The sequence below is a fragment of the Heptranchias perlo genome, chromosome 38 (assembly GCF_035084215.1).
Source record: "Heptranchias perlo isolate sHepPer1 chromosome 38, sHepPer1.hap1, whole genome shotgun sequence".
In the NCBI taxonomy this organism is placed as follows: Eukaryota; Metazoa; Chordata; class Chondrichthyes; order Hexanchiformes; family Hexanchidae; genus Heptranchias; species Heptranchias perlo.
The window spans coordinates 957,015-1,099,299 of NC_090362.1; positions in this window are offsets into that span (position 1 = coordinate 957,015).

Consider the following 142,285-nt stretch of genomic DNA (forward strand, 5'->3'; position numbering starts at 1 on the left):
GAGTGTGGTAGAGAGATAGAGTGAGTGTTTTTTTTTTATTCGTTCACGGGATGTGGGCGTCGCTGGTGAAGCCAGCATTTATTGCCCATCCCTAATTGCCCTCGAGAAGGTGGTGGTGAGCCGCCTTCTTGAACCGCTGCAATCCGTGTGGTGACGGTTCTCCCACAGTGCTGTTAGGAAGGGAGTTCCAGGATTTTGAGCCAGCGACAATGAAGGAACGGCGATATATTTCCAAGTCGGGATAGTGTGTGACTTGGAGGGGAACGTGCAGGTGGTGTTGTTCCCATGTGCCTGCTGCCCTTGTCCTTCTAGGTGGTAGAGGTCGCGGGTTTGGGAGGTGCTGTCGAAGAAGCCTTGGCGAGTTGCTGCAGTGCATTCTGTGGATGGTACACACTGCAGCCACAGTGCGCCGGTGGTGAAGGGAGTGAATGTTTAGGGTGGTGGATGGGGTGCCAATCAAGCGGGCTGCTTTATCTTGGATGGTGTCGAGCTTCTTGAGTGTTGTTGGAGCTGCACTCATCCAGGCAAGTGGAGAGTATTCCATCACACTCCTGACTTGTGCCTTGTAGATGGTGGAAAGGCTTTGGGGAGTCAGGAGGTGAGTCACTCGCCGCAGAATACCCAGCCTCTGACCTGCTCTTGTATCCACAGTATTTATATGGCTGGTCCAGTTAAGTTTCTGGTCAATGGTGACCCCCAGGATGTTGATGGTGGGGGATGGTAATGCCGTTGAATGTCAAGGGGAGGTGGTTAGACTCTCTCTTGTTGGAGATGGTCATTGCCTGTCACTTATCTGGCGCGAATGTTACTTGCCACTTATCAGCCCAAGCCTGGATGTTGTCCAGGTCTTGCTGCATGCAGGCTCGGACTGCTTCATTATCTGAGGGGTTGCGAATGGAACTGAACACTGTGCAGTCATCAGCGAACATCCCCATTTCTGACCTTATGATGGAGGGAAGGTCATTGATGAAGCAGCTGAAGATGGTTGGGCCTAGGACACTGCCCTGAGGAACTCCTGCAGCAATGCCCTGGGGCTGAGATGATTGGCCTCCAACAACCACTACCATCTTCCTTTGTGCTAGGTATGACTCCAGCCACTGGAGAGTTTTCCCCCTGATTCCCATTGACTTCAATTTTACTAGGGCTCCTTGGTGCCACACTCTGTGAAATGCGGCCTTGATGTCAAGGGCAGTCACTCTCACCTCACCTCTGGAATTCAGCTCTTTTGTCCATGTTTGGACCAAGGCTGTAATGAGGTCTGGAGCCGAGTGGTCCTGGCGGAACCCAAACTGAGCATCGGTGAGCAGGTTATTGGTGAGTAAGTGGCGCTTGATAGCACTGTGGACGACACCTTCCATCACTTTGCTGCTGATTGAGAGTAGACTGATGGGGCGGTAATTGGCCGGATTGGATTTGTCCTGCTTTTTGTGGACAGGACATACCTGGGCAATTTTCCACATTGTCGGGTAGATGCCAGTGTTGTAGCTGTACTCGGATAGGTTGGCTAGAGGCGCAGCTAGTTCTGGAGCACAAGTCTTCAGCACTACAGCTGGGATGTTGTCGGGGCCCATAGCCTATGTTGTATCCAGTGCACTCAGCCGTTTCTTGATATCACGTGGAGTGAATCGAATTGGCCGAAGACTGGCTTCCGTGATGGTGGGGATATCGGGAGGAGGCTGAGATGGATTATCCACTCGGCACTTCTGGCTGAAGATGGTTGCAAACGCTTCAGCCTTGTCTTTTGCACTCACGTGCTGGACTCCGCCATCGTTGAGAATGGGGATGTTTGCAGAGCCTCCTCCTCCCGTTAGTTGTTTAATTGTCCACCACCATTCACGACTGGATGTGGCAGGACTGCAGAGCTTTGATCTGATCCGTTGGTTGTGGAATCGCTTAGCTCTGTCTATAGCATGTTGCTTCCGCTGTTTAGCATGCATGTAGTCCTGAGTTGTAGCTTCACCAGGTTGGCACCTCATTTTTCGGTACGCCTGGTGCTGCTCCTGGCATGCTCTTCTACACTCCTCATTGAACCAGGGTTGATCCCCTGGCTTGTTGGTAATGGTAGAGTGAGGAATATGCCGGGCCATGAGGTTACAGATTGTGCTGGAATACAATTCTGCTGCTGCTGATGGCCCACAGCGCCTCATGGATGCCCAGTTTTGAGCTGCCAGATCTGTTCTGAATCTATCCCATTTAGCACGGTGGTAGTGCCACACAACACGTTGGATGGTGTTCTCAGTGCGAAGACGTGATTTCATCTCCACGAGGACTGTGCGGTGGTCACTCCTACCAATACTGTCATGGACAGATGCATTTGCGACAGGTAGATTGGTGAGGACGAGGTCAAGTAAGTTTTTCCCTCGTGTTGGTTCGCTCACCACCTGCCGCAGCCCCAGTCTAGCAGCTATGTCCTTCAGGACTCGGCCAGCTCGGTCAGTAGTGGTGCTACCGAGCCACTCTTGGTGATGGACATTGAAGTCCCCCACCCAGAGTACATTTTGTGCCCTTGCTACCCTCAGTGCTTCCTCCAAGTGGTGTTCAACATGGAGGAGGACTGATTCATCAGCTGAGGGAGGACGGTAGGTGGTAATCAGCAGGAGGTTTCCTTGCCCATGTTTGACCTGATGCCATGACATTTCATGGGGTCCAGAGTCAATGTTGAGGACTCCCAGGGCCACTCCCTCCTGACTGTATATCACTGTACCGCCACCTCTGGTGGGTCTGTCCTGCCGGTGGGACAGGACATACCCAGGGATGGTGATGGAAGAGTCTGGGACGTTGGCTGAAAGATATGATTCTGTGAGTATGGCTATGTCAGGCTGTTGCTTGACTCGTCTGTGGGACAGCTCTCCCAATTTTGGCACAAGTCCCCAGATGTTAGTAAGGAGGACCTTGCAGGGTCGACTGGGCTTGGTGTTTTGCCGTTGTCGTGTCCAGTGCCTAGTGGTCCGATGCCGGGTGGTCCGTCCGGTTTTATTCTTATTATGACTTTTCGTCGCGAGATTTTACAACTGAGTGGCTTGCGAGGCCATTTCAGAGGGCAATTAAGAATCAACCACATTGCTGTGGGTCTGGAGTCACATTTCGGCCAGACCGGGTAAGGGCGGCAGGCTTCCTTCCCTAAAGGACATGAGTGAACCAGATGGGTTTTTACGACAATCCGGTCGTTTCATGGCCATCATTACTAAAACTAGTATTTTAATTTCAGATTTTTATTTAATTAATTGAATTTTAATTAAATTTAAATTCGCCAGCTGCCTTAGCGGGATTTGAACTCATGACTCTGGATAGAGTGAGAGTGTGGTGGAGAGATAGAGTGAGAGTGTGGTCGAGAGATAGAGTGAGAGTGTGGTAGAGAGATAGAGTGAGAGTGTGGTATAGAGATAGAGTGAGTGTGGCAGAGTGATAGAGTGAGAGAGAGATAGAGTGAGAGTGTGGTAGAGAGACAGAGTGAGAGTGTGGTAGAGAGATAGAGTGAGAGAGAGATAGAGTGAGAGTGTGGTAGAGAGACAGAGTGAGAGAGAGATTGAGTGAGAGTATGGTAGAGTGATAGAGTGAGTGTGTGGTAGAGAGATAGAAGGAGAGTGTGGTAGAGAGATAGAATGAGTGTGGTCGAGAGATATAGTGAGTGTGTGGTAGAGTGATAGAGTGAGTGTGGTACAGAGATAGAGTGAGAGTGTGGTAGAGAGATAGAGTGAGTGTGTGGTAGAGAGATAGAGTGAGTGTGTGGTCGAGAGATAGAGTGAGTGTGTGGTAGAGAGACAGAGTGAGAGTGTGGTAGAGAGATAGAGTGAGAGTGTGGTAGAGTGATAGAGTGAGAGTGTGGTAGAGAGATAGAAGGAGAGTGTGGTAGAGAGATAGAGTGAGTGTGTGGTAGAGAGATAGAAGGAGAGTGTGGTAGAGAGATAGAATGAGTGTGGTCGAGAGATAGAGTGAGTGTGGTAGAGAGATAGAGTGAGAGTGTGGTAGAGAGATAGAAGGAGAGTGTGGTAGAGAGATAGAGTGAGTGTGTGGTAGAGTGATAGAGTGAGAGTGTGGTAGAGAGATAGAAGGAGAGTGTGGTAGAGAGATAGAGTGAGTGTGTGGTAGAGAGATAGAAGGAGAGTGTGGTAGAGAGATAGAATGAGTGTGGTCGAGAGATAGAGTGAGTGTGGTAGAGAGATAGAGTGAGAGTGTGGTAGAGAGATAGAGTGAGTGTGGTAGAGAGATCGAGTGAGTGTGGTAGAGAGATAGAGTGAGTGTGGTAGAGAGATAGTGTGAGTGTGGTAGAGAGATAGAGTGAGAGTGTGGTAGAGAGATAGAGTGAGTGTGGTAGAGAGATAGAGTGAGAGTGTGGTCGAGAGATAGAATGAGAGTGTGGTAGAGAGATAGAGTGAGAGTGTGGTAGAGAGATAGAGTGAGTGTGGTAGAGAGATAGTGTGAGTGTGGTAGAGAGATAGAGTGAGTGTGGTAGAGAGATAGTGTGAGTGTGGTAGAGTGATCGAGTGAGTGTGGTAGACAGATAGAGTGAGTGTGGTAGAGAGATAGAGTGAGTGTGGTAGAGAGATAGAGTGAGAGTGTGGTAGAGAGATAGAGTGAGTGTGGTAGAGAGATAGAGTGAGAGTGTGGTCGAGAGATAGAATGAGAGAGTGGTAGAGAGATAGAGTGAGAGTGTGGTAGAGAGATAGAGTGAGTTTGGTAGAGAGATAGAGTGAGAGTGTGGTAGAGAGATAGAGTGAGTGTGTGGTAGAGAGATAGAGTGAGTGTGGTAGAGAGATAGAGTGAGAGTGTGGTAGAGAGATAGAGTGAGAGTGTGGTAGAGAGATAGAGTGAGTGTGGTAGAGAGATAGAGTGAGTGTGGTAGTGAGATAGAGTGAGTGTGGTCGAGAGATAGAGTGAGAGTGTGGTAGAGAGATAGAGTGAGAGTGTGGTAGAGAGATAGAGTGAGTGTGGTAGAGAGATAGAGTGAGAGTGTGGTAGAGAGATAGAGTGAGTGTGGTCGAGAGATAGATTGAGATTGTGGTAGAGAGATAGAGTGAGAGTGTGGTAGAGAGATAGAGTGAGTGTGGTAGAGAGATAGAGTGAGAGTGTGGTAGAGAGATAGAGTGAGTGTGGTGGAGAGATAGAGTGAGAGTGTGGTAGAGAGATAGAGTGAGTGTGGTAGAGAGATAGAGTGAGAGTGTGGTAGAGAGATAGAGTGAGTGTGGTGGAGAGATAGAGTGAGAGTGTGGTAGAGAGATAGAGTGAGTGTGTGGTAGAGAGATAGAGTGAGAGTGTGGTAGAGAGATAGAGTGAGAGTGTGGTCGAGAGATAGAGTGAGTGTGGTAGAGTGATAGAGTGAGTGTGTGGTAGAGAGATAGAGTGAGTGTGTGGTAGAGAGATAGAATGAGAGTGGTAGAGAGATAGAGTGAGAGTGTGGTAGAGAGATAGAGTGAGTGTGGTAGAGAGATAGAGTGAGTGTGGTAGAGAGATAGAATAAGAGTGTGGTAGAGAGATAGAGTGAGTGTGGTAGAGAGATAGAATAAGAGTGTGGTAGAGAGATAGAATGAGTGTGGTAGAGAGACAGATTGAGTGTGGTAGAGAGATAGAGTGAGTGTGTGGTAGAGAGATAGAATGAGAGTGTGGTAGAGAGATAGAGTGAGTGTGGTAGAGAGATAGAGTGAGTGTGGTAGAGAGCTGGAATAAGAGTGTGGTAGAGAGTGAGAGTGTGGTAGAGAGATAGAGTGAGTGTGGTCGAGAGATAGAGTGAGTGTGGTAGAGAGATAGAATAAGAGTGTGGTAGAGAGATAGAGTGAGTGTGGTAGAGAGATAGAGTGAGTGTGGTAGAGAGATAGAGTGAGTGTGTGGTAGAGAGATAGAATGAGTGTGGTAGAGAGACAGAGTGAGTGTGGTAGAGAGATAGAGTGAGTGTGGCAGAGAGATAGAATGAGAGTGTGGTAGAGAGATAGAGTGAGTGTGGCAGAGAGATAGAGTGAGTGTGTGGTAGAGAGATAGAATGAGAGTGTGGTAGAGAGATAGAGTGAGTGTGTGGTAGAGAGATAGAGTGAGTGTGGTAGAGAGATAGAATGAGAGTGTGGTAGAGAGATAGAGTGAGTGTGGCAGAGAGATAGAATGAGAGTGTGGTAGAGAGATAGAGTGAGTGTGGTAGAGAGATAGAGTGAGTGTGGTAGAGAGATAGAATGAGAGTGTGGTAGAGAGATAGAGTGAGTGTGGCAGAGAGATAGAATGAGAGTGTGGTAGAGAGATAGAGTGAGTGTGGTAGAGAGATAGAGTGAGTGTGGTAGAGAGATAGAATGAGAGTGTGGTAGAGAGATAGAGTGAGTGTGGTAGAGAGATAGAATGAGAGTGTGGTCGAGAGATAGAGTGAGTGTGGTAGAGAGATCGAGTGAGTGTGGTAGAGAGATAGAGTGAGTGTGTGGTAGAGAGATAGAGTGAGAGTGTGGTAGAGAGATAGAGTGAGTGTGGTAGAGAGATAGAGTGAGAGTGTGGTAGAGAGATCGAGTGAGTGTGGAAGAGTGATAGAGTAAGAGTGTGGTTGAGAGATAGAGTGAGTGTGGGAGAGAGATAGAGTGAGAGTGTGGTAGAGAGATAGAGTGAGAGTGTGGTAGAGAGATAGAGTGAGAGTGTGGTAGAGAGATAGAGTGAGTGTGGTGGAGAGATAGAGTGAGAGTGTGGTAGAGAGATAGAGTGAGTGTGGTGGAGAGATAGAGTGAGAGTGTGGTAGAGAGATAGAGTGAGTGTGGTAGAGAGATAGAGTGAGAGTGTGGTAGAGAGATCGAGTGAGTGTGGAAGAGTGATAGAGTAAGAGTGTGGTTGAGAGATAGAGTGAGTGTGGTAGAGAGATAGAGTGAGAGTGTGGTAGAGAGATAGAGTGAGTGTGTGGTAGAGAGATAGAATGAGAGTGGTAGAGAGATAGAGTGAGTGTGGTAGAGAGATAGAGTGAGAGTGTGGTAGAGAGATAGAATGAGAGTGGTAGAGAGATAGAGTGAGAGTGTGGTAGAGAGATAGAGTGAGTGTGGTAGAGAGATAGAGTGAGTGTGGTAGAGAGATAGAATAAGAGTGTGGTAGAGAGATAGAGTGAGTGTGGTAGAGAGATAGAATGAGAGTGTGGTAGAGAGATAGAGTGAGAGTGTGGTAGAGAGATAGAGTGAGTGTGTGGTAGAGAGATAGAGTGAGTGTGGTAGAGAGATCGAGTGAGTGTGGTAGAGAGATAGTGTGAGTGTGGTAGAGTGATCGAGTGAGTGTGGTAGACAGATAGAGTGAGTGTGGTAGAGAGATAGAGTGAGTGTGGTAGAGAGATAGAGTGAGAGTGTGGTAGAGAGATAGAGTGAGTTTGGTAGAGAGATAGAGTGAGAGTGTGGTAGAGAGATAGAGTGAGTGTGTGGTAGAGAGATAGAGTGAGTGTGGTAGAGAGATAGAGTGAGAGTGTGGTAGAGAGATAGAGTGAGTGTGGTCGAGAGATAGAGTGAGAGTGTGGTCGAGAGATAGAGTGAGTGTGGTAGAGAGATAGAGTGAGAGTGTGGTAGAGAGATAGAGTGAGTGTGGTGGAGAGATAGAGTGAGAGTGTGGTAGAGAGATAGAGTGAGTGTGGTAGAGAGATAGAGTGAGAGTGTGGTAGAGAGATCGAGTGAGTGTGGAAGAGTGATAGAGTAAGAGTGTGGTTGAGAGATAGAGTGAGTGTGGTAGAGAGATAGAGTGAGAGTGTGGTAGAGAGATAGAGTGAGTGTGGTAGAGAGATAGAGTGAGAGTGTGGTAGAGAGATGGAGTGAGTGTGGTGGAGAGATAGAGTGAGAGTGTGGTAGAGAGATAGAGTGAGTGTGGTAGAGAGATAGAGTGAGAGTGTGGTAGAGAGATCGAGTGAGTGTGGAAGAGTGATAGAGTAAGAGTGTGGTTGAGAGATAGAGTGAGTGTGGTAGAGAGATAGAATAAGAGTGTGGTAGAGAGATAGAGTGAGTGTGGCAGAGAGATAGAATGAGAGTGTGGTAGAGAGATCGAGTGAGTGTGGTAGAGAGATAGAGTGAGAGTGTGGTAGAGAGATAGAGTGAGTGTGGTCGAGAGATAGAATGAGAGTGTGGTAGAGAGATAGAGTGAGTGTGGTAGAGAGATAGAATAAGAGTGTGGTAGAGAGTGAGAGTGTGGTAGAGAGATAGAGTGTGTGTGGTCGAGAGATAGAGTGAGTGTGGTAGAGAGATAGAATAAGAGTGTGGTAGAGAGATAGAGTGAGTGTGGTAGAGAGATAGAGTGAGTGTGGTAGAGAGATAGAGTGAGTGTGTGGTAGAGAGATAGAATGAGAGTGTGGTAGAGAGATAGAGTGAGTGTGGCAGAGAGATAGAATGAGAGTGTGGTAGAGAGATAGAGTGAGTGTGGTAGAGAGATAGAGTGAGTGTGGCAGAGAGATAGAATGAGAGTGTGGTAGAGAGATAGAGTGAGTGTGGTAGAGAGATAGAGTGAGTGTGTGGTAGAGAGATAGAATGAGAGTGTGGTAGAGAGATAGAGTGAGTGTGTGGTAGAGAGATAGAGTGAGTGTGTGGTGGAGAGATAGAGTGAGTGTGGTAGAGAGATAGAGTGAGTGTGGTAGAGAGATAGAATGAGAGTGTGGTAGAGAGATAGAGTGAGTGTGGCAGAGAGATAGAATGAGAGTGTGGTAGAGAGATCGAGTGAGTGTGGTAGAGAGATAGAGTGAGAGTGTGGTAGAGAGATAGAGTGAGTGTGGTCGAGAGATAGAATGAGAGTGTGGTAGAGAGATAGAGTGAGTGTGGTAGAGAGATAGAATGAGAGTGTGGTCGAGAGATAGAGTGAGTGTGGTAGAGAGATAGAGTGAGTGTGGTAGAGAGATAGAGTGAGTGTGTGGTAGAGAGATAGAATGAGAGTGTGGGAGAGAGATAGAGTGAGAGTGTGGTAGAGAGATAGAGTGAGAGTGTGGTAGAGAGATAGAGTGAGTGTGGTAGAGAGATAGAGTGAGTGTGTGGTAGAGAGATAGAGTGAGTGTGGTAGAGAGATAGAGTGAGAGTGTGGCAGAGAGAAAGAGTGAGTGTGTGGTAGAGTGATAGAGTGAGAGTGTGGTAGAGAGATAGAGTGAGTGTGGTAGAGAGATAGAGTGAGAGTGTGGTAGAGAGATCGAGTGAGTGTCTGGTAGGTGGATAGAGTGAGTGTGGTAGAGAGATAGAGTGAGAGTGTGGTAGAGAGATAGAGTGAGAGTGTGGTAGAGAGATAGAGTGAGTGTGGTAGAGAGATAGAGTGAGAGTGTGGTAGAGAGATAGAATAAGAGTGTGGTAGAGAGATAGAGTGAGTGTGGTAGAGAGATAGAATAAGAGTGTGGTAGAGAGATAGAGTGAGTGTGGTAGAGAGATAGAATAAGAGTGTGGTAGAGAGATAGAATGAGTGTGGTAGAGAGATAGAGTGAGAGTGTGGTAGAGAGATCGAGTGAGTGTCTGGTAGGTGGATAGAGTGAGTGTGGTAGAGAGATAGAGTGAGAGTGTGGTAGAGAGATAGAGTGAGAGTGTGGTAGAGAGATAGAGTGAGTGTGGTAGAGAGATAGAGTGAGTGTGGTAGAGAGATAGAATAAGAGTGTGGTAGAGAGATAGAGTGAGTGTGGTAGAGAGATAGAGTGAGTGTGGTAGAGAGATAGAGTGAGTGTGGTAGAGAGATAGAATAAGAGTGTGGTAGAGAGATAGAATGAGTGTGGTAGAGAGACAGAGTGAGTGTGGTAGAGAGATAGAGTGAGTGTGTGGTAGAGAGATAGAGTGAGAGTGTGGTGGAGAGATAGAGTGAGTGTCTGGTCGGTGGATACAGTGAGTGTGGTAGAGAGATAGAGTGAGTGTCTGGTAGGTGGATAGAGTGAGTGTGGTAGAGAGATAGAGTGAGAGTGTGGTAGAGAGATAGAGTGAGAGTGTGGTAGAGAGATAGAGTGAGTGTGGTAGAGAGATAGAGTGAGTGTGGTAGAGAGATAGAGTGAGTGTGTGGTAGAGAGATAGAGTGAGTGTCTGGTAGAGAGATAGAGTGAGAGTGTGGTGGAGAGATAGAGTGAGTGTCTGGTCGGTGGATACAGTGAGTGTGGTAGAGAGATAGAGTGAGAGTGTGGTAGAGAGATAGAGTGAGAGTGTGGTAGAGAGATAGAGTGAGTGTGGTAGAGAGATAGAGTGAGTGTGGTAGAGAGATAGAATAAGAGTGTGGTAGAGAGATAGAGTGAGTGTGGTAGAGAGATAGAATAAGAGTGTGGTAGAGAGATAGAATGAGTGTGGTAGAGAGACAGAGTGAGTGTGGTAGAGAGATAGAGTGAGTGTGTGGTAGAGAGATAGAATGAGAGTGTGGTAGAGAGATAGAGTGAGTGTGGTAGAGAGATAGAGTGAGTGTGGTAGAGAGATAGAGTGAGAGTGTGGTAGAGAGATCGAGTGAGTGTGGTAGAGAGATAGAGTGAGTGTGGTAGAGAGATAGAGTGAGTGTGTGGTAGAGAGATAGAATGAGAGTGTGGTAGAGAGATAGAGTGAGAGTGTGGGAGAGAAATAGAGTGAGTGTGGTAGAGAGATAGAGTGAGAATGTGGTAGAGAGATAGAATGAGAGTGTGATAGAGAGATAGAGTGAGTGTGGTAGAGAGATAGAGTGAGTGTGGTAGAGAGATAGAATAAGAGTGTGGTAGAGAGATAGAGTGAGTGTGGTAGAGAGATAGAATAAGAGTGTGGTAGAGAGATAGAGTGAGTGTGGTAGAGAGATAGAGTGAGTGTGGTAGAGAGATAGAGTGAGTGTGGTAGAGAGATAGAATGAGAGTGTGGTAGAGAGATAGAGTGAGAGTGTGGGAGAGAAATAGAATGAGAGTGTGATAGAGAGATAGAGTGAGAGTGTGGTAGAGAGATAGAGTGAGTGTGGCAGAGAGATAGAATGAGAGTGTGGTAGAGAGATAGAGTGAGTGTGTGGTCGAAAGATAGAATGAGAGTGTGGTAGAGAGATAGAGTGAGTGTGTGGTAGAGAGATAGAGTGAGTGTGGCAGAGAGATAGAATGAGAGTGTGGTAGAGAGATAGAGTGAGTGTGGTAGAGAGATAGAGTGAGAATGTGGTAGAGAGATAGAATGAGAGTGTGATAGAGAGATAGAGTGAGAGTGTGGTAGAGAGATAGAGTGAGTGTGGCAGAGAGATAGAATGAGAGTGTGGTAGAGAGATAGAGTGAGTGTGGTAGAGAGATAGAGTGAGTGTGTGGTAGAGAGATAGAATGAGAGTGTGGTAGAGAGATAGAGTGAGTGTGTGGTAGAGAGATAGAGTGAGTGTGTGGTGGAGAGATAGAGTGAGTGTGGTAGAGAGATAGAGTGAGTGTGGTAGAGAGATAGAATGAGAGTGTGGTAGAGAGATAGAGTGAGTGTGGCAGAGAGATAGAATGAGAGTGTGGTAGAGAGATAGAGTGAGTGTGGTAGAGAGATAGAGTGAGAGTGTGGTTGAGAGATCGAGTGAGTGTGGTAGAGAGATAGAGTGAGTGTGGTAGAGAGATAGAATGAGAGTGTGGTAGAGAGATAGAGTGAGTGTGGTAGAGAGATAGAATGAGAGTGTGGTCGAGAGATAGAGTGAGTGTGGTAGAGAGATAGAATGAGAGTGTGGTAGAGAGATAGAGTGAGAGTGTGGTAGAGAGATAGAGTGAGAGTGTGGTAGAGAGATAGAGTGAGAGTGTGGTAGAGAGATAGAGTGAGTGTGGTAGAGAGATAGAGTGAGTGTGTGGTGGAGAGATAGAGTGAGTGTGGTAGAGAGATAGAGTGAGAGTGTGGCAGAGAGAAAGAGTGAGTGTGTGGTAGAGAGATAGAGTAAGAGTGTGGTAGAGAGATAGAGTGAGTGTGGTAGAGAGATAGAGTGAGAGTGTGGTAGAGAGATAGAGTGAGTGTGGTAGAGAGATAGAGTGAGAGTGTGGTCGAGAGATCGAGTGAGAGTTGTAGAGTGATAGAGTAAGAGTGTGGTAGAGAGATAGAGTGAGAGTGTGGTAGAGAGATAGAGTGAGTGTGGTAGAGAGATAGAGTGAGAGTGTGGTCGAGAGATAGAATGAGAGTGTGGTAGAGAGATAGAGTGAATGTGGTAGAGAGATAGAGTGAGTGTGTGGTAGAGAGATAGAGTGAGTGTGGTAGAGAGATAGAGTGAGAGTGTGGTAGAGAGATAGAGTGAGTGTGGTAGAGAGATAGAGTGAGTGTGGTAGAGAGACAGAGTGAGAGTGTGGTAGAGAGATAGAGTGAGTGTGGTAGAGAGATAGAGTGAGAGTGTGGTAGAGAGATAGAGTGAGAGTGTGGTAGAGAGATAGAGTGAGTGTGTGGTAGAGAGATAGAGTGAGTGTGTGGTAGAGAGATAGAGTGAGTGTGGTAGAGAGATAGAGTGAGTGTGTGGAAGAGAGTTAGAGTGAGAGTGTGGTCGAGAGATAGAGTGAGAGTGTGGTAGAGAGATAGAGTGAGTGTGGTAGAGAGATAGAGTGAGTGTGTGGTAGAGAGATAGAATGAGAGTGTGGTAGAGAGATAGAGTGAGTGTGGTAGAGAGATAGAGTGAGTGTGGTAGAGAGATAGAATAAGAGTGTGGTAGAGAGTGAGAGTGTGGTAGAGAGATAGAGTGTGTGTGGTCGAGAGATAGAGTGAGTGTGGTAGAGAGATAGAATAAGAGTGTGGTAGAGAGATAGAGTGAGTGTGGTAGAGAGATAGAGTGAGTGTGGTAGAGAGATAGAGTGAGTGTGTGGTAGAGAGATAGAATGAGAGTGTGGTAGAGAGATAGAGTGAGAATGTGGTAGAGAGATGGAATTAGAGTGTGATAGAGAGATAGAGTGAGAGTGTGGTAGAGAGATAGAGTGAGTGTGGCAGAGAGATAGAATGAGAGTGTGGTAGAGAGATAGAGTGAGTGTGGTAGAGAGATAGAATGAGAGTGTGGTAGAGAGATAGAGTGAGTGTGGCAGAGAGATAGAATGAGAGTGTGGTAGAGAGATCGAGTGAGTGTGGTAGAGAGATAGAGTGAGAGTGTGGTAGAGAGATAGAGTGAGTGTGGTAGAGAGATAGAATGAGAGTGTGGTAGAGAGATAGAGTGAGTGTGGTAGAGAGATAGAATGAGAGTGTGGTCGAGAGATAGAGTGAGTGTGGTAGAGAGATAGAGTGAGTGTGGTAGAGAGATAGAGTGAGTGTGTGGTAGAGAGATAGAATGAGAGTGTGGGAGAGAGATCGAGTGAGAGTGTGGTAGAGAGATAGAGTGAGAGTGTGGTAGAGAGATAGAGTGAGTGTGGTAGAGAGATAGAATAAGAGTGTGGTAGAGAGATAGAGTGAGTGTGGTAGAGAGATAGAATAAGAGTGTGGTAGAGAGATAGAATGAGTGTGGTAGAGAGACAGAGTGAGAGTGTGGCAGAGAGAAAGAGTGAGTGTGTGGTAGAGTGATAGAGTGAGAGTGTGGTAGAGAGATAGAGTGAGTGTGGTAGAGAGATAGAGTGAGAGTGTGGTAGAGAGATCGAGTGAGTGTCTGGTAGGTGGATAGAGTGAGTGTGGTAGAGAGATAGAGTGAGAGTGTGGTAGAGAGATAGAGTGAGAGTGTGGTAGAGAGATAGAGTGAGTGTGGTAGAGAGATAGAGTGAGTGTGGTAGAGAGATAGAATAAGAGTGTGGTAGAGAGATAGAGTGAGTGTGGTAGAGAGATAGAATAAGAGTGTGGTAGAGAGATAGAATGAGTGTGGTAGAGAGACAGAGTGAGAGTGGTAGAGAGATAGAGTGAGTGTCTGGTAGAGAGATAGAGTGAGAGTGTGGTGGAGAGATAGAGTGAGAGTGTGGTAGAGAGATAGAGTGAGTGTGGTAGAGAGATAGAGTGAGTGTGGTAGAGAGATAGAATAAGAGTGTGGTAGAGAGATAGAGTGAGTGTGGTAGAGAGATAGAATAAGAGTGTGGTAGAGAGATAGAATGAGTGTGGTAGAGAGACAGAGTGAGTGTGGTAGAGAGATAGAGTGAGTGTGTGGTAGAGAGATAGAATGAGAGTGTGGTAGAGAGATAGAGTGAGTGTGGTAGAGAGATAGAGTGAGTGTGGTAGAGAGATAGAATGAGAGTGTGGTAGAGAGATAGAATAAGAGTGTGGTAGAGAGATCGAGTGAGTGTGGTAGAGAGATAGAGTGAGTGTGGTAGAGAGATAGAGTGAGTGTGTGGTAGAGAGATAGAATGAGAGTGTGGTAGAGAGATAGAGTGAGAGTGTGGGAGAGAAATAGAATGAGAGTGTGATAGAGAGATAGAGTGAGAGTGTGGTAGAGAGATAGAGTGAGTGTGGTAGAGAGATAGAGTGAGTGTGTGGTCGAAAGATAGAATGAGAGTGTGGTAGAGAGATAGAGTGAGTGTGTGGTACAGAGATAGAGTGAGTGTGGCAGAGAGATAGAATGAGAGTGTGGTAGAGAGATAGAGTGAGTGTGGTAGAGAGATAGAGTGAGAATGTGGTAGAGAGATAGAATGAGAGTGTGATAGAGAGATAGAGTGAGAGTGTGGTAGAGAGATAGAGTGAGTGTGGCAGAGAGATAGAATGAGAGTGTGGTAGAGAGATAGAGTGAGTGTGGTAGAGAGATAGAGTGAGTGTGTGGTAGAGAGATAGAATGAGAGTGTGGTAGAGAGATAGAGTGAGTGTGTGGTAGAGAGATAGAGTGAGTGTGTGGTGGAGAGATAGAGTGAGTGTGGTAGAGAGATAGAGTGAGTGTGGTAGAGAGATAGAATGAGAGTGTGGTAGAGAGATAGAGTGAGTGTGGCAGAGAGATAGAATGAGAGTGTGGTAGAGAGATAGAGTGAGTGTGGTAGAGAGATAGAGTGAGAGTGTGGTTGAGAGATAGAGTGAGTGTGGTAGAGAGATAGAGTGAGAGTGTGGTAGAGAGATAGAGTGAGTGTGGCAGAGAGATAGAATGAGAGTGTGGTAGAGAGATAGAGTGAGTGTGGTAGAGAGATAGAATGAGAGTGTGGTAGAGAGATAGAGTGAGTGTGGTAGAGAGATAGAATGAGAGTGTGGTCGAGAGATAGAGTGAGTGTGGTAGAGAGATAGAATGAGAGTGTGGTAGAGAGATAGAGTGAGAGTGTGGTAGAGAGATAGAGTGAGAGTGTGGTAGAGAGATAGAGTGAGAGTGTGGTAGAGAGATAGAGTGAGTGTGGTAGAGAGATAGAGTGAGTGTGTGGTGGAGAGATAGAGTGAGTGTGGTAGAGAGATAGAGTGAGAGTGTGGCAGAGAGAAAGAGTGAGTGTGTGGTAGAGAGATAGAGTAAGAGTGTGGTAGAGAGATAGAGTGAGTGTGGTAGAGAGATAGAATGAGAGTGTGGTAGAGAGATAGAGTGAGAGTGTGGTAGAGAGATAGAGTGAGAGTGTGGTAGAGAGATAGAGTGAGAGTGTGGTAGAGAGATAGAGTGAGTGTGGTAGAGAGATAGAGTGAGTGTGTGGTGGAGAGATAGAGTGAGTGTGGTAGAGAGATAGAGTGAGAGTGTGGCAGAGAGAAAGAGTGAGTGTGTGGTAGAGAGATAGAGTAAGAGTGTGGTAGAGAGATAGAGTGAGTGTGGTAGAGAGATAGAGTGAGAGTGTGGTAGAGAGATAGAGTGAGTGTGGTAGAGAGATAGAGTGAGAGTGTGGTAGAGAGATAGAGTGAGTGTGGTAGAGAGATAGAGTGAGTGTGTGGTGGAGAGATAGAGTGAGTGTGGTAGAGAGATAGAGTGAGAGTGTGGCAGAGAGAAAGAGTGAGTGTGGTAGAGAGATAGAGTGAGAGTGTGGTAGAGAGATAGAGTGAGTGTGGTAGAGAGATAGAGTGAGAGTGTGGTCGAGAGATCGAGTGAGAGTTGTAGAGTGATAGAGTAAGAGTGTGGTAGAGAGATAGAGTGAGAGTGTGGTAGAGAGATAGAGTGAGTGTGGTAGAGAGATAGAGTGAGAGTGTGGTCGAGAGATAGAATGAGAGTGTGGTAGAGAGATAGAGTGAATGTGGTAGAGAGATAGAGTGAGTGTGTGGTAGAGAGATAGAGTGAGTGTGGTAGAGAGATAGAGTGAGAGTGTGGTAGAGAGATAGAGTGAGTGTGGTAGAGAGATAGAGTGAGTGTGGTGGAGAGACAGAGTGAGAGTGTGGTAGAGAGATAGAGTGAGAGTGTGGTAGAGAGATAGAGTGAGTGTGGTAGAGAGATAGAGTGAGTGTGTGGTGGAGAGATAGAGTGAGTGTGGTAGAGAGATAGAGTGAGAGTGTGGCAGAGAGAAAGAGTGAGTGTGGTAGAGAGATAGAGTGAGAGTGTGGTAGAGAGATAGAGTGAGTGTGGTAGAGAGATAGAGTGAGAGTGTGGTCGAGAGATCGAGTGAGAGTTGTAGAGTGATAGAGTAAGAGTGTGGTAGAGAGATAGAGTGAGAGTGTGGTAGAGAGATAGAGTGAGTGTGGTAGAGAGATAGAGTGAGAGTGTGGTCGAGAGATAGAATGAGAGTGTGGTAGAGAGATAGAGTGAATGTGGTAGAGAGATAGAGTGAGTGTGTGGTAGAGAGATAGAGTGAGTGTGGTAGAGAGATAGAGTGAGAGTGTGGTAGAGAGATAGAGTGAGTGTGGTAGAGAGATAGAGTGAGTGTGGTAGAGAGACAGAGTGAGAGTGTGGTAGAGAGATAGAGTGAGTGTGGTAGAGAGATAGAGTGAGAGTGTGGTAGAGAGATAGAGTGAGAGTGTGGTAGAGAGATAGAGTGAGTGTGTGGTAGAGAGATAGAGTGAGTGTGTGGTAGAGAGATAGAGTGAGTGTGGTAGAGAGATAGAGTGAGTGTGTGGAAGAGAGATAGAGTGAGAGTGTGGTCGAGAGATAGAGTGAGAGTGTGGTAGAGAGATAGAGTGAGTGTGGTAGAGAGATAGAGTGAGTGTGTGGTAGAGAGATAGAATGAGAGTGTGGTAGAGAGATAGAGTGAGTGTGGTAGAGAGATAGAGTGAGTGTGGTAGAGAGATAGAATAAGAGTGTGGTAGAGAGTGAGAGTGTGGTAGAGAGATAGAGTGTGTGTGGTCGAGAGATAGAGTGAGTGTGGTAGAGAGATAGAGTGAGTGTGGTAGAGAGATAGAGTGAGTGTGTGGTAGAGAGATAGAGTGAGTGTGGCAGAGAGATAGAATGAGAGTGTGGTAGAGAGATAGAGTGAGAATGTGGTAGAGAGATGGAATTAGAGTGTGATAGAGAGATAGAGTGAGAGTGTGGTAGAGAGATAGAGTGAGTGTGGCAGAGAGATAGAATGAGAGTGTGGTAGAGAGATAGAGTGAGTGTGGTAGAGAGATAGAGTGAGTGTGTGGTAGAGAGATAGAATGAGAGTGTGGTAGAGAGATAGAGTGAGTGTGTGGTAGAGAGATAGAGTGAGTGTGTGGTGGAGAGATAGAGTGAGTGTGGTAGAGAGATAGAGTGAGTGTGGTAGAGAGATAGAGTGTGTGTGGCAGAGAGATAGAATGAGAGAGTGGTAGAGAGATCGAGTGAGTGTGGTAGAGAGATAGAGTGAGAGTGTGGTAGAGAGATAGAGTGAGTGTGGTAGAGAGATAGAATGAGAGTGTGGTAGAGAGATAGAGTGAGTGTGGTAGAGAGATAGAATGAGAGTGTGGTCGAGAGATAGAGTGAGTGTGGTAGAGAGATAGAGTGAGTGTGGTAGAGAGATAGAGTGAGTGTGTGGTAGAGAGATAGAATGAGAGTGTGGGAGAGAGATAGAGTGAGAGTGTGGTAGAGAGATAGAGTGAGAGTGTGGTAGAGAGATAGAGTGAGTGTGGTAGAGAGATAGAGTGAGTGTGTGGTAGAGAGATAGAGTGAGTGTGGTAGAGAGATAGAGTGAGAGTGTGGCAGAGAGAAAGAGTGAGTGTGTGGTAGAGTGATAGAGTGAGAGTGTGGTAGAGAGATAGAGTGAGTGTGGTAGAGAGATAGAGTGAGAGTGTGGTAGAGAGATCGAGTGAGTGTCTGGTAGGTGGATAGAGTGAGTGTGGTAGAGAGATAGAGTGAGAGTGTGGTAGAGAGATAGAGTGAGAGTGTGGTAGAGAGATAGAGTGAGTGTGGTAGAGAGATAGAGTGAGTGTGGTAGAGAGATAGAATAAGAGTGTGGTAGAGAGATAGAGTGAGTGTGGTAGAGAGATAGAATAAGAGTGTGGTAGAGAGATAGAGTGAGTGTGGTAGAGAGATAGAGTGAGTGTGGTAGAGAGATAGAGTGAGTGTGTGGTAGAGAGATAGAGTGAGTGTCTGGTCGGTGGATACAGTGAGTGTGGTAGAGAGATAGAGTGAGAGTGTGGTAGAGAGATAGAGTGAGAGTGTGGTAGAGAGATAGAGTGAGTGTGGTAGAGAGATAGAGTGAGTGTGGTAGAGAGATAGAATAAGAGTGTGGTAGAGAGATAGAGTGAGTGTGGTAGAGAGATAGAATAAGAGTGTGGTAGAGAGATAGAATGAGTGTGGTAGAGAGACAGAGTGAGTGTGGTAGAGAGATAGAGTGAGTGTGTGGTAGAGAGATAGAATGAGAGTGTGGTAGAGAGATAGAGTGAGTGTGGTAGAGAGATAGAGTGAGTGTGGTAGAGAGATAGAATGAGAGTGTGGTAGAGAGATAGAATAAGAGTGTGGTAGAGAGATCGAGTGAGTGTGGTAGAGAGATAGAGTGAGAGTGTGGTAGAGAGATAGAATGAGAGTGTGGTAGAGAGATAGAGTGAGAGTGTGGGAGAGAAATAGAGTGAGTGTGGTAGAGAGATAGAGTGAGAATGTGGTAGAGAGATAGAATGAGAGTGTGATAGAGAGATAGAGTGAGTGTGGTAGAGAGATAGAGTGAGTGTGGTAGAGAGATAGAATAAGAGTGTGGTAGAGAGATAGAGTGAGTGTGGTAGAGAGATAGAATAAGAGTGTGGTAGAGAGATAGAGTGAGTGTGGTAGAGAGATAGAGTGAGTGTGGTAGAGAGATAGAGTGAGTGTGTGGGAGAGAAATAGAATGAGAGTGTGATAGAGAGATAGAGTGAGAGTGTGGTAGAGAGATAGAGTGAGTGTGGCAGAGAGATAGAATGAGAGTGTGGTAGAGAGATAGAGTGAGTGTGGTAGAGAGATAGAGTGAGTGTGTGGTCGAAAGATAGAATGAGAGTGTGATAGAGAGATAGAGTGAGAGTGTGGTAGAGAGATAGAGTGAGTGTGGCAGAGAGATAGAATGAGAGTGTGGTAGAGAGATAGAGTGAGTGTGGTAGAGAGATAGAGTGAGTGTGTGGTAGAGAGATAGAATGAGAGTGTGGTAGAGAGATAGAGTGAGTGTGTGGTAGAGAGATAGAGTGAGTGTGTGGTGGAGAGATAGAGTGAGTGTGGTAGAGAGATAGAGTGAGTGTGGTAGAGAGATAGAATGAGAGTGTGGTAGAGAGATAGAGTGAGTGTGGCAGAGAGATAGAATGAGAGTGTGGTAGAGAGATAGAGTGAGTGTGGTAGAGAGATAGAGTGAGAGTGTGGTTGAGAGATCGAGTGAGTGTGGTAGAGAGATAGAGTGAGTGTGGTAGAGAGATAGAATGAGAGTGTGGTAGAGAGATAGAGTGAGTGTGGTAGAGAGATAGAATGAGAGTGTGGTCGAGAGATAGAATGAGAGTGTGGTCGAGAGATAGAATGAGAGTGTGGTAGAGAGATAGAGTGAGAGTGTGGTAGAGAGATAGAGTGAGAGTGTGGTAGAGAGATAGAGTGAGAGTGTGGTAGAGAGATAGAGTGAGTGTGGTAGAGAGATAGAGTGAGTGTGTGGTGGAGAGATAGAGTGAGTGTGGTAGAGAGATAGAGTGAGAGTGTGGCAGAGAGAAAGAGTGAGTGTGTGGTAGAGAGATAGAGTAAGAGTGTGGTAGAGAGATAGAGTGAGTGTGGTAGAGAGATAGAGTGAGAGTGTGGTAGAGAGATAGAGTGAGTGTGGTAGAGAGATAGAGTGAGAGTTGTAGAGTGATAGAGTAAGAGTGTGGTAGAGAGATAGAGTGAGAGTGTGGTAGAGAGATAGAGTGAGTGTGGTAGAGAGATAGAGTGAGAGTGTGGTCGAGAGATAGAATGAGAGTGTGGTAGAGAGATAGAGTGAATGTGGTAGAGAGATAGAGTGAGTGTGTGGTAGAGAGATAGAGTGAGTGTGGTAGAGAGATAGAGTGAGAGTGTGGTAGAGAGATAGAGTGAGTGTGGTAGAGAGATAGAGTGAGTGTGGTAGAGAGACAGAGTGAGAGTGTGGTAGAGAGATAGAGTGAGTGTGGTAGAGAGATAGAGTGAGAGTGTGGTAGAGAGATAGAGTGAGAGTGTGGTAGAGAGATAGAGTGAGTGTGTGGTAGAGAGATAGAGTGAGTGTGTGGTAGAGAGATAGAGTGAGTGTGGTAGAGAGATAGAGTGAGTGTGTGGAAGAGAGATAGAGTGAGAGTGTGGTCGAGAGATAGAGTGAGAGTGTGGTAGAGAGATAGAGTGAGTGTGGTAGAGAGACAGAGTGAGAGTGTGGTAGAGAGATAGAGTGAGTGTGGTAGAGAGATAGAGTGAGTGTGTGGAAGAGTGATAGAGTGAGTGTGGTAGAGAGATAGAGTGAGAGTGTGGTAGAGTGATAGAGTGAGTGTGGTCGAGAGATAGAGTGAGAGTGTGGTAGAGAGATAGAGTGAGTGTGGTAGAGAGATAGAGTGAGTGTGTGGAAGAGAGATAGAGTGAGAGTGTGGTAGAGAGATAGAGTGAGAGTGTGGTAGAGAGATAGAGTGAGTGTGTGGTAGAGAGATAGAGTGAGTGTGGGAGAGAGATATAGTGAGAGTGTGGTAGAGAGATAGAGTGAGATTGTGGTAGAGAGATAGAGTGAGTGTGTGGTAGAGAGATAGAGTGAGTGTGGTAGAGAGATAGGGTGAGATTGTGGTAGAGAGATAGAGTGAGTGTGTGGAAGAGAGATATAGTGAGAGTGTGGTAGAGAGATAGAGTGAGATTGTGGTAGAGAGATAGAGTGAGTGTGTGGTAGAGTGATAGAGTGAGTGTGGTCGAGAGATAGAGTGAGTGTGTGGAAGAGAGATCGAGTGAGAGTGTGGTAGAGTGATAGAGTGAGTGTGGTCGAGAGATAGAGTGAGAGTGTGGTAGAGAGATAGAGTGAGTGTGGTAGAGAGATAGAGTGAGTGTGTGGAAGAGAGATAGAGTGAGAGTGTGGTAGAGAGATAGAGTGAGTGTGGCAGAGAGATAGAATGAGAGTGTGGTAGAGAGATAGAGTGAGTGTGGTAGAGAGATAGAGTGAGAGTGTGGTTGAGAGATCGAGTGAGTGTGGTAGAGAGATAGAGTGAGTGTGGTAGAGAGATAGAATGAGTGTGTGGTAGAGAGATAGAGTGAGTGTGGTAGAGAGATAGAATGAGAGTGTGGTCGAGAGATAGAGTGAGTGTGGTAGAGAGATAGAATGAGAGTGTGATAGAGAGATAGAGTGAGAGTGTGGTAGAGAGATAGAGTGAGAGTGTGGTAGAGAGATAGAGTGAGAGTGTGGTAGAGAGATAGAGTGAGTGTGGTAGAGAGATAGAGTGAGTGTGTGGTGGAGAGATAGAGTGAGTGTGGTAGAGAGATAGAGTGAGAGTGTGGCAGAGAGAAAGAGTGAGTGTGTGGTAGAGAGATAGAGTAAGAGTGTGGTAGAGAGATAGAGTGAGTGTGGTAGAGAGATAGAGTGAGAGTGTGGTAGAGAGATAGAGTGAGTGTGGTAGAGAGATAGAGTGAGAGTGTGGTCGAGAGATCGAGTGAGAGTTGTAGAGTGATAGAGTAAGAGTGTGGTAGAGAGATAGAGTGAGAGTGTGGTAGAGAGATAGAGTGAGTGTGGTAGAGAGATAGAGTGAGAGTGTGGTCGAGAGATAGAATGAGAGTGTGGTAGAGAGATAGAGTGAATGTGGTAGAGAGATAGAGTGAGTGTGTGGTAGAGAGATAGAGTGAGTGTGGTAGAGAGATAGAGTGAGAGTGTGGTAGAGAGATAGAGTGAGTGTGGTAGAGAGATAGAGTGAGTGTGGTAGAGAGACAGAGTGAGAGTGTGGTAGAGAGATAGAGTGAGTGTGGTAGAGAGATAGAGTGAGAGTGTGGTAGAGAGATAGAGTGAGAGTGTGGTAGAGAGATAGAGTGAGTGTGTGGTAGAGAGATAGAGTGAGTGTGTGGTAGAGAGATAGAGTGAGTGTGGTAGAGAGATAGAGTGAGTGTGTGGAAGAGAGATAGAGTGAGAGTGTGGTCGAGAGATAGAGTGAGAGTGTGGTAGAGAGATAGAGTGAGTGTGGTAGAGAGACAGAGTGAGAGTGTGGTAGAGAGATAGAGTGAGTGTGGTAGAGAGATAGAGTGAGTGTGTGGAAGAGAGATCGAGTGAGAGTGTGGTAGAGTGATAGAGTGAGTGTGGTCGAGAGATAGAGTGAGAGTGTGGTAGAGAGATAGAGTGAGTGTGTGGAAGAGAGATAGAGTGAGAGTGTGGTAGAGAGATAGAGTGAGAGTGTGGTAGAGAGATAGAGTGAGTGTGTGGTAGAGAGATAGAGTGAGTGTGGGAGAGAGATAGAGTGAGTGTGTGGAAGAGAGATATAGTGAGAGTGTGGTAGAGAGATAGAGTGAGATTGTGGTAGAGAGATAGAGTGAGTGTGTGGTAGAGAGATAGAGTGAGTGTGGTAGAGAGATAGAGTGAGTGTGTCGTAGAGAGATAGAGTGAGAGTGTGGTAGAGAGATAGAGTGAGTGTGGTAGAGTGATCGAGTGAGAGTGTGGCGGAGAGATAGAGTGAGAGTGTGGCAGAGAGAAAGAGTGAGTGTGGTAGAGAGATAGAGTGAGTGTGTGGTAGAGAGATTGAGTGAGTGTGGTAGAGTGATAGAGTAAGAGTGTGGTAGAGAGATAGAGTGAGTATGGTAGAGAGATAGAGTGAGTGTGTGGTAGAGAGATAGAATGAGAGTGTGGTGGAGAGAAAGAGTGAGAGTGTGGTCGAGTGATAGAGTGAGAGTGTGGGAGAGAGATAGAGTGAGTGTGGTAGAGAGATAGAGTGAGAGTGTGGTAGAGAGATAGAGTGAGTGTGGTAGAGAGATAGAGTGAGAGTGTGGTAGAGAGGTAGAGTGAGTGTGGCAGAGAGATAGAGTGAGTGTGGTAGAGAGATAGAGTGAGAGTGTGGTCGAGAGACAGAATGAGAGTGTGGTAGAGAGATAGAGTGAGAGTGTGGTAGAGAGATAGAGTGAGTGTGGTAGAGAGATAGAGTGAGAGTGTGGTAGAGAGATAGAGTGAGTGTGGTAGAGAGATAGAGTGAGAGTGTGGTAGAGAGGTAGAGTGAGTGTGGCAGAGAGATAGAGTGAGTGTGGTAGAGAGATAGAGTGAGAGTGTGGTCGAGAGACAGAATGAGAGTGTGGTAGAGAGATAGAGTGAGAGTGTGGTAGAGAGATAGAGTGAGTGTGTGGTAGAGAGATAGAGTGAGAGTGTGGTAGAGAGATAGAGTGAGTATGGTAGAGAGATAGAGTGAGTGTGGTAGAGAGATAGAGTGACAGTGTGGTCGAGAGATAGAATGATAGTGTGGTGGAGAGAAAGAGTGAGAGTGTGGTCGAGTGATAGAGTGAGAGTGTGGGAGAGAGATAGAGTGAGTGTGGTAGAGAGATAGAGTGAGAGTGTGGTAGAGAGATAGAGTGAGTGTGGTAGAGAGATAGAGTGAGAGTGTGGTAGAGAGATAGAGTGAGTGTGGTAGAGAGATAGAGTGAGAGTGTGGTAGAGAGGTAGAGTGAGTGTGGCAGAGAGATAGAGTGAGTGTGGTAGAGAGATAGAGTGAGAGTGTGGTCGAGAGACAGAATGAGAGTGTGGTAGAGAGATAGAGTGAGAGTGTGGTAGAGAGATAGAGTGAGTGTGTGGTAGAGAGATAGAGTGAGAGTGTGGTAGAGAGATAGAGTGAGTATGGTAGAGAGATAGAGTGAGTGTGGTAGAGAGATAGAGTGAGAGTGTGGTCGAGAGATAGAATGATAGTGTGGTAGAGAGATAGAGTGAGAGTGTGGTGGAGAGATAGAGTGAGTGTGGTAGAGAGATAGAGTGAGAGTGTGGTAGAGAGATAGAGTGAGTGTGGTAGAGAGATAGAGTGAGAGTGTGGTAGAGAGATAGAGTGAGAGTGTGGTAGAGAGATAGAGTGAGTGTGGAAGAGTGATAGAGTAAGAGTGTGGTAGAGAGATAGAGTGAGTGTGGTAGAGAGATAGAGTGAGTGTGGTAGAGAGATAGAGTGAGAGTGTGGTAGAGAGATAGATTGAGAGTATGGTAGAGAGATAGAGTGAGAGTATGGTAGAGAGATAGAGTGAGTGTGGTAGAGAGATAGAGTGAGTGTGGTAGAGAGATAGAGTGAGAGTGTGGTAGAGAGATAGATTGAGAGTATGGTAGAGAGATAGAGTGAGAGTATGGTAGAGAGATAGAGTGAGTGTGGTAGAGAGATAGAGTGAGTGTGGTAGAGAGATAGAGTGAGAGTGTGGTAGAGAGATAGATTGAGAGTATGGTAGAGAGATAGAGTGAGAGTATGGTAGAGAGATAGAGTGAGAGTGTGGTAGAGAGATAGAGTGAGTGCGGTAGAGAGACAGAGTGAGAGTGTGGTAGAGAGATAGAGTGAGTGTGGTATAGAGATAGAGTGAGAGTGTGGAAGAGAGATAGAGTGAGAGTGTGGTAGAGAGATAGAGTGAGAGTGTGGTAGAGAGATAGAGTGAGTGTGTGGTAGAGAGATAGAGTGAGTGTGGTAGAGAGATAGAGTGAATGTGTGGAAGAGAGATAGAGTGAGAGTGTGGTCGAGAGATAGAGTGAGAGTGTGGTAGAGAGATAGAATGAGTGTGGTAGAGAGACAGAGTGAGAGTGTGGTAGAGAGATAGAGTGAGTGTGGTAGAGAGATAGAGTGAGTGTGTGGAAGAGAGATCAAGTGAGAGTGTGGTAGAGTGATAGAGTGAGTGTGGTCGAGAGATAGAGTGAGTGTGGTAGAGAGATAGAGTGAGTGTGGTAGAGAGATAGAGTGAGTGTGGGAGAGAGATAGAGTGAGTGTGTGGAAGAGAGATAGAATGAGATTGTGGTAGAGAGATAGAGTGAGTGTGGGAGAGAGATAGAGTGAGTGTGTGGAAGAGAGATAGAGTGAGAGTGTGGTAGAGAGATAGAGTGAGTGCGGTGGAGAGATAGAGTGAGAGTGTGGTAGAGAGATAGAGTGACTGTGGTGGAGAGATAGAGTGAGAGTGTGGTAGAGAGATGGAGTGAGTGTGGTAGAGAGTTAGAGTGAGAGTGTGGTAGAGAGATAGAATGAGAGTGTGGTTGAGAGATAGAGTGAGTGTGGTAGAGAGATAGAGTGAGTTTGGTAGAGTGATAGAGTAAGAGTGTGGTAGAGAGATAGAGTGAGTGTGGTAGAGTGATAGAGTAAGTGTGTGGTAGAGAGATAGAGTGAGTGTGGGAGAGTGATAGAGTAAGAGTGTGGTAGAGAGATAGAGTGAGTGTGGTAGAGTGATAGAGTAAGTGTGTGGTAGAGTGATGGAGTGAGTGTGGTGGAGAGATAGAGTGAGTGTGGTAGAGAGATAGAGTGAGTGTTGGAGAGTGATAGAGTGAGTGTGGTAGAGAGATAGAGTGAGTGTGGGAGAGAGATAGAGTGAGAGTGTGGTAGAGAGATAGAGTGAGTGTGGTAGAGAGATAGAGTGAGTGTGTTGCAGAGAGATAGAGTGAGAGTGTGGTAGAGAGATAGAGTGAGAGTGTGGTAGAGAGATAGAGTAAGAGTGTGGTAGAGAGATAGAGTGAGTGTGGCAGAGAGATAGAGTGAGTGTGGTAGAGAGATAGAGTGAGTGTGTGGTAGAGAGATAGAATGAGAGTGTGGTGGAGAGAAAGAGTGAGAGTGTGGTCGAGTGATAGAGTGAGAGTGTGGGAGAGAGATAGAGTGAGTGTGGTAGAGAGATAGAGTGAGAGTGTGGTAGAGAGATAGAGTGAGTGTGGTAGAGAGATAGAGTGAGAGTGTGGTAGAGAGATAGAGTGAGTGTGGTAGAGAGATAGAGTGAGAGTGTGGTAGAGAGGTAGAGTGAGTGTGGCAGAGAGATAGAGTGAGTGTGGTAGAGAGATAGAGTGAGAGTGTGGTCGAGAGACAGAATGAGAGTGTGGTAGAGAGATAGAGTGAGAGTGTGGTAGAGAGATAGAGTGAGTGTGTGGTAGAGAGATAGAGTGAGAGTGTGGTAGAGAGATAGAGTGAGAGTGTGGTCGAGAGATAGAATGATAGTGTGGTGGAGAGAAAGAGTGAGAGTGTGGTCGAGTGATAGAGTGAGAGTGTGGGAGAGAGATAGAGTGAGTGTGGTAGAGAGATAGAGTGAGAGTGTGGTAGAGAGATAGAGTGAGTGTGGTAGAGAGATAGAGTGAGAGTGTGGTAGAGAGATAGAGTGAGTGTGGTAGAGAGATAGAGTGAGAGTGTGGTAGAGAGGTAGAGTGAGTGTGGCAGAGAGATAGAGTGAGTGTGGTAGAGAGATAGAGTGAGAGTGTGGTCGAGAGACAGAATGAGAGTGTGGTAGAGAGATAGAGTGAGAGTGTGGTAGAGAGATAGAGTGAGTGTGTGGTAGAGAGATAGAGTGAGAGTGTGGTAGAGAGATAGAGTGAGTATGGTAGAGAGATAGAGTGAGTGTGGTAGAGAGATAGAGTGAGAGTGTGGTCGAGAGATAGAATGATAGTGTGGTAGAGAGATAGAGTGAGAGTGTGGTGGAGAGATAGAATGACTGTGGTGGAGAGATAGAGTGAGAGTGTGGTAGAGAGATAGAGTGAGTGTGGTAGAGAGATAGAGTGAGAGTGTGGTAGAGAGATAGAGTGAGAGTGTGGTAGAGAGATAGAGTGAGTGTGGTAGAGAGATAGAGTGAGAGTGTGGTTGAGAGATAGAGTGAGTGTGGTAGAGAGATAGAGTGAGTGTGGTGGAGAGATAGATTGAGAGGATGGTAGAGAGATAGAGTGAGAGTGTGGTAGAGAGATAGAGTGAGTGTGGTAGAGAGACAGAGTGAGAGTGTGGTAGAGAGATAGAGTGAGTGTGGTAGAGAGATAGAGTGAGTGTGGTAGAGTGATAGAGTCAGAGTGTGGTTGAGAGATAGAGTGAGTGTGTGTTAGAGAGATAGAGTGAGAGTGTGGTTGAGAGATAGAGTGAGTGTGGTAGAGAGATAGAGTGAGTGTGGTAGAGTGATAGAATCAGAGTGTGGTTGAGAGATAGAGTGAGTGTGGTAGAGAGATAGAGTGAGTGTGTGTTAGAGAGATAGAGTGAGAGTGTGGTTGAGAGATAGAGTGAGTGTGGTAGAGAGATAGAGTGAGTGTGGTAGAGAGATAGATTGAGAGTATGGTAGAGAGATAGAGTGAGAGTGTGGTAGAGAGATAGAGTGAGTGTGGTAGAGAGACAGAGTGAGAGTGTGGTAGAGAGATAGAGTGAGTGTGGTAGAGAGATAGAGTGAGAGTGTGGAAGAGAGATAGAGTGAGAGTGTGGTAGAGAGATAGAGTGAGAGTGTGGTAGAGAGATAGAGTGAGTGTGTGGTAGAGAGATAGAGTGAGTGTGGTAGAGAGATAGAGTGAATGTGTGGAAGAGAGATAGAGTGAGAGTGTGGTCGAGAGATCGAGTGAGAGTGTGGTAGAGAGATAGAATGAGTGTGGTAGAGAGACAGAGTGAGAGTGTGGTAGAGAGATAGAGTGAGTGTGGTAGAGAGATAGAGTGAGTGTGTGGAAGAGAGATCGAGTGAGAGTGTGGTAGAGAGATAGAGTGAGTGTGGTCGAGAGATAGAGTGAGAGTGTGGTAGAGAGATAGAGTGAGTGTGGTAGAGAGATAGAGTGAGAGTGTGGTAGAGAGATAGAGTGAGTGTGTGGTAGAGAGATAGAGTGAGTGTGGGAGAGAGATAGAGTGAGTGTGTGGAAGAGAGATACAGTGAGAGTGTGGTAGAGAGATAGAGTGAGTGTGGTAGAGTGATGGAGTGAGTGTGGTAGAGTGATAGAGTGAGAGTGTGGTAGAGAGATAGAGTGAGAGTGTGGTAGAGAGATAGAGTGAGTGTGTGGTAGAGAGATAGAGTGAGTGTGGTAGAGAGATAGAGTGAGAGTGTGGTAGAGAGATAGAATGAGTGTGGTAGAGAGATAGAATGAGTGTGGTAGAGAGATAGAATGAGAGTGTGGTAGAGAGATAGAGTGAGTGTGGTAGAGTGATAGAGTGAGTGTGGTAGAGTGATAGAGTAAGAGTGTGGTAGAGAGATAGAGTGAGTGTGGTCGAGTGATAGAGTGAGTGTGGTAGAGAGATAGAGTGAGTGTGGTAGAGTGATAGAGTGAGTGTGGTAGAGTGATAGAGTGAGAGTGTGGTAGAGAGATAGAGTGAGTGTGGTAGAGAGATAGAGTGAGTGTGGGAGAGTGATAGAGTGAGTGTGGTAGAGTGATAGAGTGAGAGTGTGGTAGAGAGATAGAGTGAGTGTGGCAGAGTGATAGAGTAAGAGTGTGGTAGAGAGATAGAGTGAGTGTGGTCGAGTGATAGAGTGAGTGTGGTAGAGAGATAGAGTGAGTGTGGGAGAGAGATAGAGTGAGTGTGGGAGAGAGATAGAGTGAGAGTGTGGTAGAGAGATAGAGTGAGTGTGGTAGAGAGATAGAGTGAGTGTGGCAGAGAGATAGAGTGAGTGTGTGGTAGAGAGATAGAGTAAGAGTGTGGTAGAGAGATAGAGTGAGTGTGGCAGAGAGATAGAGTGAGTGTGGTAGAGAGATAGAGTGAGAGTGTGGTAGAGAGATAGAGTAAGAGTGTGGTAGAGAGATAGAGTGAGAGTGTGGTAGAGAGATAGAGTAAGTGTGTGGTAGAGTGATGGAGTGAGTGTGGTAGAGAGATAGAGTGAGTGTGGGAGAGAGATAGAGTGAGAGTGTGGTAGAGAGATAGAGTGAGTGTGGTAGAGAGATAGAGTGACTGTGGCAGAGAGATAGAGTGAGTGTGTGGTAGAGAGATAGAGTGAGTGTGGGAGAGAGATAGAGTGAGAGTGTGGTAGAGAGATAGAGTGAGTGTGGTAGAGAGATAGAGTGACTGTGGCAGAGAGATAGAGTGAGTGTGTGGTAGAGAGATAGAGTGAGAGTGTGGTAGAGAGATAGAGTAAGAGTGTGGGAGAGAGATAGAGTGAGTGTGGCAGAGAGATAGAGTGAGTGTGGTAGAGAGATAGAGTGAGAGTGTGGTAGAGAGATAGAGTAAGAGTGTGGTAGAGAGATAGAGTGAGTGTGGCAGAGAGATAGAGTGAGTGTGGTAGAGAGATAGAGTGAGTGTGTGGTAGAGAGATCGAATGAGAGTGTGGTGGAGAGAAAGAGTGAGAGTGTGGTCGAGTGATAGAGTGAGAGTGTGGGAGAGAGATAGAGTGAGTGTGGTAGAGAGATAGAGTGAGAGTGTGGTAGAGAGATAGAGTGAGTGTGGTAGAGAGATAGAGTGAGAGTGTGGTAGAGAGGTAGAGTGAGTGTGGCAGAGAGATAGAGTGAGTGTGGTAGAGAGATAGAGTGAGAGTGTGGTCGAGAGACAGAATGAGAGTGTGGTAGAGAGATAGAGTGAGTGTGTGGTAGAGAGATAGAGTGAGAGTGTGGTAGAGAGATAGAGTGAGTATGGTAGAGAGATAGAGTGAGTGTGGTAGAGAGATAGAGTGAGAGTGTGGTCGAGAGATAGAATGATAGTGTGGTAGAGAGATAGAGTGAGAGTGTGGTGGAGAGATAGAGTGAGTGTGGTAGAGAGATAGAGTGAGAGTGTGGTAGAGAGATAGAATGACTGTGGTGGAGAGATAGAGTGAGAGTGTGGTAGAGAGATAGAGTGAGTATGGTAGAGAGATAGAGTGAGTGTGGTAGAGAGATAGAGTGAGAGTGTGGTCGAGAGATAGAATGATAGTGTGGTAGAGAGATAGAGTGAGAGTGTGGTGGAGAGATAGAGTGAGTGTGGTAGAGAGATAGAGTGAGAGTGTGGTAGAGAGATGGAGTGAGTGTGGTAGAGAGATAGAGTGAGAGTGTGGTTGAGAGATAGAGTGAGTGTGGTAGAGTGATAGAGTCAGAGTGTGGTTGAGAGATAGAGTGAGTGTGGTAGAGAGATAGAGTGAGTGTGTGTTAGAGAGATAGAGTGAGAGTGTGGTTGAGAGATAGAGTGAGTGTGGTAGAGAGATAGAGTGAGTGTGGTAGAGAGATAGATTGAGAGTGTGGTAGAGAGATAGAGTGAGAGTATGGTAGAGAGATAGAGTGAGAGTGTGGTAGAGAGATAGAGTGAGTGTGGTAGAGAGATAGAGTGAGAGTGTGGTAGAGAGATAGAGTGAGAGTGTGGTCGAGAGATAGAGTGAGAGTGTGGTAGAGAGATAGAGTGAGTGTGGTAGAGAGACAGAGTGAGAGTGTGGTAGAGAGATAGAGTGAGTGTGGTATAGAGATAGAGTGAGAGTGTGGTAGAGAGATAGAGTGAGTGTGTGGAAGAGAGATAGAGTGAGAGTGTGGTAGAGAGATAGAGTGAGAGTGTGGTAGAGAGATAGAGTGAGTGTGTGGTAGAGAGATAGAGTGAGAGTGTGGCAGAGAGATAGAGTGAGAGTGTGGTAGAGAGATAGAGTGAGTGTGTGGTAGAGAGATAGAGTGAGTGTGTGGTAGAGAGATAGAGTGAGTGTGGTAGAGAGATAGAGTGAATGTGTGGAAGAGAGATAGAGTGAGAGTGTGGTCGAGAGATAGAGTGAGAGTGTGGTCGAGAGATAGAGTGAATGTGTGGAAGAGAGATAGAGTGAGAGTGTGGTCGAGAGATAGAGTGAGAGTGTGGTAGAGAGATAGAGTGAGTGTGGTAGAGAGATAGAGTGAATGTGTGGAAGAGAGATAGAGTGAGAGTGTGGTAGAGAGATAGAGTGAGTGTGGTAGAGAGATAGAGTGAGAGTGTGGTAGAGAGATAGAATGAGTGTGGTAGAGAGACAGAGTGAGAGTGTGATAGAGAGATAGAGTGAGTGTGGTAGAGAGATAGAGTGAGTGTGTGGAAGAGAGATCGAGTGAGAGTGTGGTAGAGTGATAGAGTGAGTGTGGTCGAGAGATAGAGTGAGAGTGTGGTAGAGAGATAGAGTGAGTGTGGTAGAGAGATAGAGTGAGTGTGTGGAAGAGAGATATAGTGAGAGTGTGGTAGAGAGATAGAGTGAGATTGTGGTAGAGAGATAGAGTGAGTGTGTGGTAGAGAGATAGAGTGAGTGTGGTAGAGAGATAGAGTGAGTGTGTCGTAGAGAGATAGAGTGAGAGTGTGGTCGAGAGATAGAGTGAGTGTGGTAGAGTGATCGAGTGAGAGTGTGGCGGAGAGATAGAGTGAGAGTGTGGTAGAGAGATCGAGTTCGAGTGTGGGAGAGAGATAGAGTGAGTGTGGTAGAGAGATAGAGTGAGAGTGTGGCGGAGAGATAGAGTGAGAGTGTGGTGTAGAGATAGAGTGAGAGTGTGGCAGAGAGATAGAGTGAGTGTGGTAGAGAGATAGAGTGAGTGTGTGGTGGAGACATAGAGTGAGAGTGTGGTCGAGAGATAGAGTGAGTGTGGTAGAGAGATAGAGTGAGAGTGTGGGAGAGTGATAGAGTGAGTGTGGTAGAGAGATAGAATGAGAGTGTGGTAGAGAGATAGATTGAGAGTGGTAGAGAGATAGAGTGAGTGTGGCAGAGTGATAGAGTAAGAGTGTGGTAGAGAGATAGAGTGAGTGTGGTAGAGAGATAGAGTGAGTGTGGTAGAGAGATAGAGTGAGTGTGGTAGAGAGATAGAGTGAGAGTGGTAGAGAGATAGAGTGAGTGTGGCAGAGTGATAGAGTAAGAGTGTGGTAGAGAGATAGAGTGAGTGTGGTAGAGTGATAGAGTAAGTGTGTGGTAGAGTGATGGAGTGAGTGTGGTGGAGAGATAGAGTGAGTGTGGTCGAGAGTTAGAGTGAGAGTGTGGTAGAGAGATCGAGTGAGTGTGGAAGAGTGATAGAGTGAGAGTGTGGTAGAGAGATAGAGTGAGTGTGGTAGAGAGATAGAGTGAGAGTGGTAGAGAGATAGAGTGAGTGTGGCAGAGTGATAGAGTAAGAGTGTGGTAGAGAGATAGAGTGAGTGTGGTAGAGTGATAGAGTAAGTGTGTGGTAGAGTGATGGAGTGAGTGTGGTGGAGAGATAGAGTGAGTGTGGTAGAGAGATAGAGTGAGTGTGGGAGAGTGATAGAGTGAGTGTGGTAGAGAGATAGAGTGAGTGTGGGAGAGAGATAGAGTGAGAGTGTGGTAGAGAGATAGAGTGAGTGTGGTAGAGAGATAGAGTGAGTGTGTTGCAGAGAGATAGAGTGAGAGTGTGGTAGAGAGATAGAGTGAGAGTGTGGTAGAGAGATAGAGTAAGAGTGTGGTAGAGAGATAGAGTGAGTGTGGCTGAGAGATAGAGTGAGTGTGGTAGAGAGATAGAGTGAGTGTGTGGTAGAGAGATAGAATGAGAGTGTGGTGGAGAGAAAGAGTGAGAGTGTGGTCGAGTGATAGAGTGAGAGTGTGGGAGAGAGATAGAGTGAGTGTGGTAGAGAGATAGAGTGAGAGTGTGGTAGAGAGATAGAGTGAGTGTGGTAGAGAGATAGAGTGAGTGTGGTAGAGAGATAGAGTGAGAGTGTGGTAGAGAGGTAGAGTGAGTGTGGCAGAGAGATAGAGTGAGTGTGGTTGAGAGATAGAGTGAGAGTGTGGTCGAGAGACAGAATGAGAGTGTGGTAGAGAGATAGAGTGAGTGTGTGGTAGAGAGATAGAGTGAGAGTGTGGTAGAGAGATAGAGTGAGTATGGTAGAGAGATAGAGTGAGTGTGGTAGAGAGATAGAGTGAGAGTGTGGTCGAGAGATAGAATGATAGTGTGGTAGAGAGATAGAGTGAGAGTGTGGTAGAGAGATAGAGTGAGTGTGTGGTAGAGAGATAGAGTGAGAGTGTGGTAGAGAGATAGAGTGAGTATGGTAGAGAGATAGAGTGAGTGTGGTAGAGAGATAGAGTGAGAGTGTGGTCGAGAGATAGAATGATAGTGTGGTAGAGAGATAGAGTGAGAGTGTGGTAGAGAGATAGAGTGAGTGTGTGGTAGAGAGATAGAGTGAGAGTGTGGTAGAGAGATAGAGTGAGTATGGTAGAGAGATAGAGTGAGTGTGGTAGAGAGATAGAGTGAGAGTGTGGTCGAGAGATAGAATGATAGTGTGGTAGAGAGATAGAGTGAGAGTGTGGTAGAGAGATAGAGTGAGTGTGGTAGAGAGATAGAGCGAGAGTGTGGTAGAGAGATAGAGTGAGAGTGTGGTAGAGAGATAGAGTGAGTGTGGAAGAGTGATAGAGTAAGAGTTTGGTTGAGAGATAGAGTGAGTGTGGTAGAGTGATAGAGTCAGAGTGTGGTTGAGAGATAGAGTGAGTGTGGTAGAGAGATAGAGTGAGTGTGGTAGAGTGATAGAGTGAGAGTGTGGTAGAGAGATAGAGTGAGTGTGGTAGAGTGATAGAGTAAGAGTGTGGTAGAGAGATAGAGTGAGTGTGGTAGAGTGATAGAGTGAGTGTGGTAGAGAGATAGAGTGAGTGTGGTAGAGAGATAGAGTGAGAGTGTGGTAGAGAGATAGAGTGAGTGTGGTAGAGAGATAGAGTGAGTGTGGGAGAGTGATAGAGTGAGTGTGGTAGAGAGATAGAGTGAGTGTGGGAGAGAGATAGAGTGAGAGTGTGGTAGAGAGATAGAGTGAGTGTGGTAGAGAGATAGAGTGAGTGTGTTGTAGAGAGATAGAGTGAGAGTGTGGTAGAAAGATAGAGTGAGAGTGTGGTAGAGAGATAGAGTGAGTGTGGCAGAGAGATAGAGTGAGTGTGGTAGAGAGATAGAGTGAGTGTGTGGTAGAGAGATAGAATGAGAGTGTGGTAGAGAGAAAGAGTGAGAGTGTGGTAGAGTCATAGAGTGAGAGTGTGGGAGAGAGATAGAGTGAGTGTGGTAGAGAGATAGAGTGAGAGTGTGGCAGAGAGATAGAGTGAGTGTGTGGTGGAGAGATAGAGTGAGTGTGGTAGGGAGATAGAGTGAGTGTGTGGTAGATAGATAGAGTGAGAGTGTGGTAGAGAGATAGAGTTAGAGTGTGGTAGAGAGATAGAGTGAGTGTGGTAGTAGAGATAGAGTGAGAGTGTGGTAGAAAGATAGAGTGAGAGTGTGGTAGAGTGATAGAGTGAGTGTGGTAGAGTGATAGAGTGAGAGTGTGGTAGAGAGATAGAGTGAGTGTGGTAGAGAGATAGAGTGAGAGTGTGGTAGAGAGATAGAGTGAGTGTGGTAGAGAGATAGAGTGAGAGTGTGGTGGAGAGATAGAGTGAGTGTGGTAGAGAGATAGAGTGAGAGTGTGGTCGAGAGATAGAATGAGAGTGTGGTAGAGAGATAGAGTGAGTGTGTGGTAGAGAGATAGAGTGAGAGTGTGGTGGAGAGATAGAGTGAGTGTGGTGTAGAGATAGAGTGAGAGTGTGGTCGAGAGATAGAGTGAGTGTGGTAGAGAGATAGAGTGAGAGTGTGGGAGAGTGATAGAGTGAGTGTGGTAGAGAGATAGAATGAGAGTGTGGTAGAGAGATTGAGTGAGTGTGGTAGAGAGATAGAGTGAGAGTGTGGGAGAGTGATAGAGTGAGTGTGGTAGAGAGATAGAGTGAGAGTGTGGTAGAGAGATTGAGTGAGTGTGGTAGACAGATTGAGTGAGAGTGTGGTAGAGTGATAGAGTGAGTGTGGTAGAGAGATAGAGTGAGTGTGGTAGAGAGATAGAATGAGTGTGGTAGAGAGATAGAATGAGAGTGTGGTAGAGAGATTGAGTGAGTGTGGTAGAGAGATAGAGTGAGAGTGTGGGAGAGTGATAGAGTGAGTGTGGTAGAGTGATAGAGTGAGAGGGTGGTAGAGAGATATAGTGAGTGTGGTAGAGAGATAGAGTGAGTGTGTGGTAGAGAGATAGAGTGAGTGTGGTAGAGAGATAGAGTGAGTGTGGTAGAGAGATACAGTGAGAGTGTGGTAGAGAGATAGAGTGAGTGTGGTAGAGAGTTAGAGTGAGAGTGTGGTAGAGAGATCGAGTGAGTGTGGAAGAGTGATAGAGTAAGAGTGTGGTAGAGAGATAGAGTGAGTGTGGTAGAGAGATAGAGTGAGAGTGGTAGAGAGATAGAGTGAGTGTGGCAGAGTGATAGAGTAAGAGTGTGGTAGAGAGATAGAGTGAGTGTGGTAGAGTGATAGAGTAAGTGTGTGGTAGAGTGATGGAGTGAGTGTGGTGGAGAGATAGAGTGAGTGTGGTAGAGAGATAGAGTGAGTGTGGGAGAGTGATAGAGTGAGTGTGGTAGAGAGATAGAGTGAGTGTGGGAGAGAGATAGAGTGAGAGTGTGGTAGAGAGATAGAGTGAGTGTGGTAGAGAGATAGAGTGAGTGTGTTGCAGAGAGATAGAGTGAGAGTGTGGTAGAGAGATAGAGTGAGAGTGTGGTAGAGAGATAGAGTAAGAGTGTGGTAGAGAGATAGAGTGAGTGTGGCTGAGAGATAGAGTGAGTGTGGTAGAGAGATAGAGTGAGTGTGTGGTAGAGAGATAGAATGAGAGTGTGGTGGAGAGAAAGAGTGAGAGTGTGGTCGAGTGATAGAGTGAGAGTGTGGTAGAGAGATAGAGTGAGTGTGGTAGAGAGATAGAGTGAGTGTGGTAGAGAGATAGAGTGAGTGTGGTAGAGAGATAGAGTGAGTGTGGTAGAGAGATAGAGTGAGAGTGTGGTAGAGAGGTAGAGTGAGTGTGGCAGAGAGATAGAGTGAGTGTGGTTGAGAGATAGAGTGAGAGTGTGGTCGAGAGACAGAATGAGAGTGTGGTAGAGAGATAGAGTGAGTGTGTGGTAGAGAGATAGAGTGAGAGTGTGGTAGAGAGATAGAGTGAGTATGGTAGAGAGATAGAGTGAGTGTGGTAGAGAGATAGAGTGAGAGTGTGGTCGAGAGATAGAATGATAGTGTGGTAGAGAGATAGAGTGAGAGTGTGGTAGAGAGATAGAGTGAGTGTGTGGTAGAGAGATAGAGTGAGAGTGTGGTAGAGAGATAGAGTGAGTATGGTAGAGAGATAGAGTGAGTGTGGTAGAGAGATAGAGTGAGAGTGTGGTCGAGAGATAGAATGATAGTGTGGTAGAGAGATAGAGTGAGAGTGTGGTAGAGAGATAGAGCGAGTGTGTGGTAGAGAGATAGAGTGAGAGTGTGGTAGAGAGATAGAGTGAGTATGGTAGAGAGATAGAGTGAGTGTGGTAGAGAGATAGAGTGAGAGTGTGGTCGAGAGATAGAATGATAGTGTGGTAGAGAGATAGAGTGAGAGTGTGGTAGAGAGATAGAGTGAGTGTGGTAGAGAGATAGAGCGAGAGTGTGGTAGAGAGATAGAGTGAGAGTGTGGTAGAGAGATAGAGTGAGTGTGGAAGAGTGATAGAGTAAGAGTTTGGTTGAGAGATAGAGTGAGTGTGGTAGAGTGATAGAGTCAGAGTGTGGTTGAGAGATAGAGTGAGTGTGGTAGAGAGATAGAGTGAGTGTGGTAGAGTGATAGAGTGAGAGTGTGGTAGAGAGATAGAGTGAGTGTGGTAGAGTGATAGAGTAAGAGTGTGGTAGAGAGATAGAGTGAGTGTGGTAGAGTGATAGAGTGAGTGTGGTAGAGAGATAGAGTGAGTGTGGTAGAGAGATAGAGTGAGAGTGTGGTAGAGAGATAGAGTGAGTGTGGTAGAGAGATAGAGTGAGTGTGGGAGAGTGATAGAGTGAGTGTGGCAGAGAGATAGAGTGAGTGTGGTAGAGAGATAGAGTGAGTGTGTGGTAGAGAGATAGAATGAGAGTGTGGTAGAGAGATAGAGTGAGTGTGGGAGAGAGATAGAGTGAGAGTGTGGTAGAGAGATAGAGTGAGTGTGGTAGAGAGATAGAGTGAGTGTGTTGTAGAGAGATAGAGTGAGAGTGTGGTAGAAAGATAGAGTGAGAGTGTGGTAGAGAGATAGAGCAAGAGTGTGGTAGAGAGATAGAGTGAGTGTGGCAGAGAGATAGAGTGAGTGTGGTAGAGAGATAGAGTGAGTGTGTGGTAGAGAGATAGAATGAGAGTGTGGTAGAGAGAAAGAGTGAGAGTGTGGTAGAGTCATAGAGTGAGAGTGTGGGAGAGAGATAGAGTGAGTGTGGTAGAGAGATAGAGTGAGAGTGTGGCAGAGAGATAGAGTGAGTGTGTGGTGGAGAGATAGAGTGAGTGTGGTAGGGAGATAGAGTGAGTGTGTGGTAGATAGATAGAGTGAGAGTGTGGTAGAGAGATAGAGTTAGAGTGTGGTAGAGAGATAGAGTGAGTGTGGTAGTAGAGATAGAGTGAGAGTGTGGTAGAAAGATAGAGTGAGAGTGTGATAGAGTGATAGAGTGAGTGTGGTAGAGTGATAGAGTGAGAGTGTGGTAGAGAGATAGAGTGAGTGTGGTAGAGAGATAGAGTGAGAGTGTGGTAGAGAGATAGAGTGAGTGTGGTAGAGAGATAGAGTGAGAGTGTGGTGGAGAGATAGAGTGAGTGTGGTAGAGAGATAGAGTGAGAGTGTGGTCGAGAGATAGAATGAGAGTGTGGTAGAGAGATAGAGTGAGTGTGTGGTAGAGAGATAGAGTGAGAGTGTGGTGGAGAGATAGAGTGAGTGTGGTAGAGAGATAGAGTGAGAGTGTGGTAGAGAGATAGAGTGAGTGTGGTAAATAGATAGAGTGAGATTGTGGTACAGAGCGAGAGTGAGTGTGGTAGAGAGATAGAGTGAGAGTGTGATAGAGTGAGTGTGTGGTAGAGAGATAGAGTGAGTGTGGTAGAGAGATAGAGTGAGTGTGTGTTAGAGAGATAGAGTGAGAGTGTGGTTGAGAGATAGAGTGAGTGTGGTAGAGAGATAGAGTGAGTGTGGTAGAGAGATAGATTGAGAGTATGGTAGAGAGATAGAGTGAGAGTATGGTAGAGAGATAGAGTGAGAGTGTGGTAGAGAGATAGAGTGAGAGTGGTAGAGTGATAGAGAAAGAGTGTGGTAGAGAGATAGAGTGAGAGTGGTAGAGAGACAGAGTGAGAGTGTGGTTGAGAGATAGAGTGAGAGTGTGGTAGAGAGATAGAGTGAGTGTGGTAGAGAGATAGAGTGAGAGTGTGTTAGAGTGATAGAGTGAGTGTGGTAGAGAGATAGAGTGAGAGTGTGGTAGAGAGATAGAGTGAGTGTGGTAGAGAGATAGAGTGAGAGTGTGGTAGAGAGATAGAGTGAGAGTGTGGTAGAGAGATAGAGTGAGTGTGGTAGAGAGATAGAGTGAGAGTGTGTTAGAGTGATAGAGTGAGTGTGGTAGAGAGATAGAGTGAGAGTGTGGTAGAGAGATAGAGTGAGTGTGGTAGAGAGATAGAGTGAGAGTGTGGTAGAGAGATAGAGTGAGAGTGTGGTAGAGAGATAGAGTGAGTGTGGTAGAGAGATAGAGTGAGAGTGTGGTAGAGAGATAGAGTGAGTGTGGTAGAGAGATAGAGTGAGAGTGTGGTGGAGAGATAGAGTGAGTGTGGTAGAGAGATAGAGTGAGAGTGTGGTCGAGAGATAGAATGAGAGTGTGGTAGAGAGATAGAGTGAGTGTGTGGTGGAGAGATAGAGTGAGTGTGGTAGAGAGATAGAGCAAGAGTGTGGTAGAGAGATAGAGTGAGTCTGGCAGAGAGATAGAGTGAGTGTGGTAGAGAGATAGAGTGAGTGTGTGGTAGAGAGATAGAATGAGAGTGTGGGAGAGAGATAGAGTGAGTGTGGTAGAGAGATAGAGTGAGAGTGTGGCAGAGAGATAGAGTGAGTGTGGTAGAGAGATAGAGTGAGTGTGTGGTAGAGAGATAGAATGAGAGTGTGGTAGAGAGATAGAGTGAGTGTGGGAGAGAGATAGAGTGAGAGTGTGGTAGAGAGATAGAGTGAGTGTGGTAGAGAGATAGAGTGAGTGTGTTGTAGAGAGATAGAGTGAGAGTGTGGTAGAAAGATAGAGTGAGAGTGTGGTAGAGAGATAGAGCAAGAGTGTGGTAGAGAGATAGAGTGAGTGTGGCAGAGAGATAGAGTGAGTGTGGTAGAGAGATAGAGTGAGTGTGTGGTAGAGAGATAGAATGAGAGTGTGGTAGAGAGAAAGAGTGAGAGTGTGGTAGAGTCATAGAGTGAGAGTGTGGGAGAGAGATAGAGTGAGTGTGGTAGAGAGATAGAGTGAGAGTGTGGCAGAGAGATAGAGTGAGTGTGTGGTGGAGAGATAGAGTGAGTGTGGTAGGGAGATAGAGTGAGTGTGTGGTAGATAGATAGAGTGAGAGTGTGGTAGAGAGATAGAGTTAGAGTGTGGTAGAGAGATAGAGTGAGTGTGGTAGTAGAGATAGAGTGAGAGTGTGGTAGAAAGATAGAGTGAGAGTGTGATAGAGTGATAGAGTGAGTGTGGTAGAGTGATAGAGTGAGAGTGTGGTAGAGAGATAGAGTGAGTGTGGTAGAGAGATAGAGTGAGAGTGTGGTAGAGAGATAGAGTGAGTGTGGTAGAGAGATAGAGTGAGAGTGTGGTGGAGAGATAGAGTGAGTGTGGTAGAGAGATAGAGTGAGAGTGTGGTCGAGAGATAGAATGAGAGTGTGGTAGAGAGATAGAGTGAGTGTGTGGTAGAGAGATAGAGTGAGAGTGTGGTGGAGAGATAGAGTGAGTGTGGTAGAGAGATAGAGTGAGAGTGTGGTAGAGAGATAGAGTGAGTGTGGTAAATAGATAGAGTGAGATTGTGGTACAGAGCGAGAGTGAGTGTGGTAGAGAGATAGAGTGAGAGTGTGATAGAGTGAGTGTGTGGTAGAGAGATAGAGTGAGTGTGGTAGAGAGATAGAGTGAGTGTGTGTTAGAGAGATAGAGTGAGAGTGTGGTTGAGAGATAGAGTGAGTGTGGTAGAGAGATAGAGTGAGTGTGGTAGAGAGATAGATTGAGAGTATGGTAGAGAGATAGAGTGAGAGTATGGTAGAGAGATAGAGTGAGAGTGTGGTAGAGAGATAGAGTGAGAGTGGTAGAGTGATAGAGAAAGAGTGTGGTAGAGAGATAGAGTGAGAGTGGTAGAGAGACAGAGTGAGAGTGTGGTTGAGAGATAGAGTGAGAGTGTGGTAGAGAGATAGAGTGAGTGTGGTAGAGAGATAGAGTGAGAGTGTGTTAGAGTGATAGAGTGAGTGTGGTAGAGAGATAGAGTGAGAGTGTGGTAGAGAGATAGAGTGAGTGTGGTAGAGAGATAGAGTGAGAGTGTGGTAGAGAGATAGAGTGAGAGTGTGGTAGAGAGATAGAGTGAGTGTGGTAGAGAGATAGAGTGAGAGTGTGTTAGAGTGATAGAGTGAGTGTGGTAGAGAGATAGAGTGAGAGTGTGGTAGAGAGATAGAGTGAGTGTGGTAGAGAGATAGAGCAAGAGTGTGGTCGAGAGATAGAATGAGAGTGTGGTAGAGAGATAGAGTGAGTGTGTGGTGGAGAGATAGAGTGAGTGTGGTAGAGAGATAGAGCAAGAGTGTGGTAGAGAGATAGAGTGAGTGTGGCAGAGAGATAGAGTGAGTGTGGTAGAGAGATAGAGTGAGTGTGTGGTAGAGAGATAGAATGAGAGTGTGGGAGAGAGATAGAGTGAGTGTGGTAGAGAGATAGAGTGAGAGTGTGGCAGAGAGATAGAGTGAGTGTGTGGTGGAGAGATAGAGTGAGTGTGGTAGGGAGATAGAGTGAGTGTGTGGTAGATAGATAGAGTGAGAGTGTGGTAGAGAGATAGAGTTAGAGTGTGGTAGAGAGATAGAGTGAGTGTGGTAGTAGAGATAGAGTGAGAGTGTGGTAGAAAGATAGAGTGAGAGTGTGGTAGAGAGATAGAGTGAGTGTGGTAGAGAGATAGAGTGAGTGTGTGGTAGAGAGATAGAGTGAGTGTGGTAGAGAGATAGAGTGAGAGTGTGGTGGAGAGATAGAGTGAGTGTGGTAGAGAGATAGAGTGAGAGTGTGGTAGAGAGATAGAGTGAGTGTGGTAGAGAGATAGAGTGAGTGTGGTAGAGAGATAGAGTGAGAGTGTGGTAGAGAGATAGAGTGAGTGTGGTAGAGAGATAGAGTGAGAGTGTGGTGGAGAGATAGAGTGAGTGTGGTAGAGAGATAGAGTGAGAGTGTGGTCGAGAGATAGAATGAGAGTGTGGTAGAGAGATAGAGTGAGTGTGTGGTAGAGAGATAGAGTGAGAGTGTGGTGGAGAGATAGAGTGAGTGTGGTAGAGAGATAGAGTGAGAGTGTGGTAGAGAGATAGAGTGAGTGTGGTAAATAGATAGAGTGAGAGTGTGGTAGAGAGATAGAGTGAGTGTGGTAGAGAGACAGAGTGAGAGTGTGGTAGAGAGATAGAGTGAGTGTGGTAGAGTGATAGAGTGAGAGTGTGGTAGAGAGATAGAGTGAGTGTGGTAGAGAGATAGAGTGAGAGTGTGGTAGAGAGATAGAGTGAGTGTGGTAGAGAGATAGAGTGAGAGTGTGGTGGAGAGATAGAGTGAGTGTGGTAGAGAGATAGAGTGAGAGTGTGGTCGAGAGATAGAATGAGAGTGTGGTAGAGAGATAGAGTGAGTGTGTGGTAGAGAGATAGAGTGAGAGTGTGGTGGAGAGATAGAGTGAGTGTGGTAGAGAGATAGAGTGAGAGTGTGGTAGAGAGATAGAGTGAGTGTGGTAAATAGATAGAGTGAGAGTGTGGTAGAGAGATAGAGTGAGTGTGGTAGAGAGACAGAGTGAGAGTGTGGTAGAGAGATAGAGTGAGTGTGGTAGAGAGATAGAGTGAGAGTGTGTTAGAGTGATAGAGTGAGTGTGGTAGAGAGATAGAGTGAGAGTGTGGTAGAGAGATAGAGTGAGTGTGGTAGAGAGATAGAGTGAGAGTGTGGTAGAGAGATAGAGTGAGTGTGTGGTAGAGAGATAGAGTGAGTGTGGTCGAGAGATAGAGTGAGTGTGTGGTAGAGAGATAGAGTGAGTGTGGTAGAGAGATAGAGTGAGAGTGTGGTAGAGAGATTGAGTGAGTGTGGTAGAGTGATAGAGTGAGTGTGGGAGAGAGATAGAGTGAGAGTGTGGTTGAGAGATAGAGTGAGTGTGGTAGAGAGATAGAGTGAGTGTGGTCGAGAGATAGAGTGAGAGTGTGGTAGAGAGATAGAGTGAGAGTCTGGTAGAGAGATAGAGTGAGTGTGGTAGAGAGATAGAGTGAGAGTGTGGTCGAGAGATAGAATGAGAGTGTGGTAGAGAGATAGAGTGAGTGTGTGGTAGAGAGATAGAGTGAGAGTGTGGTGGAGAGATAGAGTGAGTGTGGTAGAGAGAAAGAGTGAGAGTGTGGTAGAGAGATAGAGTGAGTGTGGTAGATAGATAGAGTGAGATTGTGGTAGAGAGATAGAGTGAGTGTGTGGTCGAGAGATAGAGTGAGTGTGGTAGAGAGATAGAGTGAGTGTGGTAGAGCGATAGAGTGAGTGTGTGTTAGAGAGATAGAGTGAGAGTGTGGTCGAGAGATAGAGTGAGTGTGTGGTAGAGAGATAGAGTGAGTGTGGTAGAGAGATAGAGTGAGTGTGTGGTAGAGAGATAGAGTGAGTGTGGTAGAGAGATAGAGTGAGTGTGTGGTAGAGAGATAGAGTGAGAGTGTGGTCGAGAGATAGAGTGAGTGTGTGGTGGAGAGATAGAGTGAGTGTGGTAGAGAGATAGAGTGAGTGTGTGGTAGAGAGATAGAGTGAGTGTGGTAGAGAGATAGAGTGAGTGTGTGGTAGAGAGATAGAGTGAGTGTGTGGTCGAGAGATAGAGTGAGTGTGGTAGAGAGATAGAGTGAGTGTGGTAGAGCGATAGAGTGAGTGTGTGTTAGAGAGATAGAGTGAGAGTGTGGTCGAGAGATAGAGTGAGTGTGTGGTGGAGAGATAGAGTGAGTGTGGTAGAGAGATAGAGTGAGTGTGTGGTAGAGAGATAGAGTGAGTGTGGTAGAGAGATAGAGTGAGTGTGTGTTAGAGAGATAGAGTGAGAGTGTGGTCGAGAGATAGAGTGAGTGTGTGGTAGAGAGATAGAGTGAGTGTGGTAGAGAGATAGAGTGAGTGTGTGGGAGAGAGATAGAGTGAGAGTATGGTAGAGAGATAGAGTGAGAGTGTGGTAGAGAGATAGAGTGAGAGTGTGGTAGAGATAGAGTGAGTGTGGTAGAGAGATAGAGTGAGAGTGTGGTAGAGATAGAGTGAGTGTCTGGTAGAGAGATAGAGTGAGTGTGGTAGAGTGATAGAGTAAGAGTGTGGTAGAGAGATAGAGTGAGAGTGGTAGAGAGATAGAGTGAGTGTGTGGAAGAGAGATAGAGTGAGAGTGTGGTCGAGAGATAGAGTGAGAGTGTGGTAGAAAGATAGAGTGAGTGTGTGGTAGAGAGATAGAGTGAGTGTGTGGTAGAGACATAGAGTGAGTGTGGTAGAGAGATAGAGTGAGTGTGTGGAAGAGAGATAGAGTGAGTGTGGTAGAGAGATAGAGTGAGAGTGTGGTAGAGAGATAGAGTGAGATTGTGGTAGAGAGATAGAGTGAGTGTGTGGTAGAGAGATAGAGTGAGTGTGGTAGAGAGATAGAGTGAGTGTGTCGTAGAGAGATAGAGTGAGTGTGTGGAAGAGAGATAGAGTGAGAGTGTGGTGGAGAGATCGAGTTAGAGTGTGGTAGAGAGATAGAGTGAGTGTGGTAGAGAGATAGAGTGAGAGTGTGGCAGAGAGATAGAGTGAGTGTGGTAGAGAGATAGAGTGAGTGTGTGGTAGAGAGATAGAGTGAGTGTGGTAGAGTGATAGAGTAAGAGTGTGGTAGAGAGATAGAGTGAGAGTGTTGGAGAGAGATAGAGTGAGAGTGTGGTGGAGAGATAGAGTGAGAGTGTGGTGGAGAGATAGAGTGAGAGTGTGGCAGAGAGATAGAGTGAGAGTGTGGTAGAGAGATAGAGTGAGTGTGTGGTAGAGAGATAGAGTGAGTGTGGTAGAGAGATAGAGTGAGAGTGTGGTAGAGAGATAGAGTGAGTGTGTGGTCGAGAGATAGAGTGAGTGTGGTGGAGACATAGAGTGAGAGTGTGGTCGAGTGATAGAGTGAGTGTGGTAGAGAGATAGAGTGAGAGTGTGGTAGACAGATTGAGTGAGAGTGTCGTAGAGAGATAGAGTGAGAGTGTGGTAGAGAGATAGAGTGAGTGTGGTTGAGAGATAGAATGTGAGTGTGGTAGAGAGATAGAGTGAGTGTCGTAGAGAGATAGAGTGAGAGTGTGGTAGAGAGATAGAGTGAGTGTGGTAGAGAGATAGAGTGAGAGTCTGGTAGTGAGATTGAGTGAGTGTGGAAGAGTGATAGAGTAAGAGTGTGGTAGAGAGATAGAGTGAGTGTGGTAGAGAGATAGAGTGAGTGTGGTAGAGTGATAGAGTGAGAGTTTGGGAGAGAGATAGCGTGAGTGTGGCAGAGAGATAGAGTGAGAGTGTGGTAGAGAGATAGAGTGAGTGTGGTAGAGTGATAGAGTGAGTGTGGTAGAGTGATAGAGTAAGAGTGTGGTAGAGAGATAGAGTGAGTGTGGTAGAGAGACAGAGTGAGAGTGTGGTAGAGAGATAGAGTGAGTGTGGTAGAGTGATAGATTGAGTGTGTGGTAGAGAGATAGAGTGAGAGTGTGGTCGAGAGATAGAATGAGAGTGTGGTAGAGAGATAGAGTGAGAGTGTGGTAGAGTGATAGAGTGAGTGTGGTAGAGTGATAGAGTAAGAGTGTGGTAGAGAGATAGAGTGAGTGTGGTAGAGAGACAGAGTGAGAGTGTGGTAGAGAGATAGAGTGAGTGTGGTAGAGAGATAGAGTGAGTGTGGTAGAGTGATAGAGTGAGAGTTTGGGAGAGAGATAGCGTGAGTGTGGCAGAGAGATAGAGTGAGAGTTTGGTAGAGAGATAGAGTGAGTGTGGTAGAGAGATAGAGTGAGTGTGGTAGAGTGATAGAGTAAGAGTGTGGTAGAGAGATAGAGTGAGTGTGGTAGAGAGACAGAGTGAGAGTGTGGTAGACAGATAGAGTGAGTGTGGTAGAGTGATAGATTGAGTGTGTGGTAGAGAGATAGAGTGAGAGTGTGGTAGAGAGATAGAGTGAGTGTGGTAGAGAGATAGAGTGAGAGTGTGGTAGAGAGATAGAGTGAGTGTGGTAGAGAGATAGAGTGAGTGTGGTAGAGAGATAGAGTGAGAGTGTGGTCGAGAGATAGAATGAGAGTGTGGTAGAGAGATAGAGTGAGAGTGTGGTAGAGAGATAGAGTGAGTGTGGTAGAGAGATAGAGTGAGAGTGTGGTAGAGAGATAGAGTGAGTGTGGTGGAGAGATAGACTGAGAGTGTGGTAGAGAGATAGAGTGAGTGTGGTAGAGAGATAGAGTGAGAGTGTGGTAGAGAGATCGAGTGAGTGTGGAAGAGTGATAGAGTAAGAGTGTGGTTGAGAGATAGAGTGAGTGTGGTAGAGAGATAGAGTGAGTGTGGTAGAGAGATAGAGTGAGTGTGGGAGAGTGATAGAGTGAGTGTGGTAGAGAGATAGAGTGAATGTGGGAGAGAGATAGAGTGAGAGTGTGGTAGAGAGATAGAGTGAGTGTGGTAGAGAGATAGAGTGAGTGTGTTGTAGAGAGATAGAATGAGAGTGTGGTAGAGAGAAAGAGTGAGAGTGTGGTAGAGAGATTGAGTGAGAGTGTGGGAGACAGATAGAATGAGTGTGGTAGAGAGATAGAGTAAGAGTGTGGTAGAGAGATAGAGTGAGTGTGGCAGAGAGATAGAGTGAGTGTGGTAGAGAGATAGAGTGAGTGTGTGGTAGAGAGATAGAATGAGAGTGTGGTAGAAAGAGTGAGAGTGTGGTAGAGAGATAGAGTGAGAGTGTGGGAGAGAGATAGAATGAGTGTGGTAAAGTGATAGAGTGAGAGTGTGACAGAGAGATAGAGTGAGTGTGTGGTGGAGAGATAGAGTGAGTGTGGTAGAGAGATAGAGTGAGTGTGTGGTAGATAGATAGAGTGAGAGTGTGGTGCAGAGCTAGAGTGAGTGTGGTAGAGAGATAGAGTGAGAGTGTGGTAGAGAGATAGAGTGAGTGTGTGGTAGAGAGATAGAGTGAGTGTGTGGTAGAGAGATAGAGTGAGTGTGGTAGAGAGATAGAGTGAGTGTGTGGTAGAGAGATAGAGTGAGAGTGTGGTAGAGAGATAGAGTGAGTGTGGTAGAGAGATAGAGTGAGTGTGTGGTAGAGAGATAGAGTGAGTGTGGTAGAGAGATAGAGTGAGTGTGTGGTAGAGAGATAGAGTGAGAGTGGTAGAGAGATAGAGTGAGTGTGTGGTGGAGAGATAGAGTGAGAGTATGGTAGAGAGATAGAGTGAGAGTGTGGTACAGAGCTAGAGTGAGTGTGGTAGAGAGATAGAGTGAGAGTGTGGTCGAGAGATAGAGTGAGTGTGTGGTAGAGAGATAGAGTGAGTGTGGTAGAGAGATAGAGTGAGTGTGTGGTGGAGAGATAGAGTGAGAGTATGGTAGAGAGATAGAGTGAGAGTGTGGTACAGAGCTAGAGTGAGTGTGGTAGAGAGATAGAGTGAGAGTGTGGTAGAGAGATAGAGTGAGTGTGTGGTAGAGAGATAGAGTGAGTGTGTGGTATAGAGATAGAGTGAGTGTGGTAGAGAGATAGAGTGAGTGTGTGGTAGAGAGATAGAGTGAGAGTGTGGTCGAGAGATAGAGTGAGTGTGTGGTAGAGAGATAGAGTGAGTGTGGTAGAGAGATAGAGTGAGTGTGTGGTAGAGAGATAGAGTGAGAGTATGGTAGAGAGATAGAGTGAGAGTGTGGTAGAGATAGAGTGAGAGTGTGGTAGAGAGATAGAGTGAGAGTGTGGTAGAGAGATAGAGTGAGAGTGTGGTAGAGAGATAGAGTGAGTGTGGTAGAGAGATCGAGTGAGAGTGTGTTAGAGTGATAGAGTGAGTGTGGTAGAGAGATCGAGTGAGAGTGTGTTAGAGTGATAGAGTGAGTGTGGTAGAGAGATCGAGTGAGAGTGTGTTAGAGTGATAGAGTGAGTGTGGTAGAGAGATAGAGTGAGTGTGGTAGAGAGACAGAGTGAGAGTGTGGTAGAGAGATAGAGTGAGTGTGGTAGAGAGATCGAGTGAGAGTGTGTTAGAGTGATAGAGTGAGTGTGGTAGAGAGATAGAGTGAGTGTGGTAGAGAGATAGAGTGAGAGTGTGGTCGAGAGATAGAATGAGAGTGTGGTAGAGAGATAGAGTGAGAGTGTGGTAGAGAGATAGAGTGAGTGTGGTAGAGAGATAGAGTGAGAGTGTGGTAGAGAGATAGAGTGAGTGTGGTAGAGAGATAGAGTGAGAGTGTGGTAGAGAGATAGAGTGAGTGTGGTAGAGAGATAGAGTGAGAGTGTGGTCGAGAGATAGAATGAGAGTGTGGTAGAGAGATAGAGTGAGAGTGTGGTAGAGAGATAGAGTGAGTGTGGTAGAGAGATAGAGTGAGTGTGGTAGAGAGATAGAGTGAGAGTGTGGTCGAGAGATAGAATGAGAGTGTGGTAGAGAGATAGAGTGAGAGTGTGGTAGAGAGATAGAGTGAGTGTGGTAGAGAGATAGAGTGAGAGTGTGGTAGAGAGATAGAGTGAGTGTGGTAGAGAGATAGAGTGAGAGTGTGGTAGAGAGATCGAGTGAGTGTGGAAGAGTGATAGAGTCAGAGTGTGGTAGAGAGATAGAGTGAGTGTGGTAGAGTGATAGAGTGAGTGTGTGGTAGAGTGATAGAGTGAGTGTGGTAGAGAGATAGAGTGAGTGTGGTAGAGAGATAGAGTGAGTGTGGGAGAGTGATAGAGTGAGTGTGGTAGAGAGATAGAGTGAGTGTGGTAGAGTGATAGAGTCAGAGTGTGGTAGAGAGATAGAGTGAGTGTGGTAGAGTGATAGAGTGAGTGTGTGGTAGAGTGATAGAGTGAGTGTGGTAGAGAGATAGAGTGAGTGTGGTAGAGAGATAGAGTGAGTGTGGGAGAGTGATAGAGTGAGTGTGGTAGAGAGATAGAGTCAGTGTGGTAGAGTGATAGAGTCAGAGTGTGGTAGAGAGATAGAGTGAGTGTGGTAGAGTGATAGAGTGAGTGTGTGGTAGAGTGATAGAGTGAGTGTGGTAGAGAGATAGAGTGAGTGTGGTAGAGAGATAGAGTGAGTGTGGGAGAGTGATAGAGTGAGTGTGGTAGAGAGATAGAGTGAGTGTGGGAGAGAGATAGAGTGAGAGTGTGGTAGAGAGATAGAGTGAGTGTGGTAGAGAGATAGAGTGAGTGTGTTGTAGAGAGATAGAGTGAGAGTGTGGTAGAGAGATAGAGTGAGTGTGTGGTAGAGAGATAGAATGAGAGTGTGGTAGAGAGAAAGAGTGAGAGTGTGGTAGAGAGATAGAGTGAGTGTGGTAAAGAGATAGAGTGAGAGTGTGACAGAGAGATAGAGTGAGTGTGGTAGAGAGATAGAGTGAGTGTGTGGTAGAGAGATAGAATGAGAGTGTGGTAGAGAGAAAGAGTGAGAGTGTGGGAGAGAGATAGAATGAGTGTGGTAAAGAGATAGAGTGAGAGTGTGACAGAGAGATAGAGTGAGTGTGTGGTGGAGAGATAGAGTGAGTGTGGTAGAGAGATAGAGTGAGTGTGTGGTAGATAGATAGAGTGAGAGTGTGGTACAGAGCTAGAGTGAGTGTGGTAGAGAGATAGAGTGAGAGTGTGGGAGAGAGATAGAGTGAGTGTGTGGTAGAGAGATAGAGTGAGTGTGGTAGAGAGATAGAGTGAGTGTGTGGTAGAGAGATAGAGTGAGAGTGTGGTCGAGAGATAGAGTGAGTGTGTGGTAGAGAGATAGAGTGAGTGTGGTAGAGAGATAGAGTGAGTGTGTGGTGGAGAGATAGAGTGAGAGTATGGTAGAGAGATAGAGTGAGAGTGTGGTAGAGAGATAGAGTGAGTGTGTGGTAGAGAGATAGAGTGAGAGTGTGGTAGAGAGATAGAGTGAGTGTGTGGTAGAGAGATAGAGTGAGTGTGGTAGAGAGATAGAGTGAGAGTGTGGTAGAGAGATAGAGTGAGTGTGTGGTAGAGAGATAGAGTGAGTGTGTGGTAGAGAGATAGAGTGAGTGTGGTAGAGAGATAGAGTGAGTGTGTGGCAGAGAGATAGAGTGAGAGTGTGGTCGAGAGATAGAGTGAGTGTGTGGTAGAGAGATAGAGTGAGTGTGGTAGAGAGATAGAGTGAGTGTGTGGTAGAGAGATAGAGTGAGAGTATGGTAGAGAGATAGAGTGAGAGTGTGGTAGAGATAGAGTGAGTGTGGTAGAGAGATAGAGTGAGAGTGTGGTAGAGAGATAGAGTGAGTGTGGTGGAGAGACAGAGTGAGAGTGTGGTAGAGAGATAGAGTGAGTGTGGTGGAGAGATCGAGTGAGAGTGTGTTAGAGTGATAGAGTGAGTGTGGTAGAGAGATAGAGTGTGAGTGTGGTAGAGAGATAGAGTGAGTGTGGTAGAGAGATAGAGTGAGTGTGTGGAAGAGAGATAGAGTGAGAGTGTGGTAGAGAGATAGAGTGAGTGTGTGGTAGAGAGATAGAGTGAGTGTGGTAGAGAGATAGAGTGAGTGTGTGGAAGAGAGATAGAGTGAGAGTGTGGTAGAGAGATAGAGTGAGTGTGTGGTAGAGAGATAGAGTGAGTGTGGTAGAGAGATAGAGTGAGTGTGAGGAAGAGAGATAGAGTGAGTGTGTGGTAGAGAGACAGAGTGAGAGTGTGGTAGAGAGATAGAGTGAGTGTGGTAGAGTGACAGAGTGAGAGTGTGGCAGAGAGATAGAGTGAGTGTGGCAGAGAGATAGAGTGAGTGTGGTAGAGAGATAGAGTGAGTGTGTGGTAGAGAGATAGAGTGAGTGTGGTAGAGTGACAGAGTGAGAGTGTGGTAGAGAGATAGAGTGAGTGTGGTAGAGAGATAGAGTGAGAGTGTGGGAGAGTGATAGAGTGAGAGTGTGGTAGAGAGATAGAGTGAGTGTGGTAGAGTGATCGAGTGAGAGTGTGGTGGAGAGATAGAGTGAGAGTGTGGTGGAGAGATAGAGTGAGAGTGTGGCAGAGAGATAGAGTGAGTGTGGTAGAGAGATAGAGTGAGTGTGTGGTAGAGAGATAGAGTGAGTGTGGTAGAGTGATAGAGTAAGAGTGTGGTAGAGTGATAGAGTGAGTGTGGTAGAGTGATAGAGTGAGTGTGGTAGAGTGATAGAGTGAGTGTGGTAGAGAGATAGAGTGAGTGTGTGGCAGAGTGATAGAGAGTGTGGTAGAGAGATAGAGTGAGTGTGGTAGAGAGATAGAGTGAGAGTGTGGTCGAGAGATAGAATGAGAGTGTGGTGGAGAGATAGAGTGAGAGTGTGGTAGAGAGATAGAGTGAGTGTGGTAGAGAGATAGAGTGAGAGTGTGGTAGAGAGATAGAGTGAGTGTGGTAGAGAGATTGAGTGAGTGTGGTAGAGAGATAGAGTGAGAGTGTGGTAGAGAGATAGAGTGAGTGTGGTGGAGAGATAGAGTGAGAGTGTGGTAGAGAGATAGATTGAGTGTGGTAGAGAGATAGAGTGAGAGTGTGGTAGAGAGATCGAGTGAGTGTGGAAGAGTGATAGAGTAAGAGTGTGGTTGAGAGATAGAGTGAGTGTGGTAGAGAGATAGAGTGAGTGTGGTAGAGTGATAGAGTGAGATTGTGGTAGAGAGATAGAGTCAGTGTGGTAGAGAGATAGAGTGAGTGTGTGGTAGAGTGATAGAGTGAGTGTGTGGTAGAGTGATAGAGTGAGTGTGGGAGAGTGATAGAGTGAGTGTGGTAGAGAGATAGAGTGAGAGTGTGGTAGAGTGATAGAGTGAGTGTGGTAGAGAGATAGAGTGAGTGTGGGAGAGTGATAGAGTGAGTGTGGTAGAGAGATAGAGTGAGTGTGGGAGAGAGATAGAGTGAGAGTGTGGTAGAGAGATAGAGTGAGTGTGGTAGAGAGATAGAGTGAGTGTGTTGCAGAGAGATAGAGTGAGAGTGTGGTAGAGAGATAGAGTAAGAGTGTGGTAGAGAGATAGAGTGAGTGTGGCAGAGAGATAGAGTGAGTGTGGTAGAGAGATAGAGTGAGTGTGTGGTAGAGAGATAGAATGAGAGTGTGGCAGAGAGATAGAGTGAGTGTGATAGAGAGATAGAGTGAGTGTGTGGTAGAGAGATAGAATGAGAGTGTGGCAGAGAGAAAGAGTGAGAGTGTGGTAGAGTGATAGAGTGAGAGTGTGGGAGAGAGATAGAATGAGTGTGGTAAAGAGATAGAGTGAGAGTGTGACAGAGAGATAGAGTGAGTGTGTGGTGGAGAGATAGAGTGAGTGTGGTAGAGAGATAGAGTGAGTGTGTGGTAGATAGATAGAGTGAGAGTGTGGTACAGAGCTAGAGTGAGTGTGGTAGAGAGATAGAGTGAGAGTGTGGTAGAGAGATAGAGTGAGTGTGTGGTAGAGAGATAGAGTGAGTGTGGTAGAGAGATAGAGTGAGTGTGTGGTGGAGAGATAGAGTGAGTGTGGTAGAGAGATAGAGTGAGAGTGTGGTCGAGAGATAGAGTGAGTGTGTGGTAGAGAGATAGAGTGAGTGTGGTAGAGAGATAGAGTGAGTGTGTGGTGGAGAGATAGAGTGAGAGTGTGGTAGAGAGATAGAGTGAGAGTGTGGTAGAGAGATAGAGTGAGTGTGGTCGAGAGACAGAGTGAGAGTATGGTAGAGAGATAGAGTGAGTGTGGTAGAGAGATAGAGTGAGAGTGTGGTAGAGAGATAGAGTGAGTGTGGTCGAGAGACAGAGTGAGAGTGTGGTAGAGAGATAGAGTGAGTGTGGTAGAGAGATAGAGTGAGAGTGTGTTAGAGTGATAGAGTGAGTGTGGTAGAGAGATAGAGTGAGTGTGTGGTAGAGAGATAGAGTGAGTGTGGTAGAGAGATAGAGTGAGAGTGTGGTAGAGAGATAGAGTGAGTGTGGTAGAAAGATAGAGTGAGTGTGTGGAAGAGAGATAGAGTGAGAGTGTGGGAGAGAGATAGAGTGAGTGTGTGGTAGAGAGATAGAGTGAGTGTGAAGAAGAGAGATAGAGTGAGTGTGTGGTAGAGAGATAGAGTGAGTGTGTGGTAGAGAGATAGAGTGAGAGTGTGGCAGAGAGATAGAGTGAGTGTGTGGGAGAGAGATAGAGTGAGTGTGGTAGAGTGATAGAGTGAGTGTGGTAGAGAGATAGAGTGAGAGTGTGGTCGAGAGATAGAGTGAGAGTGTGGTAGAGAGATAGAGTGAGTGTGGTAGAGAGATAGAGTGAGAGTGTGGTAGAGAGATAGAGTGAGTGTCGTAGAGAGATAGAGTGAGAGTGTGGTAGAGAGATAGAGTGAGTGTGGTAGAGAGATAGAGTGAGAGTGTGGTAGTGAGATCGAGTGAGTGTAGAAGAGTGATAGAGTAAGAGTGTGGTAGAGAGATAGAGTGAGTGTGGTAGAGAGATAGAGTGAGTGTGGTAGAGTGATAGAGTGAGAGTTTGGTAGAGAGATAGAGTGAGTGTGGTAGAGTGATGGAGTAAGAGTGTGGTAGCGAGATAGAGTGAGAGTGTGGTAGAGAGATAGAGTGAGTGTGGTAGAGTGATAGATTGAGTGTGTGGTAGAGAGATAGAGTGAGAGTGTGGTAGAGAGATAGAGTGAGTGTGGTAGAGAGATAGAGTGAGTGTGTTAGAGAGACAGAGTGAGAGTGTGGTAGAGAGATAGTGTGAGTGTGGTAGAGAGATAGAGTGAGTGTGTGGCAGAGAGATAGAGTGAGTGTGGAAGAGAGATAGAGTAAGAGTGTGGTAGAGAGATAGTGTGAGTGTGGTAGAGAGATAGAGTGAGAGTGTGGTAGAGAGATAGAGTGAGTGTGGTAGAGTGATAGAGTGAGAGTGTGGTAGAGAGATAGAGTGAGTGTGGTAGAGAGATAGAGTGAGAGTGTGGTAGAGAGATAGAGTGAGTGTGGTGGAGTGATAGAGTGAGTGTGGTAGAGTGATAGAGTGAGAGTGTGGTAGAGAGATAGAGTGAGTGTGGTAGAGAGATAGAGTGAGAGTGTGGTAGAGAGATAGAGTGAGTGTGGTGGAGTGATAGAGTGAGTGTGGTAGAGTGATAGAGTGAGAGTGTGGTAGAGAGATAGAGTGAGTGTGGTAGAGAGATAGTGTGAGTGTGGTCGAGAGATAGAGTGAGAGTGTGGTAGAGAGATAGAGTGAGTGTGGTGGAGTGATAGAGTGAGTGTGGTAGAGTGATAGAGTGAGAGTGTGGTAGAGAGATAGAGTGAGTGTGGTGGAGTGATAGAGTGAGTGTGGTAGAGTGATAGAGTGAGAGTGTGGTAGAGAGATAGAGTGAGTGTGGTAGAGAGATAGAGTGAGTGTCTGGTAGAGAGATAGAGTGAGTGTGGTAGAGTGATAGAGTGATTGTGGTAGAGAGAAAGAGTGAGAGTGTGGTAGAGAGATAGAGTGAGAGTGTGGTAGAGAGATAGAAGGAGAGTGTGGTAGAGAGATAGAGTGAGAGTGTGGTAGAGAGATAGAGAGAGTGTGGTAGAGAGATAGAAGGAGAGTGTGGTGGAGAGATAGAGTGATTGTGGTAGTGAGATAGAGTGAGAGTGTGGTAGAGAGATAGAGTGAGTGTGGTAGAGTGATAGAGTGAATGTGGTAGAGAGATAGAGTGAATGTGGTAGAGAGATAGAGTGAGAGTGTGGTAGAGAGATAGAATGAGAGTGTGGTAGAGAGATAGAGTGAGTGTGGTAGAGTGATAGAATGAGAGTGTGGTAGAGAGATAGAGTGAGTGTGGTCGAGAGATAGAGTGAGTGTGGTAGAGAGATAGAGTGAGTGTGTGGTAGAGAGATAGAGTGAGAGTGTGGTAGAGAGATAGAGTGAGAGTGTGGTAGAGAGATAGAGTGAGTGTCGTAGAGAGATAGAGTGAGAGTGTGGTAGAGAGATAGAGTGAGTGTGGTAGAGAGATAGAGTGAGTGTGGTGGAGTGATAGAGTGAGAGTTTGGTAGAGAGATAGAGTGAGAGTGTGGTAGAGAGAAAGAGTGAGAGTGTGGTAGAGAGATAGAGTGAGAGTGTGGGAGAGAGATAGAATGAGTGTGGTAAAGAGATAGAGTGAGAGTGTGACAGAGAGATAGAGTGAGTGTGTGGTGGAGAGATAGAGTGAGTGTGGTAGATAGATAGAGTGAGTGTGTGGTAGAGAGATAGAGTGAGAGTGTGGAAGAGAGATAGAGTGAGTGTGTGGTAGAGAGATAGAGTGAGTGTGGTAGAGAGATAGAGTGAGTGTGTGGTAGAGAGATAGAGTGAGTGTGTGGTACAGAGCTAGAGTGAGTGTGGTAGATAGATAGAGTGAGTGTGTGGTAGAGAGATAGAGTGAGAGTGTGGAAGAGAGATAGAGTGAGTGTGTGGTAGAGAGATAGAGTGAGTGTGGTAGAGAGATAGAGTGAGTGTGTGGTAGAGAGATAGAGTGAGTGTGGTAGAGAGATAGAGTGAGAGTGTGGTCGAGAGATAGAGTGAGTGTGTGGTAGAGAGATAGAGTGAGTGTGGTAGAGAGATAGAGTGAGTGTGTGGTGGAGAGATAGAGTGAGAGTATGGTAGAGAGATAGAGTGAGTGTGGCAGAGAGATAGAGTGAGTGTGGTAGAGAGATAGAGTGAGTGTGTGGTGGAGAGATAGAGTGAGTGTGGTAGAGAGATAGAGTGAGTGTGGTAGAGAGATAGAGTGAGTGTGGTAGAGAGATAGAGTGAGTGTGTGGTGGAGAGATAGAGTGAGAGTGTGGTAGAGAGATAGAGTGAGTGTGTGGTAGAGAGATAGAGTGAGTGTGTGGTATAGAGATAGAGTGAGTGTGGTAGAGAGATAGAGTGAGTGTGTGGTAGAGAGATAGAGTGAGAGTGTGGTCGAGAGATAGAGTGAGTGTGTGGTAGAGAGATAGAGTGAGTGTGGTAGAGAGATAGAGTGAGTGTGTGGTAGAGAGATAGAGTGAGAGTATGGTAGAGAGATAGAGTGAGAGTGTGGTAGAGAGATAGAGTGAGAGTGTGGTAGAGAGATAGAGTGAGTGTGGTAGAGAGACAGAGTGAGAGTGTGGTAGGGAGATAGAGTGAGAGTGTGGTAGAGAGATAGAGTGAGAGTGTGGTAGAGAGATAGAGTGAGAGTGTGGTAGAGAGATAGAGTGAGAGTGTGGTAGAGAGATAGAGTGAGAGTGTGGTAGAGAGATAGAGTGAGAGTGTGGTAGAGAGATAGAGTGAGAGTGTGGTAGGGAGATAGAGTGAGAGTGTGGTAGAGAGATAGAGTGAGAGTGTGGTAGAGAGATAGAGTGAGTGTGTGGTAGAGAGATAGAGTGAGTGTGTGGTATAGAGATAGAGTGAGAGTGTGGTCGAGAGATAGAGTGAGAGTGTGGTAGAGAGATAGAGTGAGTGTGTGGTAGAGAGATAGAGTGAGTGTGTGGTCGAGAGATAGAGTGAGAGTGTGGTAGAGAGATAGAGTGAGTGTGGTAGAGAGATAGAGTGAGTGTGTGGTAGAGAGATAGAGTGAGAGTGTGGTCGAGAGATAGAGTGAGAGTGTGGTAGAGAGATAGAGTGAGTGTGGTAGAGAGATAGAGTGAGAGTGTGGTAGAGAGATAGAGTGAGAGTGTGGTAGAGAGATAGAGTGAGTGTGGTAGAGAGACAGAGTGAGAGTGTGGTAGGGAGATAGAGTGAGAGTGTGGTAGAGAGATAGAGTGAGAGTGTGGTAGAGAGATAGAGTGAGAGTGTGGTAGAGAGATAGAGTGAGTGTGGTGGAGAGACAGAGTGAGAGTATGGTAGAGAGATAGAGTGAGAGTGTGGTAGAGAGATAGAGTGAGTGTGGTAGAGAGATAGAGTGAGTGTGTGGTAGAGAGATAGAGTGAGAGTATGGTAGAGAGATAGAGTGAGAGTGTGGTAGAGAGATAGAGTGAGAGTGTGGTAGAGAGATAGAGTGAGTGTGTGGTAGAGAGATAGAGTGAGTGTGGTAGAGAGATAGAGTGAGTGTGTGGTAGAGAGATAGAGTGAGAGTATGGTAGAGAGATAGAGTGAGAGTGTGGTAGAGAGATAGAGTGAGAGTGTGGTAGAGAGATAGAGTGAGTGTGGTAGAGAGACAGAGTGAGAGTGTGGTAGGGAGATAGAGTGAGAGTGTGGTAGAGAGATAGAGTGAGAGTGTGGTAGAGAGATAGAGTGAGAGTGTGGTAGAGAGATAGAGTGAGAGTGTGGTAGAGAGATAGAGTGAGTGTGGTAGAGAGACAGAGTGAGAGTGTGGTGGAGAGATAGAGTGAGTGTGGTAGAGAGATCGAGTGAGAGTGTGTTAGAGTGATAGAGTGAGTGTGGTAGAGAGATAGAGTGAGTGTGGTAGAGAGATAGAGTGAGTGTGGTAGAGAGATAGAGTGAGAGTGTGGTCGAGAGATAGAATGAGAGTGTGGTAGAGAGATAGAGTGAGAGTGTGGTCGAGAGATAGAATGAAAGTGTGGTAGAGAGATAGAGTGAGAGTGTGGTAGAGAGATAGAGTGAGTGTGGTAGAGAGATAGAGTGAGAGTGTGGTAGAGAGATAGAGTGAGTGTGGTAGAGAGATAGAGTGAGTGTGGTAGAGAGATAGAGTGAGAGTGTGGTCGAGAGATAGAATGAGAGTGTGGTAGAGAGATAGAGTGAGTGTGGTAGAGAGATAGAGTGAGAGTGTGGTAGAGAGATAGAGTGAGTGTGGTAGAGAGATAGAGTGAGAGTGTGGTGGAGAGATAGAGTGAGTGTGGTGGAGAGATAGAGTGAGAGTGTGGTAGAGAGATAGAGTGAGTGTGGTAGAGAGATAGAGTGAGAGTGTGGTAGAGAGATCGAGTGAGTGTGGAAGAGTGATAGAGTGAGTGTGGTAGAGAGATAGAGTGAGTGTGGTAGAGTGATAGAGTAAGAGTGTGGTAGAGAGATAGAGTGAGTGTGGTAGAGTGATAGAGTGAGTGTGTGGTAGAGAGATAGAGTGAGTGTGGGAGAGAGATAGAGTGAGTGTGGTAGAGTGATAGAGTAAGAGTGTGGTAGAGAGATAGAGTGAGTGTGGGAGAGAGATAGAGTAAGAGTGTGGTAGAGAGATAGAGTGAGTGTGGGAGAGAGATAGAGTAAGAGTGTGGTAGAGAGATAGAGTGAGTGTGGGAGAGAGATAGAGTGAGTGTGGGAGAGTGATAGAGTGAGTGTGGTAGAGAGATAGAGTGAGTGTGGGAGAGAGATAGAGTGAGAGTGTGGTAGAGAGATAGAGTGAGTGTGGTAGAGAGATAGAGTGAGTGTGTTGTAGAGAGATAGAGTGAGAGTGTGGTAGAGAGATAGAGTGAGTGTGTGGAAGAGAGATAGAGTGAGAGTGTGGTAGAGAGATAGAGTGAGTGTGAGGAAGAGAGATAGAGTGAGAGTGTGGTAGAGAGATAGAGTGAGTGTGGTAGAGAGATAGAGTGAGTGTGTGGAAGAGAGATAGAGTGAGAGTGTGGTAGAGAGATAGAGTGAGTGTGGTAGAGAGATAGAGTGAGTGTGGTAGAGTGATAGAGTGAGTGTGTGGTAGAGAGATAGAGTGAGTGTGGTAGAGAGATAGAGTGAGAGTGTGGTAGAGAGATAGAGTGAGTGTGGTGGAGAGATAGAGTGAGAGTGTGGTAGAGAGATAGAGTGAGTGTGGTGGAGAGATAGAGTGAGTGTGGTGGAGAGATCGAGTGAGAGTGTGTTAGAGTGATAGAGTGAGTGTGGTAGAGAGATAGAGTGAGAGTGTGGTAGAGAGATAGAGTGAGTGTGGTAGAGAGATAGAGTGAGTGTGTGGAAGAGAGATAGAGTGAGAGTGTGGTAGAGAGATAGAGTGAGTGTGGTAGAGTGATAGAGTGAGTGTGTGGAAGAGAGATAGAGTGAGAGTGTGGTAGAGAGATAGAGTGAGTGTGGTAGAGAGATAGAGTGAGTGTGTGGAAGAGAGATAGAGTGAGAGTGTGGTAGAGAGATAGAGTGAGTGTGTGGTAGAGAGATAGAGTGAGTGTGGTAGAGAGATAGAGTGAGTGTGAGGAAGAGAGATAGAGTGAGTGTGTGGTAGAGAGACAGAGTGAGAGTGTGGTAGAGAGATAGAGTGAGAGTGTGGCAGAGAGATAGAGTGAGTGTGGTAGAGAGATAGAGTGAGTGTGTGGTAGAGAGATAGAGTGAGTGTGGTAGAGAGATAGAGTGAGTGTGTGGAAGAGAGATAGAGTGAGAGTGTGGTAGAGAGATAGAGTGAGTGTGTGGTAGAGAGATAGAGTGAGTGTGGTAGAGAGATAGAGTGAGTGTGTGGTAGAGAGACAGAGTGAGAGTGTGGCAGAGAGATAGAGTGAGTGTGGTAGAGAGATAGAGTGAGTGTGTGGTAGAGAGATAGAGTGAGTGTGGTAGAGTGACAGAGTGAGAGTGTGGTAGAGAGATAGAGTGAGTGTGGTAGAGAGATAGAGTGAGTGTGTGGTAGAGAGATAGAGTGAGTGTGGTAGAGTGACAGAGTGAGAGTGTGGTAGAGAGATAGAGTGAGAGTGTGGCAGAGAGATAGAGTGAGTGTGGTAGAGAGATAGAGTGAGTGTGTGGTAGAGAGATAGAGTGAGTGTGGTAGAGTGACAGAGTGAGAGTGTGGTAGAGAGATAGAGTGAGTGTGGTAGAGAGATAGAGTGAGTGTGGTAGAGTGATAGAGTGAGTGTGTGGTAGAGAGATAGAGTGAGAGTGTGGGAGAGTGATAGAGTGAGAGTGTGGTAGAGAGATAGAGTGAGTGTGGTAGAGTGATCGAGTGAGAGTGTGGTGGAGAGATAGAGTGAGAGTGTGGTGGAGAGATAGAGTGAGAGTGTGGCAGAGAGATAGAGTGAGTGTGGTAGAGAGATAGAGTGAGTGTGTGGTAGAGAGATAGAGTGAGTGTGGTAGAGTGATAGAGTAAGAGTGTGGTAGAGAGATAGAGTGAGAGTGTGGTAGAGTGATAGAGTGAGTGTGGTAGAGTGATAGAGTGAGTGTGGTAGAGAGATAGAGTGAGTGTGTGGTAGAGAGATAGAGTGAGTGTGGTAGAGAGATAGAGTGAGTGTGTGGTAGAGAGATAGAGTGAGTGTGGTAGAGTGACAGAGTGAGAGTGTGGTAGAGAGATAGAGTGAGTGTGGTAGAGAGATAGAGTGAGTGTGGTAGAGTGATAGAGTGAGTGTGTGGTAGAGAGATAGAGTGAGAGTGTGGGAGAGTGATAGAGTGAGAGTGTGGTAGAGAGATAGAGTGAGTGTGGTAGAGTGATCGAGTGAGAGTGTGGTGGAGAAATAGAGTGAGAGTGTGGTGGAGAGATAGAGTGAGAGTGTGGCAGAGAGATAGAGTGAGTGTGGTAGAGTGATAGAGTGAGAGTGTGGTAGAGTGATAGAGTGAGTGTGGTAGAGTGATAGAGTGAGTGTGGTGGAGACAGAGAGTGAGAGTGTGATAGAGAGATAGAGTGAGTGTGTGGTCGAGAGATAGAGTGAGTGTGGTGGAGACAGAGAGTGAGAGTGTGATAGAGAGATAGAGTGAGTGTGTGGTAGAGAGATAGAGTGAGTGTGGTAGAGAGATAGAGTGAGAGTGTGGTAGAGAGATTGAGTGAGAGTGTGGTAGAGAGATAGAGTGAGTGTGGTAGAGAGATTGAGTGAGTGTGGTAGAGAGATAGAGTGAGAGTGTGGTCGAGAGATAGAATGAGAGTGTGGTAGAGAGATAGAGTGAGTGTGGTAGAGAGATTGAGTGAGTGTGGTAGAGAGATAGAGTGAGAGTGTGGTAGAGAGATAGAGTGAGTGTCGTAGAGAGATAGAGTGAGAGTGTGGTAGAGTGATAGAGTGAGTGTGGTAGAGAGATAGAGTGAGAGTGTGGTAGTGAGATCGAGTGAGTGTGGAAGAGTGATAGAGTAAGAGTGTGGTAGAGAGATAGAGTGAGAGTGGTAGAGAGATAGAGTGAGTGTGGTAGAGAGATAGAGTGAGTGTGGTAGAGAGACAGAGTGAGAGTGTGGTAGAGAGATAGAGTGAGTGTGGTAGAGTGATAGAGTAAGAGTGTGGTAGAGAGATAGAGTGAGAGTGGTAGAGAGATAGAGTGAGTGTGGTAGAGAGATAGAGTAAGAGTGTGGTAGAGAGATTGTGTGAGTGTGGTAGAGAGATAGAGTAAGAGTGTGGTAGAGAGAAAGAGTGAGTGTGGTAGAGAGATAGAGTGAGTGTGTGGCAGAGAGATAGAGTGAGTGTGGTAGAGTGATAGAGTGAGAGTGTGTTGGAGAGATCGAGTGAGTGTGGTCGAGAGATAGAGTGAGAGTGTGGTAGAGAGATAGAGTGAGTGTGGTGGAGTGATAGAGTGAGTGTGGTAGAGTGATAGATTGAGAGTGTGGGAGAGAGATAGAGTGAGTGTGGTGGAGTGATAGAGTGAGTGTGGTAGAGTGATAGAGTGAGAGTGTGTTGGAGAGATAGAGTGAGTGTGGTAGAGTGATAGAGTGATTGTGGTAGAGAGAAAGAGTGAGAGTGTGGTAGAGAGATAGAGTGAGTGTGGTAGAGAGATAGAGTGAGTGTGTGGTAGAGAGATAGAGTGAGTGTGGTAGAGAGATAGAGTGAGTGTGTGGTAGAGAGATAGAGTGAGAGTGTGGTAGAGAGATAGAGTGAGTGTGGTAGAGTGATAGAGTGATTGTGGTAGAGAGAAAGAGTGAGAGTGTGGTAGAGAGATAGAGTGAGTGTGGTAGAGAGATAGATTGAGTGTGGTCGAGAGATAGAGTGAGTGTGTGGTCGAGAGATAGAGTGAGTGTGTGGTAGAGAGATAGAGTGAGTGTGGTAGAGAGATAGAGTGAGTGTGTGGTAGAGAGATAGAGTGAGAGTGTGGTAGAGAGATAGAGTGATTGTGGTAGAGAGATAGAGTGAGAGTGTGGTAGAGAGATAGAGTGAGAGTGTGGTCGAGAGATAGAGTGAGAGTGTGGTAGAGTGATAGAGTGATTGTGGTAGAGAGAAAGAGTGAGAGTGTGGTAGAGAGATAGAGTGAGTGTGGTAGAGAGATAGATTGAGTGTGGTCGAGAGATAGAGTGAGTGTGTGGTCGAGAGATAGAGTGAGTGTGTGGTAGAGAGATAGAGTGAGTGTGGTAGAGAGATAGAGTGAGTGTGTGGTAGAGAGATAGAGTGAGAGTGTGGTAGAGAGATAGAGTGAGTGTGGTAGAGTGATAGAGTGATTGTGGTAGAGAGAAAGAGTGAGAGTGTGGTAGAGAGATAGAGTGAGTGTGGTAGAGAGATAGATTGAGTGTGGTCGAGAGATAGAGTGAGAGTGTGGTAGAGAGATAGAGTGAGTGTGTGGTCGAGAGATAGAGTGAGTGTGTGGTAGAGAGATAGAGTGAGAGTGTGGTAGAGAGAGAGAGTGAGTGTGGTAGAGTGATAGAGTGAGTGTTGTAGACAGATAGAGTGAGTGTGGTAGTGAGATAGAGTGAGAGTGTGGTCGAGAGATAGAGTGAGAGTGTGGTAGAGAGATAGAGTGAGTGTGGTAGAGAGATAGAGTGAGAGTGTGGTAGAGAGATAGAGTGAGAGTGTGGTCGAGAGATAGAGTGAGAGTGTGGTAGAGAGATAGAAGGAGAGTGTGGTAGAGAGATAGAGTGATTGTGGTAGTGAGATAGAGTGAGAGTGTGGTAGAGAGATAGAGTGAGTGTGGTAGAGTGATAGAATGAGAGTGTGGTAGAGAGATCGAGTGAGTGTGGTCGAGAGATAGAGTGAGTGTGGTAGAGAGATGGAGTGAGTGTGTGGTAGAGAGATAGAGTGAGTGTGGTAGAGTGATCGAATGAGAGTGTGGTAGAGAGATAGAGTGAGTGTGTGATAGAGAGATAGAGTGAGTGTGGTAGAGAGATAGAGTGAGTGTGGTAGAGAGATAGATTGAGTGTGTGGTAGAGAGATAGAGTGAGTGTGTGGTAGAGAGATAGAGTGAGTGTGGTAGAGTGATCGAATGAGAGTGTGGTAGAGAGATAGAGTGAGTGTGTGGTGGAGAGATAGAGTGAGTGTGTTAGAGAGACAGAGTGAGAGTGTGGTAGAGAGATAGAGTGAGAGTGTGGTAGAGAGATAGAGTGAGTGTGGTAGAGAGATAGAGTGAGTGTGGTAGAGAGATAGAGTGAGTGTGTGGTAGAGAGATAGAGTGAGTGTGGTAGAGTGATCGAATGAGAGTGTGGTAGAGAGATAGAGTGAGTGTGTGGTAGAGAGATAGAGTGAGTGTGGTAGAGTGAGAGAATGAGAGTGTGGTAGAGAGATAGAGTGAGTGTGGTCGAGAGATAGAGTGAGTGTGGTAGAGAGATAGAGTGAGTGTGTGGTAGAGAGATAGAGTGAGTGTGGTAGAGTGAGAGAATGAGAGTGTGGTAGAGAGATAGAGTGAGTGTGTGGCAGAGAGATAGAGTGAGTGTGGTAGAGAGACAGAGTGAGTGTGGTAGAGAGATAGAGTGAGTGTGGTAGAGAGATAGAGTGAGAGTGTGGTGGAGAGAAAGAGTGAATGTGGTAGTGAGATAGAGTGAGAGTGTGGTGGAGAGATAGAGTGAGTGTGGTAGAGTGATAGAGTGAGAGTGTGGTAGAGAGATAGAGTGAGTGTGTGGTAGAGAGATAGAGTAAGAGTGTGTGGTAGAGAGATAGAGTAAGAGTGTGGTAGAGAGATAGAGTGAGTGTGGTAGAGAGATAGAGTGAGAGTGTGGGAGAGAGATCGAGTGAGTGTGGTCGAGTGATAGAGTGAGAGTGTGGTGGAGAGATAGAGTGAGAGTGTGGTAGAGAGATAGAGTAAGAGTGTGGTAGAGAGATAGAGTGAGAGTGTGGTAGAGAGATAGAGTGAGTGTGGTAGAGAGATAGAGTGAGTGTGGTAGATTGATAGAGTAAGAGTGTGGTAAAGAGATAGTGTGAGTGTGGTAGAGAGATAGAGTGAGTGTGTGGAAGAGAGATAGAGTGAGTGTGGTAGAGAGATAGAGTGAGAGTGTGGTAGAGAGATAGAGTGAGTGTGGTCGAGAGATAGAGTGAGAGTGTGGGAGAGAGATCGAGTGAGTGTGGAAGAGTGATAGAGTAAGAGTGTGGTAGAGAGATAGAGTGAGAGTGTCGTAGAGAGATAGAGTGAGTGTGTGGTAGAGAGATCGAGTGAGTGTGTGGCAGAGAGATCGAGTGAGTGTGGTAGAGAGATAGAGTGAGAGTATGGTCGAGAGATGGAGTGAGTGTGGTAGAGAGATAGAGTGAGAGTGTGGTAGAGAGATTGAGTGAGTGTGGTAGAGTGATAGAGTGAGTGTGGTAGAGAGATAGAGTGAGAGTGTGGTAGAGAGATCGAGTGTGTGTGGCAGAGAGATAGAGTGAGAGTGTGGTAGAGAGATAGAGTGAGTGTGTGGTAGAGAGATAGAGTGAGAGTGTGGTAGAGAGATAGAGTGAGTGTGTTAGAGAGATAGAGTGAGAGTGTGGGAGAGAGATCGAGTGAGTGTGGAAGAGTGATAGAGTAAGAGTGTGGTAGAGAGATAGAGTGAGAGTGTGGTAGAGAGATAGAGTGAGTGTGGAAGAGTGATAGAGTAAGAGTGTGGTCGAGAGATAGAGTGAGATTGTGGTGGAGAGATAGAGTGAGAGTGTGGTAGAGAGATAGAGTGAGTGTGGTAGAGAGATAGAGTGAGTGTGGTAGATTGATAGAGTAAGAGTGTGGTAAAGAGATAGTGTGAGTGTGGTAGAGAGATAGAGTGAGTGTGTGGGAGAGAGATAGAGTGAGTGTGGTAGAGAGATAGAGTGAGAGTGTGGTAGAGAGATAGAGTGAGTGTGGTAGAGAGATAGAGTGAGAGTGTGGGAGAGAGATCGAGTGAGTGTGGAAGAGTGATAGAGTAAGAGTGTGGTAGAGAGATAGAGTGAGAGTGTGGTAGAGAGATAGAGTGAGTGTGTGCTAGAGAGATAGAGTGAGAGTGTGGTAGAGAGATAGAGTGATTGTGGTAGAGAGATAGAGTGATAGAGTGGTAGAGAGATAGAGTGAGAGTGTGGTAGAGTGATAGAGTGAGTGTGGTAGAGTGAAAGAGTGAGTGTGGTACAGTGATAGAGTGAGTGTGGTAGAGAGATAGAGTGAGAGTGTGGTAGAGAGATATAGTGAGTGTGTGGTATAAAGATCGAGTGAGTGTGGTAGAGAGATAGAGGAATAGTGTGGTAGAGAGATAGAGTGAGTGTGGTAGAGTGATAGAGTGAGTGTGGTCGAGAGATAGTGTGAGAGTGTGGTAGAGAGATAGAGTGAGTGTGGTAGAGTGATAGAGTGAGTGTGGTAGAGTGATAGAGTGAGTGTGGTAGAGTGATAGAGGAAGAGTGTGGTAGAGAGATAGAGTGAGTGTGGTAGAGTGATAGAGTGAGTGTGGTCGAGTGATAGAGTAAGAGTGTGGTAGAGAGATAGATTGAGTGTGGTGGAGAGATAGAGTGAGTGTGGTAGAGAGATAGAGTGAGTGTGTTGCAGAGAGATAGAGTGAGTGTGGTAGAGAGATCGAGTGAGAGTGTGGGAGAGAGATAGAGTGAGTGTGTGGTAGAGAGATAGAGTGAGTGTGGTAGAGAGATAGAGTGAGTGTGTGGTAGAGAGATAGAGTGAGAGTGTGTTAGAGAGATAGAGTGAGAGTGTGGTCTAGAGATAGAGTGAGTGTGGTAGAGAGATAGAGTGAGAGTGTGGTAGAGAGATAGAGTGAGTGTGGTAGAGTGATAGAGTGAGAGTGTGGTAGAGAGATAGAGTGAGAGTGTGGTAGAGAGATAGAGTGAGTGTGGTAGAGAGATAGAGTGAGTGTGGTAGAGAGATCGAGTGAGTGTGGAAGAGAGATTGAGTGAGAGTGTGGGAGAGAGATAGAGTGAGTGTGGTAGAGTGATAGAGTGAGAGTGTGGGAGAGAGATAGAGTGAGTGTGTGGGAGAGAGATAGAGTGAGTGTGGTAGAGAGATAGAGTGAGTGTGTGGTAGAGAGATAGAGTGAGAGTGTGGTAGAGAGATAGAGTGAGAGTGTGGTCGAGAGATAGAGTGAGTGTGGTAGAGTGATAGAGTGAGAGTGTGGTAGAGAGATAGAGTGAGAGTGTGGTAGAGAGATAGAGTGAGTGTGGTAGAGAGATAGAGTGAGAGTGTGGTCGAGAGATAGAATGAGAGTGTGGTAGAGAGATAGAGTGAGTGTGGTAGAGAGATAGAGTGAGAGTGTGGTAGAGAGATAGAGTGAGTGTGGTAGAGTGATAGAGTGAGAGTGTGGTAGAGAGATAGAGTGAGTGTGGTAGAGTGATAGAGTGAGAGTGTGGTAGAGAGATAGAGTGAGTGTGGTAGAGAGATAGAGTGAGAGTGTGGTAGAGAGATAGAGTGAGTGTGGTAGAGTGATAGAGTGAGAGTGTGGTAGAGAGATAGAGTGAGAGTGTGGCAGAGAGATAGAGTGAGTGTGGTAGAGTGATAGAGTGAGTGTGGTACAGTGATAGAGTGAGAGTGTGGTAGAGAGATAGAGTGAGAGTGTGGCAGAGAGATAGAGTGAGTGTGGTAGAGAGATAGAGTGAGTGTGGTCGAGAGACAGAGTGAGAGTGTGGTAGAGTGATAGAGTGAGTGTGTGGTAGAGAGATAGAGTGAGTGTGGTAGAGAGATAGAGTGAGTGTGTGGTAGAGAGATAGAGTGAGAGTGTGGTCGAGAGATAGAGTGAGAGTGTGGTCGAGAGATAGAGTGAGTGTGTGGTAGAGAGATAGAGTGAGAGTGTGGTAGAGTGATAGAGTGAGTGTGGTAGAGAGATAGAGTGAGTGTGGTAGAGAGATCGAGTGAGAGTGTGGTGGTGAGATAGAGTGAGTGTGGTGGAGAGATAGAGTGAGAGTGTGGTCGAGAGATAGAGTGAGTGTGGTAGAGAGATAGAGTTAGAGTGTGGTAGAGAGATAGAGTGAGTGTGGAAGAGTGATAGAGTGAGAGTGTGGTAGAGTGATAGAGTGAGTGTGGTCGAGAGATAGAGTAAGAGTGTGGTGGAGAGATAGAGTGAGTGCGGTAGAGTGATAGAGTGAGTGTGGTAGAGAGATAGAGTGAGAGTGTGGTGGAGAGATAGAGTGAGTGTGGTAGAGTGATAGAGTAAGAGTGTGGTAGAGAGATAGAGTGAGTGTGTGGTGGAGAGATAGAGTGACAGATTGGTATAGTGATCGAGTGAGTGTGGTAGAGAGATAGAGTGAGAGTGTGGTAGAGAGATAGAGTGAGTGTGGTAGAGAGATAGAGTGAGTGTGGTAGAGAGATAGAGTGAGAGAGTGGTCGACAGATAGAAAGAGAGTGTGGTAGAGAGATAGAGTGAGTGTGGTAGAGAGATAGAGTGAGTGTGGTAGAGAGATAGAGTGAGAGTGTGGTAGAGAGATAGAGTGAGTGTGGTAGAGAGATAGAGTGAGAGTGTGGTAGAGAGATAGAGTGAGAGTGTGGTAGAGAGATAGAGTGAGTGTGGTAGAGAGATAGAGTGAGTGTGGTAGAGAGATAGAGTGAGAGAGTGGTCGACAGATAGAAAGAGAGTGTGGTAGATAGATAGAGTGAGAGTGTGGTGGAGAGATAGAGTGAGTGTGTGGTAGAGAGATGGAGTGAGTGTGGTAGAGAGATAGAGTGAGAGTGTGGGAGAGAGATAGAGTGAGTGTGGTAGAGAGATCGAGTGTGAACATAAGAACATAAGAACATAAGAAATTGGAACAGGAGTAGGCCAGTCGGCCCCTCGAGCCTGCTCCGCCATTCAATAAGATCATGGCTGATCTGATCCCAACCACAAATCTAAAGAACACAAGAAGTCGGAGCAGGACCTGGCCACATAGCCCCTGGGCCCTCTCCGCCACCCACAGGGCATTGACCGATCCGAACTCAGCTTCATGTCCAATTTCCTGCCCGCTCCCCATAACCCCTAATTCCCTTTACTTCTAGGAAACTGTCTATTTCTGTTTTAAATTTATCTAATGATGTAGCTTCCACAGCTTCCTGGGGCAGCAAATTCCACAGACCGACCACCCTCTGAGTGAAGAAGTTTCTCCTCATCTCAGTTTTGAAAGAGCAGCCCCTTATTCTAAGATTATGCCCCCTAGTTCTAGTTTCACCCATCTTTGGGAACATCCTTACTGCATCCACCCGATCAAGACCCTTCACAATCTTATATGTTTCAATAAGATCGCCTCTCATTCTTCTGAACTCCAATGAGTAGAGTCCCAATCTACTCAACCTCTCCTCATATGTCCGCCCCCTCATCCCCGGGATTATCCGAGTGAACCTTCTTTGTACTGCCTCGAGAGCAAGTATGTCTTTTCTTAAGTATGGAGACCAAAACTGTATGCAGTATTCCAGGTGCGGTCTCACCAATACCTTATATAACTGCAGCAATACCTCCTTGTTTTTATATTCTATCCCCCGAGCAATAAAAGCCAACATTCCGTTGGCTTTCTTGATCACCTGCTGCATCTGCATACCAACTTTTTGATTTTCTTGCACTAGGACCCCCAGATCCCTTTGTACTGCAGTACTTTCCAGTCTCTCGCCATTAAGAAAATAACTTGCTCTCTGATTTTTCCTGCCAAAGTGCATAACCTCACATTTTCCAATATTATATTGCATCTGCCAAATCTCCGCCCACTCACCCAGCCTGTCTATATCCCCTTGCAGGTTTTTTATGTTCTCCTCACTCTCTACTTTCCCTCCCATCTTTGTATCATCTGCAAATTTTGATATGTTGCACTCGGTCCCCTCCTCCAAATCGTTAATATAGATTGTAAAGAGTTGGGGACCCAGCACCGACCCCTGTGGAACACCACTGGTTACTGGTTGCCAGTCCGAAAATGAACCATTTATCCCAACTCTCTGCTTCCTGTTCGATAACCAATCCTCCACCCATGCCAGAATATTACCCCCAATCCCGTGATTTTTTATCTTAAGTAATAATCTTTTATGTGGCACCTTGTCGAATGCCTTCTGGAAGTCTAAATACACTATGTCCACTGGTTCCCCTTTATCCACCCTATACATTATATCCTCGAAGAACTCAAGCAAATTTGTCAGACATGACTTCCCCTTCATAAAGCCATGCTGACTTTGTCCTATTAAATTATGCTTATCTAAATGTTCCGTTACTGTCTCCTTAATAATAGACTCCAAAATTTTACCCACCACAGATGTTAAGCTAACTGGCCTATAATTTCCAGCCTTCTGCCTACTACCCTTTTTAAATAACGGTGTTACATTAGCAGTTTTCCAATCTGCCGGGACCTCTCCTGAGTCCAGGGAATTTTGGAAAACTATCACCAAAGCATCCACAATCCCTACTGCCACTTCCCTCAAGACCCTAGGATGGAAGCCATCAGGTCCAGGGGATTTATCCGCCTTGAGTCCCATTATTTTACTGAGTACCATCTCCTGAGTGATTTTAATCGTATTTAGAGAGATAGAGTGAGTGTGTGGTAGTTAGATAGAGTGAGTGTGGTAGAGAGATAGAATGAGTGTGTGGTCGAGAGATGGAGTGAGTGTGGTAGAGTGATAGAATGAGTGTGGTCGAGAGATAGAGTGAGAGTGTGGTAGAGAGATAGAGTGAGTGTGGTAGAGAGATAGAGTGAGAGTGTGGTAGAGAGATAGAGTATGAGAGTGGTAGAGAGATAGAGTGAGTGTGGTAGAGAGATAGAGTGAGAGTGTGGTAGAGAGATAGAGTGAGTGTGGTGGAGAGATAGAGTGAGTGTGGTAGAGAGATAGAGTGAGTGTGTGGTAGAGAGATAGAGTGAGAGTGTGGTAGAGAAATAGAGTGAGTGTGGTAGAGAGATAGAGTGAGAGTGTGGTAGAGAGATAGAGTGAGTGTGTGGTAGAGAAATCGAGTGAGTGTGGTAGAGAGATAGAGTGAGTGTGTGGTAGAGAGATAGAGTGAGTGTGGTAGAGAGATAGAGTGAGTGTGGTAGAGAGATAGAGTGAGAGTGTGGTAGAGTGATAGAGTGAGAGTGTGGTAGAGAGATAGAGTGAGATTATGGTAGAGAGATAGAGTGAGTGTGGTAGAGAGATAGAGTGAGAGTGGTAGAGAGATAGAGTGAGTGTGGTAGAGAGATAGAGTGAGAGTGTTCTAGAGAGATAGAGTGAGTGTGGTAGAGAGATAGAGTGAGTGTGGTAGAGAGATAGAGTGAGAGTGTGGTAGAGTGATAGAGTGAGAGTGTGGTAGAGAGATAGAGTGAGATTATGGTAGAGAGATAGAGTGAGTGTGGTAGAGAGATAGAGTGAGAGTGGTAGAGAGATAGAGTGAGTGTGGTAGAGAGATAGAGTGAGAGTGTTCTAGAGAGATAGAGTGAGTGTGGTAGAGAGATAGAGTGAGTGTGGTAGAGAGATAGAGTGAGAGTGTGGTAGAGTGATAGAGTGAGAGTGTGGTAGAGAGATAGAGTGAGTGTGGTAGAGAGATAGAGTGAGTGTGGTAGAGAGATAGAGTGAGAGTGTGGTAGAGTGATAGAGTGAGAGTGTGGTAGAGAGATAGAGTGAGAGTGGTAGAGAGATAGAGTGAGAGTGTGGTAGAGAGATAGAGTGAGTGTGTGGTAGAGAGATAGAGTGAGTGTGGTAGAGAGATAGAGTGAGTGTGGTAGAGAGATAGAGTGAGTGTGTGGTAGAGAGATAGAGTGAGTGTGGTAGAGAGATAGAGTGAGTGTGGTAGAGAGATAGAGTGAGAGTGTGGTAGAGTGATAGAGTGAGTGTGGTAGAGAGATAGAGTGAGAGTGTGGTAGAGAGATAGAGTGAGTGTGGTAGAGAGATAGAGTGAGTGTGGTAGAGAGATAGAGTGAGAGTGTGGTAGAGTGATAGAGTGAGAGTGTGGTAGAGAGATAGAGTGAGAGTGGTAGAGAGATAGAGTGAGAGTGTGGTAGAGAGATAGAGTGAGTGTGTGGTAGAGAGATAGAGTGAGTGTGGTAGAGAGATAGAGTGAGTGTGTGGTAGAGAGATAGAGTGAGTATGGTAGAGTGATAGAGTGAGAGTGTGGTAGAGAGATAGAGTGAATGTGGTAGAGAGATGGAGTGAGAGTGTGGTCGAGAGATAGAGTGAGTGTGTGGTAGAGAGATAGAGTGAGTGTGATAGAGTGATAGTGTGACAGAGTGATAGAGTGAGAGTGTGGTAGAGAGTTAGAGTGAGAGTGTGGTAGAGAGATAGAGTGAGTGTGGTAGAGAGATAGAGTGAGTGTGGTAGAGAGATAGAGTGAGAGTGTGGTAGAGAGATAGAATGAGAGTGTGGTAGAGAGATAGAGTGAATGTGGTAGAGAGATGGAGTGAGTGTGTGGTAGAGAGATAGAGTGAGAGTGTGGTAGAGAGATAGAGTGAGTGTGGTAGAGAGATAGAGTGAGTGTGGTAGAGAGATAGAGTGAGTGTGTGGTAGAGAGATAGAGTGAGAGTGTGGTAGAGAGATAGAGTGAGAGTGTGGTGGTAGAGTGATAGAGTGAGTGTGGTAGAGTGATAGAGTGAGAGTGTGGTAGAGTGATAGAATGAGAGTGTGGTAGAGAGATAGAGTGAGTGTGGTGGTAGAGTGATAGAGTGAGTGTGGTAGAGTGATAGAGTGAGAGTGTGGTAGAGTGATAGAATGAGAGTGTGGTAGAGAGATAGAGTGAGAGTGTGGTAGAGAGATAGAGTGAGTGTGTGGTAGAGAGATAGAGTGAGTGTGGTAGAGAGATAGAGTGAGTGTGGTAGAGAGATAGAGTGAGTGTGTGGTAGAGAGATAGAGTGAGTGTGGTAGAGAGATAGAGTGAGTGTGGTAGAGAGATAGAGTGAGAGTGTGGTAGAGTGATAGAGTGAGAGTGTGGTAGAGAGATAGAGTGAGAGTGTGGTAGAGAGATAGAGTGAGTGTGGTAGAGAGATAGAGTGAGAGTGTGGTAGAGTGATAGAGTGAGAGTGTGGTAGAGAGATAGAGTGAGTGTGGTAGAGAGATAGAGTGAGTGTGGTAGAGAGATAGAGTGAGAGTATGGTAGAGTGATAGAGTGAGAGTGTGGTAGAGAGATAGAGTGAGAGTGGTAGAGAGATAGAGTGAGAGTGTGGTAGAGAGATAGAGTGAGTGTGTGGTAGAGAGATAGAGTGAGTGTGGTAGAGAGATAGAGTGAGTGTGTGGTAGAGAGATAGAGTGAGTATGGTAGAGTGATAGAGTGAGAGTGTGGTAGAGAGATAGAGTGAATGTGGTAGAGAGATGGAGTGAGAGTGTGGTCGAGAGATAGAGTGAGTGTGTGGTAGAGAGATAGAGTGAGTGTGATAGAGTGATAGTGTGACAGAGTGATAGAGTGAGAGTGTGGTAGAGAGATAGAGTGAGAGTGTGGTAGAGAGATAGAGTGAGTGTGGTAGAGAGATAGAGTGAGTGAGGTAGAGAGATAGAGTGAGAGTGTGGTAGAGAGATAGAATGAGAGTGTGGTAGAGAGATAGAGTGAGTGTGTGGTAGAGAGATAGAGTGAGTATGGTAGAGTGATAGAGTGAGAGTGTGGTAGAGAGATGGAGTGAGAGTGTGGTCGAGAGATAGAGTGAGTGTGTGGTAGAGAGATAGAGTGAGTGTGATAGAGTGATAGTGTGACAGAGTGATAGAGTGAGAGTGTGGTAGAGAGATAGAGTGAGAGTGTGGTAGAGAGATAGAGTGAGTGTGGTAGAGAGATAGAGTGAGTGTGGTAGAGAGATAGAGTGAGAGTGTGGTAGAGAGATAGAATGAGAGTGTGGTAGAGAGATAGAGTGAGTGTGGTAGAGAGATAGCATGAGTGTGGTAGAGAGATAGAGTGAGTGTGGTAGAGAGATAGAGTGAGTGTGTGGTAGAGAGATAGAGTGAGAGTGTGGTAGAGAGATAGAGTGAGAGTGTGGTGGTAGAGTGATAGAGTGAGTGTGGTAGAGTGATAGAGTGAGAGTGTGGTAGAGTGATAGAATGAGAGTGTGGTAGAGAGATAGAGTGAGAGTGTGGTGGTAGAGTGATAGAGTGAGTGTGGTGGTAGAGTGATAGAGTGAGTGTGGTAGAGTGATAGAGTGAGAGTGTGGTAGAGTGATAGAATGAGAGTGTGGTAGAGAGATAGAGTGAGTGTGGTAGAGAGATAGAGTGAGTGTGTGGTAGAGAGATAGAGTGAGTGTGGTAGAGAGATAGAGTGAGAGTGTGGTAGAGAGATAGAGTGAGTGTGGTAGAGAGATAGAGTGAGAGTGTGGTAGAGAGATAGAGTGAGTGTGGTAGAGAGATAGAGTGAGAGTGTGGTAGAGAGATAGAGTGAGTGTGGTAGAGAGATAGAGTGAGAGTGTGGTAGAGAGATAGAGTGAGTGTGGTAGAGTGATAGAGTGAGAGTGTGGTGTAGAGATAGAGTGAGAGTGTGGTGGAGAGATAGAGTGAGTGTGGTAGAGAGATAGAGTGAGTGTGGTAGAGAGATAGAGTGAGTGTGGTAGAGAGATAGAGTGAGAGTGTGGTAGAGAGATAGAGTGAGTGTGTGGTAGAGAGATAGAGTGAGTGTGGTAGAGAGATAGAGTGAGTGTGGTAGAGAGATAGAGTGAGAGTGTGGTAGAGAGATAGAGTGAGAGTGTGGTAGAGAGATAGAGTGAGTGTGTGGTAGAAAGATAGAGTGAGTGTGATAGAGTGATAGAGTGAGTGTGATAAAGTGAGAGCGTGAGGTCACACTGCTATTGCCATTGTTCCTGTTTAATGTCACCTTTTATCTTACAGAAAGTAAAGCAAAGGATAATCTAAAGAGTTACAGCACACTAACAGTGCCAGGCCAGTTTAAAATGGATCCATATTCGGGTATCAAACAAACAAACTTTAAAAATGGCAATTTATTTATGATTTATGGAAGCTAGTTTCTGACTTCAAAGACGATTTATAGAATTTCTTAACAGAGAAACATTTCCAGTCAGTACTTTTCTCCATTCCAATTTACTGTTTAGCCCTTGACCATCTTAAATAAACTGAAAATTAAACTTATTCAGGTTCTTAAACATACATCAATATATTTGCCCTGATCAGCAAATGTTCCTTTCATCAACGTTACACACAAGCAGCTCCTGCACCCACAAACTGCTCAGAGTTAACACTGTCTATTGATGTTGAAGGTGAACAGCCCCCTCCTGGTCGGCCAGCTGCTTGCGATTGTGTCTCAAAGTGAGGCTTTGTTCAGCAATCCAGTTTTCAGGTTGCATTTTCTGAGTCGAGATTGCATAAATATGAGGTCAGATATCTCTGGGAAAACATTGTCCTGCTCTGTGTATATGGTTCAGCTGCGAAAACAGTGACCTGAGAGGCACCTGAAGAAGCTTCTTGTAAATCCTGCACCAAAATGATAATTAGCTGGAATAATTACCAGCTTTAAGATGAATTTCCACGCGGTGTTGCCCAGGACACTATCAAGGACAACAGGTGTTGAAAGTGCCTTGAAGGGACAAAGATGGAAGGTTATTTCATTCTCTAGATTCCTTGCGGGCAGAGAAGCCTTATCGTTTATCGGGTCATGCTCTACAAGGTCTGACTAGGGGTTCATTTCCCTCTCGCTTGGCAATTTTGTTGCTGGGTTTATGACAGAATGAATATTGTTTAATCTGCTAGAATGATCTGTCCTTGAAATCTGTAAACTTAGCTCTGCAGATTGCTCACATTCTAGGTATGTAGTTGAAGCAGGTACATTTTAGTTTAATGTTATCACATGAGAAACTCTCAAAAGATCAGGAACCGGTAGCTGTGAGGATTGGATTAATTGGCAGAAGCGCTTTAATCACAGAGATTATAGACGGAGATTATAGACAGTCTTGTATAATTCAATTGGATTTTTTTTGTGTTTATCTAGGGAGTGAATGGCATACATTTACCCTCACCAACTGTGCCATGGTACAGCAGTGGGTACAGCAGCAGGTACAATGGTATAGCAGTGGGTACAGTGAGTATAGCAGTGGGCACAGAGGGTATATCAGCAGGTACAGTGGGTATATCAGCAGGTACAGCGGGTATATCAGTGGGTACAGCGGGTATAGCAGTGGGTACAGTGGGTATAGCAGCAGGTACAGCGGGTATATCAGTGGGTACAGTGAGTATAGCAGTGGGTACAGTGGGTATAGCAGCAGGTACAGCGGGTATATCAGTGGGTACAGTGAGTATATCAGTGGGTACAGTGAGTATAGCAGCGGGTACAGCGGGTATAGCAGCAGTTACAGTGGGTATAGCAGCAGGTACAGTGAGTATAGCAGCGGGTACAGCGGGTATAGCAGCAGGTACAGTGGATATAGCAGCAGGTACAGCGGGTATAGCAGTGGGTACAGCGGGTATAGCAGTGGGTACAGTGGGTATAGCAGTGGGTACAGCGGGTATAGCAGTGGGTACAGTGGGTATAGCAGTGGGTACAGTGGGTATAGCAGCAGTTACAGTGGGTATAGCAGTGGGTACAGTGGGTATAGCAGCAGTTAAACTGGGTATAGCAGTGGGTACAGTGGGTATAGCAGCAGTTACAGTGGGTATAGCAGCAGGTACAGTGGGTATAGCAGCAGTTACAGTGGGTATAGCAGCAGGTACAGCGGGTATAGCAGCAGGTACAGTGGGTATATCAGCAGGTACAGTGGGTATATCAGCAGGTACAGAGGGTATAGCAGTGGGTACAGTGGGTATAGCAGCAGGTACAGTGGGTATAGCAGCAGTTACACTGGGTATAACAGTGGGTACAGTGGGTATAGCAGCAGTTACACTGGGTATAGCAGTAGGTACAGTGGGTATAGCAGTGGGTACAGTGGGTATAGCAACAGTTACACTGGGTATAGCAGTGGGTACAGTGGGTATAGCAGCAGTTACACTGGGTATAGCAGTAGGTACAGCGGGTATAGCAGCAGTTACAGTGGGTATAGCAGTGGGTGCAGTGGGTATAGCAGCAGTTACACTGGGTATAGCAGTGGGTACAGTGGGTATAGCAGTGGGTACAGTGGGTATAGCAGTGGGTACAGTGGGTATAGCAGTGGGTACAGTGGGTATAGCAGCAGTTACACTGGGTATGGCAGTGGGTACAGCGGGTATAGCAGCATGCACAGCGGGTATAGCAGTGGGTACAGTGGGTATAGCAGTGGGTACAGTGGGTATAGCAGCAGTTACACTGGGTATGGCATTGGGTACAGTGGGTATAGCAGTGGGTACAGTGGGTATAGCAGTGGGTACAGTGGGTATAGCAGCAGTTACACTGGGTATAGCAGCAGGTACAGCGGGTATAGCAGTGGGTACAGTGGGTATAGCAGTGGGTACAGTGGGTATAGCAGCAGGTACAGTGGGTATAGCAGTGGGTACAGTGGGTATAGCAGCAGGTACAGTGGGTATAGCAGCAGGTACAGTGGGTATAGCAGTGGGTACAGTGGGTATAGCAGCAGGTACAGAGGGTATAGCAGCAGGTACAGTGGGTATAGCAGTGGGTACAGTGGGTATAGCAGCAGGTACAGTGGGTATAGCAGCAGGTACAGTGGGTATAGCAGTGGGTACAGTGGGTATAGCAGCAGGTAAAGTGGGTATAGCAGCAGGTACAGTGGGTATAGCAGTGGGTACACTGGGTATAGCAGCAGGTACAGCGGGTATAGCAGCAGTTACACTGGGTATAGCAGTGGGTACAGTGGGTATAGCAGCAGGTACAGTGGGTATAGCAGCAGGTACAGTGGGTATAGCAGCAGTTACACTGGGTATAGCAGTGGGTACAGTGGGTATAGCAGTGGGTACAGTGGGTATAGCAGCAGTTACACTGGGTATAGCAGTGGGTACAGCAGGTACAGCAGCGGGCACAGTATTCTAATTAAGCTGCAATATAGTTGTTGAAAAAATTGTATTTTTAGCAATTTGGGAGGTTTTTCGGACAAATTAATTTGGAAGTTCAAAGTTTGTAGATGGCACAAAACATGGAAATGTAGTAAACATTGTGCAGGATCGTAACAGACTTCAGGAGGACATAGAAAGACTGGTGAAATGGGTAGACACATGGCAGATGAAATTTAACGCAGAGAAATATGAAGTGATACATTTTATTAGGAAGAACGGGGAGCGGCAAGAGAAACTAAATGGTACAATTTTAGAGGGAGAACAAGAACTGAGAGACCTGGGGGTTCTCATACACACATCTTTGATGGTCCAGGAGAAGTTGAGAAGGCCGTTAAAAGAGTATATGGGATCTTTGACTTTATTAATAGAGGCATAGAGTATAAAAGCAAGTAAGTTAGGCTAAACCTTTAGTAATCACAGGTTTGGCCTCAGCTGGAGTATTGTGTTCAATTCTGGGCACCACACTTTAGGAAGGATGTCAAGGCCTTAGAGAGGGTGCAGAGGAGATTTACTAGAATGGTGCCAGGGATGAGGGACTTTAGTTATGTGGAGAAGCCGGAGTCGTTCACCTTCGAACAGAGAAGGTTAATGGCAGATTTGATAGCGATGTTCAAAATCATGAATGGTTTTGACAGAGTAAATAAGAATAAATTGTTTCCAGTGGCAGAAGGTTGGGTAACGAGAGGACGCAGATTTAAGGTGAATGGGTGGTGGAAGCAGATTCAATAATAACTTTTAACGGGGAAATTGGATAAATACATGAAGGGAAAATATTTACAATGGGGACTGAACAGAGGGGTGGGACTAATTGGATAGCTCTTTCAAAGAGTCGGCACAGGCAAGATGGGCCAAATGGCCTCCTTACAAAAGAAATTAGGGATAGTATTAGATCCAAAGAGGAAGCATATAAAACTGCCAGAAAAAGCGGCAAGCCTGAGGATTGGGAGCAGTTCAGAATTCAGCAAAGGAGGACAAAGAGATTGATTAAGAGGGGAAAAATAGAGTATGAGAGTAAACTAGCAGGGAACATATAAACTGATAAAAGATTTGAATGGCGGGGCAGGCCTGAAGGGCCGAATGGCCTACTCTTGCTCCTATTTTCTATGTTTCTATGTTTTTGTGCTGCATCTACTATGATACTATGATACCATGATATCTGGGCCAAAAGAAAGCAAGAATTTATCTTTGTGCATTTATATAGCGCCTTTTACAACCTCAGGACATCCCAAAGTGCTTTACAGCCAATTAAGTACTTTTGAAATCTAATCACTCTTGTAATGTAGGAAACACGGCAGCTAATTTACGCACCGTAAGGTCCCATAAACAGTCATGTGATAATGACCAGATAATCTCATTTTTTTAAGTGATGTTGATTGATGGATAAAAATTGGCCAGGACACCAGGGAGAACTCACCTGCTCTTAGAATCATAGAACATAGAATTATTCGGCCCATCCTGCCTGTGCTGGCTCTTTGAAAGAGCTATCTAATTAGTCCCACTCTCCTGTTCTTTCCCCATAGCCGAGTATTTATCCAATTCCCTTTTGAAAGTTACTATTGAATCTGCTTCCCACGCCCTTTCAGGCAGTGTATTCCAGATCATCACAACTCACTGCGTAAAAAAATGTTTCCTCATGTCACTTCTTGTTCTTTTGTCGATCATCTTAAATCTGTGTCCTTTGGTTACCGACCCTCCTGCCACTGGAAACAATTTCTCCTTATTTACTCATGATTTTGATCACCTCTATCAAATCTCCCCTGTTCTAAGAAGAACAACACCAGTTTCTCTAATTCTACTACATAACTGAAGTCCCTCATCCCTGGAATCATTCTAGTAAATCTCTTCTGCACCCTCTCTAAGGCCTTGACATCTTTCCTAAAGTGTGGTGCCCAGAATTGGACACAGTGCTCCAGCTGAGGCCTGACCAGTGTTTTATAAAGGTTTAGCATAACTTCCTTGCTTTTGTAATCTATGCCTCTATTAATCATAGAATCATAGAACCATAGAAAGGTTAAAGCACAGAAGGAGGCCATTTGGCCCATCGAATCTGCACCAGCTCTATGCACGAACAATCCAGCTATTCCCACTCCCCCATCCTTTCCTCGTAGCCATGCAATTTTTTTACTTTCAAGTACTTATCCAGTTCCCTTTTGCAGGCCATGATTGAATCACCCCCTCGGGCAGTGCATTGCTGTATAAAAAGGTTTTTCCTCATGTCACCTTTGGTTCTTTTGCCAATCACCTTAAATCTGTGTCCTCTGGTTCTTGATCCTTCCGCCAATGGGAACAATTTCTCTCTATCTACTCTGTCTAGACCCTTCATGATTTTGAATACCTCGATCAAATCTCCTCACAACTTTCTCTGTTCCAAGGAGAACAACCCCAGCTTCTCCAGTCTATCCATGTAACTAAAGTCCCTCATCCCTGGAATAATTCTAGTGAATCTCTTCTGCACTCTCTCTGAGGCCTTCACATCTTTCCTAAAGTGCGGTGCCCAGAGCTGGACACAATACTCCAGTTGTGGTCGAACCAGTGTTTTATAAAGGTTCATCATAACTTCCAAACTTTTGTACTCTATGCCTCTATTTATAAAGCCCAGGATCCCGTATGCTTTTTTAACAACTTTCTCAACCTGCCCTGCCACCTTCAACGATTTGTGCACATATACCCCCAGATCTCTCTGTTCCTGTACCCCTTTTAGAGTTGTGCACTCTAGTTTATATTGCCTCTCCCATTCTTCCTCCGAAATGTATCACTTCGCAATTTTCTGCTTTAAATTTCATCTGCCACGTGTCCGCCCATTCCACCAGCCTGTCTATATCCTCTTGAAGTCTATCACTATCCTCCTCACTGTTTACTACCCATCCAAGTTTTGAAATTGTGCCCTGTAAACTCAAGTCCAAGTCATTAATATATATCAAGAAAAGCAGTGGTCCCAGCACTGACCCCTGGAGAACACCACTGTACACCTCCCTCCAGTCCGAAAAACAACCGTTCACCACTACTCTCTGTTTCCTGTCACTTAGCCAATTCTGTACCAGTGTTGCTACTGCCCCCTTTATTCCATGGGCCACAATCTTGATAAGCCTACCATGTGGCACTTTATCAAACCCCTTTTGAAAGTCCAGATACACCACATCAACTGCATTGCCCCATCAACCCTCTCTGTTACCTCATCAAAAAACTCTATCAGGTTAGTTAAACACGATTTGCCTTCAACAAATCCGTGCTGGCTTTCCCTAATCAATCCACACTTGTCCAAGTGAATGTTAATTCTGTCCTGGATTATCATTTCTAAAAGTTTCTCCACCACCGAGGTTAAACTGACTGGCCTGTAGTTGCTGGGTTTATCCTTACACCCTTTTTTGAACAAGGGTGTAACATTTGCAATTCTCCAGTCCTCTGGCACCACCCCTCCATCTACAGATGTTTGGAAGATTATGGCCAGTACCTCTGCAATTTCCACCCTTACTTCCCTTAGCAACCCAGCATGCATCCCATCCGGACCGGGTGACTTATCTACTTTAAGTACAGCTAGACTTTCAAGTACCTCTTCTTTATCAATTTTTAGCCCATCCAGTATCTCAACTATATCTTCCTTTACTGAGACTCAGGCAGCATCTTCTTCCTTGGTAAAGTCAGATGCAAAGTACTCATTTAGTACCTCAGTCATCCCCTCTGCCTCCATGAGTAGATCTCCTTTTTGATCCCTAATCAGCCCCACCCCTCCTCTTACTACCTGTTTACTGTTTATGTGCCTGTCGAAGATTTTTGGATTCCCTTTTATGTTAGCTGCCAGTCTATTCTCATACTCTCTCTTTGCCCCTCTCATTTCCTTTTTCACTTCCCGTCTGAACTTTCTATATTCAGCCTGGTTCTCACTTGTGTTATCAACCTGACATCTGTCATCTGCCCCTTTTTACCATTTCATCTTACTCACTATCTCTTTTGTCATCCAGAGAGCTCTGGCTTTAGTTGCCCTACCTTTCTAACACATGGGGATATACCAAACTATCTCCTCCCTAAAGGCCACCCACTGTTCAATTACAGTTTTGCCTGCCAATCTTTGACTCCAATTTATCCGAGCCAGATCTGTTCTCATCCCATTGAAATTGGCCCTCCTCCAATTGAGTATTTTTACTTTCGAGTGGTCCGTGTCCTTTTCCATAGCTATTCTAAACCTTGATACTATGATTGCTGCTCCCTAAATGCTCCCCCACTGACATTTACTCCACCTGAGTCCACCCGAGAGAGCAGATGGAGCCTTGGTTCATCCGAAAGAAAGTATCTCCAAGAAAGCAGCACTCCCCCAGTACTGTGCTGGAGTGTCAGCCTAGATTTTGTGCTCAAGTATCTGGAGTGGGACTTGAACCCATGACCTTCTGACTCAGAGGTGAGAGTGATACCAACTGAGCCACGGCTGACACTATTGATAATGAGGCAGTACTTGAAAGGCTAGATGGACAGGTTGCACCTCAACAGAGCTGGGACCAATGTCCTCGCGGGGAGGTTAACTAGTGCTGTGGGGGTGGGTTTAAACTAATTTGGCAGGGGGGTGGGCACCAGGAGGAAACATTAGAGAGGAGAAACGAGGTGCACAGAGGACTGGGAGAGACAAGTAGAACTAGAGTAAAGAATAGTTCAGAAATAGGAGGGATCAGACAGGGGGGAAATGTGAGGCAGACTAAGATGAGTTTGGAGTGCATGTGCGTAAATGCACGTAGCGTGATAAATAAGGTTGGTGAGCTGTAGGCACAAGTCGCCACATGGGACTATGATATAGTGGCAATAACAGAGACCTGGCTCAAACAAGGGGAGGATTGGGTGCTTAATATTCCTGGCAACAAGGTATTCAGGAAAGATAGGGAAGGAAAGAAAGGAGGGGGGTGGCAGTATTGATCAAAGAAACGATTATAGCACTGGAAAGGGATGATGCAGTTGAGGGGAGAAAGACAGAATCTGGTTAGAATTAGGGAATAATAGAGGCACCATTGCACTATTGGATGTACATCAGTCTACTCTCAATCATCAACAAAGTGATGGAAGGTGTCGTCGACAGTGCTATCAAGCAGCATTTATTCACCAATAACCTGCTCACCGATGCTCAGTTTGGGTTCCGCCAGGACCACTCAGCTCCAGATCTCATTACAGCCTTGGCCAAACATGGCCGAAAGAGCTGAATTCCAGAGGTGAGGTGAGAGTGACTGCCCTTGACATCAAGGCAGCATTTGACCGTGTGTGGCACCAAGGAGCCCTAGTAAAATTGAAGTCAATGGGAATCAGGGGGAAAACTCTCCATTGGATGGAGTCATACCTCGCACAAAGGAAAATGGTAGTGGTTGTTGGAGGCCTATCATCTCAGCCCCAGGACATTGCTGCAGGAGTTCCTCAGAGCAGTGTCCTAGGCCCAACCATCTTCAGCTGCTTCATCAATAACCTTCCCTGCATCATAAAGTCAGAAGTGGGGATGTTCGCTGATGATTGCACAGTGTTCAGTTCCATTCGCAACCCCTCAGATAATGAAGCAGTCCGTGCCCGCATGCAACAAGACCTGGACAACATCCAGGCTTGGGCTCATAAGTGGCAAGTAACATTCGCACCACACAAGTGCAAGACAATGACCATCTCCAACAAAAGAGAGTCTAACCACCTCCCCTTGACATTCAACGGCATTACCATCGCTGAAACCCCCACAATCAACATCCTGGGGGTCACCATTGACCAGAAACATAACTGGACCAGCCACATAAATACTGTGGCTACAAGAGCAGGTCAGAGGCTGGGTATTCTGTGGCGAGTGACTCACCTCCTGACTCCCCAAAGCCTTTCCATCATCTACAAGGCACAAGTCAGGAGTGTGATAAGAACATAAGAACATAAGAAATAGGAGCAGGAGTAGGCCATTCAGCCCCTTGAGCCTGCTCCACCATTCAACAAGATCATGGCTGATCTTCTACCTCAACACCATTTTCCTGCACCATCCCCATATCCCTTGATGCCTTTAATATCTAGAAATCTATCAATCTCTGTTTTGAATGTACTGAATGACTGAGCCTCCACAGCCCTCTGGGGTAGAGAATTCCAAAGATTCACCACCCTCTGAGTGAAGAAATTTCTCCTCTTCTCCATCCTAAATGGCCTACCCCTTATTCTGAGACTGTGACCCCTGGTTCTAGACTCCCCAGCCAGGGGAAACATCCTCCCAGCATCTACCCCGTCGAACCCTGTAAGAATTTTGTATGTTTCAATGAGATCACCTCTCATTCTTCTAAACTCTAGAGAATACAGGCCTAGTCGACCCAATCTCTCCTCATACGACAATCCCGCAATCCCAGGAATCAGTCTGGTGAACCTTCGTTGCGCTCCCTCTATGGCAACTTTATCCTTTCTTAGAGGCCAAAATTGTACACAAAACTCCAGGTGTGGTCTCACCAAGGCCCTAAAAATTGCAGCAAGACATCTTTACTCCTGTACTCAAATCCTCCTTGTAATAATGGCTAACATACCATTTGCCTTCCTAATTGCTTGCTGCACCTGCATGTTAACTTTCAGTGACTCATGTACAAGGACACCCAGGTCCCTTTGAACATCAACATTTCCCAATCTCTTACCATTTAAAAAATACTCTGCATTTCTGTTTTTTCTACCAAAGTGGAAAACTTCACATTTTTCCACATTATATTCCATCTGCCACAATCTTACCCACTCACTTAGCCGGTCTACATCCCCTTGAAGCCTCTTTGCATCATAGAATCATAGAATCATAGAAGTTACAACATGGAAACAGGCCCTTCGGCCCAACATGTCCATGTCGCCCAGTTTATGCCACTAAGCTAGTCCCAATTGCCTGCACTTGGCCCATATCCCTCGATACCCATCTTCCCCATGTAACTGTCCAAATGCTTTTTAAAAGACAAAATTGTACCCGCCTCTACTACTGCCTCTGGCAGCTCGTTCCAGACACTCACCACCCTTTGAGTGAAAAAATTGCCCCTCTGGATCCTTTTGTATCTCTCCCCTCTCACCTTAAATCTGTGCCCCCTCGTTATAGACTCCCCTACCTTTGGGAAAAGATTTTGACTATCGACCTTATCTATGCCCCTCATTATTTTATAGACTTCTATAAGATCACCCCTAAACCTCCTACTCTGCAGGGAAAAAAGTCCCAGTCTGTCTAACCTCTCCCTGTAAGTCAAACCATCAAGTCCCGGTAGCATCCGAGTAAATCTTTTCTGCACTCTTTCTAGTTTAATAATATCCTTTCTATAATAGGGTGACCAGAACTGTACACAGTACTCCAAGTGTGGCCTCACCAATGCCCTGTACAACTTCAACAAGACATCCCAACTCCTGCATTCAATGTTCTGACCAATGAAACCAAGCATGCTGAATGCCTTCTTCACCACCCTATCCACCTGTGACTCCACTTTCAAGGAGCTATGAATCTGTACTCCTAGATCTCTTTGTTCTATAACTCTCCCCAACGCCCTACCATTAACGGAGTAGGTCCTGGCCCGATTCGATCTACCAAAATGCATCACCTCACATTTATCTAAATTAAACTCCATCTGCCATTCATCGGCCCACTGGCCCAATTGATCAAGATCCCGTTGCAATCCTAGATAACCTTCTTCACTGTCCACAATGCCACCAATCTTGGTGTCATCTGCAAACTTACTAACCATGCCTCCTAAATTCTCATCCAAATCATTAATATAAATAACAAATAACAGCGGACCCAGCACCGATCCCTGAGGCACACCGCTGGTCACAGGCCTCCAGTTTGAAAAACAACCCTCTACAACCACCCTCTGTCTTCTGTCGTCAATCCAATTTTGTATCCAATTGGCTACCTCACCTTGGATCCCATGAGATTTAACCTTATGTAACAACCTACCATGCGGTACCTTGTCAAATGCTTTGCTGAAGTCCATGTAGACCACGTCTACTGCACAGCCCTCATCTATCTTCTTGGTTACCCCTTCAAAAAACTCAATCAAATTCGTGAGACATGATTTTCCTCTCACAAAACCATGCTGACTGTTCCTAATTAGTCCCTGCCTCTCCAAATGCCTGTAGATCCTGTCCCTCAGAATACCCTCTAACAACTTACCCACTACAGATGTCAGGCTCACTGGTCTGTAGTTCCCAGGCTTTTCCCTGCCGCCCTTCTTAAACAAAGGCACAACATTTGCTACCCTCCAATCTTCAGGCACCTCACCTGTAGCGGTGGATGATTCAAATATCTCTGCTAGGGGACCCGCAATTTCCTCCCTAACCTCCCATAACGTCCTGGGATACATTTCATCAGGTCCCGGAGATTTATCTACCTTGATGCGCGTTAAGACTTCCAGCACCTCCCTCTCTGTAATATGTACACTCCTCAAGACATCACTATTTATTTCCCCAAGTTCCCTAACATCCATGCCTTTCTCAACCGTAAATACCGATGTGAAATATTCATTCAGGATCTCACCCATCTCTTGTGGTTCCGCACATAGATGACCTTGTTGATCCTTAAGAGGCCCTACTCTCTCCCTAGTTACCCTTTTGCCCTCACAACTCACATTCCCACCCAGTTTTGTGTCATCAGCAAACTTGGAAATATTACATTTGGTTCCCTCGTCCAAATCATTGATATATATTGTGAATAGCTGGGGCCCAAGCACTGATCCCTGCGATACCCCACTAGTCACTGCCTGCCACCCCGAAAAAGACCCGTTTATTCCTACTCTCTGTTTTCTTTCTGTTAACCAATTCTCAATCCATGCCAGTATATTACCCCCAATTCCATGTGCTCTAAATTTGTTCACCAACCTCCTGTGTGGGACCTTATCGAAAGCCTTCTGAAAATCCAAATACACCAAATCCACTGGTTCCCCCTTATCTATTCTACTAGATACATCCTCAAAAAACTCCAGTAGGTTTGTCAAACATGATTTTCCTTTCATAAATCCATGTTGACTCTGCCAAATCCTATTATTATTTTCTAAATGTCCTGTTATCACATCCTTTATAACAGATTCTAGCATTTTCCCTACTACTGGTGTCAGTCTAACAAGTCTGTCGTTCCCTGTTTTCTCTCTCCCTCCTTTCTTAAATAGTGGGGTTACATTTGCCACCCTCCAATCTGCAGGAACCATTCCAGAATCTATAGAATTTTGGAAGATGACAACCAATGCATCCACTATCTCTATAGCCACCTCTTTCAAAACCCTGGGATGTAGATCATCAGGTCCTTGGGATTTATCGACTTTCAGTCCCATTAATTTCTCTAATACTATTTTTTTACTAATATCAATTTCCTTTAGTTCCTCATTCTCACCAGACCTTTGGTTCTCTAACATTTCTGGGAGGTTTTTTGCGTGTTCTTCCGTGAAGACAGACACATACGGGCCCGATTTTCAGATGGCCGAGCGGGTGCATTGGGGGCGAGGGGGCTCCTAAAATGGCGGAATCCCGGAGCGGGTTCAGAGCCCGGCTCCAACCCGTTCACGTCCGGGTTCCCCAATGACGCACTCGGGTGTGCGCACAGCTCCCGCATGCGGGACTCCCACCGGCAATTAAAGCCAGTGGGATGATAATTTAGATATTTATTTAGCTATTTGAGGTACTTGAGAGACCTCATTGACTGGAGATTTTGGCAGGGGTGCAATTTTGAAGGATCCTCAGCGTGTTTCCCGTCCTGTGGGAAACACTCCCTGTTGGAGCAGACGTGTTTCACCAGCAGCCAGTGGGAGATGCAAAGGATTATTTGACAGTTGGGGGGAAAACCTCATTTATTACAGCAGGGCACTCTGTCACTTCAGACAAAGTTTTGACTGCAACACCTGTGCCTTTCCACTCAAAATTATTAATTTATACCCTAAACTCTGCTGTGCAAACACATTTACCTACTTTGCGGACCCCCTCAAACTCACACCGTCAGGATGGGGGGGGCGCCATAGCTGCATTCATCACTTCATCCGAGGACGAGCAACATCACCAGCCTTGCCAGGCATGCCGTCCACCTCCGCCACGTGGAGCTCCACAGCACAGTGCTGCGCTACAGGCAACTGCACAAAATAGTCGTACAACTACACATGCACCCACTGTAGGGTGACCCAATGGGTGGCATCAAGTGTGGGTGTTCATGGTGAACCTCATGAAAGGGACTTTTACACAAGCCAGTCAAGAATGGCCAAGACCTGGCTGTAGTTGTGACAATATAATATTTAATAATATTTAATGTGCCATTAACAAAAATCAAATATAAATTAAAAACATGACAAACCGTCAAACATCCTTGTGCATCCCCTTTGTGCTCACAAAACCTTTGCCTTACGTTTACGACTACTCCAACATGGTGCTTCCCCTGTGGCTGCAGCAGAGGTAGTGACAGGTTGCTCTTGTTCATGCCCTGACCGATTAGATGCTTTGGGCCTCACCATCTGGGTTTCGGTGCCCGTGAGGGCCCCTCCAAAGACTGCTCCACCTGCACCTGTGCAGGGGCAGACTCGGCCACCTGGAGAAGAGGCAGCATTGTGGGTACTGGTTGAGAGGGGGGCAACGGGTGAGACGTGGGAGCGCTTTGAGTGGCGTCCCCACTTCCATGTCCCCTTTCACCATCATCCCTCTCCTGGGCCAAGTCCACACCACTCCTACCACTCTGCTGGACGACAGTTTGGAGGACATGTGTGAAGTCTAATAAGGCCAGTGCTAGTGTATCTGCCTGCCTGTTTAAGGCGGCAGAAAGTTGCTCACCCTGAGTCCGAAGGGCCGTCGTCAGGGCCTCAATGGACTCATTGGTGAGCCGTGCTTGAACCACGATGGAGGCTAGCCTTCCCTCCATCGCAGACATTCCCGCACTTACCCACGGCACTATCTCAGAGATGCCCTCACATCCCTGTGACAATATCTTGGAGATCCCTCCTGTACCTGTGCCACCATTCCACTCATGCAGGAGTTGGGCGCCTCCATCCTCTGTGCGATTGTGGAGAGTGCGCATGTTACCTGTTCCAGCACCTCGCAAATGTGCTGCTGCCCCTCGATCATTCTCCATTTAAAGGATGGCCCCCAGGGTTCAGTATCTGTGTCCAACTGAGCAGAGCCTGGAGAAGAGTGCTCCCACCAACCCGGACTCTCCACAGCTGCCCCTGCCACCAGTGTCTGCTCGTGCTCACTATGTGCGAACCCAACTAACTGAGGACGGGGACCCACCGAGGTGTGTGTATCTGCGCTGGTGGATGGCTCGCTCAGATGTGATGGTGCCCCCTCAGAGGCCGGCAGATCCTCTGAGGAATCGCCCTCCGCCATCACAGCGATCGCTGAAGGTCCTATAAGAGAACAGAAGGTGATATTAAGCATGATGACAGATGTTGAGGTGTTCAAGATGGCAAGGTGTGTTAACATCATTTTCTATTGTGAATGCTGAATGTTAAAGTTCTGTCACCAGCCGTTTGTCGGGTGGCAGTCTCGGCGTCCCCGATGGACAGGCACTTGAGGGTGCGGCTCACTTCAAGAGCCTCCTGCTCCGCGTCCGTGAGGACGACCTGATGTTGTGGCCCCCCCTCCGGCCTTCGCTCTCTCCTGTGCATTCTGGGCTCTCTTCGAAAAGGGAAGAAAGTACAGACGTGTGAGTGAGGGATGGTGACGTGGCCAACCACTGAATGCATTGGTTTGAGTGCGGCTGACCGTGAAAGAGATGCATCAGAGGGTGAGTATGAGACAGAGCCATGAGATTGTATGAGGATTGGGTTGAGTGGTAGTGATGGGTTGAGTACTGGGGAGGTGAGTAAGTGCAGGTAAGTTGAGGATGAGCTTTGAGTGGGTGTGAGGAGTGATGTGATAGAGTAGTGTTGGCAGTGCAGAAGGAGATGTGGGGTGGGGGTGGTGATGTGGAAGACGGAGTGTAGGAGAATGAGTAAGTGTACTCACTTTGGCTGACCTAGTTAGGTCATTGAAGCGCTTCCTGCACTGGATCCAGGTGCGGGAGATGTTGCTGCTGCTGGTGACCTCCTCTGCCACCTCAAGCCAGGTCTTCTTGATGACAGAGACAGGCCACTTCCTCCCGTTCGCCGGGTAGAAAATATTCCTCCTTCTCCTCACCCCATCCAGTAGGACCTGGAGTGAGGCATGGGAGCAGCCTTTCCCCTGGTCTGCGGACGGATTTGACTGGGTGGGTTACCCACGCGCCCAGTTGCCCTCCCCCGCTGCCATCCCACCTCCCTGGTGGGGAGGGGCCAAAGTATTTGTTAAATTTCTCTGCCATTTCCTTATTCCCCATGATAAATTCTCCCGTCTCTGTCTGTAAGGGACCCACATTTGCCTTCACCAGTCTTTTCCTTTTTACATATCTATAGAAGCTTTCACAGTCCGTTTTTATGCTTCTCGCTAGTTTACTCTCATATTCTATTTTCCCTTTCTTTATCAATTTCTCGGTCCTCCTTTGCTGAATTCTAAAATGCTCCCAATCTTCAGGCTTACTGCTTTTTCTGGCAACTTTATATGCCTCTTCCTTTGATTTAATACCATCTTTAATTTCTCTTATTAGCCACGGTTAGACCACTTTTCCTGTTGGGTTTTTGTGCCTTAAAAGAATTTGTTGCAAATTATGTTTTAATTCTTTAAATGCTAGCCATTGCCTGTCGATCATCATACCTTTTAATGTAGTTCCCCAAACAACCGCAGCCAACTTGCGCCTCGTACCTTCGTAGTTTGTTTAGATTTAAGACACTAGTTTCAGATTGAACTACATCAGTTTCAGACTTAATGAAGAATTCTATCATATTATGGTCACTCTTCCCTAAGGGCTCCTTTACAACACGATTATTAATTAACCCTTTCTCATTGCACAATACTAGATCTAAAATAGCCTGCTCCCTAGTTGGTTCCTCAACATACTGATCTAGAAAACCATCTTGTATACATTCCAGGAAGTCGTCCTCCATGGTATTAGTGCTAATTTGGTTTGCCCAATCTATATGTAGATTAAAGTCCTCCATCATTACTGTATTACCCTTGTTACAGGCACTTCTAATTTCCTGCTTTATACCGTGCCCTACATTACCCCTATAAACCTATAAATGACTCCCACCAATGTTTTCTGCCCTTTGCTGTTTCTTAGCTCCACCCAAACTGATTCTACATCTTGATCTTCTGAGCCAAGATCCTTTCTCACTATAGTACTGATCTCATCCTTTATTAACAGCGCTACCCCACCTCCTCTTCCCTTTGTCCTTGCTAAATGTCGAATTGAATATTCAGTTCCCAGCCTTGGTCACCCTGCAGCCATGTCTCCGAAATAACAATTAGATCAGACCCATTTACTTCTATCTGTACCGTCAATTCATCGACCTTGTTGTGAATGCTGCGAGCATTCAGATAAAGTGCCTTTAATTTTGCCATTTTTACATTTTTTTCCTATTTTGACCTTATTTGCTGCTGGCCTTTGTTTCCGCTGCCTTCCAATTTCACTTACTACTTTTCTGCCTTCCACTTCCAGCTTTGTTAGTCTCCCTTCTGAATCTCCTCTCAAATTCCCATCTCCCTGCCAAGTTAGTTTAAACCCTCCCCAACAGCACCAGCAAACCTCCCCGCAAGGATATTGGTCCCGGCCCTGTTGAGGTGCATCCCGTCCGGCTTGTACAGGTCCCACCTCCCCCAGAACCGGTCCCAATGCCCCAGGAATCTAAAGCCCTCCCTCCTGCACCATCTCTCCAGCCACACATTCATCTGCTCTATCCTCCTATTTCTATACTCACTAGCGTGTGGCACTGGGAGTAATCTGGAGATTACTACCCTTGAGGTCCTGCTTATTAATCTCTTTCCTAACTCCTTAAACTCTGCCTGCAGGATCTCACCCCTCTTCCTACCTATGTCGTTGGTACTGATATGGACCACGACCTCTGACTGTTCACTCTCCCCCCCCAGAATGTTCTGCAGCCGCTCAGTAACATCCTTGACCCTGGCAACAGGGAGGCAACATACCATCCTGGAATCACGCCTGCGGCCGCAGAAACTCCTGTCTGTTCCCCTATATATAGAATCCCCTATCACTATTGCTCTCCTGACCTCTCTCTTCCCTCCCTGTACAGCTGAGCCACCCATGGTGGACTTGGCTCTGGCTGCACTCCCCAGAGGAACCCTCTGCCCCATCAGTATTCAGAACCGAATACTGTTTAGAGAGTGAGATGCCCCTAGGGGACTCCTGCATTACCTGCCTGGTCCTCCTTGTCTATCTGGCGGTCACCCAGTCCCTCTCAGCCTGCACTCTCTTAAGCTGCGGGATGACCACCTCCTGAAAAGTGCTATCCACAAAACTCTCAGCCTCGCGGATGCACTGCAGAGACTCCAGCTACTGCTCAAGCTCCGAAACCCGGAGCTCGGGCTCCTCCAGCTGATGACACTTCCTGCTCCTGTGGTTGTCCAGGACAGGGGAAGCGTCCTGGAGTTCCCACATGGCACAGGATGCGTATTCCATGGGTCTGAGCTGCCCTGCCAGGCCTCGATTCATTAGATTGTTCACTAAATGTAAAAATAAATTAAGCCTTAAAAAAAAACTCAACAGAAGAAGAAACGCTCACCAGCGACCAGCCAATCAGCTCCTTCCCCTGATCATTTATAATTTTATTAGTCTAGTTAATAAACTAATTTAAATTATTAAATTTAATAAACTAACAGCAGTTTTACACTTCCAGCTTTTAATTTAATTTTACCCAATTCCCTAACTCAGAGGGAGAAAAGAAGTTGTAAAACTTACCAGCCAATCACGTACCTGTGATGTCGCTCGTTTTTTTTCAATTCCCACTGACTGTCTCTGGAAGACCCGCCTCCTCCGAGTGAGGGTAGGCCCTCGAGCCTGGGCTTTTATTTTGCTCGGTCTGCTGCCTCTGCCAATGGAATACTCTCCACTTGCCTGGATGAGTGCAGCTCCAACAACACTCAAGAAGCTCGACACCATCCAGGACAAAGCAGCCCGCTTGATTGGTACCCCGTCCACCACCCTAAACATTCACTCCCTTCACCACCGGCGCACTGTGGCTGCAGTGTGTACCATCCACAGGATGCACTGCAGCAACTCGCCAAGGCTTCTTCGACTGTACCTCCCAAACCCGCGACCTCTACCACCTAGAAGGACAAGGGCAGCAGGCACATGGGAACAACACCACCTGCACGTTCCCCTCCAAGTCACACACCATCCCGACTTGGAAATATTTTGCCGTTCCTTCATCGTCGCTGGGTCAAAATCCTGGAACTCCCTTCCTAACAGCACTGTGGGAGAACCTTCACCACACGGACTGCAGCGGTTCAAGAAGGCGGCTCACCACCACCTTCTCAAGGGCAATTAGGGATGGGCAATAAATGCCGGCCTCGCCAGCGACGCCCACATCCCATGAACAAATAAAAAAATATATTATCGTCCACCAAATAGTAGGAATGTGAAAATACTTAACTGGATGTCAATTGGAATCAAAAATTGGTAGGCGAAACAGTAATTGAACAATGGGGGGCCTTCAAGGAGGAGATGGTTCAGGTACAGAGTCGACACATTCCCACAAGGGGGAAAAGAAGGGCATCCAAAGCTAGAGCTCCCTGCATGACTAAAGATATGGAAATTAAAATGAAACAGGAAAAGGAGGCTTATGACATAATACATTAGAGAACCAGGCTGAATACAGAAAGTACAGAGGAGATCTAAACAGGAAATAAGAGGGGCAAAGAGTTAATGTGAAAATAGATTGCAAAATGACCAAGGTTGGGAACTACATGTTCAAGGGTACATGCGTTTAGAAAAGACAGGCAGAAAGGGAGGGGTAAACCCCAATTATAAGGACAGTGGTGAGAAAGGATTTTAGCTCGGAAAATCAGGAAGTAGAATCAATGTGGGTGGAAATTAGAAATAACAAGGGGCAGAAAACACTGGTGGGGGTAATTTATAGGCCCCCTAATAGTAGCTATACCATTGGGTAGAGTATTAATCATGAAATAATAGGAGCTTGTAACAAAGGAAATGCAGTCACCGTGGGGGACTTTAATCTTCATATAGACTGGACAAATCAAATTGACAAGTTGGAAGTTCATGGAATGTATATGAGGTGGTTTCCTAGTGCAATACATCATAGAACCAACCAGGGAACAGGCTATTATAGATCTTGTATTATGTAATGAGATAGGGTTAATTAGTAATCTCACAATAAAAGAACCTCTGGGAAAGAGTGATCATAATATGATAGAATTTCACATTGAGTTTGAAAGTAACATACTTAAGTCAGAAACTAGAGTTTTAAACTTAAATAAAGTCTATTACATCGGTATGAGGGGCGAGTTGTCAAAGGTAGATTGGGAAATTAAATTAAAGGGTTTGACAGTTGAAAATCAATGGCAAACATTTAAAGAAATATTTCAATATTGTCAACAAGTATACATTCCACTGAGAAATAAAAACTCTATGGGAAAAGTGATCCACCCGTGGCAAACTGAAGAAGTTAAGGAGAGGATTAGATTGAAAGAAGAGGCCTGTAATGTTGCCAAGAAGAGTAGTAAGCCTGAGGATTGAGTGAATTTTAGAAACCAACAAAGGACAACCAAAAAATTGATAAAAAGGGAGAAAATAGAATATGAAAGTAAACTAGCAAGAAATATAAAAACGGATTGTAAGAACTTCTACAAGTATGTAAAAAGGAAGAGAGTAGCAAAAGTAAACATTGGTCCCTTAGAGGCTGAGACAGGAGAAATTATAAAGGAGAATTAGAAAATGGCAGATGCGTTAAACAAATATTTTGTATCTGTCTTCGCAGTGGAAGACACAAAAAGCATACCAAAAATAATGGGGAACCAAGGGGTAAATGAGAGTGAGGAACTTAAAACAATTAATATTACGAGAGAAAAAGTACTGGACAAACGAATGGGACTAAAAGCCAAAAAATGCCCTGGACCTGATGGCCTACATCTTAGGGTTCTAAAAGAGGAGGCTGCAGAGATAGTGGATGCATTAGTTATGATCTTCCAAATTTCTCTAGATTCTGGAACGGTCCCCATGGATTGGAAGATAGCAAATGTTAACCCACTATTCAAGAAGGGAGGTAAAGAGAAAACAGGAAACTACAGGCCAGTTAGCCTTACATCGATCGTTGGGAAAATGCTGGAATCCATTATTAAGGAAGTGGTAACAGGGCACTTAGAAAATCATAATATGATTAGGCAGAGTCAACATGGTTTTATGAAAGGGAAATCGTGTTTGATAAATTATGACAAATTTGACATATTACTAGGGCAGTAAAGTAGGGGATTCCAACTACCCAAATATTAACTAGGACACAAACAGTGTGAAGGGTATAGAGGGCGCAAAATATTAAATTGCATTCAGGAGAATTTTTTTTAGCCAGTGCGTAGCATGCCACACAAGATGGGGGGAGGGGGGAGTCGGTGGGGGGCAGTTCTGGATTTAGTTTTAAGGAATGAAGCTGGGCAGGTGGAAGGAGTATCAGTGGGAGAGCATTTTGGTGGTAGTGATCATAATCCAGTTTGTTTTAGTATAGTTATGGAAAAGGACAGTGATAGAACAGGAGTTAAAGTTCTCAAATGGGGAAAGGCCATTTTTAAAAAATTCGTTCATGGGATGCCGCTGGCAAGGCCGGCATTTATTGCCCATCCCTAATTGCCCTTGAGAAGGTGGTGGTGAGCCGCCTTCTTGAACCGCTGCAGTTCGTGTGGTGACGGTTCTCCCACAGTGCTGTTAGGAAGGGAGTTCCAGGATTTTGACCCAACGACGATGAAGGAACGGCGATATATTTCCAAGTCGGGATGGTGTGTGACTTGGAGGGGAACATGCAGATGGTGTTGTTCCCATCTGCCTGCTGCTCTTGTCCTTCTAGGTGGTAGAGGTCACGGGTTTGGGAGGTACTGTCAAAGAAGCCTTGGTGAGTTGCTGCAGTGCATCCTGTGGATGGTGCACACTGCAGTCACAGTGCGCCGGTAGTGAAGGGAGTGAATGTTTAGGGTGGTGGATGGGGTGCCAATCAAGCGGGCTGCTTTGTCCTGGATGGTGTCGAGCTTCTTGAGTGTTGTTGGAGCTGCACTCATCCAGGCAAGTGGAGAGTATTCCATCACACTCCTGACTTGTGCCTTGTAGACGGTGGAAAGGCTTTGGGGAGTCAGGAGGTGAGTCACTTGCTGCAGAATACCCAGCCTCTGACCTGCTCTCGTAGCCACAGTATTTATATGGCTGGTCCAGTTAAGTTTCTGGTCAATGGTGACCCCCAGGATGTTGATGGTGGGGGATTCGGCGATGGTAATGCCGTTGAATGTCAAGGGGAGGTGGTTAGACTCTCTCTTGTTGGAGATGGTCATTGCCTGGCACTTCTCTGGCGTGGCTAGTTCTGGAGCACAAGTCTTCAGCACTACAGCCGGGATGTTGTCGGGGCCCATAGCCTTTGCTGTATCCAGTGCACTCAGCCATTTCTTGATATCATGTGGAGTGAATCGAATTGGCTGAAGACTGGCTTCTGTGATGGTGGGGATATCGGGAGGAGGCCGAGATGGATCATCCACTCGGCACTTCTGGCTGAAGATGGTTGCAAACGCTTCAGCCTTGTCTTTTGCACTCACGTGCTGGACTCCGCCATCGTTGAGGATGGTGATGTTTACAGATCCTCCTCCTCCCGTTAGTTGTTTAATTGTCCACCACCATTCACGACTGGATGTGGCAGGACTGCAGAGCTTTGATCTGATCCATTAGTTGTGGAATCGCTTAGCTCTGTCTATAGCATGTTGCTTCCGCTGTTTAGCATGCATGCAGTCCTGAGTTGTAGCTTCACCAGGTTGGCACCTCATTTTTAGGTATGCCTGGTGCTGCTCCTGGCATGCTCTTCTACACTCCTCATTGAACCAGTGTTGATCCCCTGGCTTGTTGGTAATGGTAGAGTGAGGAATATGCCAGACCATGAGGTTGCAGATTGTGCTGGAATACAAATCTGGTGCTGCTGATGGCCCACAGAGCCTCATGGATGCCCAGTTTTGAGCTGTTTGATCTGTTCTGAATCTATCCCATTTAGCACGGTGGTAGTGCCACACAACACGTTGGATGGTGTCCTCAGTGCGAAGAACAGAACTTTGATCTCCACATGGACTGTGCGGTGGTCACTCCTACCAATACTGTCATGGACAGATGCATCTGTGACAGGTAGTTTGGTGAGGACGAGGTCAAGTAAGTTTTTCCCTCGTGTTGGTTCGCTCACCACCTGCCGCAGGCCCAGTCTGGCAGCTGTGTCCTTCAGGACTCGGCCAGCTCCGTGCCCTTGTTACCCTCAGTGTTTCCTCAACATGGAGGAGGACTGATTCATCAGCTGAGGGAGGACGGTCGGTGGTAATCAGCAGGAGGTTTCCTTGCCCATGTTTGACCTGATGCCATGAGATTTCATGGGGTCCAGAGTCAATGTTGAGGACTCCCAGGGCCACTCCCTCCTGACTGTATATCACTGTACCACCACCTCTTATGTCTTATTAGCGGCTGACAGAAAAGGGAATCCAAAATTCTTTTATAAACATATAAATAGTAAAACGATAGTCAAAGGAAGTGTGGGACCGATTAGGGACCAAAAAGGAGATCTTCTTATGGAGGCAGAGGGCATGACTGAGGTACTAAATGAATACTTCATATCGGTCTTCACTAGAGAAGAGGGTGCTGCCATTGTAGCAGTAAAGGAGGAGGTAGTAGTGATATTGGAGAGGATAAAAATAGATAAAGAAGATATACTTAAAAGATTGGCAGTACTCCCGGTCCAGATGGGATGCATCCTCGGTTACTGAGGGAAGTAAGGGTGGAAATTGCGGAGGCTCTGGCCACAATCTTCCAATCCTCCTTAGATATGGGGATGGTGCCGGAGGACTGGAGGCAAATGTTACAGCCCTGTCAATAAAGGGGAGATGGATAAACCCGGCAATTACAGGCCAGTCAGCCTAACATCGGAGGTGGGGAAACTTTTAGAGACAATAATCTGGGACAAAGTTAAATGGCAGTTGGAAAAGTACAGGCTAATAAATGAAAGTCAGCACGGATTTGACAATGGAAAATTATGTTCGACTAACTTGTTTGAGTTCTTTAATGAAGTAATGGAGAGGGTTGATGAGGGCAGTGCAGTTCATATTGTGTATATGGACTTTCAAAAGGCGTTTGATGAAGTACCACATAATAGACTTGTTAGCAAAATTAAAGTCCATGGGGTTAAAGGGACAGTGGCAGCGTGGATACAAAATTGGTCATGCAAAGAGTAGTGGTGATCTGTTGTTTTTCAGACTGGAGGGAAGTATACAGTGGTGTTCCCCAGGGGTCAGTATTAGGACCACTGCACTTATTGATATATATTAATGACCTGGACTTGGGTATAAAGGGGATAATTGCAAAGTTTGCAGGTGACACAAAACCCAGAGAGGATAAACAATGTAGAGGATAGTAACAGACATAGATAAACTGGTGAAATGGGCAGACACATGGCAGATTAAATTTAACGGAGGGAAGTGTGAAGTGATGCATTTTGGTAGGCAGAATGAGGAGAGACAATATAAACTAAATGGTACAATTTTAAAGGGGTGCAGAAACAGAGAGACCTGGGGGTGCACATGCACAAATCTTTCAAGGTGGCAGGACAAGTTGAGAAGGCTGTTAAAAAGCATATGGGATCCTGGGCTTTATTAATAGAGGCATAGAGTACAAAAGCATGGAAGTTATGCTAAACCTTTATAAAACACTGGTTAGGCTTCAGCTGCAATATAGCCTGGATGAGTGCAGCTCCAACAACACTCAAGAAGCTCGACACCATCCAGGACAAAGCAGCCCGCTTGATTGGTATCCCATCCACCACCCTAAACATTCACTCCCTTCACCACCGGCGCACTGTGGCTGCAGTGTGCACCATCCACAGGATGCACTGCAGCAACTCGCCAAGGCTTCTTTGACAGCACCTCCCAAACCCGCGACCTCTACCACCTAGAAGGACAAGGGCAGCAGGCACATGGGAACAACACCACTTGCACGTTCCCCTCCAAGTTTTTTTTATTCATTCATGGGATGTGGGTGTTGCTGGCAAGTCACACACCATCCTGACTTGGAAATATATCGCCGTTCCTTCATCGTCGCTGGGTCAAAATCCTGGAACTCCCTTCCTAACAGCACTGTGGGAGAACCTTCACCACACGGACTGCAGCGGTTCAAGAAGGCGGCTCATCACCACCTTCTCAAGGACAATCAAGGATGGGCAATAAATGCTGGCCTTGCCAGCGATGCCCACATCCCATGAACAAATTTAAAAAAAACTGGAGTATTGTGTCCAATTCTGGGCACCACACTTTAGGAAGGATGTCAAGGCCTTGGAGAGGGTGCAGTGGCGATTTACTAGAATGATACCAGGGATGAGGGACTTCAGCTACGTGGATAGACTGGAGAAGCTGGGGATGTTCTCATTAGAACAGAAAAGGTTAAGAGGAGTTTTGATAGAGGTGTTCAAAATCATGAACGGTTTAAAAAGATTAAATAAAGAGAAACTGTTTTCAGTGGCAGAAGGGTCAGTAACCAGAGGACACAGATTTAAGGTGATCAGCAAAAGAGTCAGAGGCGACATGAGGAAACATTTTTTTACACAGCGAGTTATGATCTGGAATGCGCTGCTTGAGAGGGCGGTGGGAGCAGATTCAAAGGGGAATTGGATAAATACTTGAAAAGAAAAAAAATTACAGGGCTACGGGGAATGAGCAGGGGAATGGGACTAATTGGATAGCTCTTTCAAGGAGCCGGCACAGGCACGATGGGCCGAATGGCCTCCTCCTGTGGTATGATACTATGATACCTTGCCTTGTGTCATTGTATGCAGCTTACCTGTGTCAGTGTGTGCACCTTGCCTTGTGTCAGTGAGTATACCTTGTTTTCATGTCAATTAATATACTTTGCCTTATGTAACTGTGTATACCTTGCCCTATGTCCCTGTGTGCACCTTGTTTTCTGTCAGTGAGTATACCTTGACTTATGTCACTGTGTAAACCTTGACTTGTGTCACTGTGTACACCTTGCCTTATGTCACTGTGTAAACCTTGCCTTATGTCACTGTGTACACCTTGCCTTATGTCACTGTGTAAACCTTGCCTTATGTCACTGTGTACACCTTGCCTTATGTCACTGTGTACACCTTGCCTTATGTCACTGTGTACACCTTGCCTTATGTCACTGTGTACACTTTGCCTTATGTCACTGTGTACACCTTGCCTTATGATACTGTGTACACCTTGCCTTATGTCACTGTGTACACCTTGCCTTATGTCACTGTGTACACTTTGCCTTATGTCACTGTGTACACCTTGCCTTGTGTCACTGTGTACACCTTGCCTTGTGTCACTGTGTACACCTTGCCTTATGTCACTGTGTACACCTTGCCTTATGTCACTGTGTACACCTTGCCTTATGTCACTGTGTACACCTTGCCTTATGTCACTGTGTACACCTTGCCTTATGTCACTGTGTATACCTTGACTTATGTCACTGTGTAAACCTTGCCTTGTGTCACTGTGTACACCTTGCCTTATGTCACTGTGTACACCTTGCCTTATGTCACTGTGTACACCTTGCCTTATGTCACTGTGTATACCTTGACTTATGTCACTGTGTAAACCTTGCCTTGTGTCACTGTGTACACCTTGCCTTATGTCACTGTGTACACCTTGCCTTATGTCACTGTGTACACCTTGCCTTATGTCACTGTGTACACCTTGCCTTATGTCACTGTGTATACCTTGACTTATGTCACTGTGTACACCTTGCCTTGTGTCACTGTGTATACCTTGCCTTATGTCACTGTGTAAACCTTGCCTTGTGTCACTGTGTACACCTTGCCTTATGTCACTGTGTACACCTTGCCTTATGTCACTGTGTACACCTTGCCTTGTGTCACTGTGTACACCTTGCCTTGTGTCACTGTGTACACCTTGCCTTGTGTCACTGTGTATACCAAATCTTGTGTCACTGTGTAAACCTAACCTTGTGTCACTTTTTTAGGGCGCAGTGACCAGAATTTTATATAAACTAGTCCCAAAACAATAGCGGCCGGGTGTAATCCTGGAATTTATCCAAAGCTGTAGAACAAACCAGTAAATGAGAAATGTTATCACAGAAAGCCACAGGTAAAGCTTTGATATCTTTACTCGGAATTGACAATTTCTGACAATAATGTCAAAGCTTTTGTCACGGAAACCTAATCTAAGGACTGGTGGAGGTGAAGATTTACTCTCTGTACCATGGCTCAAGTATAAATGCTCGCTCATACTCGTCTTACTGATTGCTTCGCTCTACAGAGAATGTCGATTTTTCCCAAGTAGCCACAGATGTGTCGAGCCAGAGTCAAGAGCTCTTCTGAAGATTGCTGTCTTCTCTCAGAAACTGCTCCTAAAGCCCTAGTTTATTACAGCACAGGCCCAAAGGACAGACCTTTCAGGCTTAAGGGAAACAGAGAATAATGGTGTATTAGATTCTTAATGTCTCTGAGTTACAGGACTCTGGAGAGGAAATCCTCTAGTGTTCCAAACATACTCTTCTTCTCCTGATTATGGAATCACCACCTCAGCTCTGAAATCATAGCCTGAAGCTGGTTATTCATAAACCATCCATCACAGCCCTGATCAATTGACACTGCAAGAGAAATAGTGAGAAGATACAATAGGCTAATGAACTCATTAAATTAAAAAATATATCTGTATGTATGGTACAGGAAATAATGTGTCATGGGAAAAGCAGGTAAAAGGCCATCTCCTTGTAAAGGGACTAATTGTGCAATATAACTACAAACAAAAAGATACAATATTAGAACTGTCATTCATTCGAAATTCTTGTTAATTCAGCAGAATAAGGTAACAATTCTGAAGGTTGGCGAAAGGAAAACTTGCAACAAAATTCAGGATAAGTAATAACTGAACAAGCCCAGTGCACAAACTAAATTAAAGAAACTGCTTATACCAACCTGGATCAGTGATTTCCAGACAGTGTCTGTCAAACCAACCCCGCACTGACACCAAAATACCACACCAGTACCAGAATTCCGCACTGATACCAGAATTCCACATAGATACCAAAATGCCAGCCTAATACTACCACGGCAACTCTGATACTAAAATAACGCATGGATACCAAAATATCTCACTGAATCCAAAATACCACACCAATACCTAACATAACATACTGATACTAAAATAACACACTGATCCCAAAATACCGCACTCGTACTGAAATACCACACTGGTACCAAAATACCAGCTTAATACTAAAATACCATACTGATACTAAAATAATACACTGATACCAAAATACCAGTTTAATGCTAAAATACCATACTGATACCAAAATACCACAGAGACTAAAATAATACACTGAAACCAAAATACCAGCTTAATACTAAAATACCATACTGATACCAAAATACCACAGAGACTAAAATAATACACTGAAACCAAAATACCAGCTTAATACTAAAATACCATACTGATACCAAAATACCGCAGATACCAAAATACCGCCCCGATGGAGGGGGAGACCCTCACTCATTGCAGGAGGCCACTCTGTCACTTGGGATAAAGTTTGGCCTCCACCACCCTCCTCCTAACAATAAAATTCACCAACTTGCACACTTACCCCGGGGTCCGGAGACATGTACCTACCTTGCGGACCCCCTCAGATGTACATCTTCCGGATGGGGGCCGCCGTAGCTGCAGTCATGACCTCCTCGGAGGGCGAACAGCATCACCAGCCTCGCCATCCACGCCGTCCACCTCTGACACATGGAGCTCCACAACACAGTGCTGTGACACATCCCCCTGCACAGCAGGAGGGAGGGCTACCGCAGAGAGAGATGCGTTACAGGGGGCACTACCCTCGCCACAGGGTCTACAGACCGAGGCTCAGCTTCCTGGACCTCTCTGAGCAGCAGTGCACACGGAGGCTCAGAGTCACTTGACATGTAGTCGTGGACATCTGCAGCCTCCTTCATGCCGAGCTGCTCCCGGCTGGCCCGAGCACCATCTTCTTACCTGTCGCTGTCAAAGTTACCACTGCCCTCAACAACTTCTCCTCCGCATCCTTCCAAGGTGCCACCGGGGACATCGCCGACGTCTCTCAGTCGTCTGCACAAAAGAGCCCTGAAAATACACCCACACCCACTCTGCAGTGACACAATGGGTGGCATCAGTTGTGGGTCTTTATAGTGATCCTCAGGAGCGGGCATTATTGCACAAACCAGACAAGATTCGCAAAGACGTGGCAGTAGTGGTGCCAATATAATATGTAATGTGAGTTGATCAGAAATTCAATAAAAGTGAAAACCATGACAAACCCTCAAACACCCTTGTGCATCTCCTTCATGTTCACGACACGTTTGCGTTCCCCTTCCGACTGCACATATGTGATGCATGCCCTGTGGCTGCAGCACAGGTAGTGGCAGGTTGAGTGAGGCTGACCATGAAAGAGATGCATGAGAGGGTGAGTATGAGATAGAGCCATGAGATTGTATGAGGATTGGGTTGAGTGGTAGTGGTGGGATGAGTACTGACGAGGTGAGTAAGTGCAGGTAAGATGAGGATGAGGTTTGAGTGGGTGTGAGGGGTGATGTGACAGAGTAGTGTTGGCAGTGCAGAAGGAGATGTGGGGTGGGGGCGATGATGTGGCAGATGGAGTATCGGGGAATGAGTAAGTGTACTCACTTTGGCTGACCTACTTAGGTCATTGGAGCGCCTCCTGCACTGTATGCAGGTGGGCGATATGTTGGTGGTGCTGGTGACCCCCTCTGCCACCTCGAGCCAGGCCTTCCTGGTGACAGAAGCAGGCCACTTCCTCCCGCCAGCCTGGGGGAAGATCTCTGTCCTACCCCTCCTCCTCACCCCATCCAATAAGATATGGAGTGAGGCATCATTAAACCTGGGAGCAGCCTTCCCCCTGGGCTGCTCCATGCTGTAATTTTTCCTATTTTCTGCAGCAACAGCCAGTGGAGGACTGCCCCTTTAAATAGGGCTCCTCCAGCTGACAGCCTACGCTGCGCATGTGCTGCCCGCCCGCTGCGCAGCTTTCCAGCGCAAAACCCGGAAGCAAAGGAAAGTACCTTCAATCAAGCTGCAATCACGTGCGGAGCACCCCGATTTCACTGGGCGCGTTACCCACGCGTCCAATCGACCCCCCACTGCAAACCGGCCGCCCTCCAAATATCGGGCCCGAAAATACCATACCAATACCAAAATACCACACTGATTCCTAAATAATGCACTGGTAACAAAACAGCATACAGATAGGCTACGGTAGCATAGTGGTTATGTTACTGGACTAGTAATCCAGAGGCCGAGACTAATAATCTGGAGTCATGAGTTCAAATCCCACCACAGCAGCTGGGGAATTTAAATTCAATTAATTAAATACAATCTGGAATTAAAATGCGTGTATTAGTAATGGTGGCCGTGAAACTAGCGGATAGTCGTAAAAACCCATTTGGTTCACTAATGCCCTCCTTTGAGGAAGGAAACCTACCGTCCTTGGCAGATATGTGACTCCTGACCCAGAATGTGGTTGAATCTGAAATGGTCTAACAAGCCACTCAGTTGTAAAATGCTCACTTAAAAAAAAAGTCATAATAAGAATAAAACCAGACCTGACAAAGGTAAATCAAGCCCAGTTGACCCTGCAAAGTCCGACCTCACTAACATCTGGGGACTTGTGCCAAAATTGGGAGAGCTGTCCCACAGATGAGTCAAGCAACTGACTGACACAGCCATGCTCACAGAATCATAACTTTCAGCCAACGTCCCAGACTCATCTATCACCATCCCTGAGTATGTCCTGTCCCACTGGCAGGACCGACCCACCAGAGGTGATATACAGTTAGGAGGGGGTGGCCCTGGGAGTCCGAAACATTGACTCTGGAGCCCATGAAATTTCATGGCATCAGTTCAAACATGGGCAAGGAAACCTCCTGCCACTTACCACCTACCAAGAGTCATACAGCACGGATAGAGGCCCTTCGGCCCATCGTGTCCGCGCCGACCATCAGCCCTGCCTACTCTAATCCCATATTCCAGCATTTGGTCCGTAGCCTTGTATGCTATGGCATTTCAAGTGCTCATCCAAATGCTTCTTGAATGTTGTGAGGGTTCCTGCCTCCACAACCCTTTCAGGCAGTGAGTTCCAGACTCCAACCACCCTCTGGGTGAAAAAGTTCTTTCTCAAATCCCCTCTAAACCTCCCGCCTTTTACCTTGAATCTATGTCCCCTTGTTATAGAACCCTCAACGAAGGGAAAAAGCTCCTTAGCATCCATCCTATCTGTGCCCCTCATAATTTTGTACACCTCAATCATGTCCCCCCTCAGCCTCCTCTGCTCCAAGGAAAACAAACCCAATCTTCCCAGTCTCTCTTCATAGCTGAAGCGCTCCAGCCCTGGTAACATCCTGGTGAATCTCCTCTGCACCCTCTCCAAAGCGATCACATCCTTCCTGTAGTGTGGCGACCAGAACTGCACACAGTACTCCAGCTGTGGCCTAACCAGTGTTTGATACAGCTCCATCATAACCTCCTTGCTCTTATATTCTATGCCTCGGCTAATAAAGGCAAGTATCCCATATGCCTTCTTTACCACCTTATCTACCTGTTCCGCCGCCTTCAGGGATCTGTGAACTTGCACACCAAGATCCCTCTGACCCTCTGTCTTGCCTAGGGTCCTCCCATTCATTGTGTATTCCCTTGCCTTGTTAGTCCCTCCAAAGTGCATCACCTCGCACTTTTCCGGGTTAAATTCCATTTGCCACTGTTCCGCCCATCTGACCAACCCATCTATATCGTCCTGCAGACTGAGGCTATCCTCCTCGCTATTTACCACCCTACCAATTTTTGTATCATCAGCGAACTTACTGATCATACCTTTTACATTCATATCCAAGTCATTAATGTAGACCACAAACAGCAAGGGACCCAGCACCGATCCCTGTGGTACCCCACTGGCCACAGGCTTCCAGTCACAAAAACAACCTTCGACCATCACCCTCTGCCTTCTGCCACTAAGCCAGTTTTGTATCCAAAGTGCCAAGGCACCCTGGATTCCATGGGCTCGTACCTTCTTGACCAGTCTCCTGTGGGGGACTTTATCGAAGGCCTTACTGAAATCCATGTATACCACATCCACTGCGTTACCCTCATCCACACGCCTAGTCACCCCCTCAAAAAATTCAATCAAATTAGTCAGACATGATCTTCCCTTGACAAAGCCATGTTGACTATCCCTGATTAATCCTTGCTTCTCCAAGTGGAGACTAATTTTGTCCTTCAGAATTTTTTCCAATAATTTTCCTACCACTGATGTTAGGCTCACTGGCCTGTAGTTCCCCGGTTTTTCCCTACTCCCCTTCTTGAATAATGGTATTACATTAGCGGTTCTCCAGTCCTCTGGCACATCCCCTGTGGCCAGAGAGGTTCTGAATATATGTGTCAGAGCCCCCGCAATCTCCTCCTTTGCCTCACACAGTAGCCTGGGATACATTTCGTCCGGGCCTGGGGATTTATCCATTTTTAGGCCTGCTAAAACCGCCAATACCTCCTCCCGCTCGATGTTAATATGTTCGAGTATATCACAGTCCCCCTGCCGTATTTCTATGTCTGCGTCGTCCTTCTCCATAGTGAAAACAGATGCAAAAAATTCATTTAGAACCCCTCCTACATCTGCCGGCTCCACACACAGATTGCCATTTTTGTCCCTAATGGGCCCTATTTTTTCCCTAGTCATCCTCTTACCCTTAATATACTTATAAAACATCTTAGGATTTTCCTTTATTTTGCTCGCCAGTGTTATTTCATGGCCCCTCCTTGATCTCCTAATTTCTTTTTTAAGTATCCCCCTGCACTTTTTGTACTCCTCTAGGGCTTCCTCCGTCTTTAGCCTTTTGTATCTGCCAAAAGCCCTCCTTTTTTTCCTAATCCATTCTCGTATATCTCCTGACATCCAAGGTTCCCTGGAGTTCTTGGAACCACCCTTGACCTTTACGGGAACATGTTGCCATTGTATGGTCTCAATCTCCCTTCTGAAAGACTCCCATTGCTCCGATGCGGATTTTCCTACAAGCAGCTGATCCCAGTCCATTTTGGCCAGATCCTGCCTTATCCTATTAAAATCGGCCTTCCCCCAATTTAGAACCTTTATTTCCGGCCCCTCCCTGTCCTTTTCCATGACCACCTTAAATCTCACCGAATTATGGTCACTGTCACCAAAGTGCTCACCTACTAGCACTTCTTCCACTTGGCCGGCCACATTCCCTAGAATTAGGTCCAGTACCACCCCCTCTCTTGTAGGACTTTCTACATGCTGGCTCAAAAAGCTCTCCTGGTCAAGTAAGTTTTTCCCTCACCACCTGCCACAGGCCCAGTCTGGCAGCTATGTCCTTCAGGACTCAGCTAGCAGCGGTGCTACCGAGCCACTCTTGGTGATGGACTTTGAAGTCCCCCACCCAGAGTACCTTCTGTGCCATTGCTACCTTCAGTGCTTCCTCCAAGTGGTGTTCAACGTGGAGTAGGATGAATCAGTCCTCCTCAACGTTGAACACCGAGCACAAAGGAAGATGGTAGTGGTTGTTGGAGGCCAATCATCTCAGCCCCAGGGCATTGCTGCAGGAGTTCCTCAGGGCAGTGTCCTAGGCCCAACCATCTTCAGCTGCTTCATCAATGACCTTCCCTCCATCATAAGGTCAGAAATGGGGATGTTCGCTGATGATTGCACATTGTTCAATTCCATTCGCAACCCCTCAAATAATGAAGCAGTCCGAGCCCGCATGCAGCAAGACCTGGAAAACATCCAGGCTTGGGCTCGTAAGTGGCAAGTAACATTCGCGCAAGACAAGTGCCAGGCAATGACCATCTCCAACAAGAGAGAGTCTAACCACCTCCCCTTGACATTCAACAGCATTACCATTGCCGAATCCCCCACCATCAACATCCTGGGGGTCACCATTGACCAGAAACTTAACTGGACCAGCCATATAAATGCTGTGGCTGCAAGAGCAGGTCAGAGGCTGGGTATTCTGCGGCGAGTGACTCACCTCCTGACTCCCCAAAGCCTTTCCACCATCTACAAGGCACAAGTCAGGAGTGTGATGGAATACTCTCCACTTGCCAGGATGAGTGCAGCTCCAACAACACTCAAGAAGCTCGATACCATCCAGGAAAAAGCAGCCCGCTTGATTGGCACCCCATCCACCACCCTAAACATTCACTCCCTTCACCACCGGCGCACAGTGGCTGCAGTGTGTACCATCCACAGGATGCACTGCAGCAACTTGCCAAGGCTTCTTCGACAGCACTTCTCTGACCTGCGACCTCTACCACCTAGAAGGAGAAGAGCAGCAGGCACATGGGAACAACACCACCTGCACGTTCCCCTCCAAGTCACACACCATCCCGACTTGGAAATATATCGCCGTTCCTTCATCGTCGCTGGGTCAAAATCCTGGAACTCCCTTCCTAACAGCACTGTGGGAGAACAGTCACCACACGGACTGCAGCGGTTCAAGAAGGCGGCTCATCGCCACCTTCTCAAGGGCAATTAGGGATGGGCAATAAACGCCGGCCTCGCCAGCGATGCCCACATCCCATGAACGAATAAATTTTTAAAAAATACCAAAATCCCAGCCTAATACTAAAATACCACACCGATATCAAAAAAACATTCTGATTCTAAAACAGCGTAATGATACCAAAATACCAGCCTAGTATTTGGTACCACATTACACTAAAAGAACACACAGATACCAAAATATCACATTAATACTAAAATAATGCACAGCTACCAAATTACCACACTGAAATAAAGACTTGCATTTATATTTCATCTTTCACAACCTCAGGACGTGCCAAAGCACTTTACAATCAATTAATTATTTTTGAAGTGTAGTCACTGTTGTCGTGTAGGAAACGCAGCAGCCAATTTGCGCAGAGCAAGATCCCATAAACAGCAATGAGATAATGACCAGATCATCTATTTTAAGTGATGTTGGTTGAGGGATAAATATTGGCCAGGACACCAGTGAGAACTCTGTTGCTCGTCGTCGAAATAGTCCATGGGATCTTTTACGTCCACCTGAGAGGGCAAGGTTTAACATCTCATCCGAAAGACATCACCTCCAGCAGTGCAGCACTTTGTCAGTATTGCATTGGAGTTTCAACCTGGATTGTGTGCTCACGTCTCTGGAGTGGGAGTTGAACCGCTAACATTCTGACTCAGAGGCGAGAATGCGACCCACTGAGCACGGCTAATACCGATACCAAAATAACACACGGACACAAAAATACCACACCGTTACCAAAATAACAAACTGTTACCAAAATAACACACGGACACAAAAATACCACACCGTTACCAAAATAACAAATTGTTACCAAAATAACACAAGGATGTAAAAATACCCCACTGATACTGAAATACCCCACTGATACTGAAATACCTCACTGATACTAAATTTTCTCACTGATACTGAAATATCTCACTGATACTAAAATACCTCACTGATACTAAATTTTCTCACTGATACTGAAATATCTCACTGATACTAAAATACCTCACTGATACTGAAATACCCCACTGATACTGAAATACCCCACTGATACTGAAATACCCCACTGATACTGAAATACCTCACTGATACTAAATTTTCTCACTGATACTGAAATACCCCACTGATACTGAAATACCCCACTGATACTGAAATACCTCACTGATACTGAAATACCCCACTGACACTGAAATACCCCACTGATACTGAAATACCCCACTGATGCTGAAATATCTCACTGATACTGAAATACCTCACTGATACTAAAATACCCCACTGATACTGAAATACCTCACTGATACTAAAATACCCCACTGATACTGAAATACCTCACTGATACTGAAATACCCCACTGATACTGAAATACCCCACTGATACTGAAATACCCAACTGATACTGAAATATCTCACTGATACTGAAATATCTCACAGATACTAAAATATCTCACAGATACTGAAATACCCCACTGATACTGAAATATCTCACTGATACTGAAATACCCCACTGATACTGAAATATCTCACTGATACTAAAATACCCTACTGATACTAAAATATCTCACTGATACTGAAATACCCCACTGATACTGAAATACCCCACTGATACTGAAATATCTCACTGATACTGAAATACCCCACTGACACTGAAATACCTCACTGATACTGAAATACCCCACTGATACTGAAATACCCCACTGATACTGAAATATCTCACTGATACTGAAATACCTCACTGATACTGAAATACCCCACTGATACTGAAATATCTCACTGATACTAAAATACCCTACTGATACTAAAATATCTCACTGATACTGAAATACCCCACTGATACTGAAATACCCCACTGATACTGAAATATCTCACTGATACTGAAATACCCCACTGATACTGAAATACCCCACTGATACTGAAATACCCCACTGATACTGAAATACCCCACTGATACTGAAATACCTCACTGATACTGAAATATCTCACTGATACTTAAATACCTCACTGATACTAAAATACCCCACTGATACTGAAATACCTCACTGATACTGAAATACCCCACTGATACTGAAATACCCCACTGATACTGAAATACCCCACTGATACTGAAATATCTCACTGATACTGAAATATCTCACAGATACTAAAATACCCCACTGATACTGAAATATCTCACAGATACTAAAATACCCCACTGATACTGAAATATCTCACTGATACTAAAATACCCCACTGATACTGAAATACCTCACTGATTCTGAAATATCTCACAGATACTAAAATACCCCACTGATACTAAAATACCCCACTGATACTAAAATATCTCACTGATACTGAAATACCCCACTGATACTGAAATACCTCACTGATACTGAAATATCTCACTGATACTAAAATACCCCACTGATACTGAAATACCTCACTGATACTGAAATATCTCACAGATACTAAAATACCCCACTGATACTAAAATACCCCACTGATACTAAAATACCCTACTGATACTGAAATACCCCACTGATACTGAAATACCCCACTGATACTGAAATATCTCACTGATACTAAAATACCCCACTGATACTGAAATACCTCACTGATACTGAAATATCTCACAGATACTAAAATACCCCACTGATACTAAAATACCCCACTGATACTAAAATACCCTACTGATACTGAAATACACCACTGATACTGAAATACCTCACTGATACTGAAATATCTCACTGATACTAAAATATCTCACTGATACTGAAATACCCCACTGATACTGAAATATCTCACTGATACTGAAATATCTCACTGATACTGAAATACCCCACTGATACTGAAATACCCCACTGATACTGAAATATCTCACTGACACTGAAATACCTCACTGATACTGAAATATCTCACTGACACTGAAATATCTCACTGATACTGAAATACCCCACTGATACTGAAATACCTCACTGATACTAAAATACCCCACTGATACTGAAATATCTCACTGATACTGAAATACCCCACTGATACTGAAATATCTCACTGATACTGAAATACCCCACTGATACTAAAATACCCCACTGATACTGAACTACCTCACTGATACTGAAATACCTCATTGATACCTAAATACCTCGTTGTTACTGAAATACCCCACTGATACTGAAGTACCTCACTGATACTGAAATACTCACTGATACTGAAATACCCCACTGATACTGAAATACCCCACTGATACTGAAATACCCCACTGATACTGAAATACCACGTTGATACTGAAATACCCCACTGATACTGAAATACCTCACTGATACTAAAATACCCCACTGATACTGAAATACCTCAATGATACTGAAATACCCCACTGGTACTGAAATACCTCACTGATACTGAAATACCACGTTGATACTGAAATACCCCACTGATACTAAAATACCTCACTGATACTGAAATATCTCACTGATACTAAAATACCCCACTGATATCGAAATATCTCACTGATACTGAAATACCCTACTGATACTGAAATACCCCACTGATACTGAAATACCCTACTGATACTGAAATACCCCACTGATACTGAAATACTCACTGATACTGAAATACCCCACTGATACTAAAATACCCCACTAATACTGAAATACCCCACTGATACTGAAATACCCCACTGATACTGAAATACCCCACTGATACTGAAATACCTCACTGATACTGAAATACCCCATTGATACTGAAATACTCACTGATACTGAAATATCTCACTGATGCTAAAATACCTCACTGATACTGAAATACCTCACTGATACTGAAATACCCCACTGATACTGAAATACCCCACTGATACTGAAATACTCACTGATACTGAAATACCCCACTGATACTGAAATACCCCACTGATACTAAAATACCCCACTGATACTGAAATACCCCACTGATACTAAAATATCTCACTGATACTAAAATACCTCACTGATACTGAAATACTCACTGATACTGAAATACCCCACTGATACTGAAATACCCCACTGATACTGAAATACCCCACTGATATTGAAATACCCCACTGATACTGAAATACTCACTGATACTGAAATACCCCACTGATACTGAAATACTCACTGATACTGAAATACCCCACTGATACTGAAATACTCACTGATACTGAAATATCTCACTGATGCTAAAATACCTCACTGATACTGAAATACCTCACTGATACTGAAATACCCCACTGATACTGAAATACCCCACTGATACTGAAATACTCACTGATACTGAAATACCCCACTGATACTGAAATACCCCACTGATACTGAACTACCTCACTGATACTAAAATACCCCACTGATACTGAAATACCCCACTGATACTAAAATATCTCACTGATACTAAAATACCTCACTGATACTGAAATACTCACTGATACTGAAATACCCCACTGATACTGAAATACCCCACTGATACTGAAATACCCCACTGATACTGAAATACCCCACTGATACTGAAATACCCCACTGATACTGAAATATCTCACTGATACTAAAATACCTCACTGATACTGAAATACCCACTGATACTGAAATACCCCACTGATACTGAAATATCTCACTGATAGCAAAATACTCACATTATTCATCAAAAAGAGATAATTATGCAGAAGTGAAGCTTTGGATGAAACTTGCTGGTCGACACTCCCACCCTCACTCTCTGGCCGGGGCCGACAATATTTGCCTTTAAACACGAAGCTGGTATTTGACACGGTGATTGCTTGGGCCTGTTGATGTATGGCTACCACTTTTGTCGAAAAAATTCTACAAGGTTGGGGGTCCAAAATAAACGAGTTGACAGGAGATGATTTTTTTGCTCAGTAATTAATGCATGCTGCTTCATACAGTATGCAAGTAATTAAGACCCGTTCCATCACCAAAGAAAGAGATTAAGCTACTAGCACTAGAGACCTTATTATGCCTCTTGTGATGCATGTGCATGACAAAAGACACCAGCAGCATCACCAGTGTAAGGATTGGATCTGTAGCTGGTCATTGTTGATGGAAGAATCAGGTGTCCTGAGTGTTGTTAAACTGCCATCAGCACTAATCTACTATATTCCAAGCTGTGACCACCTCGCTGCTAGTGTCAGTGTTATATATATGTTGTTTCTAGTGCATTCCCATTCATTTATTTCCATCACACACTGAGACATTGAAACTATGTTTTATTTTTACGGGAATCTTGGCATCACTAATATTGAACGGGTGATTCTGCGGACTGAAAGCTTATTCCTGGTGCCTGTCCAGTCAATGCAAGAAGTAGTTTTCAGTGAAGTGGAGGTGGGATTTCCCGAGGGATATGTTTTCCAATCAGTGAACACAATATATTCCTCTGTGTCATTTTGAGGACGCCATTAACCGGTTTAAAATGTAAATAAAAATAGCGCATAGCACAAACCAATTGGAGGGCCCTGCATTCATCGATCAGGCGATCAATCCATTGGTCAAAGTCAGACTTTTAAACTCTATACTTCTGATTTCACACAAACTCCACAAATAACCTCGCAAACCTACTGTTAACATCTTCACACCATACAGAGAGCACGGTGATTCTGGTGGGAGTGAATAATTCCAGAGAATAAAGAGTTAAATTATGAGGACTGGTTTTATATACTTCTTTTGTATTCCCTCGAGTTTAGAAGATTGAGGGGTGATCTGATCGAGGTGTTTAAAATATTTAAAGGATTCGATAGGATAGATAAATTATTTCCTCTGGTGGGGGGAGTCCAGAACAAGGGGGGGCATAACCTTAAAATTAGAGCCAGGCCGTTCAGGAGCGAAATCAGGAAGGACTTCCTCACATAAAGGGGGGTGGAAATCTGGCAGTCTCTCCCCCAACAACTGTGGGTCAATTGGAGTTTTCAAAACTGAGATCGATAGATTATTGTTGTGTGAGGATAAGAAAGGAAATGGAGCAAAGGCGGATTAATGGGACTGAGCTACAGATCAGCCATGATCTAATCGAATAGCTGAAGCAGGCCCAAGGGACTGATAAGCCTCCTCCTGTTCCTATCAATAAACAACTACCTACAGATTTCACTCCATAGCATTGAAAAGTTAACTTTTCGGATTGAACTGACAGTCTTGGAGCAGACCTTGTCCTGTAAACTGTCATAAACCAAGGGAAGGCATCTCTTCCCTCTGGTTGTGTCCTTGTCCAGAACCGACAGTGCAATTGTTGCCATTGCACGAGACTTTGATCTAAACCTCATGCCCTGGGTGATGGGATTACCAACCCTGGGGCCGACGTCACCCCACGACCATCCTTGCCGGGCACCGGCACAGCTGGATGGCAGGAGTGTGCCGAGCTGCCAGGTTCAGATCGGGACCGAACACTAACCATCGCTCTCTTGTACCCGCTCAGTAATCGCTCACAAATGGCTGAATATAGGAAGTCCACCTTGCCCGATATTTACGGGGAAGCAGGGCAGCGTGTTTGTGATGGGGGAGGGGGGGAGCTCGGACATCCTGGGGACGCGGAGCTCCTGCCGAATTTAACGGAAAGATCGAGAGGCCGGCCCGCCGACGGGCGGGAAAGCCTGTGGCAGAAGGCCCCCAGCAATCGGAATAGATCTTGGGTTGGTGGTGGAGGTTGGGTGGGGTTGACTGATTACGTGGCAGTGAGGAGAGGCCGCGATCGGCAGAAGGTTTGCTTGAGGGGCCAGGGGCAGCACTCCTGCTCCATAAAAAGTGCTGTAAAAAGCTGGATCCTGCTGCTCCCATCTCCATTTAGCTGACTTGTTTCCTGAGCCCTGGGAAAGCTGGCAGGCCAGCCTTAAATTTAATTCAGGATCTCAATTGCACCGTGGGAGCCTGATTTAGGAACATAGGAACATAGGAAGAGGAGTAGGCCATTCAGCCCCTCGTGCCTGCTCCGCCATTTGATAAGATCATGGCTGATCTGTGATCTAACTCCATATACCTGCCTTTGGCCCATATCCCTTAATACCTTTGGTTGCCAAAAAGCTATCTATCTCACATTTAAATTTAGCAATTGAGCTAGTATCAATTGCCATTTGCGGAAGAGAGTTCCAAACTTCTACCACCCTTTGTGTGTAGAAATGTTTTCTAATCTCGCTCCTGAAAGGTCTGGCTCTAATTTTTAGACTGTGCCCCCTACTCCTAAAGTCCCCAACCAGCGGAAATAGTTTCTCTCTATCCACCCTATCTGTTCTCCTTAATATCTTATAAACTTTGATCAGATCACCCCTTAACCTTCGAAACTCGAGAGAATACAACCCCTATTTGTGTAATCTCTCCTCGTAACTTAACCCTTGAAGTCCGGGTATCATTCTAGTAAACCTACGCTGCACTCCCTCCAAGGCCAATATGTCCTTCCGAAGGTGCGGTGCCCAGAACTGCTCACAGTACTCCAGGTGCGGTCTAACCAGGGTTTTGTATAGCTGCAGCATAACTTCTGCCCCCTTGTACTCTAGTCCTCTAGATATAAAGGCCAGCATTCCATTAGCCTTCTTGATTATTTTCTGCACCTGTTCATGACACGTCAATGATCGATGTACCTGAACCCCATGTCCCTTTGGACATCCACTGTTTTTAACTGTAAATATGATATTGAAGTGTTCGTCTCTCGAGAGCAGGACACAGGAACAGCAGCCAATCCACCGCCATAAAAATGGCAGAAGACACGCACACAGCAGGTCGGGGTCGTGTTTCGTGACCCCCAACCCTCTCCAGCCTGTCGTAGGGGGTAAACATCCCCCATCGAGTTGTTCAACCTTTACTTTCAGCTCAGTGACTTTTAATTCAATCCTTAAATCTGGTTATTTTGACACTTGCTGAATTTGCAGCCTTGAATTTCATCGCTGTGACCCTGCTGCTCCACTCATCGCTAAAGAATCATGCAAACTTCAGGGTCAAACTGGTCTTTTGACGGCCCTGTAAACAAGGCAATAGCGAATTGGCCCCCTCTTTAACCCATCTGCTTTAACCCGCCCGATTTATCCCATCCGTTTTAATGTGCTTACACACTCATTGGAGTTCAGAAGAATGAGAGGCGATCTTATTGAAACATATAAGATTGTGAAGGGGCTTGATCGGGTGGATGCGGTAAGGATGTTCCCAAGGATGGGTGAAACTAGAACTAGGGGGCATAATCTTAGAATAAGGGGCTGCTCTTTCAAAACTGAGATGAGGAGAAACTTCTTCACTCAGAGGGTAGTAGGTCTGTGGAATTTGCTGCCCCAGGAAGCTGTGGAAGCTACATCATTAAATAAATTTAAAACAGAAATCGACAGTTTCCTAGAAGTAAAGGGAATTAGGGGTTACGGGGAGCGGGCAGGAAATTGGACATGAATTTAGATTTGAGGTTAGGATCAGATCAGCCATGATCTTATTGAATGGCGGAGCAGGCTCAAGGGGCCGATTGGCCTACTCCTGCTCCTATTTCTTATGTTCTTATGTACACACTGAGGGAGTGGAACCACTTTCTGTTCATGAACATGGCCGAGTTCAGATGGGGCGGTGCACGCAGGGCAATACGCCTGCAATCAATGGCTCCCTGCACCATGGGGAAGCCTGCAATCTGAGCAAACCCTCGTGCTCGCTCCCACTGCTTCGCCCGCATCTCGTAAAGAGCCTCCCTTAGCATTGTGCTGCAAACTACGAGATGTTGCACATATCGCCAACAGACGCCTGAAGGGATCCAGAGCTGTAAAGTTTCAGCGCGACTGTTACCTTGACAGCCACAGGTAATGCTGTCCTTGCCCTGCTCCGAGGCTCCAGTTGTGGCTGCAGTCGTTCACAAATCTCAGTCATGACCTCTTTCGTGAACTGCAGCCGTCGGATGCCCTGGTCATCGCTCGGGTTGAGGTAAGAGAATTGGTCCCTTAAGGCCCCCATGGGATAGGACCTCCTGCTCAGTGCCCTGCGCCTCCTCCTCCTCCTCCTCCCTCTCCTCGCAGCTTAACCCTCTACGCGCGGCCTCTCTTCATGCTCCCAGTCACGTTCTATGCCCAGCGGGAGTCCTAGCAGGCCAGCCATGGTCGGCAGAAACCTTGCACAGCACATTGTTGTAAACGCCACCATCAGTAAAGCAGGGCCTGCTAGACCACTCTCTACATCATATTGCAACTTTCTCCAAATATAGGAAGTTTCTACAAACAGGTACAATTGTACCAGCAGCCAGAAGCAATAATCCAGCGACTAACCTGCAACACCTGCACGATCCCTTTAAATAGCGCTGGTGGGGAGTCCTCCAGGCCGTCCACGACCTGTTGAGCTGTACAAGGTTAAGACAGTGTGCACTGAGTGCCAAAAACGCATCTGTCCCTTTAAATCAGAGCTGCAGACTGATCTACTGCATATTCTCCCTACTTCGTTCATTATCTGCACATGTGCAAACGCCTTTACCAAGATGGCGTCTGGCACACGCCATGCTGGAAGTGTGCGGGCGCATTCCGGATGCCATTTTGGGTCCGTACAGAATGTGCGCTACGCGGCTCAATTTATAGCACTATGGGCGCTAAATTGGTCTGTTGTTATGGCACTACACGGCCTCTCGAATATCTAAGATGGCGTCTTAGCTGCACACACAGGTTTCCAGCGTTACCTGTGCCGGACGCCATCTTGGTATAGGAGTTAGCGCATGAGCAAATACCAAACGTGGGAACCATGTAAAGTAAGGAGAAAATGGATACAATCAGTGTACAACGCTGATTTAAAGTGATAGACATCGTTTTGGCACGTAACGCTGAACTCAACGCACAGTCTTAACCATGACCATCTAAACATGTCTTAAGGTGTCTGTAGGACCCCTAAGACATTATTTAATAAGACATTATAAAACGCTATTTAAAGGGACCATGCAGGATTTACAGGTTAGTGGCTGGATTATTGCTTCTAAGAACATAAGATAACAACATAAGAAATTGGAGCAGGAGTAGGCCCCTCGAGCCTGCTCAGCCATTCAATCAGATAATGGCTGATCTTCGACCTCAAATCCACTTTCCCGCCCGATCCCCATATCCCTTGATTCCTCTAGAGTCCAAAAATCTATCCATCTCAACCTTGAATATACTTAATGATTCAGCATCCACAGCCCTCTGAGATAGAGAATTCCAAAGATTCACATCCCTCTGTGTGAAGAAATTACTTCTCATCTTCATAGAAGTTACAACATGGAAACAGGCCCTTCGGCCCAACATGTCCATGTCGCCCAGTTTATACCACTAAGCTAGTCCCAATTGCCTGCACTTGGCCCATATCCCTCGATACCCATCTTCCCCATGTAACTGTCCAAATGCTTTTTAAAAGACAAAATTGTACCCGCCTCTACTACTGCCTCTGGCAGCTCGTTCCAGACACTCACCACCCTTTGAGTGAAAAAATTGCCCCTCTGGATCCTTTTGTATCTCTCCCCTCTCACCTTAAATCTGTGCCCCCTCGTTATAGACTCCCCTACCTTTGGGAAAAGATTTTGACTATCGACCTTATCTATGCCCCTCATTATTTTATAGACTTCTATAAGATCACCCCTTAACCTCCTACTCTCCAGGGAATAAAGTCCCAGTCTGTCTAACCTCTCCCTGTAAGTCAAACCATCAAGTCCCGGTAGCATCCTAGTAAATCTTTTCTGCACTCTTTCTAGTTTAATAATATCCTTTCTATAATAGGGTGACCAGAACTGTACACAGTACTCCAAGTGTGGCCTCACCAATGCCCTGTACAACTTCAACAAGACATCCCAACTCCTGCATTCAATGTTCTGACCAATGAAACCAAGCATGCTGAATGCCTTCTTCACCACCCTATCCACCTGTGACTCCACTTTCAAGGAGCTATGAATCTGTACTCCTAGATCTCTTTGTTCTATAACTCTCCCCAACGCCCTACCATTAACGGAGTAGGTCCTGGCCCGATTCGATCTACCAAAATGCATTACCTCACATTTATCTAAATTAAACTCCATCTGCCATTCATCGGCCCACTGGCCCAATTTATCAAGATCCCGTTGCAATCCTAGATAACCTTCTTCACTGTCCACAATGCCACCAATCTTGGTGTCATCTGCAAACTTACTAACCATGCCTCCTAAATTCTCATCCAAATCATTAATATAAATAACAAATAACAGCGGACCCAGCACCGATCCCTGAGGCACACCGCTGGACACAGGCATCCAGTTTGAAAAACAACCCTCGACAACCACCCTCTGTCTTCTGTCGTCAAGCCAATTTTGTATCCAATTGGCTACCTCACCTTGGATCCCATGAGATTTAACCTTATGTAACAACCTACCATGCGGTAGCTTGTCAAATGCTTTGCTGAAGTCCATGTAGACCACGTCTACTGCACAGTCCTCATCTATCTTCTTGGTTACCCCTTCAAAAAACTCAATCAAATTCGTGAGACATGATTTTCCTCTCACAAAACCATGCTGACTGTTCCTAATTAGTCCCTGCCTCTCCAAATGCCTGTAGATCCTGTCCCTCAGAATACCCTCTAACAACTTACCCACTACAGATGTCAGGCTCACTGGTCTGTAGTTCCCAGGCTTTTCCCTGCCGCCCTTCTTAAACAAAGGCACAACATTTGCTACCCTCCAATCTTCAGGCACCTCACCTGTAGCGGTGGATGATTCAAATATCTCTGCTAGGGGACCCGCAATTTCCTCCCTAACCTCCCATAACGTCCTGGGATACATTTCATCAGGTCCCGGAGATTTATCTACCTTGATGCGCGTTAAGACTTCCAGCACCTCCCTCTCTGTAATATGTACACTCCTCAAGACATCACTATTTATTTCCCCAAGTTCCCTAACATCCATGCCTTTCTCAACCGTAAATACCGATGTGAAATATTCATTCAGGATCTCACCCATCTCTTGTGGTTCCGCACTTAGATGACCTTGTTGATCCTTAAGAGGCCCTACTCTCTCCCTGGTTACCCTTTTGCCCTTTATGTATTTGTAGAAGCTCTTTGGATTCACCTTTGCCTGATCTGCCAAAGCAATCTCATATCCCCTTTTTGCCCTCCTGATTTCTCTCTTAACTCTACTCCGGCAATCTCTATACTCTACAGTCTTGAATGGCCAATCCCATATCCTGCGACTATGCCCCCTAGTTCTACACTCTCCAGCCAGGGGAAACAATCTCTCAGCATCTACCCTGTCAAGCCCACTCAGAATCTTTAATGTTTCAATGAGATCACCTCTCATTCCTCTAAATTCCAGAGAGTATAGTCCCATTCTACTCAACCTCTCTTCATAGGACAACCCTCTCATCCCAGGAATGAATCTAGTGATTTCTTCTGGCTGCCAATGCATTTGTTACTATTTTTGGAGGTCTCCTATACTTGAATACTAAGACGCGAGGACATAGCCGAACATTTAGAGCCAGGACATGCAGGAATGAAGTTAGGAAATGCTTCTACACACAAAGGGTGGGATTAGTCTGGAACGCTCTTCTGCAGACGGCAGTTGATGCTAGCTTAATTGTGAATTCTAAATCTGAGATTGATAGATTTCCAAGGGTATTAAGGGATATGGGGCTAAGGTGGGTATATGGATTTAGGTCACAGGTCCACCATGATCTCATTGAATGGTGGAACAGCCTTGAGGGGCTGAATGCCACTCCCACTTGCTGCCTCCTGTTATACGCCATCTTCTTCTGCAAGAAAGCGGGACGTGTGTCTGGGTGATGTGCCTGTCATGGTTGAATAGCTGCCAGTGTGCATGACCTGTGAGTCGTGGGTGGGCGGCTTGCAACAGTGGAAATGTGTGAGGGTGAGATGCAGCATCTGATTGGAGGAGTTGAGAACTGATTGAAAGAGTTTGTTGGTATGTGGGTGATGGGGGTGTAGTGTGTGGAGCAGTTGGTGGGAGACGCCACTTGACAGTTGACCTCACTCACCTTGACCACTCATGTCAAAGCATTGAACTTCTTCCTGCACTGCATCAATGTTCGTGGTGCTATGCTCCTGGCATTGACTTCGTGCCCCGCTGCCTCCCACTGCCTTTTGGGCATTCGTCTGGAGGGCTTCTTGCCCCCCCTCCGCAGATATAGGATGTCCCTCCTTCTGCCCACCTCTTGCACCAAGGCCTCTAGTGCATCAGCAGAGAATCTTGGTGCACGCACCCTCGCAGGCCTGGTACCAACTCAGATGGGCAGATTGGTGAGGTCAGGCATGCAGATTGGAGGATGCGGGATTTAGTAGTGCGCAACCTTTATTTAATGTTTTAACATAACTCATCAGTGTGTAAACATAGGGACAGGACCTGCATCTGTGTTTTATGTGTGTGATGTCTGAACTTTGTGCAGATAGCAGACTGCTACTTTCAGCAAATAACAGGTACCGTCTACCTTTAAGAGATTTTAAGACACATCCTCCCTTTAAGAGATTGGGGCTCCCTCTGCTGCTGGAAAATGCAAATTGCATTAAATTGAAGTTCTCGGCCTGCCTACGTCGGGGTCATTGGGTGGGATATAATAGCAGATCACGCTATCTACGCTCAATAATAGGCCCTATCGAATTCGACCCCCTTTATCTTTAGTCATCCAGGGAGCTTTAAGTTTGGATGCCCTTCCTCCCCCCCTGCTCTGGGAATGTGTTTACTCTGTAGCTGAACCATCTCCTCCTTGAAGGCCTCCCATTCTTCAATTAATGTTTTGTTGCCAATTTTTGATTCCAATCCACCTGGGCAAGATCCCTTTTTAACTCACTGAAATTTGCCCTCCTCCAGTTAAGCATTTTCACTTTTGATTGTTCCTTCTCCTTTTCCATAACTATTCTAAACCTAACAATATTATGATCACTGTTCCCCGAATGCTCCCTCGCTGAAAAATGCTCCATCTGCCCCAGAACTAGATCCAGCACTGTTTCCTTCCTGGTTGGGCTGGAAAAGCATTGTTCCAGAAAGTTCTCTTGAACACATTTCAGGAATTCCTCCACCACTTTGCCCTTTACACTGTTACTATCCCAGTCTATATTGGGATAATTGATGTCCCCCATTATCACTACTCTATAGTTCTTGCATATTTTTGTAATTTCCCTGCAAATTTGTTCCTCTATCTCCTTCCCACTATTTGGTGGCCTATAGTATATACCCAGTGGCTTAATAGTTCCTCTATTGTTCTTTAATTCTAACCAAATAGATTCTGTCTTTGACCCCTCAACTACATCATCCCTTTCCAGGTATAATCGTTCCTTTGATCAATACTGACACTCCCCTCCTTTCTTTCCTCCCTATCTTTCCTGTAGCCAGGAATATTTAGCACCCAATCCTCCCCTTCTGTTATTGCCGCTATACCATAGTCCCATGTGACGATTTGAGCCTGCAGTTCACCAACCTTATTTATCACGCTAAATGTATTTACACACATGCACTCCAAACTCATCTTAGCCTGCCTCGTATTTCCCCCCTGTCTGATCCTTCCTATTTCTGAACTATTCTTTACTCGAGCAACTATAGGCCAGTCAGTTTAACCTCGGTGGTGGGGATACTTTTAGAAACAAGACTGAATTAACAGTCACGTGGACAAGTGTGGATTGATTCGAGAAAGCCAGCATGGATTTGTTAAAGGCAAATCGTGTTTAACTAACTTGATAGAGTTTTTTGATGAGGTAACAGTGAGGGTCGATGAGGGCAATGCAGTTGATGTGGTGTATATGGGCTTTCAAAAGGCGTTTGATAAAGTGCCTCATGGTAGGCTTGTCATCAAGATTATCCATGAAATAAAGGGGGCAGTAGCAACATGGATACAGAATTGGCTAAGGGACAGGAAACAGAGAGTAGTGGTGAACGGTTGTTTTTCGGACTGGAGGGAGGTGTACAGTGGTGTTCCCCAGGGGTCGGTGCTGGGACCACTGCTTTTCTTGATATATATTAATTACTTGGACTTGGGTGCACAGGGCACAATTTCAAAATTTGCAGATGAAACAAAACTTGGAAGTGTAGTGAACAGTGGGGAGGATAGTGATAGACTTCAAGAGGATACAGACAGGCTGGGGGAATGGGCAGACACGTGGCAGAATGAAATTTAATACAGAAAAATGCGAAGTGATACATTTTGGTAGGAAGAACGAGGAGAGGCAATATAAACTATGGGGCACAACTCTAAAAGGGGTACAGGAACAGAGAGATCTGGGGGTATATGTACACAAATCGTTGAAGGTGGCAGGGCAGGTTGAGTAAGTGGTTAAAAAAACATAGGGGATCGTGGGCTTTATAAATAGAGGCACAGGGCACTAAATTGGGCCGTGTAGCACCTGTTGTTTCGTGTAGCACACGTTTCCAGCGTGACGTGTGCCAGACGCCATCTTGGTATAGGAGTTAGCGCAGGCGCAGATAACGAACTCCGGAATCATGTAAGGTAGGGAGAAAATGGTTTCAATCAGTGTGCAATGCTGATTTAAAGTGATAGACACCATTTTGGGACTTAACGCTCAACTCAACGCACAGTCTTAACCCCGACCATCTGAATGTGTCTCAGAGTGCCTGGAGGACCCCCTACCAATGCTATTTAAAGGGACCATGCAGAATTTACAGGTTAGCGGCTGGATTATTGCTTCTGGCTGCCAAGACATTTGTAACTATTTTTGGAGTTCTCCTATACTTGAATACTAGGACGCGGGGACATAGCCTAACATTTAGAACCAGGACGTGCAGGAGTGAAGTTAGGAAATGCTTCTACACACAAAGGGTGGGAGAAGTTTGGAACGTTCTTCTGCAAACGGCAGTTGATGCGAGCTCACTTCTGAATTCTAAATCTGGGATTGATAGATTTCTGTGAACCAAGGGTATTAAGGGATATGGGGCGAAGGCGAGTATATGGAATTAGGTCACAGGTCCACCGTGATCTCACTGAATGGAGGAACAGGCTCGAGGGGCTGAATGCCACTGCCACTTGCTGTCTCCTGATATGCGCCACCTTCTCCTGCAAGAAAACGGGACGTTTGTCTGGGTGATGTGCCTGTCATGGTTGAATAGCTGCCAGTATGTGTGGCCTGTGAATTGTGGGTGGGCGGCTTGAAACAGTGGTAATGTGTGAGGGTGAGAGGAAGCATCTGATTGGAAGGATTGAGTACTGATGGAAAGAGTTTATTGATAGGTGGGTGATGGGAGGTGTCGTGCTTGGAGCAGTTGACAGTTGACCTCACTCACCTTGACCACTCAAGTTAAAGTATTGAATTTCTTCCTGTACTGCATCTATGTTCATGATGCTCTGGGCCTGGCATTGACTTCGTCCCCCGCTGCCTCCCACTGCCCTTTGGGTGCATGTCTGGAGGGTCTCTTGCCCCTCTCACCACCCCCCCCCCCGACTGTGGATATAGGATGTCCCTCTTTCTGTCCACCTCTTGCACCAAGGCCCCTGGTGCATCAGCAGAGAATCTTGGTGCTCAGACTCTCGCAGACCTGGTACCGACTCAGTTCGGCAGATTGGTGAGGTCTGGTGTGCACATTGGAGGATGTGGGATTTAGTAGCGTGCAAACTTTATTCAATGTTTTAACACAACTCAACAGTGTGTAAATATAGGGACAAGACCAGCATCTGTGCTTTATGTGTGCGATGTTTTTTTTTTATTCGTTCATGAAATGTGGGCGTCGCTGGCAAGGCCGGCATTTATTGCCCATCCCTAATTGCCCCTTGAGAAGGTGGTGGTGAGCCGCCTTCTTGAACCGCTGCAGTCCGTGTGGTGACTGTTCTCCCACAGTGCTGTTAGGAAGGGAGTTCCAGGATTTTGACCCAGTGACGATGAAGGAACGGCGATATATTTCCAAGTCGGGATGGTGTGTGACTTGGAGGGGAACGTGCAGGTGGTGTTGTTCCCATGCGCCTGCTGCTCTTGTCCTTCTAGGTGGTAGAGGTCGCGGGTTTGGGAGGTGCTGTTGAAGAAGCCTTGGCGAGTTGCTGCAGTGCATCCTGTGGATGGTACACACTGCAGCCACAGTGCGACGATGGTGAAGGGAGTGAATGTTTAGGGTGGTGGATGGGGTGCCAATCAAGCGGGCTGCTTTGTCCTGGATGGTGTGGAGCTTCTTGAGTGTTGTTGGAGCTGCACTCATCCAGGCAAGTGGAGAGTATTCCATCACACTCCTGACTTGTGCCTTGTAGATGGTGAAAAGGCTTTGGGGAGTCAGGAGGTGAGTCACTCGCCGCAGAATACCCAGCCTCTGACCTGCTCTTGTTTTTTTTTTATTCGTTCACGGGATGTGGGCGTCGCTGGCGAGGCCACCATTTATTGCCCATCCCTATCTTGTAGCCACAGTATTTATATGGCTGGTCCAGTTAAGTTTCTGGTCAATGGTGACCCCCAGGATGTTGATGGTGGGGGATTCGGCGATGGTAATGCCGTTGAATGTCAAGGGGAGGTGGTTAGACTCTCTCTTTTTGGAGATGGTCATTGCCTGGCACTTGTCTGGCGCGAATGTTACTTGCCACTTATGAGCCCAAGCCTGGATGTTGTCCAGGTCTTGCTGCATGCGGGCACAGACTGCTTCACTATCTGAGGGGTTGCGAATGGAACTAAACACTGTGCAATCATCAGCGAACATCCCCATTTCAGACCTTATGATGGAGGGAAGGTCATTGATGAAGCAGCTGAAGATGGTTGGGCCGAGGACACTGCCCTGAGGAACTCCTGCAGCAATGCCCTGGGGCTGAGATGATTGGCCTCCAACAACCACTACCATCTTCCTTTGTGCTAGGTATGACTCCAGCCTCTGGAGAGTTTTCCCCCTGATTCCCATTGACTTCAATTTTACGAGGGCTCCTTGGTGCCACACTCGGTCAAATGCTGCCTTGATGTCAAGGGCAGTCACTCTCACCTCTGGAATTCAGCTCTTTTGTCCATGATTGAACCAAGGCTGTAATGAGGTCTGGAGCCGAGTGGTCCTGGCGGAACCCAAACAGAGCATCGGTGAGCAGGTTATTGGTGAGTAAGTGCCGCTTGATAGCACTGTCGACTACACCTTCCATCACTTTGCTGATGATTGAGAGTAGACTGATGGGGCGGTAAATGGCCGGATTGGATTTGTCCTGCTTTTTGTGGACAGGACATACCTGGGCAATTTTCCACATTGTCGGGTAGATGCCAGTGTTGTAGCTGTACTGGAACAGCTTGGCTAGAGGGGCAGCTAGTTCTGGAGCACAAGTCTTCAGCACTACAGCTGGGATGTTGTCGGGGCCCATAGCCTTTGCTGTATCCAGTGCACTCAGCCGTTTCTTGATATCACGTGGAGTGAATCGAATTGGCTGAAGACTGGCTTCTGTGATGGTGGGGATATCGGGAGGAGGCCGAGATGGATCATCCACTTGGCACTTGTGGCTGAAGATGGTTGCAAACGCTTCAGCCTTGTCTTTTGCACTCATGTGCTGGACTCCGCCATCATTGAGGATGGGGATGTTTGCAGAGCCTCCTCCTCCCGTTAGTTGTTTAATTGTCCACCACCATTCACGACTGGATGTGGCAGAACTGCAGAGCTTTGATCTGATGCATTGGTTGTGGAATCGCTTAGCTCTGTCTATAGCATGTTGCTTCCGCTGTTTAGCATGCATGTAGTCCTGAGTTGTCGCTTCACCAGGTTGGCACCTCATTTTTAGGTACGCCTGGTGCTGCTCCTGGCATGCTCTTCTACACTCCTCATTGCACCAGGGTTGAACCCCTGGCTTGTTGGTAATGGTAGAGTGAGGAATATGCCAGGCCATGAGGTTACAGATTGTGCTGGAATACAATTCTGCTGCTGCTGATGGCCCACAGCGCCTCATGGATGCCCAGTTTTGAGCTGCTAGATCTGTTCTGAATCTATCCCATTTAGCACGGTGGTAGTGCCACACAACATGTTGGATGGTGTCCTCAGTGCGAAGACGGGATTTCATCTCCACGAGGACTGTGCGGTGGTCACTCCTACCAATACTGTCATGGACAGATGCATTTGCGACAGGTAGATTGGTGAGGATGAGATCAAGTAAGTTTTTCCCTCGTGTTGGTTCGCTCACCACCTGCCGCAGGCCCAGTCTAGCAGCTATGTCCTTCAGGACTCGGCCAGCTCGGTCAGTAGTGGTGCTACCGAGCCACTCTTGGTGATGGACATTGAAGTCCCCCACCCAGAGTACATTTTGTGCCCTCAGTGCTTCCTCCAAGTGGTGTTCAACATGGAGGAGGACTGATTCATCAGCTGAGGGAGGACGGTAGGTGGTAATCAGCAGGAGGTTTCCTTGCCCATGTTTGACCTGATGCCATGAGATTTCATGGGGTCCAGAGTCAATGTTGAGGACTCCCAGGGCCACTCCCTCCTGACTGTATATCACTGTACCGTCACCTCTGGTGGGTCTGTCCTGCCAGTGGGACAGGACATACCCAGGGATGGTGATGGAAGAGTCTGGGACGTTGGCTGAAAGGTATGATTCTGTGGGCCTGATATTAGGAGGGCGGCGGGTTCCCAGCGGGGGGTCGACTGCCCGCGTGGGTAACGTGCCCGGTGAAATCAATGTGCTCCGCACAGAATCGCAGGCTAATTGGAGCCACTTACCTTTGCTTCCGGGTTTCCCGCTGGTAAGCTGCACGGCGGGCGGACTGGGCATGCGCAGCAAAGTCTGTCAGCTGGAGGAGCCCTATTTAAAGGGGCAGTCCACCTGCTCCTCCTGCAGCAAACAACCAATTTTGGAGCATGGAGCAGGCCAGAGGGAAGGCTGCTCCAAGGTTCTCTGACTCCTCACTCCAGCTGCTGCTGGATGGGGTGAGGAGGAGGAGGGAAATCTTTTTCCCATCTGATGGGAGGAAGTGCCCTCCCTCCACCACGAAGGAGGCCTGGCTGGAGGTGACCGAGGGGGTCACCAGCTGCGGCAATGTGCCACGAACCTGGTCCAGTGCAGGAAGAGATTTAATGACCTAACCAGGTCAGGCAAAGTGAGTATACTTACGCATTCTCCCACACTCCGTCTTCCATGTCACTTTCACCACCACACAACCCCTTCTGCACTGCCACCACAATGCTCTCGCATCACTCCTCACATCCACTCAACTATCATCCTCACCTTGCCTGCACGTACTCACCGCCCCTGTCCCCATTCGAACACTACCACGCAACCCAATCCTCATACAATATCGTGGCTATGTTGCACATGCACCCTCCCATGCTTCTCCCTCACACTCAACCCCACCCACACCAATGCATGCAGCGGCTCACCATGCAACCATCACTCAATCACGCCTCTGTGTTTTGCCTTGATAGGAGAAGAGATACCAGAATGCCCGGGAGAGGGCACGGACCGGAGGGGGCCCGCCACACCAGGTGGTCCTAACGGATGCGGAGCAGCAGGCATTGGAGATCAGCCGCACGTTGGAGTGCCTGTCCGTGGTGGATGCCGAGGCTGGGATTGCACAAGCGGCCGGTGACAGAAAGCTAACACTCAGCACTCATGATAGCGAATGATCTTAGCATCACTTGGCATCTGCAGCACCTCAACATCTGTCCACATGCCTAATATTGCTTTCTGTTCTCTTGCAGGGCCATCTGTGAGCGCCATGACCGTGGAGGGCGATTCCTCAGAAGACCTGCCGGCCTCTGAGGGTCCATCGTCACATCTGAGCCATGCATCCACCAGCGCAGATACATACACCTTGGTGGGTCCCCGTCCTCACTTAGTTGGGCTTGCACATGGTGAGTCACCACGCACATGTGAGCACGAGCAGACGCTGGTGGCAGGGACAGCCGTGGAGAGTCCGCGTCGATGGGAGCACTCTTCTCCAGGCTCTGCTCAGCTGGACCCAGACGCTGAACCCTGGGGGCCAGCCGTGAAAAGGAGAGTCATCGAGGGGCAGCATCACATTGCTGAGGCGCTGGAACAGGTGCCACGCGCACTCTGCACAATCGCGCAGTGGATGGAGGAGTCCAACTCCTGCATGAGGGGAATGGTGGCACAGGTACAGGAGGGTATCTCCGAGATAGTGTCACAGGGACGTGAGGGCATCTCTGAGATAGTGTCGCGGGTAGATGTGGGAATGTCTGCGATGGAGGAAAGGCTAGCCTCCCTCGAGCGTCAAGCACGGCTCAACAATGAGTCCATTCAAGCCCTGACAACAGCCGTTCGGATTCAGGGTGAGCAACATTCTACCGCCTTAAACAGGCTGACAGATACTTTACAAATGGCCTTCCAAGGCCTCACACAAGCCCTCCAAACTGTCGTTCAGCAGGGTGGTAGGAGTGATGTGGGCCTGGGCCACGAGAGGGATGATGGTGAAAGGGGACATGGAAGTGGGGACGCCACTCAAAGCGCTCCCACGTCTCACCTGTTGCCCCCTCTCAACCAGTACCCACAATGCTGCCCTCTCTCCAGGTGGCCGAGTCTGCCCCTGCACAGGTGCAGGTGGAGCAGTCTTTGGAGGGGCCCTCACGGGCACCAAAACCCAGAGGGTGTCCGCGCAAAGCATCTCATCGGTCAGGGCATGGACAAGAGCAACCTGTCACTACCTCTACTGAAGCCACAGGGGTAGCACCACGTAGGGGTTCCCGGAAACGCAAGGCGAAGGTTTTGTGAGCACAAAGGGAATGAACAAGGGTGTAAGATGATTTGTCATGTTTTTTATTTATATTTGCTTTCTGCCACATGCACAATAAATATTATTATTATCACCACTACTGCCACGTCTTGCCCATTCTTGACTGGCTTGTGGAATAGGTCCCTTTCATGGGGTTCACCATGAACACACACACCTGATGCCACCCATTGTGTCACTGCAGAGTGGGTGTAGGTGTATTTTCAGGGCTCTTTTGTGCAGACGACTGAGAGACATCGGCGATGTCCCCGGTTGCACCCTGGAAGGATGCGGAGGAGAAGTTGTTGAGGGCAGTGGTGACTTTGACAGCGACAGGTAAGAAGATGGTGCTTGGGCCAGCCGGGAGCAGCTCGGCATGAAGGAGGCTGCAGATGTCCACGACTACATGTCGAGTGACTCTAAGCCTCCGTGTGCACTGCTGCTCAGAGAGGTCCAGGAAGCTGAGCCTCGGTCTGTAGACCCTGTGGCGAGGGTAGTGCCCCCTGTGACGCATCTCTCTCTGCGGTTGCCCTCCCTCCTGCTGTGCAGGTGGATGTGTCACAGCACTGTGTTGTGGAGCTCCATGTGTCAGAGGTGGATGGCGAGGCTGGTGAGGCTGGTGATGCTCTTCGCCCTCCGAGGAGGTCATGACTGCAGCTATGGCGGCCCCCATCCGGAAGATGTACATCTGAGGGGGTCCGCAAGGTAGGTACATGTCTCTGGACCCCGGGGTAAGTGTGCAAGTTGGTGAATTTGATTGTCAGGAGGAGGGTGGTGGAGGCCAAACTTTGTCCCAAGTGACAGAGTGGCCTCCTGCAATGAGTGAGGGTCTCCCCCCGACCTGTCAAATGGACCTTTGCAGCTGCCACAGGCTGATAGCTGCAACACGTCCATTTGAACTGGGAGTGTTTCCCTCAGTGCGGGAAACAGTCTCAGTTCATTGCAAAATCCCACCCCTCCTAAAATATCAGGTCAATCAGGTTTGTAAACGACCTGAAGTACCTGTTTAAGTACTTTAAGTGACACCCCGCCGGCTTTAATTGCCGGTGGGAGTCCCACATGCGGGGGCTGCGCGCGCATGTCAGCGCGTCACTGGGGAACCCAGAAGTGGGGCGGGTTGGAGCCAGGCTCCCGACCCGCCCTGGGAATCCCCGATTTTCGCAGCTCCCCCGTCACGGACGCAGCCGCTCGGGGTTGCGAAAATCAAGCCCTGTGAGTCTGGCTATGTCAGGCTGTTGCTCGACTAGTCTGTGGGACAGCTCTCCCAATTTTGGCACAAGTCCCCAGATATTAATGAGAAGGAGTTTTCAGAGTCGACTGGGCTTGGTTTGCCGTTGTCGTGTCCGGTGCCTAGTGGTCCGATGCCGGGTGGTCCGTCCGGTTTTATTCTTATTATGACTTTTCGTAGCGAGATTTTACAACTGAGTGGCTTGCTAGGCCATTTCAGAGGGCAATTAAGAATCAACCACATTGCTGTGGGTCTGGAGTCACATATAGGCCAGACCGGGTAGGGATGGCAGGTTTCCTTCCCTCCGGTCCTGATCTCAGTTCAGACTCCGTGCAGACTGTTATTTTCAGCAAATAACAGGTACCAGTTGCCTTTAAGAGATTTCGAACAGACAGCCTGCCTTTAAGAGATTGGAGCTCCTCCTGCTGGTGTAAAGTGCAAATTGCATGGAGTCCGAGCTCAATGCTGATTTACTGCAAGTAAATCCTCGTCCTGCCTGCACAGGGACCATTGGGTGCGGAGTAACAGCCGATCATGTTACCCCCGTGTTACCCCCGCGTTACCCCCGCCTAAAAACAGGTCCAATTTTTCCCCCACTGAGTACAATAGTAAGGAAGTTATGATGAACCTTTATAATTGTAAACAATTTTACAACACCAAGTTATAGTCCAGCAATTTTATTTTAAATTCACAAGCTTTCGGAGGCTTCCCCCTTCGTCAGGTGAACGATGTGAAAACCTTTATAAAACACTGGTTCGGCCACAACTGGAGTATTGTATCCAGTTCTGGGCACCGCACTTTAGGAAAGATGTGAAGGCCTTAGAGAGGGTGCAGGAGAGATTTACTAGAATGATTCCAGGGATGAGGGACTTTAGTTACGTGGATAGACGGGAGAGTCTGGGGTTGTTCTCCTTCGAACAGAGAAGGTTGCGAGGAGATTTGATAGAGGTATTCAAAATCATGAAGGGTCTAGACAGACTAAATAGAGAGAAACTGTTCCCATTGGTGGAAGGGTCAAGAACCAGAGGACACAGATTTAAGGTGATTGACAAAAGAACCAAAGGTGACATGAGGAAAAACCTTTTTAGACAGCGAGTGGTTGTGATCTGGAATGCACTGCCTGAGGGGGTGGTGGAGGCAGATTCAATCATGGCCTTCAAAAGGGAACTGGATAAATACTTGAAAGGAAAAAATTTGCAGGGCTACGGGGAAAGGGCGGGGGAGTGGGACTAGTTGGATTGTTTTTGCAGAGAGCTGGTGTAGATTCGATGGGCCTAATGGCCTCCTTCCATGCTGTAATCTTGAACAGATCCCTCCTGCCCCTGAACTGGTCCCAATGCCCCAGGAATCTGAAGCCCTCCCTCCTGCACCATTTCTCCAGCCACACATTAACCTGTCTTATCCCACTATTCCTATACTCACTAGCATGTGGCACTGGGAGTAATCCAGAGATTACTACCTTTGAGGTCCTGCTTTTTAACTTCCTCCCTAGCAACGAGGAACATTGGAACAGGAATGGGCCACTCAGCCCCTCGAGCCTGTTCCGCCATTCATTGAAATCATGGCTGATCTGAAACTCTGACTGCAGGACCTCGAGCCTTTTCCTTCCTATGTCATTGGTTCCCACATGGACCACGACTTCTGGCTGTTCACTCCGCCTCCCGCCTTGAAAATGTTCTGCACCCTCTCAGTGAGCTCCTTTACCCTGGGACCAGGGAGGCAACACACCATGCAGGACTCAGGTCAACGGTTGCAGAAATGTCTGTCTATCTCCCTGACTATCGAATCCCCATAACAACTGCATTGCTTATCATTGCACTGGGACTCAACACCGAATCCTCCTCGCTTGTCTGGTGGTCACCCACTCCCTCTCCGCCTGAACTCTCAGTAGCGGGCTCCTGAAACATGCTATCCAGGAAACTCTCAGCTTCCTGTATGCACTGTATTGACGCCAGCCGCCCCTCAAGCTCAGAAACTCTGGGCTCGAGCTCGAGCAGTTGGTGGCACTTCCTGCACACGTGGTTTTCCAGGACACACGAAGTGTCCTGGAGTTCCCACATGGCAGACGGCAGGGCCTCAGCTGACCTGCCATGTTAGCAACTGTTATTTAAACCTTGTTTAGCTTGAAGGCATTTTACTGTTTATCTGTCACTGAAACACTGACCACCAAAAAACACAAACCATAAGAAATAGGAGCAGGAGTAGGCCATTCGGCCCCTCGAGCCTGCTCCGCCATTCAATAAGATCAGGGCTGATCTTCAACCTCAACTCCACTTTCCTGCCGATCCCCATATCCCTTGATTCCCTGAGTGTCCGAGGGATATGGGGATAGGGCCGGAACCACTAAAACCACTAACCAATTAACTAAATACTGATTTAACCCTCGATGCTCCCCCTTGCCTTGTTTTGGTTCCTCGTGCTGCTTCCTTTTTGCTCCGATCAGTCTTAGTCTTTGGTTTAAATCACGTAGCACCTCATTCCCCTCCTGCACCTCATTCCCCTCCTGCACCTCATTCCCCTCCTGCACCTCCTTCCCCCTCCTGCACCTCCTTCCCCCCTCCTGCACCTCATTCCCCCTCCTGCACCTCCTTCCCCCTCTGCACCTCCTTCCCCTCCTGCACCTCCTTCCCCCTCCTGCACCTCCTTCCCCCTCTGCACCTCCTTCCCCTCCTGCACCTCCTTCCCCCCTCCTGCACCTCATTCCCCCTCCTGCACCTCCTTCCCCCTCCTGCACCTCCTTCCCCCTCTGCACCTCCTTCCCCCCCTGCACCTCATTCCCCCCCCTGCACCTCCTTCCCCTCCTGCACCTCCTTCCCCCCTGCACCTCATTCCCCCTCCTGCACCTCCTTCCCCCTCCTGCACCTCCTTCCCCCCTCCTGCACCTCATTCCCCCTCCTGCACCTCATTCCCCCCCCTGCACCTCCTTCCCCTCCTGCACCTCCTTCCCCCCCTGCACCTCATTCCCCCTCCTGCACCTCCTTCCCCCTCCTGCACCTCCATCCCCCCTCCTGCCCCTCCTTCCCCCTCCTGCACCTCCTTCCCCCCTCCTGCCCCTCCTTCCCCCTCCTGCCCCTCCTTCCCCTCCTGCACCTCATTCCCCCTCTGCACCTCCTTCCCCTCCTGCACCTCCTTCCCCCCTCCTGCCCCTCCTTCCCCCTCCTGCACCTCCTTCCCCCTCCTGCCCCTCCTTCCCCCTCCTGCACCTCCTTCCCCCTCCTGCCCCTCCTTCCCCCCCCTGCACCTCATTCCCCCTCCTGCACCTCCTTCCCCCTCCTGCACCTCCTTCCCCCTCTGCACCTCCTTCCCCTCCTGCACCTCCTTCCCCCTCCTGCACCTCCTTCCCCCCTCCTGCCCCTCCTTCCCCCTCCTGCACCTCCTTCCCCCCTGCACCTCTTTCCCCCCTCCTGCACCTCCTTCCCCCTCTGCACCTCCTTCCCCCTCCTGCACCTCCTTCCCCCCTGCACCTCTTTCCCCCCTCCTGCACCTCCTTCCCCCTCTGCACCTCCTTCCCCCTCCTGCACCTCCTTCCCCCCTCCTGCACCTCTTTCCCCCCTCCTGCACCTCCTTCCCCCTCTGTACCTCCTTCCCCCCTCTGCACCTCCTTCCCCTCCTGCACCTCTTTCCCCCCTCCTGCACCTCCTGCACCTCCTTCCCCCCTGCACCTCCTTCCCCCTCCTGCACCTCCTTCCCCCCGCACCTCCTTCCCCCCTCCTGCACCTCTTTCCCCCCTCCTGCACCTCCTTCCCCCTCTGTACCTCCTTCCCCCTCTGTACCTCCTTCCCCCCTCCTGCACCTCCTTCCCCTCTGCACCTCCTTCCCCCTCTGCACCTCCTTCCCCCTCCTGCACCTCCTTCCCCCCTCTGCACCTCCTTCCCCCCTCTGCACCTCATTCCCCCTCTGCACCTCCTTCCCCCTCCTGCACCTCCTTCCCCCCTCTGCACCTCCTTCCCCCCTCTGCACCTCATTCCCCCTCTGCACCTCCTTCCCCCTCCTGCACCTCCTTCCCCCCTCTGCACCTCCTTCCCCCCTCTGCACCTCATTCCCCCTCCTGCACCTCCTTCCCCCCTCCTGCACCTCTTTCCCCCCTCCTGCACCTCCTTCCCCCTCTGTACCTCCTTCCCCCTCTGTACCTCCTTCCCCCCTCCTGCACCTCCTTCCCCTCTGCACCTCCTTCCCCCTCTGCACCTCCTTCCCCCCTCTGCACCTCCTTCCCCCCTCTGCACCTCATCCCCCCTCTGCACCTCCTTCCCCCTCCTGCACCTCCTTCCCCCCTCTGCACCTCCTTCCCCCCTCTGCACCTCCTTCCCCCTCCTGCACCTCCTTCCCCCTCCTGCACCTCCTTCCCCCTCCTGCACCTCCTTCCCCCCTGCACCTCTTTCCCCCCTCCTGCACCTCCTTCCCCCTCCTGCACCTCCTTCCCCCTCCTGCACCTCCTTCCCCTCTGCACCGAATTCCCACACTCACCAAATTCCCAGTTCAAAGTCCTCACTCTGTTCATAATTCACTCCGTTAGAGATTCATTCTCTGTCTTTACCAACCTCTATGCTCGAGCTTTAACTCCGCCTGATTTAACCCCATCTGCTTTATCCCTGTCCGCTTTAACCTCCTATGTTTTAACCCGCCCACTTTAAACATTAAACCTGCTAGCTTCAACCTCAGTCACTTTAACCCCGTCTGCTGTAACCCATTCGTTTAACACTGTTCAATTTAACCCTACCTGCTCCAAACTGTCCGCTTTAAACCGCCCACTTTAAACCGCCCACTTTAAACCGTCCGCTTTAACCTCGTCCACTTTAACCCTGCCCAAATTAATCCTGCCTGCTTTAACTCCATCGGTTTTAGCCCCGTCCGCTTTAACCTCCTACAGTTTAAACCCCTCCACTTTAACTCACCAGCTTTAAATCTGCTCACTATAAACTCGCCTGTTTTAACCCATCCGTTTTAACCCCCTGGGCTTTAACCTGCCCGCTTTAACCCTGGTCAATTTAACCCTGCCTGTTTTAATTGACCCCACCCTCTTTATCCCTGTCTGCTTTAATACACCCTCTTTCACCCTGTCCATTTTAAACCACTCTCTTTAATCCGCCCGCTTTAACCCAGTCTGCTTTAAACCTCCTTCTATAACCCACCGGCTTTAACTCAACCGCTTTTACCTCGTCTGCGTTAACCCTGTCCGCTCTATCCCGCCCGCTTTATTCCGCCCGCTCTATCCCGCCGTCTTTAACCCTCCCGCTCTAACCCTGTTTTCTTTAACCCTCCTGCTTTAACCCTGTTTGTTTTAACCCTCTTGCTTTAATCCTGTCAATTTTAAATCTCCCGCTTTAACCCTGTCCACTTTAACCCTGTCCGCATTAACCCTGTCCACTTTAACCCTGTCCGCTTTAACCCTGTCCACTTTAACCCTGTCCGCAATAACCCTGTCCACTTTAACCCTGTCCACTTTAACCCTGTCCGCATTAACCCTGTCCACTTTAACCCTGTCCACTTTAACCCTGTCCGCAATAACCCTGTCCACTTTAACCCTGTCCACTTTAACCCTGTCCGCATTAACCCTGTCCACTTTAACCCTGTCCACTTTAACCCTGTCCGCATTAACCCTGTCCACTTTAACCCTGTCCACTTTAACCCTGTCCACTTTAACTCTGTCCGCATTAACCCTGTCCACTTTAACCCTGTCCGCATTAACCCTGTCCACTTTAACCCTGTCCGCATTAACCCTGTCCACTTTAACCCTGTCCACTTTAACCCTGTCGGCATTAACCCTGTCCACTTTAACCCTGTCCGCATTAACCCTGTCCACTTTAACCCTGTCCACTTTAACCCTGTCCGCATTAACCCTGTCCACTTTAACCATGTTCACTTTAACCCTGTCCACTTTAACCCTGTCGGCATTAACCCTGTCCACTTTAACCCTGTCCGCATTAACCCTGTCCACTTTAACCCTGTCCACTTTAACCATGTCCACTTTAACCCTGTCCACTTTAACCATGTCCGCATTAACCATGTCCACTTTAACCCTGTCCACTTTTCCAGTTTCCACCCTAACCACGTCAAAGAGGCCATCCCCTATGGACAGGCCCTACGAATACACAGGGTCTGCTCAGACGAGGAGGAACGCGATGGACACCTACAGACGCTGAAAGACGCCCTCGTAAGAACGGGATATGACGCTCGACTTGTCAATCGACAGTTCCGATGGGCCACAGCGAAGAATCACATAGACGTCCTCAGAAGACAAACACGGGACGCAACCAACAGAGTACCCTTTGTCGTCCAGTACTTCCCCGGAGCGGAGAAACTACGCCATGTTCTCCGCAGCCTTCAACAAGTCATCAATGACGACGAACACCTCGCTATGGCCATCCCCACACCTCCACTACTCGCCTTTAAACAGCCACCTAACCTCAAACAGACCATCGTTCGCAGCAAATTACCCAGCCTTCAGGAGAACAGCGTCCACGACACCACACAACACTGCCACGGTAACCTCTGCAAGACATGCCAGATCATCGACACAGATACCACCATCACACGAGAGGACACCACCCACCAGGTACATGGTTCATACTCCTGTGACTCGGCCAACGTTGTCTACCTCATACGCTGCAGGAAAGGATGCCCCAGAGCATGGTACATTGGCGAGACCATGCAGACACTGCGACAACGGATGAACGGACACCGCGCAACAATCGCCAAACAGGAGGGTTCCCTCCCAGTCGGGGAACACTTCAGCAGTCATGGACATTCAGCCACCGACCTTCGGGTAAGCGTTCTCCAAGGCGGCCTTCGAGACACACGACAATGCAAAATCGTCGAGCAGAAATTGATAGCCAAGTTCCGCACCCATGAGGACGGCCTCAACCGGGATCTTGGGTTCATGTCACACTACACGTAAGCAGGGAAAAAAAAAGTTATCTGTTTTTAATACAACTGGACATTCTCTCGCGCTCTCTCTCTCTCTGCCTTTCGGGTCTCTTTCTCTCTCTGGCTTTGTAACCTGACCCATTGTGTATTCAGAACTGTTTTCCGTGGCTAACCTGTCTGAACACCAACGACACCTTTGATTGGTGTGAGCGTGTCCCAGCCTAATATAAGATATGCGATTTGAGAACCTTTCACTCACTCACTCACCTGACGAAGGAGATAATCTCCGAAAGCTTGTGATTTTAAAATAAAATTGTTGGACTATAACCTGGTGTTGTAAGATTCCTTGCACTTTAACCCTGTCCGCTTTAACCCTGTCCACTTTAAACCACCTTCTTTAACCCACCAGATTTAACTTGCCAGCTTTAACCACAGCTGCTTTTACCTCCTTTGCTTTAACCCCGCCCACTTTAACCCCGTCTGCCTTAACCTGCCCGTTCTAACCCTGCACTCTGTGTATTTATTGTGAATTCTCTATTAGTGACTATTTTATGTTGATGATCTCTAGTTCTGCTCTCCCCCACATGTGGAAACACGGGCACTAAATTGGGCCGTGTAACGCCTGTTGTTTCGGCATTACGCAGCCTCCCAAGATGGCGTCTTGGATGCGCACGCATGCTTCTAGCGTGAAATACGCCGGACGCCATCTTGGTAAGGGGTTTAGCGCATGCACTGAGAGCGAATGCCGGCATCATGTAAAGTAAGGAGAAAATGCGTTCAATCAGTGTGCAACATTGATTTAAAGAGAAAGACGCCATCTTGGCACTGAAGGCCTTCGGGCCCCCACCAGCGATATTTAAAGGGACCATGCAGGATTTACAGGTTAGTGGCTGGATTATTGCTTCTGGCTGCTGATGTATTTGTAACTGTCTTTAAAGGTTTGAAAATGAGGGGACATAGCCTAACATTTAGATCTAGGACGTGCAGGAATGAAGTTAGGAAATGCTTCTACACACAAAGGGTGGGAGAAGTTTGGAACGTTCTTCTGCAAACGGCAGTTGATGCGAGCTCACATGTGAATGTTAAATCTGAGATTGATAGATTTCTGTGAACCAAGGGTATTAAGGGATATGGGGCGAAGGCAGATATATAGAGTTAGGTCACAGGTCCGCCGTGATCTCATTGAATGGAGGTGCTCGAGGGCTAAATGCCACGGCCACTTGCTGCCTCCTGTGGTGCGCCATTGTCTCCTGCAAGAAAGCGAGAATTGTGTCTGGGTGATGTGCCTGTCATGGTCGAATAGCTGCCAGTGTGTGTGACCTGTGAGTTGTGGGTGGGCGGCTTGCAAAAATGGTAATGTGTGAGGGTGAGAGGAAGCATCTGATTGGAAGAGTTGAGTACTGATGAAAGAGTTTGTTGGTATGTGGGTGATGGGGGGTGTAGTGTGTGGAGCAGTGGATGCGGCTAGTGGTGCAGTTGGTCACCACTTGACAGTTGACCTCACTCACCTTGACCGCTCGTGTCAAATCATTGAACTTCTTCCTGCACTGCATCCATGTTCGTGGTGCTATGCGCCTGGCAGTGACTGCGTCCCCTACTGACCCCCACTGCCTATTGAGCATATGTCTGGAGGGCCTGCAGATATCGGATGCCCCTCCTTCTGTCCACCTCTTGCACCAAGGCCTCTAGCACATCATCAGAGAACCTTGGTGCATGCTCTCTCGCAGATCGGGAGATTGGTGAGGTCTGGTGTGCAGATTGGAGGATGTGGGATTTAGTAGTGCGCAAACTTTATTCAATGTTCGAACACAACTCAACAGTTTGTGAACATATGCGGACGGGACCTGCATCTGTGCTTTATGTGTGCGATTTCTGATCTTCATTCAGACTCCCTGCTGACCTGGTATCTCATCTTTAGCAAATAGCAGGTACCAGCTACCTTTATGAGATGCAGCCTGCCTTTAAGAGTTTCGGGCTCCCTCTGCTGGTGGAAAGTGCAAGTGCTGTGGAATCCTCGTGACAAGGCCTGGATTTTTCGCATGGATGAGGTATGTTCTCTGGTAGCATGAATGTCTCATGTTACCTGCCCCAGATCAACCGGGCGTGGGTTAATCACACAATGCGATGCTCGTGCCCGTTTTTGGGGGTAAACCAATTTAACACCAGTTTCTCTACGTCCATCCTATCAAACCCTTTCATAATCTTAAAGACCTCTAGCAGGTCACCTCTCGGTCTTCTGTCTTCTGGAGAAAAGAGCCCCAGCCTGCTCATTCTTTCCTGATAGGTATGATCTCTCAGTTCTGCTATGAATTCTTTTTTGCACCTTCTCCAGTGGCTCTTTTTGTAATTTGGAGACCAGAACTGTGCACAATACTTTTAGATGTGGTCAAACATAACTTCTCTGCTTTTCTCCAGAAATGAAACCCAGGATTCGATTTGCTTTTTTTTGGCCTTAATAACTTTTAGTGATTTGTGTGTCTGTACCCCGAGTTCCCTTTGCTCCTCTAACCCATCTAGACTCAGATTTATTATCCAAGCAGTACATGCCCTCTTATGGCTACAAGATAGGGATGGGCAATAAATGCCGGCCTTGCCAGCGACGCCCACATTCCGTGAACGAATAAAAAAAAAAAAAATTCTTCCTACCAAAATGCACCACCTCACACTTATCTATATTGAAATTCATTTGTCAATGACAAGCCCATTCTGCAAGTTTAATTTCTTCCTGTATTTTGTCGCTGTTCTCCTCTGAATTAACTACACCCCCCAATTTCGTGTCGTCCGCAAATTTTGAAATTATGCTTCCAATTCCCGAGTCCAAATCGTTAATGTAAATGGTGAATAACAGTGGTCCCAGCACCGATCCCTATAGAACACCACTTCCTGCCTTCTGCTAGTCTGAAGAACTACATAGAAACATAGAAAATAGGAGCAGGAAAAGGACATTCGGCCCTTCGAGCCTGCTCCGCCATTCAATATGATCATGGCTGATCCTCTATCTCAATACCATATTCCCGCTCTCTCCCCATACCCCTTGATGTCTTTTGTGTCTAGAAATCTATCTAGCTCCTTCTTAAATATATTCAGTGACTTGGCCTCCACAGCCTTCTGTGGTAGAGAATTCCACAGGTTCACCACCCTCTGAGTGAAGAAATTTCTCCTCATCTCAGTCCTAAATGTCCTACCCCGTATCCTGAGACTGTGACCCCTCGTTCTGGACCCCCCAGCCAGGGGAAACATCCTCCCTGCATCCAGTCTGTCTAGCCCTGACAGAATTTTATACGTGTCAATAAAATCCCCTCTCATTCTGTAAACTCGAGTGAATACAGACCCAATCTCTCCTCATATGACAGTCCTGCCATCCCAGGAATCAGTCTGGTGAACCTTCGCTGCACTCCCTCTATGGCAAGTATATCCTTTCTTAGGTAAGGAGACCAAAACTGCACACAATACTCCAGGTGTGGTCTCACCAAGACCCTGTATAACTGCAGTAAGACATCCTTGCTCCTGTACTCAAATCCTCTTGCAATGAAGGCCAACATACCATTTGCCTTCCTAACTGCTTGCTGCACCTGCATGTTTGCTTTCAGTGACTGATGTACAAGGACATCCAGGTCCCTTTGTACATCAACATTCCCCAATCTATCACCATTTTAATAATACTCTGCCTTTCTGTTTTTCCTTCCGAAGTGGATAACTTCATATTTATCCACATTATACTGCATCTGCCATGTATTTGCCCACTCACTCAACTTGTCTAAATCGCCTTGAAGACTCTTTGCATCCTCCTCACAGCTGAAGAGCCTACCTAGTTTTAGGTCATCAGCAAACTTGGAAATATTACATTTGGTTCCCTCATCCAAATATTGTGAATAGCTGGGGCCCAAGCACTGATCCCTGCGGTACCCCATTAGTCACCACCTGCCACCCCGAAAAAGACCCGTTTATTCCTACTCTCTGTTTCCTGTCTGTTAACCAATTTTCAATCCATGCCAGTACATTACCGCCAATCCCATGCGCTTTAATTTTGCACACCAGCCTCTTATAGAAACATAGAAAATAGGAGCAAGAGTAGGCCATTCGGCCCATCGGGCCTGCTCCGCCATTCAAAATGATCATGGCTGATCATCTAACTCAGTACCCTGTTCCTGCTTTTTCCCCATATCCCTTGATCCCTTTAGCATTAAGAAATATATCTATCTCCTTCTTGAATATATTTAATGACTTGGCCTCCACTGCCTTCTGTGGTAGAGAATTCCACAGGTTCACCACCCTCTGAGTGAAGAAATTTCTCCTCATCTCGGTTCTAAATGTCATACCCCGTATCCTGAGACTGTGACCCCTGGTTCTGGACTCCCCAGCCAGGGGAAACATCCTCCCTGCATCTAGTCTGTCTAGTCCTGTTAGAATTTTATATGTTTCGATGAGATCACCTCTCATTCTTCTAAACTCTAGTGAATATAGGCCTAGTCGACCCAATCTCTCCTCATACGTCAGTCCTGCCATCCCAGGAATCAGTCTGGTAAACCTTCATTGCACTCCCTCCATGGCAAGGACATCCTTCCTCAGATAAGGAGACCAAAACTCCACACAATACTCCAGGTGTGGTCTCACCAAGGCCCTGTATAACTGCAGTAAGACATCCTTGCTCCTGTACTCAAATCCTCTTGCAGTGAAAGCCAACATACCATTCGCCTTCCTAACTGCTTGCTGCACCTGAATGCTCGCTTTCAGCGACTGGTGTACAAGGACACCCAGGTCTCGTTGTACCTCCCCTTTTCCCAATCTATCACCATGCAGATAATAATCTGCCTTTCTGTTTTTACAACCAAAGTGGATAACCTCACATTTATCCACGTTATACTGCATCTGCCATGTTCTTGCCCACTCACCCAACTTGTCTAAATCACATTGGAGCCTTTTTGCATCCTCCTCATAGCTCATATTTTGATCCCCACTAGTCACTGCCTGCCATCCGGAAAAAGACCAGTTTATTCCTACTCTCTGTTTCCTGTCTGTCAACCAATTCTCAATCCATGCCAGTACATTCCCCCCAATCCCATGTGCTTTAATTTTGCACACTAACCTCTTATGTGGGACCTTATCAAAAGCCTTCTGAAAATCCAAGTACACCACATCCACTGGTTCTCCCATATCTGTTCCACTAGTTACATCCTCAAAAAAACTCCAGTAGATTTGTTAAGCATGATTTCCCTTTCATAAACCCATGCTGACTTTGTCCAATCCCGTTAATGCCTTCCAACTGTTCTGTTATCCCATCTTTTATAATAGACTCTAGCATTTTCCCCATTACTGATGTTAAGCTAACTGGTCTGTAATTCCCTGTTTTTTCTCGAACACCTTTTTAAATAGTGGGGTTACATTTGCCACCCTCCAATCTGTAGGAACTGTTCCAGAGTCTATAGAATTTTGGAAGATGACCGCCAATGCATCCACTATTTCCAGGGCCACTTCCTTTAGTACTCTGAGATGTTGATTATCAGGCCCTGGGGATTTGTCAGCCTTTAGCCCCATTAATTTCACTAGCACTATTTTTTTTAACTAATACTGGATTCCTTTATTCCTCCCTCTCACTAGACCCTTGGTTCCCTAACATTTCTGGGAGGTTATTTGTGTCCTCCTTTGTGAAGACAGAACCAAAGTATGTGTTTAATTGTTCTGCCATTTCTTTGTTCCCCATTATAATTTCCCCCATTTCTGACTGTAAGAGATCTACATGTGGGACTTTATCAAAGGCCTTCTGAAAATCCAAATAAACCACATCCACTGGTTCTCCCTTATCCATTCTAACAGTTACATCCTCAAAAAACTCCAATAGGTGAGTCACTCGCCACAGAATACCCAGCCTCTGACCTGCTCTCGTAGCCACAGTATTTATATGGCTGGTCCAGTTAAGTTTCTGGTCAATGGTGACCCCCAGGATGTTGATGGTGGGGGATTCGGCGATGGTAATGCCATTGAATGTCAAGGGGAGGTGGTTAGACTCTCTCTTGTTGGAGATGGTCATTGCCTGGCACTTGTCTGGCGTGAATGTTACTTGCCACTTATGAGCCCAAGCCTGGATGTTGTCCAGGTCTTGCTGCATGCGGGCTCGGACTGCTTCATTATCAGGATTATCAGGCCCTGGGGATTTATCGGCTTTCAGTCCCATTAATTTCTCCAGCACTATTTTTTCACTAATACTAATTTCCTTTAATTCCTCCTTCTCATTAGTCTCTTGGTTCCCTAGCATTTCTGGGAAGTTATTTGTGTCCTCTTCCGTGAAGATAGAACAAAAGTATTTGTTTAATTGCTCTGCCATTTCCTTGTTCCCCATTATAAATTCTCCCGTTTCTGACTGTAAGCAACCTACATTTGTCTTCACTAATCTTTTTCTTTTTACATACTTGTAGAAGCTTTTACAGTCCACTTTTATGTTCCTTGCAAGTTTACTCTCATACTCTAGTTTTCCCCTCTTAATCAATCTCTTGGTCCTTTTTTGCTGAATTCTAAACTGCTCCCAATCCTCAGGCTTGCTACTTTTTCTGGCAACTTTATATGACTCCTCTTTGGATCTAATACTATCCTTAATTTCTTTTGTTAGCCATGGTTGGACCGCTTTTCCTTTTGTGTCAGAAAGGAATGTATAATTGTTACAATTCATGCATTCGTTCCTTAAATGTTAACCATTGCCTCTCCACCGTCTTGGAACCATAGAAACCATAGAAAAGATACAGCACAGAAGGGGGCCATTCG